This window comes from Lethenteron reissneri, chromosome 41 (assembly GCF_015708825.2).
Source record: "Lethenteron reissneri isolate LAM-NWPU_2019-01 chromosome 41, ASM1570882v1, whole genome shotgun sequence".
NCBI classification, from domain to species: Eukaryota; Metazoa; Chordata; class Hyperoartia; order Petromyzontiformes; family Petromyzontidae; genus Lethenteron; species Lethenteron reissneri.
The window spans coordinates 5454723-5588289 of record NC_083819.1 but is presented as its reverse complement, the minus strand read 5'-3'; the positions used below and the strand labels follow the sequence as shown (position 1 = coordinate 5588289).

General features: G+C 47.5%; 7 protein-coding genes and 1 long non-coding RNA gene across 8 annotated transcripts; 3 read left to right on the top strand and 5 right to left on the bottom strand.

Annotated features, from left to right (window-relative positions):
• Nucleotides 1-6893: 6893 nt before the first annotated feature.
• On the bottom strand, nucleotides 6894-10364 carry LOC133352580 (somatostatin receptor type 1-like). Its single transcript, XM_061568317.1, has one exon. It carries the CDS (start codon nucleotides 9904-9906, stop codon nucleotides 8740-8742), a length of 1167 nt encoding a protein of 388 aa, XP_061424301.1. The 5' UTR covers nucleotides 9907-10364; the 3' UTR covers nucleotides 6894-8739.
• Nucleotides 10365-12523: 2159 nt separating this feature from the next.
• On the bottom strand, nucleotides 12524-28045 carry LOC133352812 (ribosomal protein S6 kinase-like 1). The gene is given in 11 exon segments (XM_061568730.1): nucleotides 12524-15164; nucleotides 16759-16854; nucleotides 18089-18171; nucleotides 18761-18850; nucleotides 20484-20822; nucleotides 20824-22293; nucleotides 22612-22744; nucleotides 23922-23969; nucleotides 25113-25205; nucleotides 25313-25425; nucleotides 27132-28045. Coding segments are annotated over 11 exon segments (2847 nt in total). The 5' UTR covers nucleotides 27403-28045; the 3' UTR covers nucleotides 12524-15053.
• An 88-nt stretch (nucleotides 28046-28133) lies between these two features.
• LOC133352813 (uncharacterized) lies at nucleotides 28134-37531 on the bottom strand. The gene is made up of 4 exons (XR_009756303.1): nucleotides 37349-37531; nucleotides 34933-34968; nucleotides 33394-33509; nucleotides 28134-31549 (listed from the first exon to the last, which is right to left on the bottom strand). It is a non-coding gene; the product is annotated as an uncharacterized LOC133352813 (long non-coding RNA).
• Nucleotides 37532-39823: 2292 nt separating this feature from the next.
• On the top strand, nucleotides 39824-46122 carry ARL2 (ADP ribosylation factor like GTPase 2). Its single transcript, XM_061568413.1, has 5 exons — nucleotides 39824-40062; nucleotides 42774-42884; nucleotides 43628-43790; nucleotides 44424-44504; nucleotides 45318-46122. The coding sequence occupies exons 1-5, from the start codon at nucleotides 39998-40000 to the stop codon at nucleotides 45450-45452; spliced, it is 555 nt and encodes a 184-aa protein (XP_061424397.1). The 5' UTR covers nucleotides 39824-39997; the 3' UTR covers nucleotides 45453-46122.
• A 102-nt stretch (nucleotides 46123-46224) lies between these two features.
• LOC133352540 (leucine-rich repeat-containing protein 74A-like) lies at nucleotides 46225-63669 on the bottom strand. The gene is made up of 15 exons (XM_061568250.1): nucleotides 63542-63669; nucleotides 63023-63085; nucleotides 61792-61849; nucleotides 58718-58878; nucleotides 57899-58006; nucleotides 57718-57811; nucleotides 56483-56532; nucleotides 54609-54690; nucleotides 53965-54050; nucleotides 51766-51960; nucleotides 51194-51289; nucleotides 49915-50055; nucleotides 48896-49000; nucleotides 48205-48391; nucleotides 46225-47627 (listed from the first exon to the last, which is right to left on the bottom strand). Exons 2-15 carry the CDS (start codon nucleotides 63068-63070, stop codon nucleotides 46822-46824), a joined length of 2217 nt encoding a protein of 738 aa, XP_061424234.1. The 5' UTR covers nucleotides 63071-63085; nucleotides 63542-63669; the 3' UTR covers nucleotides 46225-46821.
• A 3416-nt stretch (nucleotides 63670-67085) lies between these two features.
• LOC133352655 (tubulinyl-Tyr carboxypeptidase 1-like) lies at nucleotides 67086-104816 on the bottom strand. Its single transcript, XM_061568427.1, is given in 11 exon segments — nucleotides 67086-70081; nucleotides 71155-71212; nucleotides 71215-71281; nucleotides 71702-71791; nucleotides 72528-72813; nucleotides 77507-77581; nucleotides 79188-79244; nucleotides 80018-80106; nucleotides 95296-95591; nucleotides 104419-104577; nucleotides 104695-104816. Coding segments are annotated over 9 exon segments (1065 nt in total). The 5' UTR covers nucleotides 95569-95591; nucleotides 104419-104577; nucleotides 104695-104816; the 3' UTR covers nucleotides 67086-70011.
• On the top strand, nucleotides 103616-105230 carry LOC133352656 (insulinoma-associated protein 1-like). The gene has a single exon (XM_061568428.1). It carries the CDS (start codon nucleotides 104136-104138, stop codon nucleotides 105120-105122), a length of 987 nt encoding a protein of 328 aa, XP_061424412.1. The 5' UTR covers nucleotides 103616-104135; the 3' UTR covers nucleotides 105123-105230.
• Nucleotides 105231-113329: 8099 nt separating this feature from the next.
• Nucleotides 113330-129441, top strand: LOC133352657 (breast cancer metastasis-suppressor 1-like protein). The gene is made up of 11 exons (XM_061568429.1): nucleotides 113330-113462; nucleotides 116966-117221; nucleotides 118772-118862; nucleotides 119569-119696; nucleotides 120909-120988; nucleotides 121102-121198; nucleotides 121322-121411; nucleotides 121915-121985; nucleotides 122110-122149; nucleotides 123174-123300; nucleotides 124419-129441. The coding sequence occupies exons 2-11, from the start codon at nucleotides 117083-117085 to the stop codon at nucleotides 124534-124536; spliced, it is 981 nt and encodes a 326-aa protein (XP_061424413.1). The 5' UTR covers nucleotides 113330-113462; nucleotides 116966-117082; the 3' UTR covers nucleotides 124537-129441.
• Nucleotides 129442-133567: the final 4126 nt, after the last annotated feature.

Sequence of the window (133567 nt, the reverse complement as noted above, 5' to 3'; positions counted from 1 at the left end):
ATTTGAACGTTCAAAGAAAACATGTAACCGGTGTCATTTATCATAACTTCACATGTATTTTAAATGATAGCATATTTGCATTGATCGTACTATTCAAGTCATCAGCATATTTACATATTACGAATGCAAAAAAAAAGTAGTTTGATGATAGTATTCATTAAAATATCGTTGAATCCATCAGTCGATGAGCTTTCATCATCAGCATCATCGACAGCTATGATCAATCCACTGATTGATTAATTATTTTCCACACCGTGTCGGCCATGTGGGGGTTATTTGACCATACTTCACTACCCTGGTCAGTGCGAGTTGGTGAGACTGATTGATGCCAATTGTCACTGATGTTAGCCGTGGCCGGGTTAACAAACTAATACGGTAGGGTATAAGGCTCAGTTGGCCTTAAGCAGTAAGATTGAAAAATAGTTTCGTTTTATTTGTATCTATGTTTTAAAGTGATTTTTTTTACCTTTGGGGCCGTCCATTCATATTCTTGGTTCTTTCGGTAAAGTCACGTAGAAGGGAAATAATAAAATAATTAAAATAAAACAATAAAACCACACCCCTGATGATGATTGCTTGTGTCGCAATCGAAACGTCGTGATAATTTTATTTTATTATTTTTATTGTTTCCCTTCTACGTGACTTTACCGAAAGAACCAAGAATATGGTCAAACATCCGAATGTCAGAATCAGAATATTTATTTTATACTGGAGCAGGGCCACCTGAAAATGAGTCTTGTGGCTCAGTGAGCATTCCCGAGAAAAATGACATGACGATTAATGACGCAAGAACAACACTAGAGCAAAATGTACAGATTTCGATTTAAAGCTTTCGTGACTGCAGGCATTCATCTTCTTGGTTCTTTCGGTAAAGTCACGTAGAATGGAAATAATAAAATAAAAAAAAATAAAACATAATAAAATCATTCTCACGACGTTTCGGCCACAACGCAAGCAACCGTCCTCAGGTGAAGAACAGATCTGTCAGAAAGACAGCTGTCTTTCTTACAGCAAGCAGCCGTCCTCAGGTGAAGGACGGCTGCTTGCGTTGTGGCCGAAACGTCGTGAGAATTATTTTATTATGTTTTATTTTTATTATTTTATTATTTCCATTCTACGTGACTTTACCGAAAGAACCAAGAAAAATGTACAGATTATCACCATCGACGACACGTGTCTGAATGGTGTTGTGGCAAGCCCGGGGGAGTTATTAACACGTATTATGCTTTTTTGTATATATGTATTGACACTTGTTTAAAATGTGATTGTCAAATCATTAGTCGTAACACGGGGTATGGCTCTGCATGTATCTGTTTTTATTTAACATATTAGCATCAAGAGTTACATCGCGATGATGTATGTACATTTAAATTATTGTAACAGTTTTTTTCCCCCTTCTGCTGGCAGAGCCAGAAACACAACGTCTGTTCACACATCTACCTTAGCCGCGTAAGCATTGACATTTGTTGCAGGGAAACGATGAATTGATAAAAAAGCAAAACATTTAGGAAGCAAGCACACGAGGTATTCAATCCGTTCTTATCGCGCAGAGTAAATAAGCAGACATCTATTTCAAATATCCGTTTCGTATTCTTCACAACAACGACGAGAGTTATTTTTTTGAGTTACGTATGACTCTATAATCGAGTGTCGTTCTTGGACCCCGTATCGTAAAGAGAAAGAGGGTCTTCGCCTGTAAGATCGCCAGTTTTCCAGCAATGATTCTAGCAAGCCTGACCCTGCTGATGAAACTCTTGAGTGTCTAAACTATAACTAAAGAATGTTGTATTTACTAGATAGGGCCCACTGAGCCAGATAGCTATTTTTCAGCAGCCACCTGACCACAAATAATAGCCCAACGAAGTGGCTTACCACGCGGAAATTAATAGTATCCAAATACTCCAAACGCGTGATGTTGATTCTAAATGTGGAGGGAAAAACCGGAGGACCCGGAGAAAAATCCACACGACCACCGGGAGATCATGCAAACTCCAAATATACAGGCGTCAGGGTCGGCATTGAACCCACAACTTCCTGCATACCAGGCGAGGTAGTTAACATCTCGCCCACGTGTTGAATCCGGGTCCAAAGTGTTGCTTGTCTTGAAACAATGCTGCTCAAATTATGCACTCCCAGAAGGCCCTCCCTGGGGGCTGATCGGTTGTGTAAGAAGTACTTCTATTTTCAAAATCTCTATTTAAACTGGAAGAATCTGATGAGCTATGAAGCTCTTTTTAAATCCTTTATATTAAGTTCACTTGCTTGCTTGCGCGCTTACGACCGTGCAAATCTTTCGGTCGTTTTTTAATCCACTTCCCGTTATCCAATAGAGCTGACATTTTGCACACATACTCGTTGTGCGTGACAATTTATTTTCGTGAAAAAATAATTTCCATAACTTTACACTTTTTAGGAAAAAAAATTATATTTAATTACCAATTGCTTAATGGTGGCAGGCAATCATCTGACCCATAGGTGGCAGCCATCTCAAGCCAGAGGACGAGAGGACTCTAGCCGCCACGCATATAAAGGATTTATAGTGAAAAACTTTGTTTTTACGGGTTAATTTTTTTCAGATTCCCATTTAGACCGGATCAGCAAGTTACGTTAACAAAAATACAACGAAGGATACAAGAGTAAGATAGAGAGAAAAAATTAAGCGAGTCACTACAAATAAATACAAATCAAGCTTGGAAGTACAAATTGCACGACCACAGATGCAAGGACAGTACGACTCCTCGTGGTAGTAGTTACTTATTGACGCCACGGGCACTGACAGGGTCGCGTAAGGACAGCACGGGACCTAAGTGGTCGTAAATAATAATTGAGACAGGGACAGACAGTGTCGTTCTCTTCTAGCATGTGTTCTTTAGCATGTGCACCTGTTGTTCTCTTTTAGCCCCGCACCCCCCCCCCCCCAATACGTTCCATTCATTGGCTACCACACTCAGATAAGCTCCTCCCCCCCCCTTAACTTGTATTTAAGAACTTGTATCTTGGAATTTTTGACCTCACTTGATACAGTAAATCTAGCTGTGACGGTCCCACCTGATGACGGAGACTTGTGTTGCCTCCGAAACGTCGTTATTTATTATTTTATTTCTATTATTACTTTTATTAATTTTAATTGTATTTTTTTTACCTTACGTGACTTTACCGAATAAACCTAAGAGTACGATTCCTTGCAGTCACGAAAGCTTCAAATCTAGAATTAGGTGAGAGAGTTTTCGGGAAAAGGGGCGTGGCCGGGTCGAGGAGTGGATAAAAGCCGGCGTGGGACAGGGCTCTGGGCTGCTGCTGCTGTGGGGGAACTAGGAAACTGTCATCGCCATCGTCGTCTTAGAGCGGGTCGTCTTCATCACCTTGGATCGGGCACCTTGTAGTCTTGGAAGGCGAGAGTTAATACTGGTAGGAACCTCCTGGTTACACCAGTCCACAGGGGATTATTGTGTCCATCCGTCGTGCAGGGAGGGGCTGGGTGGGGAGGGTGGGGCTGGGTGGGGTGGGGAGGGGCTGGGTGGGGATGGTGGGGAGGGTGGGGAGGGGCTGGGTGGGGAGGGTGGGGAGGGGCTGGGTGGGGAGGGAGGGGCTGGATGGGGAGGGAGGGGCTGGGTGGGGATGGTGGGGAGGGTGGGGAGGGGCTGGGTGGGGAGCGTGGGGCTGGGTGAGGGGTGGGAGGGGTGGGGCTGGGTGTGGAGGGGCTGGTCACCCCGTGATGCCCTTATAAAACTCAACGTTTAACCTACTCACGCCGGCTTGTGCCCGCCCTCACAGTCGGGCATATTTGCGGAATACACCACACCGCCGTTGACCCTGGAAAATTGACCAAGCAACCCAACGTTCCTACCAGCTCCCTCCGCAGGAATGTGTTCTTGTCTCCGTGAATACTACACGTCCGCTCCTGCGCAGCCAGCCAACCACATGGGGAGCGTCGCGGAGTGTCACAGAAGTTACCCAGCTGTGTATATAGTCACTCGCGGTGACTCGTTACATTATCAGTGAGTCGGCGGAATTTATTCACAATAAGTATACATATACTGTAACTGAACAAGACGGTGTCATTACACATACATTCCCAGTGCAAGCTTGGGCAAGGCAGCAACTAATTACATGGATATAGACGGAATATATGTGCATGAGACATTGTCTTCTCATTTAACTTGTTAATATAGTTTCCACAACGACACTGATGGCTATTTTTAATATAAAGCGCAAAAGCTATCACGTAAGAGCTGTTAACGTCTGTTGTGGTGTTTGTGCCACTCCACATGATGGAGCATAACACGTTACGAATGTGATCTAACAAACATAATACTAGCGCATGTTCCCACCAATTAATTCCCTACATCGTTTATATTTACGCGAATATCCCGTACGAGTATGTATATACAAATGTACATGTTAACATAATCTATTTTGCATGCCTATATGTGAATATCTAAAAAAATGTAAAATCTGCCAATATGTATATGTAGGTGGCCTAGAAATAGATTTTTCGCCGTTTTGTTGCAGAAGTTCACGGGTTCGAATCCAGCGGGCCACCCTGGTTAATAGAGCGGGTGTATTAACCATACATACGCTGTACACGCTGTCTGATTCAGTGTACGTTAAAATATCCCGTGACGTTATTCCCAAAAGTAGAGCCACTGCGTGTCGGAAGTTTTAAATGTGCACCACACACAACTCAGTTGAGATGATACGAAGAAATCATCGCCCCCTAGGGTGTAAACAGGATTCTGCTGGTAAAGAGTCACGAAACTCCACAATAATAATACGCGAATGAATGGGCTATCTGTAACTAAATAGGGTAATGGTGAGCACATTGCACTTGTTTTCTTCAACATCCGTGCCTCCCTACCACACTCAGTCGATAGAAAGGTCGCACGTGGTGGCGTAAAGTGTGGGGGCGCTGGTATAGCGTTCGATAGTTAACAGCCTCAGAGCCAATAACTACCACACATTATCAGAGTTATGTTCTTTTGTTTGTATTATGACTGCAGGTATTGCGGTCTATGCAAACATGACTCCTTGTAAAAAGGTGTCAGTTTTGTTGCCAGATAGAAGGGTAAAAAACCAATTATCATATTTTTACTGGCAAATGAGGTTCCCATAGTGTAGATGCTTGCCCCGAGCTCTCATACTCTGATGGTGCATTGTCTTTGAGTTGTGCGCCTTTTGGCGTCATCTGGTCCAACCCATGTGAGTCTAGGCTCTAAGGAAAGCTGTCTCGGGTGTGGACCAATCAACTTCAAGGACAGTGCACATTATCAGAGTTATGTTCTTTTGTTTTTATTATGACTGCAGGTATTGCGGTCTATGCAAACATGACTCCTTGTAAAAATGTGTAGTTTTGTTGCCAGATAGAAGGGTAAAAAAACAATTATCATACCACGGCTACTATTCCCTTCACCGATTCGACCGTCGGGGTGCCCTTCAGGACGAGTCGGCCGTCGGTGCCCTCTAAAATAACCACGCACATGTGAAAGAGCCGCTGTGTCTACATTTATGATTGTGAATACTGTGGGCTGCACCATCATGCTAACTTTGCCACACGGTGCTGCATCTTGACCGACCGATTTTAATGTTAGATTGTTTTTCATCACTGTCTCTGTACCTTCCCTAAATCTGGGGTCTATTTCATCTATTAAAAACATTCCTTTTAACTCTCCAATAGACTGTACCCGTGAATGATGCAGTAATTCAATTACGCATAACCTTGGCAAGTCTGTATGATGTATGCTCAACACATTCAGCGTATTGGTGCTGCCTACACCTGCCATAATTTGTATCTTATTTTCAAATGGTTATATTTTTTTTGCTGCTGCTACTGTTGATATTATATTTGGATTTATTGTTTTGTTGTTGTGTTCAGCTCGAGTTAGAACAGCCCGAGCGAGTCAGAGAGACAGTCTCGGAATAAGAGAACAATAAACAATAGTCGAGGTTATTCCTTTGTCCATCCTTGCCCAGCCTCGAGCGCCGCTAGAAATACATCTGCAGTGATAAAAATCTTAATCATAACATCACCAAATTATTATTTTTTATATATAAAGCTAGTATGTATGAGTCCAAATGTGCCTTAGGCATCAGGGCCCGAGACGAAGAATACATTCGGAAATCTCGCACTTTCCCAATCACTCTGCTATGAGAGTATTCGTCGCATGGCAGTCAAAACCACTCCATGTGCCACGTGTTGCGTCGCGCTTTATACCCGCAGTCGAGTTCAAATCGCAGTCGGGGGTCGACTGAGACTATCATTCCTCCTGGGTGGATAAAATAGGTACAACTTTGTAGAAGGTAAACAGCGGCCATCGTGTGGATAAATGGCCCATCGCCCTGACAATGTGGAATTTAAACTGCATCAGGGCCTTCAACGGAGATGAGCGTTTGCCCTTTCGCTCTTTTGAGGATGGCGATATGATAATTGGTTTTTCTACCCTTCTATCTGGCAACAAAACTGACACATTTTTTTACGAGGAGTCATGTTTGCACAGACCACAATACCTGCAGTCATAATGCAAACAAAAAACATAACTCTGATAATGTATGCACTGTCCTTGAAGTTGATTGGTCCACATCCGAGACAGCTTTCCCTAGAGCCCAGTCTCACATGGTGTTGGACCAGATGATGCCAAAAGGCTCACAACTCAAAGACAATGCACCATCAGAGTATGAGAGCTCGGGGTAAGCATTTACACCATTGGTACCTCATTTGCCAGTAAACAAAATATGATAATTGTTGTTTTACCCTTCTATGCAAACATGACTCCTCGTAAAAAAGGTGTCAGTTTTGTTGCCAGATAAAAGGGTAAAAAAAACAATTATCATATTTTGTTTACTGGCAAATGAGGTACCAATGGTGATGGCGATATAACTTCACAATTGTCTCCTATATGTATATATGCAGTATATATATATATAAACTGTATGTGAAAGGCATCCTTGTAAAACCTGTACCCAAAACAGGTGTAAGGAACCTCCGACTCGTGGGCCGTGCACGACCCGCGACTTTCATTCCATAAGTGAGAATTAACCACGAATGCAATCCAAGCTGCGACCGAACATCGATCAACCATACACAAGTCGTACCGCTTCGAACAGGGCACGCACCACGACACGGGCCCCTTATTTCCAGCATCTTAGCCTCACTGATCGGCGACTGGAGGGGAATGTTTTCGAAACTGCCAACAGCAACATTGTGCGTCTGATTGTAGCGCCCTCTGTCACTTCACGTGAGTGTGCGAGGTGTGTGTGCCTGTGTGTGTGGTAATGCGCTACGAACCCGGCGACCCGAGTTCGATTTCCGCTCACGGCCAACACCGGTGACGATTATTTGAACCGGTCCTGGGCCTCTCCTAAGTCGACTCAGCCTCAAATGAATGCCTGGTGACAGTGTGTAAACATTGCCACTAGGGAGACAAAGGCGGCCGGGCGTGGTGTTGGCCACCCACCCCCTCGTGTGCCGTACCGGCCTTCATAGGTTCTCACCAACAGCACTTGCCCCAACAATCTGTTAAAGGCTATACGGGGGACCTTTGTCTTTGTGGTAACGCGTCACATCGCCAACGATTATTTAAAAACCCGGATCGGCCCCTCTGTAAGGGTGTTCCGCAACGCTCATCTCAAACAACAGAGCTCGTAACGACGACCGAAGATCAAGGAGAGCTCAGAGTATACATTTGAACTGTTATCGGGGTGGTGGGGGAAGGGACGTCTCATCAGCGTGCGAGGCAAGCCACAGAGCAGCTACGTTCGCGGAGTTTTAAATTCCTATATTTGGGCTCATCAGTGAGTCATGCCCAGCAGTATACTGCCAATGAGTTCAGGGCTTCAACGCTCTTCATTACTCATTGGGGCTCATCAGCAAGTCGATTGGCAGTTTAAAGACTAGAGCAGGGATCAGTGTTGTACATATTCTCACCCCTATCAGGGGTCATCAGTGAGCCATTCACAACTTACAGACTTTTAGAGAGCTAAACATTTTAATTGGTCCCAAACTCATTAGTGCTCACCAGTGAGTTGCTGCCAGCTTACAAAGAGAGCCCGCAACGCTACATTGCTCCTTATAACTCAGTGCTCTTCAACGTGATCACATTTAACACATTTTTAATTTAGTTTATTACAATATTTTACTTGTAAACTCGCTTGAGATAGAACATATCGGTTTGTCAAGATTTCCGTTGTGTAAATGTACACTAATCAACACGTAACGCCGCATTCGAACTCATCATCAGCGAGACAGACGACGAAGAACAACCCATAAGCGCACAAGTATCATCACAACGCATCACGACTCATCAGCGAGCCCGGTCCTCAAAGGGCAAGCCCCGAGCGCTGTAAAAGCACTCATTTGAACACTCCATTCTGGCGAATTGCCCGATGATGCTGGATGCAATTACCAGCGAAACGTCGTACTCAAATTGTAAATGTTGTGGTTTCACGCTTAAACACACCGGTGGGCTAAAGCAGGGAACTATTTGTCTTTTGTCAACGTGACACTTTTTTACTGATTGGCCGTGTCGGGTGGTGGAGGGGTACGACACATTTATAAATAACGCGATCTAAACCCAAAAACGTTGATTATGAATAAAATTGGTCGCGAAAGCCTACGTGTTAAATTGAACACTCCTCAACGGCACGAGAGACCTCATCAGCGAGCCTTACAGCCGCAGGCACAGCAGTAGCGGCGGCGGCAACGGCGGCGGCTGTCGCAGCCCCGGTGTGTGAAGGTGGCGCGGGTCACAGGAGCGTGGTGCGCGAGACGCAGGTCCCGTTATGCGCGCACGGACCCTCGCACGCCTCGCTGCCCTGGGCGAGCTGCTGCTGCTGGTGCTGGTTCCCTACCGCCACTGCCACCGCCACCGCCGTCGCAGCGCTGCCCAGCGCCCTGCTGCGCACAGCGGTGGCGTAGTAATCTCCCGGGTCCTCCGCGCCGTAGCGCTCGGCCCAGCGCACGCACAGCACCCGCTGGAACGAGTGCCTGAAGCTGTCCGAGAGGAACCCGTAGAGGATCGGGTTGGCGCAGCTGTTAGCGTAGCCCAGGATGACCGCCAGCTGGTTGACGGTGGCGCCTTGCTGGCCTTCGAACACGTTCACGAGCTGCACCACGTAGAAGGGCATCCAGCAGGCGACAAACACGGCCACCACCATGGTGACCATGAGCGTCACCTTGCGCTCGGAGCGCTTGCGCTGCTGCCAGCCGGCGCGCAGCGCCACGGAGCGCATCTTGGCCACGATGAGCGCGTAGCAGAGGCAGATGGCGGCCACGGGCAGCAGGAAGCCCACCGTGAAGGTGTAGACCACGAACGCGGCCGACCACTCCGGGCGAGGCCACAGCAGGTTGCACACCACGGAGCCGTCGGTGTTCACCCGCGTGTCTGCGTACACGACGATGGGTAGGATGACCACCATGGAGAGGGCCCACACGGCCGCGTTGATGGTTTTGGCCACGCTCGGTCGCCGGTAGCGCGCCGCCTTGATGGGATGCACCACGGCCACGTAGCGGTCGAAGGTCAACACCGTGAGACAGAAGACGCTCGTGAACATGTTGATGCCGTCCACGCTGAGGACCAGGCGGCACAGCGAGGACCCGAAGGGCCAGTGCTGCAGAGCGGTGGACGTGGCGAGGAAGGGCACGCTCATCATGAAGAGCTCGTCGGCCACGGCCAGGTTGAGGATGTAGATGTTGGTGGCCGTCTTCATCTTGGTGTAGCGCAGGATCACGTAGATGACCATGGAGTTGCCGAAGAGGCCCACAAGGCACACGAGGCCGTACGCGGCCATGACGGCCACGACGGCCACGGAGCTGGGGTCGAAGAGACCCCACGACCGGAGGCGTGGTGGGCCCACCGTGGAATTCGTGGGACCCGGGTCCACGGGTAGGGCCCCGGTGTCGTTGAGAACCATCGTCGTCTTCTTTCAGCGACTCCTACAGCATACGCATGCTGTCTGTGTTCAGGTCGAAACTGCCGTTTGCTGTGTTTTGTTGTTGCTCCAAGGATGGATGAATAGTTGATGTACAAAGCGTTGGTGGGCTATAATTTTTAACAACTAATATTTGTTGTGTTTTGCTTTTTTCAGCTGATAGCGCAATTTTTGCCAATAACTTACGGTGGCAGCATCGCGTGTATCGGTTCAATCTGTAACGTGTATTCAGAATAATAATTAATAAATATGATGTACGCGCGTGCTAGTTTCGGTGACTGAATTTCCACAGCTCCCATGCAGACCGAGCCTCGATGGTGACTAGAAAAACACAACGCTAACGCTGTTATTCAGGAAACCCTCACCCGCATATGTTCTCAACGTCCCGTACGTGGAGCGAGACCAGCGCCGTGCAATATAACCCCGGCACTGTCAACTGCGACTCCACGCGATCGAGAGATGAAACTCTCTCCGCACGCAAGCAGTCTGTGGACACCCCCCCACCCACCACCACGACATGCATATGTATAGCAGAGCGCTGTCTCAAGCATCACGTGTCACTAAAGCCTCCCCTCGGAATTGCGTCGTGCTCAAGACGCGACATTCATCATCAGACAAGACCAATCCACTGCTGGATGAAGTTCTCCCCAAAGACCCCCCCCCACCCCTCCCACCATTTCTCTCGATAACTTCGATTTAATAATGATCCACCTAGAATTTGCACTCGAGCTGATTTCATCGCTCCATCTCCTTTGGTCGACGTATTATCAGACGCGAAATTTAGTCACGGACATATCCATGCGAATCCACTGCTGTGTGTTGGCCTCCATACGCCGTGCATGTCGTAGGGGTTGTTTGACCATACTTCCCCACGCTGGTCAAGTTCAAATTGGTGAAGAGGGAGCCCAGGACTGGTTCAAATATCACTCAGAAATCGAACCTGGGTATCCGGATTCAGAGTACCCACTCTTTCACCCACTCACGAATGTAAACGATGTGACCGTATTAACACAGACGTGGGCTACCACCTCATAAAGACCACAGTCTGCGAATGAATGTTTGTCTTAATACGGCACCAAGATAAGTAGATACGTACTTTCAGTGTTAATTCTAGATTTGAAGTTTTCGTGACTGCAAGGATTCATACTCTTTGGTTTTTTCGGTAAAGTCAAGTAGGTAAATTTTTTTAAGTGTCGACACTTAAGCGGTGTGCTTTCGCTAAGTTGTCCCCACCTGAAGGACGCTTGTGTTGCACCCGAAACGTCGTGATTTAATTTATTTCATTTTTTTTACCTACGTGACTTTACCTAAAAAAGCAGAGTACTTTCAGTGTTATTTTATCTTTACATTTTTAAATCTTCCCCTTCCCCCTGTATTCCATAAGCTCGCTACATTTGAGAACCAAGTGTTAAATCACCTTCGATTAGCGCGGTTGACTACATATGGTGCGAAAGAAGTTCAACATACACACACGTATGCAGGCGACTACTGCCTGTGATTTAAACTTGAGGCTCTCAGTGGTGCAAACTCAGCGCTCTTGATCTTTGAGTCACTTCGACAATTCTAAAATCGATTATTTCGCTCATGATAAATTATAAGCAAATACAATGCTGGTACGTGTAGGGTGGTACAAACAATAGATGTGCGAAAGAGACGGTTAAAACGAGACAAACATTATTGATTCTTAAATGGAATCGCTACCCCGAAGTGATAAATTCATGGAATCGTTAGGGATCATACGTCTTCCCAAAACGTATTCTCTTTTAATCATTCCGATATACAGGATGTTTCAAAAAGATGGACCCGATTTGAAATCGCTATATCTCTGCAACCACGAACCGCCCATGAATGAAACTCTTACCACTTGAAAGGGCGGGGCATAGAGTTTCAAATAATTACCGCTAGAATTTCTCTCCCAGCGCATAATCAGCCCCGAGCCTCAGTCATTCGCAAGCTGCAGTTCAGCAGGACTGAATCCGTAATTGCGGTGCAGCGTGCGTTTAAACGGCGTTTTGACATTGATCCGCCAATGTCAGAGCATTCTTCGTTGGTACCGACAATTTGAGGAAACAGACTGTTTATGGAAGGGGAAGAGCACAGGGCGACCACGAACCTCAGAGTAAAATGTGTGAAGAAAGGTGTTTGGGACGAATTCAACAATCGTCTCGATGTTGTCCGTACATCAGGTGTAGGGCACATAAGAGCATTTATAAAATGGTTAGTAAAACTGGATAACTCATTAAACTGTTTGTAACTTTGTGTAATTGTAACATGCTGCAATCGTGAAATACACTGCTTTGAAATTGGGTCCATCTTTTTGAAACACCCTGTAGTCGCGAATGGTGTGACATCAATTTGGAAGGATATACTACATATTCCTGTCATGTGCGTATTGGAGTACTTTCTTAAGGGCACTTTTGTCAAGGAGACTACAATTCTTGAAAGTGTGTGCCACTTTGGGAACGCGCCGCAGATACTAGCAATAACCTTGACGAAGATTTTATTTTTGTAATACATCAACCCGCATGTTCTTTGGAAATGGTCATCCGTGCGTCCGTCCCTCTCCCTCCAGTCAGAAAAACTTATTTTAAAAAATAGCATGAGTTATTATTTTATTAACAATTGATCACACCGTCGATACGTACATTACAAGGAGGCACGGCGCTTCAGCGTACACTTACGTTATTGATGCATAGAATGCTAAAAATCCCTGGCAAGAAATCCTAGTGCAGAGAAAAAAGGCGCGCGATTTTAACACTGATTTCAAAAGATAAAAATGAAAAATGACTCCACAGGTGTTATCACGGCACGGGAAGCCAGCTTGAAATGATCAGACCACTCAGGTAAGGCGGTGGTGTTGGTCTCAGTTTTCAACATCACCCTCTGGGCAAAGTTTGGCAGGCATGCCCACCATACATTTAGTATTTACATTTTTATTTATGCAGGAACACAGGATTGTTTTCATCATAAAGTGAATTTCATTCACATGCGTACATATTTGGATGGGATCCCAATTTAGTTTTGGATTTGTTTACATATCTAATTTGAAAAAGACGTGAAACGTGTTTCCATTTAACAATATATCTGTATATTGACTGCTTATTTTGCTCAACGATTTCTGATTTGTATCAGGAAATTATGCTGCTTTTTGGAGATCTGATTCATTCGAGGAAGAATGAGCCTCATGGTAAAGAATACAGCCGAGTTAAAGTAAAGAAAACGATGCCATGAATAGCGTCTGTTCAAGGGCAGTGACTCTTAGCACAATGCTAAATACATCACAGATGCAAACACAGCCTTCACCAAGCCCAGCTGGGTAGATCCATTGGTTCAACTCCTCTACGAAGTTAAATCGTTACTGTCACCCGTGTGTGCTCGCAAACACAACAAACTTCGTCTGAAAAACTTGACAATGCTTTGGGACTCCACAGGGGTGAATAATGCACGGATAAATATTACAAATAAAATAAATGTCTTACACAGTAATTTTGGTGTTATGCCTAAACTCATAAGCACAAGTAACATGACCGTAGCGCAATGCTTCTGCAGACTATAGCACTTATGAGCCTTCTTCAAGGTAGTGAACAACAAAAAATACTGTAATGAAAATAACTTTCTTCATTGAACCTGGCTAATACTACTACTCCTGCATTTCCCTAAACACATGGCAATGATTATCATCCATAACCGATATGTTAAGACATTTGTCAATTAAATGTTAGATGCGTGTGATTATTGGTAAATACATTCAATATAAATGTACGCATCAGAATTGGCAGCAACTAGATACAAAATAAAACTTCACGAATGTCAAGTGTCAAAATAACGCGAACATTTGTGCATATTGCAATCTAGCCAGCGAGTTAAGGGGTCTGAGCAACAGATGGGGGAAAGGGGGGGGGGGGGGTAAATTTGCAGTGACAAAGTGCCAAGCCACCTTTGCATATAGTGTTCTAAAAAAGCAACATGTGGCTTTGAATGATAAAAAAAAACCATGGCACCTCCACGTGGTAGTAATGCGAGCGATCAGAGCAAGTTGATAAATCATGACCGAGCAGCTTGAAAAACAATATTTCCATCCGAATGGTAAAAGGCGGGCAATGGTGTTGGTGTGCAACTACACGAGGTTTAAAATATGTTCTGGAAGAATCAATTTCAGGACTTTCCAAAAATGATATGCACAACACATTTGGCCCGTACATAATTGTGTCAATTACAGAGAGAAGGTGATGTTGTTCAGTACTTTGTACCGGTTGATACGAAGCAACAATGTGAATAAACGTCATTCGTTTCACTTTAAAAGTGGCGTTGCTTCCGGCACATGCCCAAGCAGCTGAGTGATTAATCCCCCACCATCCATTTGTCAGCCTCCGACTGTGAATCACACTCGCCGCTATACATCAAAGGTCTCTTTGCAGTTCAACTTTTTCCGAGCGAAAAGCGGCAAGCAGGCTATGTAATACAGACACCACTCTACACTGTCAACACAATTATTTGACCTCTCTTAGAAGCACTTGGAGCAAAGGCGTTGTTCTTCTTGTTGAGGCAGGATTTACACTGTGGTTGTATTCGTTTCATTTATCTACGTTTGCTCAAAGGCTTTAAAGATAGGCATTTTAATCATAATTGCAATCCGAAACGTGCAATTATGTAGAGATTGTATAAATGCTAAAATAATATAGAAAACAAATTCATTTGGCTTGCATCGGTTATAAAAATGCACTTGAAATTATACTAACATGGCAAAATGCATACTAAACTTCATATTTTTAATTGCATCGAAGGTAAATGGTAATACCCTGATGTAAAATACTTATAAAAATATTTTCAAACTTGTAAATTATAAAATGATCAAGCTCTTTATACAATTATGATGCAAAATGGTGCTTCCCTGGTTCATAATTAGGGTCCACTCGGTCAAGATGCCTCTTCCCAACACTTGGGTGTGGGGGTAAAAAAAAAAACCCTGAAAATTAACATTTCTTATTTTGGAACGTAAACTAAATTATTGCCGCATAAGTAGATTTTGTTCTCGTGTTCATGTTGACACGTAATTTCACGGTTCTTATAAACCGAATAAAATCCCATGTGGTTGTAACATCGGCAGATTTCCCTTGTCCGCGCCGATGTCATCCGTGCAGTTGATCCCAGTCGATGGAGGCGAAAAAGTGGTGCAATCGGATTTCGTCGGCTCCGCTGGGTCCCGCACCCAGTCGCTCAGCGGGGCTGAACTGCAGCAGCTGCAAAAATACAAAAGAATAAACAAAGTTATCTAAAATATAAATAACCCAGCCAGAACATTCATTCATATGTTCTTGTTCCAGACTCTGCAGGAGGTGGGTCAGGCTTGCTTGACTTCGGTGCGTGACCGCAGAACTCTGGTGCCAGTTTAACGACGGATTCTCATGGTCGCATCATCTCAAACTCAAGACTTTACGTTGCATTATGTTGTATGTTGAACTTCTTTCGCACCGTACGTATCCAAGCGTGCCAATCGGAGTGGACTGGGAAGGACAACAAACTAACACAAAAATCAGTTCTAAAGAAATTAGTTTGAAATTTAGATTCAAAAGTGCATAACTCCAGTGGCTTCCTAATATCGGAAGGAAGAGCGTTCCAGATGCCTGCAGAAGCGCATCCAAAGGCGCGCGATGCAGTGACCGTCTTTGTTCGATGGGGAGTCAAAAGTCGCTACGAAGATGACCGGAGTTTGTGTGAAAACCGGAGTTTAAGCAGGTAAGGCCCATTAAGCTAAACAGCTCTTTTACAAAGATGACCACAGCCCAAGACCGTGGTCAGCGGTGGTGGTGGCGGTTTCAGGACATTGCAGGGTGATCTACATTGTTGTCAGCATCACACATCTTTGGTGTGGACCATGTTGGCCTCAACGTTGAACAAAAAAAATACATTCTTTGGTTCTTTCTGTTAAGTCACGTCTAAAGATAAAATACTAAATTAAATAATAGCATATTACGACGTTTCGATTGCAACACAAGCAATCATCATCAGGCATAAAAGAAATAGCAACAAAAAACTAACTAGAAAACTATAGACAGACATACAAGCAGACAAACATCACAAGGACACACAGAGAGAGGACACATATCAGCACAAAGAGAGAGGTCGTTTCTGTGATGGTGCCTTAAATATAGACGCGGGGGCGGAGAGAGGGAGGGGGCAGAGAAAAAAATTGCATATCAATGAGTGGACGGCAACGTGATGCTGCTGCAAGTAAGATGACGACGCGGCACGGCACGCAAGCTTGAAAATCAGGAGAAAGACACGCTAAAATTAGATAATCTAGCAAAATATCGAAATGTAATGTAATGCAACACAGAGAGTCAGTCGTGACTTAACCGAAAGAACCTAAGAATAATTCCTGCAGTCACGAAAGCTCCAAAATTAAGATTGAAAAAAAATACAACCAGCAGACCAGGATGGCTGTTATTGGAATAGAACCTAGTAGGGCAGGTGGAAAAATGCCAGCTGTGGCAATGGTTAAACAACCAGCTGGCCTAATGAGAGCAATTAAGCAGTTTGGAGGCAAGGGCTCGTAGGTGGTCAGGCGACAGGACAGCAAATTATTCATTTGGGAATCTTCAGCGTTATCCCCTGATAAGCGGCACACATCTTACTCCGGGCACATTGATTTTCAACCACAAAAAAAATACTTATTTAGATGCAATTGTTCAATGCAGGAACATGCTGAAAGAGAGTCTGTTGACTTTTTTGGATAAATAAATGTCATTATTATATTTTTATCACGACGACATGAAAAGCTGGCCTTGCTGTGCACAATTGTGCACAGCGAGGCCAGCTGACGCAATCATTTACCTGCCGGAGAAGAGACTGTGCCTCATCGGACAAGTGAGTGGGCAGGCTTAGCTTGGTGTGGGCAGTGATGCCAGTTGGATGGCAGTGACATAGGGCCTGCAGAACAGAAGACAAAACACTTGTTATTATCCAAAGCCACTCCAATGAATTCCCTTTTGGAAAGCAAGAGACCTCCTCATATGCGGCATTTGTTTGAGTCGACATGTAATTCTGGATTATCTGCGGGCGGATTATCCGGGTTGTGAAAACAAGAACCATGTTGGAAATAAAATAATCATCACAAGCACCGGTTCTCGAATGAAGTGTTTCTTGCTGGTTAAGAGTCAGCGACTCATTGCCCAGGAGACCGCACTCACGTCGGAATGTAAACTGAGTAAGGAGCAATGCAAGCAGACGACACATTCTATAAGTCTGTACCTCCACGGTGAAAGTCAAAGCGTTTCCCTGCTCTGATGAGCAAGGAGGGTGGCGGTACTCATCTCCTGTTTGAATCACTGAGCCAGTGGCAGAAATTACACGTTGCTATCCACAGGACAACCACTGTTGACTTCCCCAAGTGGTACTTATTTTCTCGACCCCAGAGGCATTGATGGGCTGAGTTATCACCATAGCTAAGCAATACATTCTATATTCTATTTTAAATAAGCTTGGAATTTTTTCGATTTAAAGCTTTCGTGACTGCAGACAGCGTCTCCCCGACAGACCTGGTCTTCACCTGAGGAAGGCTGCTTGCGTTGTGGCCGAAATGTCGTGAGAATTATTTTATTATGTTTTATTTTTTATTATTTTATTATTTCCCTTCTACGTGACTTTACCGAAAGAACCAAGAAGAAGCTTGGAATTATCCATGTTTTTGTTTTATCCAGACCACCAATTCTCCCCCCCAACCATATCACTGGATAATCAACAACTGACTTTATGTAAAAGCTGAAAATGTGCTTCACAAGCCGGGACCATCAATTGGTTGTCTTTACTTTACCAGAGCTCACTTATTAATTGTCTTCTTTGCAAGTTAGTGATACATTGGAAAACAAATTGCAATTCATCGAATCACCGGGGGGGGGGGGGGGATAAATCCTTACTCGCCCGGTACTTCCCCATGGTTTCAGCTGCATCCCATTTCCAAAACTGTCCTGCAAAAAACACTACAAATCTAAGAGGGATAAGATGAATGAGGCCGTTGTCTTTTTACTCTCAAACCAACGTACAAGTGTGGATGATTAAATGAGGAATCCGGCATGCGCCTTAGTCGACAAGAACGCAAAACCACACACACACACAGAGGAGTGTATTCTGGCAAAGCTGTGTGGGCAAATTGTTGCCACTTTACCTCTCCAGTCAGGAGTTCATAGAGAAGAACACCAAAGCTCCACCAATCAGAGACCTTTGTTTCCTGGTATGCAGCAACGATTTCTGAATGGGGGGGGGGGGGGGGAGGAAAAAAACACTTGTGTTAAGTCAGCTTGGCGTGAGTATAGAAGCTGCAATTTACTTTAATGGCGTTGTTTTTCATAATGTGGTCATCTGAAGCCATCTAAGGACACACACGCACTGACGCAATTTCATCCCATAGAAAACAGACAAAAGTGCATATGTGTGCAAGCGGAGTGTGGCACGGGAATACTCAATTGTGACCAAAAGAAGTGATGCAAGATGGGGAGAAGCGAGGTCAAGTTGGGGCACCACGGTGCCGAGATGTTAACTACCTCGCCTGGTATACATCATGGGTTCGATCCCAACTCTGACACGAGTATATTTGGAGTTTGCATGTCTCTCTCCCCGTGGTCGTGTGGATTTTCTCCGGGTCATCCGGTTTTTCTCTCCACGTTTAGAAACGTGCATTTAAGAGTATTTGGCTGCTTAAAATTTCCACGTGATAAGTCATTTCAATGAGCTATCATTTGTGGCCAGGTCGCTTCTGAAAAAAAGGTATTTCGCTCAGTTGGCCTTACATGATAAAATAAAAAAATAGTTTAGTTTAATTTTAGTAAGTTTAGTTTACCTGGTGCACAGTACATGTCCTGCACGGCTGTCTGGGAGAATGCCTTCTCCACCTCGCTCCACTGGCTGAAGTACGTCACTCGGATGTGGCCTTGAGTCGTAGTCACACGGCATAGTGATAAAGTAAAAGGACAAAACGAAAACAGAAAAGGCAGGGTTAAAAGTAACAAAAAACACACCATGATGGTCAAACAAACTTTAAGAGCATCACTTTAACCATAATTCATGTACAATCATGAAGTGGAAAGATAAAGGCATCAACAAGTATTAAGTGAATCCATAAATCAAACGCGCCTCCATAATTACATCATTAATCTTGCAATTTTGTTTAATAGCGTCTCTTAAACCACGTGTAATTTTTGTACATTAATGTTTAAAGCAGCAAGTGTAAATTAAAATGTGTATCTGTCTACAATAACACATGAACGCTTACTTGGAATTAGATGCATGATTGGAATGATACTGATAGAATGAGGAACACACAGATGAGAGAACGTATGCATGTTAGAAGAGTGGGCTTGAGGGGGAGAGGTCGGCTAAGGTGATGAAATCAGCATCCGTGTCGGAGCTAAATGACCTTATATCATCGCGACGACTATAAAATGATGGCAATGGTACGGGGAGGCATTCATCCAGCAGTTTATAAATCCAGGGGAAAAATAAACATAATTACTATATCACTTTACTGATAAAGTACCCATGCCTGTGGTCAGAAATATATTAATCTTGGCCAGCAAGAATATACATAACAAAAATGTAAGAAATCAAACAATATTGCGAGATTCACACATACATTTACCAATACGACGAGACTGCACGTGGTTTCTTGAACCCAACAGTGCAGACCTTCAAAATGTATTTGCGAAAACATCGCAATACAGGATCCTCCTGAAAATTACTTTCAACTCACTAAGAGAGGTTATATTTCTGGAAGTACAATAACAACCTACTTCTTATATTTTTATGATTATAGAAAAGTACATTTTCTTTTTTTTCTGTTTAAGATGGCATTAAGGGCCCATTATTAAGGTCCAATAAATGATCTTCAGCTTCAGAGCTGAAAACATGGTATAGAAAAGTGGTTTAGAAGAACAGAAGACAGCAGTAACTTCAGAATGATGGCTGTGTTTGAAGTGTACCTGCTTTAAAACAGGGTCTACAAACAAATACATGAAGACAGAGTTGGAGAATATTTTCTAATTTAAACTGGCCCAGTAGCAACAATGGTTAGGGCGGACAGATGTTAGCGAGTCTGTCCCGAATGCATTGCTATGCATAGTCGGTCATGGGGCCTCGTCAAACATGCATCACCACGCGGGTGAGTGTGGGTCGGTAAAGGTTGTAAACCTATAATCAATTTGTTTATCTGACGATTGCCTTCCCTCCCGTCATTGTCATCCGTAAAGTGTTGTCCACGCAAATGGATTCATTAATCGGCCAAAGTGGTGGTTAGTCGCAGGATGTAATATCTGGGCTAATAATACTAAATTAACAATGCTAGTAGGTAGCGTTGGAAATGTGTTTACACGTCTCTTATCGTTTGTGTAATGTTTTGTTGTTATAAAGCTGCTTTTTTAATCGTTGCCATGTTCTATTGTGGTTGTCCTTTACCCCTAATTCTCCCAGGGTCCTCCCACCCTTAAGATCAGCTTTGCTAGCGCAATGGGCTGTCCCGCGGGGATACCAAAAATAAAATACAACAAAAATATCGGGTAGGCCCACACCTGTTGATTCAAGCAGAATGTTGCGAGGGTTGAGGTCTCCGCACACCAGGCCCTGCTTGTGAAGCCCGTCGAGCGCCTGCACCAGCTGTGCCGCCCACACCCTCACCGGCTGCTCGGGCACGGCCAGTGGCTGGCGCACTGGGCAGCCCCCCCGGCTAGACGGGGGAGCCGCCGCCGCCACAAAGAGGCGATCGCGGCGATGGAGGCCGCCTCCGATGCTGCTGCCCCCACCGGCGTCAGGTGTGTCGCTGGCGGTGGAACTCTTCTCCCGCCGTCGATAGGAGAGTTTGGCAGCCTCGGGTTCGAGTCCTGGCTCATCCTGCGACCGTTCATTTCCAATCCCTTTCGTCAAATCCATTTTCTGTGGAATCGCGGGAAGCTCCGGGGTCGGTTCGACTGTCGGTCACGAGGTGCAAGTGTTCGTTTCCGGCCGAAATTGCAATTTGTTCAAAAGCATCGCTCGAGGAATCCTGCGAGGATGCGCAAAAGTGCTTTCCGTTTCCATTTGGTATGTGGTACGTCGCCCCGAAGGACAACTGTACGGACTCTGGGTTCAGTTCAACACTGTGTACGTCCCCAATTATATTGCAGCCGCATTTCTCATCGCCAGCTTCATCTAGTCCCAGCCGGTCCACGGCAAGGATATCGACCACCTCTAGGGGGATATTGACCAAGCCAGGTGCGCTTGATAATGGGTCTGCCAGAGAGTGGCTGCTTTCACCAGCCCTGTTTGAGTCATCGCTTTCAAACGCCACCCCATTACAGAGGTGCTCCTTCTTTTCAGCAGCAATGAAAGGCAAATCATTGGATAGGGCACTCGAATAACTGGCAAAGGCATCCCGCAATTCAGAACTGTCTTTTTGAGTTAAGGCCAGGTAAGACCCGTCGCGATCGTAATTGCAAGCAAAGCCACTGAAATTGCCTGTGGAATTACAGTGGGCATCGTCGGCAAACTCCTGTCTGCCAATCACCTCGAAGGGGTTGACGGTGATGGTGTAAGGCACGTGGTCACACCGGTCCCTCACCGGGCTGGGCTTCAGCTTCAGCTTCAAGTCCGCCGCTCGAACAGGACTCCTCGCACCGTTCTGCTTCTCGGCGCAATCTTCACGAGTGAGTCGGCTGCACGCTCTGGGCCCCGGCGTGCAGCGACGACCCGTCGCTTTGCTCGGCGACCTGGAGGCCGATCGGCACGGCGAGTCGCTGCAGTCCGACGCAGCCCTGGCACCGCACGCGGCGGGCGTCGGCAGCGGCACAGTTGCGCCGTCGGAGGTAGGTATGCGGTCATTGGGGGCGCGTGTGACGCTGAACGCGTTGGTTCCGCCAATGGGCGCCTGGCACGGCGGGAATCGATCAGTCATCCCTTCTTGGCCACTTAAGCAGGCGTCCCCTGCCGCAATGCTATTGTGTGAGAGGCATTCCTTTACGCTGTGGCTCAGCAGGCCACACACATGCCCGCTTCCTTGAGAATCCGGCGTGCCAGCGGACGGAACGTCTGGGCGTGCCTCCCCGCCAGCGTCGGGGAGACACGCCTGAGGCGCATCCGGGTGTGTGTACCCCCTACGACGTGTCAGGTCGCAGCCAACACCTTCGCCTTTGTCATCATTATCGTCGCTATCGCAAGGGTCAGCGACGCCTGTCGACTTGCTCAAATGCCCGGGTGTTGTGCCGGCGTACTGTTTGAGGTTGGGGCTCGTCACGCTGCCCCTCATGCCGCAAGTTACCCTACAGGTGAGTGGACGCTGCCCCACGAACCCCTCAAAGGGCACTTCAGAAGAGAACTGCTTCTTGACATGCGACCACAGGCGCCCGCCTGTGAGAATGAGAAAAGGGTGTGAAATAAAGAGAGACATTAACGCGAGATGGATAATGATGTCTACCTGTCAATGTTTGTAATATTAAGATATTAAAAACTACGCAAATATAAATTTGAATGAATCTGTAAATTCTTAAGTAACTTCTGCATGAAAACAATAACTGGCAATCAATTTCACTTGGGCTCACATCATCATACCCTTTGAACGCTAACCATGAGAGCAGCCATGAGCGATACAATACGATACAAGTGTCCAAAAGCGACCGGATTTCGATGTTTTTTGTCGCCCCCCAGCTCTGGATCGTCGTTGCGTGCCTTGTACGTGCTGCAGCAGCAAGAATATGGAGTCGTCGGTGATGTAGTAGCGAAGCAGTGGCACCATGAAGGGGACGCCCTGTGGCAGCACCGTCCGCCGACCAGGCGAGTCGCCGCTCGTCTTGCGCACGCTCTGCACAGAGAGCACGGCCGGTTGATTATCGTAAGATGTTAAGAACCACATTTGCACAACGAAAACCATCATATTCAATTTGGTTCTGCTATGAGCATTTTAAATACCGGTTTGGCTGCAATTTACTCTTTTGTGGCAGGGCTAGTGGGAAAATGCTGCCCGCTACTGCGTGGGTTAAAGGGATTTTGAAGGTGAGCTCGGTAGTAGTTCTTCGATATCCACACTTCTCTGCGAGACTTCAGAATGGATTCTTTGTCTTGTGATGTGCAACCAAAAGCAAAATCCGTATACAATGAGGAAAAAAGACAATCTTAAAAAAAATTATATACAGTATCTTGAGGTGGCTCAGCTTAGAACCCTAGTATGAACCTGGGTTTCAGCCGTGCACGATTAAACTGGGTTCTCTAAAATAGTGAATATATGGACTCAACCCATTCACGAATGACTGCACACACACAAAAACAAGCACATACGTAGTTTTTACTTAAGTCAACTGTCTCTCTAGCAGGGCAAGTTATCAAGTGCAGAATATCCAAATATACTCTCGGTAAGAGGTAACTCGAAGGTTGTCAAAAGTAGTTTTGTGATATAATCTTCCAGAGAACACCCTGAAGATGTATTTATTTCTGCTAGAGACCCAAATGGAAATGCTTTATTTCTGTGATATGGCAATTATGAGCAAAGATTGAATATAAATGTCCAAATGGAAAAAAGAAAACATGTAAAAACAACGATCATACCACACAAGTGGGTCACAGCAAGCCCTCGCACCACGGGAAATAGAAAGAAAATAAATGACATTTATGTTAACATTTTTCTTTTCTGAAATGTGAAGAGGTTTGCTTATAAGACGTGTTAAGATGTATTGCGCGGCGCTTATTACAGAATGCAAATTTTGATTTGAGTCAAAACACAGTCGACCATATCAACAGCGCAAACACATTTTCAAATAGACGCCCGCACCTAGGTCATCCGCACACGTTGACATTTTAGAAAATTATATCGGAAATCGAGAAGAGGGAGTGTGGTTATTGTTTTATTTTACAGATGCCCAACTGCAAGTTTTCATTTTGGATTGCATGTTTCCACAGCCTCAATTATGAATGGATTATATATATATATATTTTTTTTATTTGGTTCTGAATTAAAAAAGATCTGCCAAGGTAGGATAACTCACCTTTAGGATGTATTTCTCTCCGGTATTTTGGTCTTTAACAAGTAAAACCTAAACAGAACACAACACACATTTTCAAAACAATAAACATATGCACAGGAATACCTTCCACTTTCGTCTTGTTAGGGACCAGAGCATGAACGAATGTCAAAAATGGACGAATGTCAAAGCAGGGCCTTTATTTAGCTTGCGAATTTATTTTGGCCGGCGAAAAACGTACATGCAAATAACTGCAGTAAATATAAAAACGTACGTGCAAATAACTATAGTAACTACATAACACACGCGTGTGAAACCTAAATAAACAGAAATAAAATAAAAATAAACGTAAGAATAAATAAACAAAACTAAATAAACAAAATGATACCTTGAAATAGTTGCATTCTTGTGTAAGTAAACACTGTAGTATTATACTGTTATCACAAAATAACTATGAATTGTTTACAGTATAATCACAGAAATAAGTACAGTATTAATAATATATGAATAAACACAAATATAAGAGATGCTCACTGAACGACTTCTATTCAAAGACTGAACGAAAAAGATGGCGCATGGCACGAACGTCATGGAAGGTTTTGGGATGAAATTGGACGAAAGATGAAAGGCACGTGGATGAAATTTGAAATGTGGTTATAATTGAAAACGGCCGAAAGAGCGAAGTGACGAAAATCAAGTGGATGAAAGTCAAGGTGTCGCTGTATGTTGAACTTCTTTCACACCGTACACAGCCAACCTTGCTAATCGGTACCAAGGACCATCTGTCACAGCCACATAATCAGCGGGGCTGCTGTGTAGACACGGACTCACTCACGCTTGCAACAACTTTTGGTTCTTGATTTAAAAGTGGAATGACAACAGCTATTTCAACATCTCAAGATGGACATCTTTTCATATATCAATAGTATGTAAGATGGATGTTTGAAAAACTCTAATTCAGACATCCCATCGATAGGTCTCTGGCAAATATAACAAAATATAATTACTCCACTTAATGATTTTTTCCAGCTCTTCAGGTCAAGTCATGTCTTCTCAAAACATATTATTGCAATTTGGAAAAGGGAATGTATTCTGCCTATTTCTTGTGCATTACTCATCCTCATAACGCTCTTCATTCTTGAGTTACAATAAACCTTACGCATTTGATTACTATAAATTACACCAATCAATAAAAGTTAAAGAGTCCACCCCCACCTTGTCAAAAATGCTGAGAACTTTGTAGTACTTGAGTTCCTCGGGTGGGCCACTCAAACTCCGCATGTGCCTGAGCCCGAGGCTGCTGAATCCCTGCGTGAAGACGCACACGCCACACACACACACACACGTGGGTTACAGAACGTACAAAGTTGCCACCGAGACAAAGGCAGACAGATCTGTATATTTGCGGCTCATACTGCGGAGTGTGATGGCCCGTTCCCCAGGTGCTGCGTGAAGATACGCTCCGCTCGCATCAGGTATTGCTGCGTCTTCCTCCTCACAGCCTCGCGTCTCACCGGATCCGGGTCCGCTGCAAGTAGTTGATGGAAGAGACATTCCCAGACGTTATCAGCCCGTTGAGCATCCCCACTTAGAGCTGCTACTGCATTGAAAGTTACGCAGCTACGTACATGTATTCTATGTATGTATGCTGATCTAGTCATCTCGGAGGTGCTCTTTAACTACTTTTGTGTGTTCCTTGGTTCTTTCGGTGAAGTCACGTAGATAGAAAATAAAAATGATAAATAGAAAACAAAAAACCTACGACGTTTTGATTGCAACACAAGCGGTTGTCATCAGGAAAAAGGGGGGGGGGGGGTTAGCTCCAAAGGCAAACTGTTTATTAGAGGTTTAGAGATGGGCGTAGTTCAAGTGTGTCAGCAGCATGGGCGGAGCAGGCTAATGTTAATGTAGGAGAAGACAACGGGGGAGAGAGAGGGGGTAGAGATAGGGGGAGATCTTTCTTTCAACATTCAACTCCAGGTTCAGACCTTTCCTCTTCTCCACTACTGTCTTTATTTACAATATAAATATGCACACTATTCCTGTACACCATATACTCTATATAAATCCAAACTGCACTGTATTATATAATTTGGGTCATTTGAAGTCCTGCCCTGATTGAGGAGGTTTTGTTCCCGCAAACTTAGAAAATGAAAGAATAAAATAGTTGAATGCATAGTTTTAAACTTACATTGGATTTAACCTATTCCGATGACGTATGTATACATCTTCAGTTTGTCTTTCGATTCAGTTCCAATGACGTACGTGCACGGAACCGGAAGAAAAACTAAAATAAAAAAAACTTTATCAGTACCAAAGCTCCCACAAGGCCATGCGGAAGGGCACGTGGCATAGATTGGCGCCAGCTATCATGGTGTGCAGTCGTTGCGCGAGAGGTCTCTGCAGTGAGTACAATATCTACATATGTAAATATGTGCATAATGCTTTGACAAATTTCTAAATAACTTAAGAGATATGAGGGTTACTGTGACCCTGTGCTGCTCTTAATTCCCATACACTGCGAATTTAACTCATTGAATATTTGCCACAAAACGGTCATATCAATTATAAATAAATGTTTACTTCTTGCCATTAAGGGAGCTTGTATGCTGATGTACATTTTGTTATGCCCCATCTATGTATCTGAACTGCAATTTGATTTTCATTAAGCCAGTTTGTTTGATATAAACTATTAAAAATAAAAACAAGTTATGTATCAGGTAAGGCCCACATAGCTACATAGCTCTTTTGCAGAAGTGACCGGGCCAAAAATGATAGCTCACCGAAGTTGCTAATGTGGAAATTTATAGCAGTGAAAAACCGGAGGATCCGAATAAAAATCCACGCAATCACAGGGAGAACATGCAAAATCAAATATGAAGGCGACAGGGTCGGGAATGAACCCAATACCTACTTTATACTTCCTCACCACCATGGCGCCCCTAACAAGATGGTAACAAGAGAGTATTTCAAGAGCTGCAATTAGCCAAATAAATGTGACAGATATTTTGAGCAGCCATTGGTAATTAAAGGCAGCTGCCTGGATTGACACCCAGGTCTCAGCGGTGCCAGCTGCCCTCAGAATTGAGTCATCTGGCCGCTTGGCTATTTTAATCTTAATTGTATATCGTTTTCCCTTTTCCAAGCTTCCAGATGGCAGCTGCCTGGATGGTACAAAACAAAGGGCACATGCATCGGTGTGTACGGCAAGCGGCGATTGTCGCCAGCCCATACCTTGCACGCCGCGCAGCAGCAGTCCCACGCTGCTCTGGTAGTGGTTGAAGGCCCCCTCGTAGCGCTCAGCTGCCTCCGCCTCCAGCGCCAGCCGGATCTGTGCGGCCGCCTGCAGCAGGTAGGCGCCCTTTCCGCTGGCGGTGTCGAAGCCGGCTCTGCGCGACGGTGAGCCGCGCACGCGGTCCAGGTATGACGCCGCCTTGGACAGTGGCCCCGTACCGCTGCTGACGCCACTACCACCGCCAGGGGGTGAGCTTTCTGGGAAGGCCATGGCGCCTGTAGGAGGGCTGCGTGACCCACGGTCGAGGCACGCAGGAGCTCCCGGCTTGCTCAATTCTGACAACACAATTTCAGACAATTGGTTGTAATTTACCATGAAAATTGCGCATCGCTAAAACGACCGATTTTTTGATGCCTGAAATCAAAATTAAATGGTGCGTTTTATTGTTTCCATGTAGGATGGCATAAATTACTTGTTTTCATCAAACAAAATAAATTGTATTTTATACATATATATTGCTCCACAGGCATTGAAGCAGTGCCAAGCAGTTTGTTTATTGCAGTAATAATTTTATTTGCAAGAGATATAATGGTAGATGGAATACAGAATGAACTCTCAGGAAAAGCATTCTGCCAAATTCCAAGGAAAACTCACGTTTCAATTAATCTGTGTTCACGTACCAGTTAACATTGGACATCATTTCTAGCTGAATGGAGGCAGAAATCGAGTATCTTGTTTTCTCGTGAGTGCAATCACATTTGAGATAAAACGCAATTACCTGAAGCAAGCTCTTGCCTTCAAAATACAACTAGCTGTACTACCCGGCTTCGCCCGGGACTTGTATCCACCACGGCCGGCCGCCTTTGTCTCCCCAGTGGCGATGTTAATACGCCACACCAGCTACTCGTTTTGCGGCTGAGTCCCTCCCTCACCACTCTCCCTCCCTCACCACTCTCCCTCCCTCACCACTGTCCCTCCCTCACCACTCACGCACGGCCGCCTTTGTCTCCCCAGTGGCGATGTTAATACGCCACACCAGTTACTCGTTTGAGGCTGAGTCGACCTAGGGGAGGTTCAAATAATCGTCACCGGTGGTGGCCGTGAGCGGGAATGGAACTCGGTTCGCCGGGTTTGTAGCGCAGCGTAGCGTTAACCACTAAACCCACGGCTCCTCACACACCACACACGCACAGACACACACACAGACACACACACACAGACACAGACAGCACGCTAAGCACTACACTACCGTTCCCCCTACACAACACACGCGCGCGCGTCCATAGGTACACATACACGCGCTTGCTGCAGACACACACGACTTTCAGGGTGCGTACGGCAGTAAACGACTGAAAAAAGAAAGCGGCAATGCTGCGCGAGGAACGCCTTAGACCTGCAAACACATTTGTGTAATGCGAGCGTAAACACACAAACACATACAAACACATACATACACATACATACACACACATACACACAAACACATACACACACATACATACACACAGACATACACATACACACAAACACACATACATACACACAAAAACATAGACAATACACACACACATACATGCAGACACACAGACAGACACATAACACACATACATACACGCAGATACATACACAGAAACACATACACACAATACATAGACACACACATACATACACACAAACACATCCACAGACGTACATACACACATACATACAGACACGCAGACATACACATAAACACATACAAAAAAACGCACGTACATACACACACACATACATACACACAAACACATACACACACATACATACACACATGCATACAGACACGCAGACATACACATAAACACATACACACATACACATGACCCGGCCTCGCCCGGGACTTGGATCCACCACGCTCGGCCGCCTTTGTCTCCCCAGTGCCGATGTTAATACGCCACACCAGTTACTCGTTTGAGGCTGAGTCGACCTAGGGGAGGTTCAAATAATCTTGACCGGGGGTGGCCATGAGCGGGAATCGAACTCGGTTCGCCGGGTTGGTAGCGCAGCGTAGCGTTAACCACTACACCCACCGCTCCTCACACACGACACACGCACAGATACACACACAGACACACACACATAGACACACGCAGACACACACAGACAGACACACGCAGACACACACAGACAGACACAGACAGACACACACACACAGACACACAGACAGCACGCTAAGCACTACACTACCGCTCCCCACACACCACACACGCACACACACAGACACACACACAGACACAGATAGCACGCTAAGCACTACACTACCGTTCCCCCTACACAACACACGCGCGCGCGTCCATAGCTACACATACACGCGCTTGCTGCAGACACACACGACTGTCAGGGTGCGTACGGCAGTAAAAACTGAAAAAAGAAAGCGGCAATGCTGCGCGAGGAACGCCTTAGACCTGCAACACATTTGTGTAATGCGAGCATAAACACAGAAACACATACAAAGACATACACACACATCTATACACACACATACACACAAACACACACATACATACACACAAAAACATAGACAATGCACACACACATACATGCAGACACACAGACACATAACACACATACATACACACAGATACATACACAGAAACACATACACACAATACATAGACACACACATACATACACACAAACACATCCACAGACGTACATACACACATACATACAGACACGCAGACATACACATAAACACATACAAAAAAACCCACATCCATACACACACACATACAAACACACAAACACATACACACACATACACACGCATACATACACACAGACATACACACAAACACACACATACATACACAGAAACACATACACACACGTACATAGACACATACATTCAGACACACAGACATACACATAAACACGTACAAAAAAACCCACATACATACACACACATACATACACACAAACACATACACACACATACATACACACATACATACAGACGCACAGACATACACATAAACACATACACACATAGACATGACCCGGCTTTGCCCGGGACTTGGATCCAGCACGGCCGGCCGCCTTTGTCTCCCCAGTGGCGATGTTAATACGCCACACCAGTTACTCGTTTTGAGGCTGAGTTCCTCCCTCGCCACTCTGCCTCCCTCACCACTCTGTAGAGGACGTGAAATTTGTATGAATTTACCTCAGAGTGGCGTGGTGGGTGTCGAGGCCTAGCACCGTGCAGAGCCTCCCGCCTCGCCTGATTTTCCCACCCGGCGAACGCTGGGTACGGGTGGCGTTCTTTCCCCCCGCCCCTAGCGCTCGAACAATACTGTGAAATGGCTATTATTTAATTATTTACGAAGCCTATGAAAGTGGCGAAGGCGTGGCTAGCCGTTGGCAGGGGCAACCGCCGTCCAATGAAAGTGCAGCCCTTGGCGAAGGCGTCGCTAGCCGTTGCCAGGTCCAATGAAAGCGGCGAAGGCGTCGCTAGCTGTTGCCAGGGGCAACCGCCGTCCAATGAAAGTGCGTATGGTCCGAAATCCACACACACACAGACAGACAGACAGACATTCACGATTTTATATATATAGATAAGCCTGACATTGATGGCTCTCTCAAATGCCAGGTGAACAAAAGAGAAAATAGCAAACGGAAGCATGCTTAACTCACCTTTTATTTATTTTACTTTTTCCAAAAAAAATATATTCCACTTGCACCCTAAGTATCTGTCATGCCAACATTTCCAATAGGAACTCTGCAGCTCGCAGTGCATGACCCTGTGTCAAAGAACGGCTCCAGAAGAGGTGATAATGCAGAATTGCTGCTGAAATAATGTCAATGGGGGTCATTTAACCATACTTCACCAAGCCCCTCTGTATGGGTGGAAGGTAGGGAGCATAGCTGTAGGAGCATTTAAAATACATTAACACGGAACCCAAAAAAACTCCTATGGCTAAAATACATTACTCGGATGGATTTTGCCACATTGCCCTCTGCTGTTCACCACATGGCCCCACAGCCAAAAACACCCTGATGCACACTGTGATTAACCAAACATCAACGATCCACGCTCAAACCGGCTTCTGTAATCTGATGAGGTCAGGTGCATTCCACATGATTTGGTCATAGATACATACATGATATGAAATGCTAAGGCATTGTGCTGTAGCCCAGAGACCATACCAGGAGTCTGAGCACCGGTTCCATCATGCGGCAGCCGAGGGCTTTCACGAGTCTCTGTGGCCGTCCTTCCCGATAATCTGGTCACTCTGGACACATGCTCCAGGCCATGGCCAGAGTACCAGCCCTGGTCAGTCCCAGGACTGGGACCCGGGCCAAGAGGTGGCACCAGGGGCAGCCACAGGCCGTTGCGAGTCGTCACCCTCTGCAATGGCGCACAAGTTTGGCCGACGCCTCCCTGGAAGGCAAGTGCGGCACACCATGCAAAGCAATGCTGCATCACAGAATATAATCATCTTCATCCTTATGTAATAAGAGAGCGCCATCTCCTGGATTATTGTGGGGGGTATATTACTTTATACAGTCTATGTGTATCTAAGGTGAGCATTACATCTAGGTGAAAGTTGATGGGGCGGATCCACCAGGGAAGCCTCTGGAACGTTCCCGAAGGTTCCAGGAGGGGCGTGGCCAGAGGCGGGGCTTAGCCTCCGGGGAGTGAATATAAGCCGGGGGCACAGCAACGTTAGGGGTCGGTGTTTGAAGATCAAGAGGAGCTACCCGTTGCCGTCTCCACCTGCCACCTGGCGGCTCGACCTCCGGCCGCACCCTTGCGCGCCGTCAGCCAGCAGCGTGTTAGAGAACGGGTGAGCGCCACGGGGCAGCGTAGCCACCCAAGCGGGTGGATGTCCGCAGAGAGAGAGCGAGAACAAGTCTGTACCGAAGATTTATTCATAAAAAACTTCAAGTTTTTACCGTGTCGGAGCCACTCATTACACTTGCATAGAGATCTATAGACTTAACATACTCCTACAAGATCCATAGGCTTATATGTTTTTCTCAGCCAAAAGTCAAATTATCGCATGAGGTCAACTGCTCATATATTTTTTCTACACAAGCTTCTATTCCATGCCTCTTCTCTCATCACATCCACTGTCCTCAAATCTTGTATCAATGCATCCTTCCATCTCACCCTCAGTCTCCCTCTCCTTCTGCCCTGGCATGTACATAACCCGTCTAACCTATGAGTCTGTGTGAGCCTATCGATCTTTAGTCTCCATGGCCCTTAACATTTTATCTTCCTCCGTCTCTTCTCAACACCTGCCCAAATAATCTAGTCTTCCCTACCTTGTCTACTCGAGAATATAGAGATGTTTATAACATATTTTTTATCATCTATATTGGTGACCATCAGGCATAACAATTCACTTTGTTTATACAAGGCACTCATGCTTATTGATTTGACCTGAAGCTTCAAAAAGATTACAATGACACATGGAACATGCTCTGCTTTTCCCAAATATTTCTGGAATGCTATTCTTATCATTGGCTGTACGCAGAACACTGACAGTGTCTAGATTAAAATCATCTTGTTTTTTCAAAGATATAAAACATTTTATTTGAAAATAAAGAGCATAGGTATATCTTTGGAAATTATTGAAGGCGGACCAGTATAAAAACGATGACAAAGATATGCACAACAGTCGAGTGAAGTACCTGAGAATGAAACGCAAGATACAAAGTTACTTGAAGAGTTAGTTCAAAGCATATCATCTGTTGAAACATATGGGTCGGAAACACGGACTCTGACAAAGAACATGGAACAATAGAGCCGAACAGTACGCCAAGGAGCACGGAGAGGAGCATGCTGTAAATTACCCGAAGGTACAGAAAGAGGAACACATGGATTGGAGAACAAATGCCAATTACAAGCATAATCTTGATCTTCATGCAGCAGTGAATATAAAGTGAAGTTGATAAAGTGTAGAGATGCATTCTTGGAATTACACTGACAAAAATAACATATTGACTGTGAAGAAAAGTGAACTTTGGTATGACATCACAAGAAGGGACATAATAGCAACCAAAGGTGGGAACAGTCCCCAAAGCATTACCACTGCAGAGATGTAGTGACAAGAGCAGCTCATGTGCAACAGGGAGACATATTGCGGCGTTGCAGGGTGGCAAAGCATGGGGACGACGCGGGAAGGCCTTTGCCCAGCAGCGGAAAGAACATGGTCGATGATCATGACGATATTCAAGTTGGAATACGCAGATTAGTAACCGTGTGTGAACTCCACCTACTTGGAAAAACACACGGATCTCGTGGCTCTGGTGAAGCGCGGAGACGGTGACTGAGAACTGCAAGAGGTCCTCTGCGCGCTGGCGTCGCTCCTCAATCAGGCGTGGGTCAAACCGCCCTGCACGGCAGGATCAGCGGCGCGGGAGTGCAACGTTACACACGGCGGGCACCGCGCTTGTCTGCGCCCTGTATATCATAATGATCCATGCTCCCCCCCCATGCCCCCAGGTCCCAGAAATAAGCTGGTGGTCCATACGCAGTCTGTGCTTCTTCATAAACAGAGTGCACAGAGGGTTGATGTTACTTTAAGCAAAAGATAGGGGTTTTTTTTTACACACAATATAACTCTAAAACAGTTTGTCTATTATCACATTGTATGAACAACAGAAAACCGATGGATGACAATCTATTAATCAATACTTTTCCCAGTTGTACTATATAATTCTAGGCACAATGTCCTAAACGTCAACCATCGTGCCAGACAACACGCGATACAACTAGAAAACACAAGAGGATTTTTTGGGTTAGAGCGCGTAAATATATATTTACGCAATCGAACCCAAAAAAACCCTCTATTGTGGATATTCGTCGCGAAGGCCTATGTGTTAAACAATTACAAAACACATCGCAAAGCAAGCAATATTATCTTTCTACCACAGAAATCACTTTTTGGTCTCATTGGGCACAAGGTCCTCAAAAGGCATTCTCACAGAACCCGAAGCCATTCCAGCCCTTACCCAAAAGCCTGTTTTTGGGGAACGGGGGAAAATCGTCGGCACGCAGCTGCAAAGTGCTATAAATAGCATAAAGGGCCTTGTGTAACCTCTTGATGTCCCGGTAGCGCTTGCACACCTCTAGCTATGAGGGCGGAGGCTCGTTAAGTGGTCACACAAGGGTGAGGAGCAGGGGGGGGGGTCGCAGGGAAATGGAACAATGGGAGCAGGAAAAGCACAGGACATGGGTTGGAGGCCAAAATAAAAGGTTACGAAGAGGAAACAGAAAGTAAAGAATGCGTGTTAATTCAGTGGTTACAGATGGCAGTGACAGCACAGTCAAAATTAAGAATATATTGAATAAGAATAGTATGGACATGGTATACAACGCTAAGCAGCTTAAATACAAACAAGTGGATTACTTGCATGCATGAAAGACGTGCACTGTTTTATGAGTTACCGACGATTCAAACGTTTAATGACAAACTGCATGTTTTGTGTGTATGGCTTCAGAGAGACGAGACCAGAAAGGTAAGTATAAACCTCTTAGTTCCCATTGACGTGACACATGATATGGCTGTATGGTATGTGTTGTGCACACGTATAAAGTGAGCTTCAAGGGTGCTTCACCCAGAGAAAGACCACCATTTGAGCTGCCCAGAACGATTTTTCTGCCTGCTTGAGAACTGCAAAAATATGCCTTTATAGTTCAGCTGTCTACTTGTTGACCTAAGTGATAAATGAGCAGCAAGTCCAGTACTTTGAGCAAACTTTGAATGGAAAGTGATAAGCTGACACGTTCTCTCTCACACGTGTGCACACACACACCTTAAAGACATCTTCGGCATTTGACCTTGACACGATCTGTGGATTAAAACACATCTGTGAATTTGACCATAATACAGAGCACACCACAAGTTTATACAACAGCTGAAGGCTCAGTGTTTGCACACTGTACTTGCTGTGACAGATCAGCAGCCATGTGGAGGTTAAGCCCGCTTGCCTCCCTGTTCACAGATACCAGGCTTGACTCTGGTCGCCGGTTGCGTTAAACAACTTAATTTAAATATCTCCAACACGTTTCGGTTATAAAGACCGGAAATTGGGGGAAATTGTCAGTGTAGAAATATTATTCAATATATTTAGAAGTAGAAAAATAAACTTGGGTGGATCGATCCCTCCATCACTATCAGGGTAAGATTGCTGTAATATAAATTCTGCAATGGAATGTGGTGGATTCAAATGTGAAATCATTTGTAGATATGACAACTTTCTATTTTCAGTAGCCAAAAGTAAAAAATTAACGGTGTTGCTCCTCGTGCTGCCAATTAAGTTTACCGAAGTGATAACAACTTTCGGGGTAATTCTCTAAGGTGGCGCACTGCCCATTGCGAGAGTTTCACATGGACATTTCTTCCTTTCAAAAGGTCAGGAGCAGTGCAATAAAGACACAATTTACAATAACTGACGCATTTTTGTTTGCTCATTCCGCGAAGCTTAAAAGAGCCAGGAGCTGTTTGTATTTTTGCCTTTTCCTCTTGTAAACACAGTGGTGGTCATCTTGGTCTCCCATGGCCACTGACCACCGCGTTTTGTCACGCAAACTTTGAGGTGCCAAAACTGCAACACTGCAAGTAGGATGCAGGGTATTCCCAACTCAAGAGCTGCTAGGTTTGTCGTTTCCTTTTCACTTCTAAATTAACAAGTGGCGGCCAATTTAGTGATCTCCCCCGAGGTCACTGACCACCAAGATGGCCGCGCGTTGTCACGTGAACTTTGAGTGCCGAAACTGAAACACTGCAAGTAGGTTGTGGGGCATTCCCAACTCAAGATCTGCTTGGTTTGTGGTTTCGTTTTCACTTCCCAAATTCACACCAAGTGGCGGCCACCTTGGTGATCTACCCCTGCGGGTAACTGACCACCAAGATGGCCGCACGTGACGTCACGCGAAGGTTGCGGTGCCGAAACTGCAACACTGCAAGGAGGTTGTGGGGCATTCCCAACTCAAGAGCTGCTTGGTTTGTCGTTTATTTCCCTCCTTTTAAATTCACACCAAGTGGCGGCCACCTTGGTGATCTACCCTACGAGTAACTGACCACCAAGATGGCCACGCGTTTTGTCACATTAACTTTGAGTGCCGAAACTGCAACACTGCAAGTAGTGCAAGTAGGTTGTAGGGCATTCCCAACTCAAGATCTGCTTGCTTTGTCGTTTCTTTTTCACTTCCTAAACTAACAGCAAGTGGCGGCCACCTTAGCGATCTCCTCTAAGGTAACTGACCACCAAGATGGCCGCGCGTTTTGTCACGTGAACTTTGCGGTGCCGAAACTGCAACACTGCAAGTAGGTTGTAGGGCATTCCCAACTCAAGAGCTGCTTGCTTTGTGGTTTATTTTCCCCTTTTAAAATAAACACCAAGTGGCTGCCACCTTGGTGATCTACCCTACGAGTAACTGACCACCAAGATGGCCGCGCGTTTTGTCACATGAACTTTGAATGCCGAAACTGCAACACTGCAAGTAGTGCAAGTAGGTTGTGGGGCATTCCCAACTCAATAGCTGCTTGGTTTGTCCGTGCATCTCCCTCCTTTTAAACTAACAGCAAGTGGTGGCCACCTTGGTGATCTCCTCCAAGGGATCTGACCACCAAGATGGCCACGCGTGCGTGACGTGATACGAATCGAGCGGCGCGACGACGTCGAGGCGAATACAAAACAAAGGCGCGGGGTTTCTAGTCGACGGGCACAACAAACAACACAGCACTCAGTGTGGTAGAGAAGTAAATAACAACTCGTAATGTCTGTATTGTACACAGCGACAATAACAACAACAACAACGCGTGGTGCTACGTGGCCAAGCCGGGCCACGAGCGCACTTCAAAACAACAACAACAAAGGTCCCCCGTACAGCCTGCTTCGACTACTAGGGGCAAGTGCCGTTCGCGAGTAGCACCGGCACGGCACACGAGGGGGTGGGGGGCCAGCACCACGCCCGGCCGCCTTTGTCTCTCTATCGATATTTACACACACGCCGCACACCGCAGCAGGCAACTGATTTGAGGCCGAGCCGACCTAGGGGAGGCCCAGGACCGGTGTTGGTGGCCGTGAGCGGGAATGGAACTCGGGTGGCCGGCTTCGTGGCACCACCACCACCACCAACAACATCACAGGGGACGCGGGGATTTGTTGTTGTCGCCTGTTGTGATTACAAAACGGCGAACTAAAAACAAACCTAACCAACAATTACGTGTAAAAGATGCGCGCGGTGTAGGGAGGAGGGGTGGTGGTGGTAGTGGTGGTTAGCTGTCGTGGGTAAATACGTGAGCGGTGACGGCGAAGAGCGAGCGGCCCTTGTCGGAGACGGTGTAGAAGCGGGCGAGCTCCACGCTGCCCCAGTCGCCCGCCATCCCCATCACGCCGACGCCGCCGACAACGTGGTGGGGGTCGATGCCAGAATGTGGAGGGGAAACCTCCAAGCCCGGGGGGTGGAGGGGCGGGGTGGTGGAGGGGCGGGGGGTAAAGGGAGGGGAGTGGGGGTGGATGCCAGAATATGGAGGAGAAACCTCTAAGCCCGGGGGGGTGGGTGAGAAGGGGGGGGTAGAGGGTGGGGAGTGGGGGTCGATGCCAGAATGTGGAGGAGAAACCTCTAAGCCCGGGGGGTGGAGGGGCGGGGTGGTGGAGGGGCGGGGGGTAAAGGGAGGGGAGTGGGGGTCGATGCCAGAATGTGGAGGAGAAACCTCTAGCCTGGGTGGTGGTGAGAAGGGGGGGAGGGGCGGGGGGGAGTGGGGGGTGGGGTGGAGGGGCGGGGGGAGTGGTGGGGAGGGGCGGGGGTAGGGGGGTGGAGGGGAGGGGCGGGGGGGGTCGACGCGCTGCGCTACGAACCCGGCGATTCGAGTTCGATTCCCGCTCACGGGCCACCAACACCGGTGACGATTTATCTGAACCGGTCCTGGGCCTCCCCGAGGTCTACTCAGCCTAAACAAATTGAGTGGGGAGGGGCTGGGTGGGGGGTGGGAGGATGGGGTGGGGCTGGGTGGGAGGATGGGGTGGGGCTGGGTGGGGGGTGGGAGGATGGGGTGGGGCTGGGTGGAGGTTTGGAGGGGTGGGGCTGGGTGGGGAGGGTGGGGCTGGGTGGGGAGGGGGTGGGAGGGGGGTGGGGCTGGGTGGGGAGGGGAGGGTGGGGCTGGGTGGGGAGGGGGTGGGAGGGGGGTGGGGAGGGGCTGGGTGGGGAGAATGGGGAGGGGCTGGGTGGGGCTGGGTGGGGGTGGGAGGGTGGGGCTGGGTGGGGGGTGGGGCTGGGTGGGGAGGGGCTGGGTGGGGAGGGGCTGGATGGGGAGAATGGGGAGGGGCTGGGTGGGGAGGGGCTGGGTGGGGGGTGGGAGGGGTGGGGCTGGGTGGGGGTGGGAGGGTGGGGCTGGGTGGGTGGGGAGGGCTGGATGGGGAGAATGGGGAGGGGCTGGGTGGGGAGGGGCTAGGTGGGGAGGGTGGGGAGGGGCTGGGTGGGGGTGGGAGGGGTGGGGCTGGGTGGGGAGGGGCTGGTCACCCCGTGGTGCCCTTATAAAACTCAACGTTTAACCTACTCACGCCGGCTTGTGCCCGCCCTCACAGTCGGGCATATTTGCGGAATACACCACGCCGCCGTTGACCCTGCAGGCCATTGACCGAGCAACCCGACGTTCCTACCAGCTCCCTCCGCAGGAATGTGTTAATAAGCAATGTATAGATTTCACGTATTACAAATCTATAGTGACTTGCTTACTACCATTTTCTCTATTTTACACTCATATCGATTTGCTGTAGCAACTCGCTTAACCCGCCCAATACTGAGGGCATCTGTGGCACACACAAAAGAGCTTTACAGCTCATCGGATTTCTCCCTCCAGTCTAAATAAAAGATTCTTCCCCTCAGCATAATCATCAGTAGCGCCGCCACATTAACCGATGATAGGTTTAAAGAAAAAAAAAATAACAAAAATTACGTTGCGATCACAACACAGGTTTACATTGGGTGTAAGCCCAAAGGTAAACCTTTAATAACAGTCTGCTTCAGCAGCTTTCTCCCCCCCTCTTTTATCCTCCTGATGACGATCGATTTGCGTTGTGATCGAAACGTCGTCGTTTTTGTTATTTTCTTTGAATCTATCTTCGTGAATCTCGATTTGAAGTTTTCGTGACTGCAGTGACCCATACTCTTTGTTTCTTTCGGTAAAGCCACGTAGGTATAAAATAAATTTAACTTATACTATCTAAAATATTTATTTTATACTATCTACGTGACTTTACCGAAAGACACAAAGAATATGAATTCGTGCGGTCACGAAAGCTTTAAGATTAAATTATTCATTCGCGGAAGCGAACGCGCGCAAAGTTTTACGACGTCTCAGGAACTCCTTTACGATCATCGCGCTCTCCCGCCGAAGCGCGCGGGGCCTGGATCGATTCTCAATTGTATAAAAGTTGGTTGTGATATTCGTAATCGATTCCCACGCTCGGCTGCAGCGAATACAAATCTCGCACGTAAAATCAGACCCGGTTTCCGATTTACGCGCGGGCTACGTCGTTCGTAGTGGGGAGTGCATTTAAACTCTGCGTTGGGTTTGGAGTCTAACCTGCATTAAAAAAAATCGATTCGGAATCATAAATGGGCGTGCCTGGAATCGCATTCGTTAGGAATCGCCGCTAGCTTCGCGACCCTTCCGTTATTTTTACGACAGTCACGTGTCCCGACACACGCGTCAATCGGCTTTACGGTAAACGATTCATAGCGCAGAGTGGAGTTGCAATCCCGGCGGTTTTTGTCGCGTTTCCGTTTAACTTCGAGTTTTCACGATTATAATACAATTTATATACACACACATATATACATTAACACGTTAGCATAACTTCCCCGTTAAAGATGGGCTTGATGACGATCCTGAAGAAGATGAAACAAAAGGAGAGGGAGGTCCGCCTGCTCATGCTGTATCCTCCTCTGCGTCAGTGAAGATGTGGAATTGATTGATAAGGATGATAAACGATGTTTGTTGATGGTTATTATTGTTATTTTTGCTTATTCTTGCACTTGCTATGACGGCGGCAACGCTCGGTTGCGATGTCGAGGTTTGCTAGCCACGGTGAGGGCTTCGGGAGACGGCGTAGTTTTATATATTCTTGGTTATTTCGGTAAAGTCCACGTAGAATGATAATAAACACGTGTCTTGAATTGCTTTCTTCACGCTACAGTAATTTTACTGGAGCAGTTACACCTGATGACGGAGGCTTGTGTTGCTTCCGAAACGTCGTGATTTAATATAGTTATTTATTTATATTTTATTTTATTATAAAACATTTTTTACCGACGTGACTTTACCGAAAAAAACTAAGAGTATGAATCATTGCAGTCACGAAAGCTTCAAATCTAGAATAGAAGGGAAATAATAAAAGAATAAAAATGAAACATAATAAGATAAAATTCTCACGACGTTTCGGCCACAACGCAAGCAGCCGTCCTCAGGTGAAGAACAGGGCTGTCGGAAAGACAGCGTCCTAATGAAACGTGAGAATTGTATTTTATTATGTTTAATATATATTATTTTATTCTTTCCCTTCTACGTGACTTTACCGAAAGAACCAATAATATGAATCCATGCAGTCACGAAAGCTTTAAATCGTAATTTTTGTTATCCCTCCCCCGTTGCAAGATCGAAAACTGCAGTCGGATTGTCCTAATCATTTAACAGTAACTGTGTGTCGGGTCGTATAAGAATAGGTTTTTACCCTTTCTGTCAATAAAACGGGTGTCAAAACAGAAACATTTTGCAAGGAATTATGTCTGCATTAACCACATATACTTGTGGTGAACGTGCAGATAAAAAGAAACATGCTCTGGTAGTACTGTACGTTCACAGCTTTGTTTAGAGCCTAGTCAATGCAGACATGATCCCTTGCAAAAGGCTTCAATTTGATGTTTAAACACCTGTTTTATTGATAGAAAGGGTTAATTTTTAGATTTAAAGATTTCGTGACTGCAGGGATTCATCTTCTTGGTTCTTTTATTGTATTATTTCCCTTCTACGTGACTTTATCCGAAAGAACCAAGAAGAGAAAGGGTGAAACCTATTATATTTTGATATTGGCAAGGGGTGTTCACGATGTGTCTCGATCAGTCTGTATACGCATCCCGGTGTGTCTGTCTATATTTGTGTCTCTCTGGGTTTCTATGAGTTTACATTTCGATTTAAAGCTTTCGTGACTGCAGGGATTCATATTCTTGGTTCTTTAGGATGCTGTCTTTCCGACAACTCTGTTTCTTCACCTGAGGACGGCTGCTTGCGTTGTAGGCTGAAACGTCGTGAGAATTTTATTTTATTATGTTTTATTTTTATTATTTTATTATTTCTCTTCTACGTGACTTTACCGAAAGAACCAAGAATATGACTTTACATTTCCTCATCAGTTTTTGCCCTGCATGGGCCATAATCGCACTGCGTTGTGGCCGCGTGTAATATCCCCATTCAGGAAGGAGGTCGCGCTCATCGGCCCCTTGATGTTCTCTCATGCGGTTTGATGTCCCACCGGTGTCTTGGAGGGGGGACGACCGTCAAAGCCAGGAGGCGGATGCGATGTTTGGGGTCTCGAATGAGGCGGGGGAGGACGTTGCTTCTTCACTCTGTTCGCCAGCGTTCATCTGGAACGATATTCAGGTGCATGTAACGTGCCGCCCTTTGTCAATCACACCGCAGGACGAAGGCCTCTCACCGACGTGTCGGTCGATTGACCGCATAACTCACGCTGATCGATGGGGGGTGGTAGGTGGTGAAGGAGGGCGTTTACGTGGCCTCTCGGTAGCTCGTTCGCCTCTTATTTTTCTGAGGTTCAACGGTCGCAATCCCGCGGCCGCGCTGATAAATAACACTGCTGCATCTAATGAGCACGATGACATTACTTCATTACCTCATAAGCAAGGAGTAGGCCAGCCGGTGTGTGTGCGTGCCTGCGTCGGAGGAAATTTGCCACGTTCGAAAATCACACGGCAAGTGACTCCCCGGGGCTAGGCGGTGGACGGCAGAGGGCAACGGAGGGGCGGTGTTGCAAAATTCTCGTACGTCGGTGCTCCTCCGACGATTATGCTGCTCTCTCCGTCTTCACCTGCATATATGGAATATTATACATTAATGGGGTTGTATCAAATAATTTAGACACTAATTACTAAAATGCATACATAAATTAAAATAAATGCATAAATAAATTAAAATAAATTGAAATAAAAATAAAATTTTACGTCACTTTACCTTGCTGAGAGGAGTTAAAATGACGAAAAAACACGTGAAAAGTCACAGATAGTTATAGCAAGGGTTGTGCACTGAACGAGATCTACTGTACAGGCAGACTGAGGAGCGGCGCTTTGTTTCAGTCGTGAACGGGGTATACGCGGGTACGCGGTGAATCATCCCGACCCATACAAGTTCTAGCAAGCGCGTCGTATCCCAAGCAAGATGTCGTATCCCAAGACATTTTTTTCTCGTAAAAACACGACATCTACCAAATTCGACGTATTCCAAAGCGGTCGTATACCGAGGTATGACTATTTATAATCTGACCCGATTCAAGGGTAAACATCGATTTTGATGGCTGACTTGATTTGCAACTTTGAGAGTTTTCACTGTCACAGACAATCCTTGACATCAGTGCAGGGGTCTGGACAATGCGGGTAAGACCACAATTCTGAAAAAGTTCAACGGCGAGGACATTGACACCATCTCCCCGACTCTGGGCTTCAACATCAAAACACTGGAGCACCGAGGGTACGACCTACTCGTCTGCAAAGCGATCACCCATCATCAATACAGCTCACCACCTACATAATTAATTAACCCAGCATTGTAATGGAATCTTCATTAGCATCGTTCAGGATATTAATAGCAATATAGATAAGCAGACGATTCGTCTCATTATCTATAACAACTGAGTCGTTGTCTATAACATCTGGCAGTTCACCAGCATTGTTTCAAGCAACCCTAACTGCTGATCAGACAATGTCAAAGCAGTTTGTACTGAATCAATGCTGTTGAAATGATATACTTTCCAGAAGAATGCTGGGCCAAGGGGTTGTGTAAACATTAACTTTACTGTATATGTGTAGAGACAGGTATATGAAGCAGATAGTCTGCTCATAATTTGTTTTATAAATGTAGCCCATCGCCGAATTGACCATATCATGGAAACTAAGCAGATTTGAGCTTGGATGGTGCATGGCTATGTGCCCACCATGCATTAAACAGGTGTTTGAGCATCAGCGGGGATACCTTGTCAGAAGGGGGGCAATGCAAAACAATCTATTGCTGTATTGCACCACGTCTATGCTTCTGGTCTTCACCAATACGCAAGTGACCAGCATGGTAAAGCATGGTCATATGTAACTCATCCTCACAACCATGGGGAAGGTCCGTCATCCAGCAATGGACTGACATATTTGTGTAAGTTGTGATACCTGCCAAAAACCATAATTAGCGATGCATTCACTCAAACCCACATCTCGGGTTCGCAGGTTCAAGTTGAACATCTGGGATGTGGGCGGGCAGAAGTCGCTGCGCTCCTACTGGAGGAACTACTTTGAGAGCACGGACGGCCTCGTGTGGGTGGTGGACAGCGCTGACCGTCGCCGCCTCGAGGACTGTGGGAAGGAGCTCGCCTCGCTGCTGCAGGAGGAGGTGGTCGATCTGCACGCTCACTCACACGCTCGTCCACACACTCACCCACACGCTCATCCACACACTTACCCACGCACTCGTCCATTGGCCACACACTCACCCACACACTGGACCCCACGCTCACACACAAGCTCACCCACAAGCTCACCCACAAGCTCATCCAAACACTCACCCACACACTCAACCACACGCTCATCCACATACCCTCACACTCGTCAGCACGCTTGTCCACACAATCACCCACACGCTCATTCCACTCACCCACATGCTCGTCCACACACCCACACGCTCGTCCACACATTGGACCCCACGCTCGTCCACACACTGGACCCCACGCTCACCCACAAGCTCACCCACAAGCTCATCCACAAGCTCACCCACAAGCTCACCCACACACTAGTGTCCACACACTCGTGTCCACACACTCGTGTCCACACACTCGTGTCCACACACTAGTGTCCACACACTCGTGTCCACACACTCGTGTCCACACACTCGTGAACATACTTCCACACACTTGCCCACATGCTCGCTCGACACCTAATTATTTCCATCTCACTTACCGCCCTCTTGATTACACTCGTGTGCAGGGGAGGCATCTAACAGTTATGTGGTTTTGACTTTTGTTGGCAGCGACTGACGGGGGCGACGCTGCTCGTGTTTGCCAACAAGCAAGACCTTGCTGGTGCCCTTTCGGCGGACAATATCAAAGAGGTGAAATAAAGTTCCAAGGCCAAATCTAAGTCTCTTGATAATTAATCTTGACTTTGGTTTGGACTCTGCAAAATTGCTGTGTATTATTCCAAGGTGTCTAAAGCACGTTCAGTTATCTTAACGTGCTTAACGTTAAGTTATCTTTCGATTTAAAGCTTTCGTGACTGCAAGGATTAATATTCTTGGTTCTTTCGGTAAAGTCATGTAAAAGGAAAATTATTAAATAAAAAACATTAAATTATTTAATTCTCACGTTTCAGCCACAACGCAAGCAGGCATCCTCAGGTGAAGTAACAGCTGTCAGGACGCTGTCTTTCCGACAGCTCTGTTTCTTCACCCGAGGACGGACGGCTGCTTGCGTTGTGGCCGAAACGTTGTGAGAAGTTTATTTTATTATGTTTTATTTTTATTATTTTATTATTTCCCTTCTACGTGACTTGACCAAAAGAACCAAGAATTAAGTTATCTTAACATATGTATTTTATGACTATACTGTTAATTTATTTCTACAAAAAATCTTCTCGGGTTTAAGGCTTTTTTGGTCATTTTCTCATCTTTATACCAGTTGTGCTATCATGGTTTTCTTGTGAAAAATTAATTGTTGACGGGGATAAGCACACCAACTCAGAACACGTGCAAATCCAGTTGAACCACAGGTGATAAACCAAATTCTTACAGAGGAGCTCAGGAGTGGTGGCTCAATGCTCCGATCGCCTGAACCACCCACCTACTTCTACTGCCTCTGCAAATGTGTTTTTCTCATACGCAGCGGTTTACAAATTTAACGCGTCCCAACGATTATCTGTCTGCTAGGCGCTGGATTTGGAGGCCATAAAAACCCACCACTGGTGCATCCTGGGCTGCAGTGCGGTAACGGGAGAGAACCTCCTCATGGGGATTGACTGGATTCTCGATGACATCTCAAGCCGCATCTTCACCAAGGAGTAGCCGCACGGCGGCGCTCGCAGAGAGATCGGCATCGACGCTGGCATGGTGGGCGTGTGGTATGGTGGTGGGGCCAAGTGCGAGTCGAGTGAACCGAGCTCCCCGGGAAAGGCTTCACCTGGAGGCGAGGTCACAAGTAGTCGCTTTGCGCTGTGGTCATGGATGCGGTGTCGAATCGGGACGCTGAACACGAACTGAAAAGTGCACTTTTTTGCCCGATTTTGTATGTGTATACGTACATCCCTTTTTGTTTTCAATCGCACTACTGGATGAGATCCTGCGCACTCCGTGGAGGCTATTTGACTAAAATTTCACCGCGTTGGTCGGTGCGGGTCGGAGAAGACGGGCAGCGTGGGTGTGGGAGAATACAAATACAAAACCGCAATTAATTCTACTGCACTCCACTCTGTATTATCCAGGATCAACCCTGCTTAGTTTGAGATCTGACGAGTTTGGTTGGAGTCCTGGTGATTTGGTCATAGGCTTTTTGTTTGTTACGGTAAATATGTGTTAATTGCACAAACCACCAAACCCTAGTAAATTAATTTAGGATTTTCAGTGTTTGTAAGCTGGATTACCGAATAGTGAAATTACTGAAAATGTTTTGCTTTACCTACATTTTTTGAAATAACTAATTTTGTTTTGCGCTGCTTAAATAAAAGACGTAATAAGGTTTGCTTATGTATGGCTCTTTTTTTCACGGCAAAATCACAAAATACAATTAAACAGTTTTGTAACGTGTTGATCCATGCATTAAGGCTATACTGTTGATTTTATATATTGTACGCAATTGGTTCACGTAAAACCAGCACCCAATAATTTTACACTCACTGTAACGGAGGAAAACGAGAGTTCTTGAACGTCATGACCCCAACTTGGCGAATTTCATCCAATCACAAGTGAGGCGAATGGTTTACTTGCCTGGTGCCTCGCTGAGACTCAATAATTTTTCATGAGGATCTTGCATTGGCAACTTTGTCCAATGCAATCAATGATAGTTTGCTATCACGTGGGAAAACACGCACATGATGGTTAACACGCTCCAATCTTCAAATAGTAAAAATTTCATTGTAAGCCCATTTACTGGTCACTACAACGGGCTCATAACTTATAAATAAACGTCAAGTAAGGTGGTTTCACAAACTGCATTTCATTCCCGCACCTCTGATTAGCACGCTTGTCTACGTGCAGCGCGAAAGAAGTGTAACATACATACACGTACATTTGAGCTTTTGTCAATGCACGCCGTACACCCATTTTCAACACGGCAGTTTTCAAAGAAAAGCAACGCACGAGGGACGAGAATGATTAATGCGCCTACGCCGTAATGACGCGCAGTTTTCTGCTCAAGCGTCGGCCACGACCGTAGGCATCACGGTGGGTTCCGCCCTGGTGTCTGGGACCGCGTGGGGGCCCTTGGCAGCTGAGAAGCTGCCGCTTTGGCGGAGGCCGGCGGTGTGGGCCCGAGCAGCGGCCAGGAGGGAGAGCAGCGCGACCCGGGCTGCTCGCTCACGGCCGTCGCGTCGCTGAACGTGACCGAGCGCGCCGACGTCGAGCCGCTCTTCCTCGACGACCGCGGCGTCGCCGTTCCGGCTGTGCCCGTGTCGGTCCCAGCCGAGGTTTTCTGGCTGCCGACCGTCAAGTGGGCCGAGCGCGGGATTGAACAGTCTCCGTCTTCGGTGGTTTTAAGCGCCGCTGCAGCCGGCTGTGCCGGTAGCATCGCGCGGTGGCTTGGCTTCTCGGTAGAGGGCACCTTTTCTTTGACAGTCACCGCTACTGGACCTCCCTTGCGGTTGACGATGGCACTGCTCGTCGCCCCGGCCGACCGCCCGGCGGAGACCGATTTTGCAGAAACGCCGGACGTGGCTCGGGAGAATTTTCCATCTGGCGTTGAGCGGCGGGAGACTGTGTCAGCGTGGCCGTGCTGCGACTGGGACGAGTCGGAGCCCATGAAGGCCGAGCCGACGGGAGTAAGGACGCCCACGGTGGTGCGGAACGTGTGCAGCACGCGGTCGGTGCGTTGGCGCTCGCTGCGTTGCTGCCGCTCCTCCTTCCGGATGAGTGTGCGCGTGTCGTGCACCAGCTTCTTACGAGTGTCCACGAGGCTTCTGAAGGGACCGGTGGTGGAGGGGGGGGCATGGGTGTCACAACAGTGGATGAACGTGTATAAAGATTGCACTAAAAAGTAGATTTTTCAAATTGTTAAAGTTAACGGGCAAATGTGCGGCTCCTGCAAGTGTTTGCTCATGCCATTGTTGGCGGAAGGGCATCTACTCATAGGATCTCTAGAGAATCCCGTTATTATAAATGTATGCCTACTCTTCCTCACTGTACCGACGTCATGGAAGAGGTGGGAGCCCCCCACACTTTACCCCACCACATGTAACCTGCCAGTTGACTTAAGCTTAAACTGCCGGATGCAATAGAACATTTATTTTTACACCATAAATGCTGAAATTTTTTTGGCCTTTTCTTAACAGCTATATATGGGGTGGCACAAAAGTCAGGACAGGGTTATTATGTTCATTGTATATCAACTGCCCTTGATGGAGTCTTGCCATGAGATTGAGAAATCTTTGCTTGGAACTCGCCCGGGAAACAGTGGAACCATGGAAATCAAATAGCCGTTGGAGAAGATGCCAATTTTTGAGGTCGTAAAGTGGGAGGGGAGGTGGTGCAGGTGGGGCATGTCTGCGCCGGGCCTCTGAAAGGACAAAGGTGGGGGGGAAGGGGGAGACTTAATCTGGCATTTCACATTCGGCCTCCAAAAAACATTGGTGGTTAATTCTTCGTCGGGGCATTTGCAGCGGCACGCGTGCGTCTCTCCGCGCGTTTGGCGGAACCCGCAGGTCTCGCCTGTAGTCGATGCGGCCATCCTTGTCCCTCTCCAGCTTCAGCATGAGCTCGTCCAGATGGTGTTTGTCCAGGGGGATGCTCAGGTGCTGCAAGGTCAGAGGTCAACCCCGTGGTCACCTTTTTTTTTAACAATAGATGTTTATGGTTGTTTCATCTAAGTATTTTGTTATGAAAACTATAACACCTGTTTTATGCACGGTGGAATACCTGTACATTGCTGCACACAAAACAGACAGCTTTGTGAACATTTATAATATATACCTATATATAATAGACCACGCACAAACACTGATGTGGGTGTGGGCGGTGACATGGCCAGAATAGGGTTAGGGTGTGCACTGTGTGGCAGGAGCTGCCAAAGTATGGCCACAAAGGCAAATCGTTTTAACGAATGTACTATACACTATAAATATATGTTCCAGTATATATATTATATCGCTGAATATATTATATGTGACAGATATGCGACTTTGTATTGTATATACTGTACTTAAATTCTGGTATTCGGCATCGTCTCTCCAAGGTGGTGGCAGGGCACGCTCACGCACGCTTACGCACGCTTACGCACGCTCACGCACGCACACACACACCTGCACGGCTCTGCGGAAGTCGTCGCTGGAAATCTTCATGGTGCCCTCCTTGTCGGCAGAGCGAAAGAAATCCCAGAGCCGCAGTTTGTGCTCCACCAGGTAATCCTGCAAGTCATCGCGGCAAGGGGACGGACTTCACTCTGCGAGTTGGTGATAAACCTGGGGGGCGTGGGGTCTGTTACAGCAGTAATCGTCCCAATTTGTAATTACGGAACAGGATTTAGATGGCGTGCCTAAAGCGCCTTAACGTCGCATCTCATCTCAACCATTCCTATGCCCTGCTGCTGTCAAGCCAAGGGGGACCCCCAGTGGCAGCTGTCTCTGTGTGGCAAAAGGTGTATGCAGTACCAGGCTGCACGTGGGTACTAGTCTGCTGGTAGGCGGCGATATTACGTTGTGGTCTTTCCCAATTAAGTAACGAATCGCAACCACACTGTAACTGTCATTGCAGCCTGCAATGCTGCTGTAAATCTAATGGAACAGAAGATGAAAAGTGCGCAACAAAGCAAGGAGAGGTGCGTGCTTGAATTTACAATGAGAGAAAGGAATAGGAGCACATGGATCAGAGACATCGTATTCATTTAAGTGGAGCTTGGGAAAGACATGCAAATCGAAGGAATGATGATCGGTGGTAAAGACGAAGAGCAGAGCAGCAGCCAAGGCAGGAAAAGCACTTGGGAGGAGATACAGCGATGAAATCAGTTCGTACGCAGAAGCCAAATGGGCCGTTGAATCACAATACCGCATGAGACGGTAACAGCTGAAGGGAGGACTTCATCCAGCAATGGATGAAGGGTTGCGATATTTTAACACTTAGAGAATAAGCATCAGCAGGTGAACTTCCATCTCCTTTTGCTTCATCTCTCAAATTGATGAGCCCTTGATCAATGGATTATATTATAGTAATAATATCTATAGCTGGGATTATCCGTTGTTCGATCACGGCTGCTGACGATGACGGTGACCACGATGTAAAGCTGGTGTCGTGAGGGGACCCGTGCGTGTGCGCCCCGTCGTGCCTGAATGAGTTTCATGGGGTCCGTCCGGGGTTTGGGTTTTCTCGCCAGGGGCCCCCCGACCCCCGAATGCAGAACCGTGAGGCCCTGCGTCCGCCGGATTGCCGACACGGTATGCAGGAACGCCTGGTTCACACGCACCGTCTGCACAAAATCCAGGTTCGATTTAACACAGTACATAAAATTCGTGATCTGATCCCATCTGTGAAGGATGTGATCCCTGACATGCAATACCCCGGCGTCTACAAACTAAGCTGTGTCTGCGGCAGTAGTTACATTGGGTAACTAAGCGACATGTCTTCGGACCGTGTTCGTGAACATAAGGCAGATCTGAAACATGGTAGGATCAATACCTTGGCCGTGGCTGATGATTGTTTTAATGCGGTGGGCTCACACGAAATTGATTTCTCTAAGACAAAGGTACTTTGCAAGCCCACTGACTATCAACAAAGATTCGTTCATGAAGCCATCCATATATATAGACACAGACACAATTTCAACCGAGAAAATGGGTACAAACTGAGCAATCATTGGAAGGACGTTATCAACCAGTTTAAGTCATAATTGCCTATGATGTTACCATCCTACCACCCTCCGATGTTAGTTGTGCTTTACGCCCATTTCAAACTTGCGCTTTCACAGTCACTTCGCGCTGACCCCTTGGGGCTCTGCGATCTCCCATTAACATGCTAATCTCTCTTTAACGTGCTAATTTTCACCTGGCAGCCCTTTGGTGGAAAACCAACCACTGTCGGGTTGGCTACCCACCACTTACATTATCATTGGCTGCTGACATTTGGGCTACGCCCATTTCAAACCCTGATAAACAGTTTGCCTTAGAAGCTAACCCCCCTTTTCCTGAAGACAACCGCTTGTGTTGCGATCGAAACGTCGTAGTTTTTTGTTATTTTTTTTGTTATTTTCTTTGAACCTATCTTCGTGACTTTACCGAAAGACCCAAGAATATGGCGACCCTGACCTCGTGCGGAAAATCCACAAGATTAGCTCACTCTCCTCTGCTTGCTACCGTCGTCTGGAATTCCCGTCACCCAGCCGTCCGTGCTGTCGTATCCCTGCCACCGTTCAAGTCCAACCTCGAGACCTTCCACATATTCTTTGCGCATTCAACCGACGCTGCCTCTCCATAAAATATAAACGGTCCCACTGATTCTGTGATGGCATCTTGAGACGCGATCGCATTCAGAGGGGCGGAGGCATGGAAGGGTGGAGGGGTGGTGGTGTAGCGACGATATTATTATTAATAATAAGTGATGGTACTCACAGACATGTCAAACCTCTCCAGCGCAGAGTGCTCGTTGACCTTGACTGCTTTGATCAGGACGAGGGCTCCCTCCACAGTGAAGATGTTGAAGCAGAGCTGAGAGACACACGTGCAAAAACACGCTCAAGCTGAACCCAGCCAAAACTTGATCAATTTTTGGAATCTTCTGAGCTATCTTAGGTTGCATCATCATCATCGCCGTCGTTCTTGACAGCTCTTCGTTGTGTTTTTGGGTTGTGCTGCGCGTTGTTCGGCACAATGTCCGGCGTTTCGCTACGTGCTAGGAAGCTCTTTCACGAACTGAACAGAACTGAGAGCAAACCTCCCCCTTCACCAGCCCACCATGACCGGTGTGATGAGGTTCGGTCCAAGGAAACTTCATCTTGCAGTGAACTGACAAAGGGCTGCAAATTGTTATTTACAAATTACTCAATTGCTAAATTCGGAGTAACAGACGAACCGTGATGGCCGGACCACACAAAACAAAATATATTTTTTACGATAACCCACCACCCCCTTGTTGGGAAACCTCCTCCTCCCCTTCGAAGGATTCTCCACTGCTGGCCTACTACCTGCAGCACCCGGAGGCTGTCGTTGGCGAGCAGGCCACGTGCCAGGGCCTCCATGCCGGTGTTGCCGATGCGGTTGTTGCGCAGGTCGAGGTGGAGCAGGGCCCCGTTGAACTTGAGAGCCTCGGCCATGGCGAGGGCGCCCTCGTTCCCGAGACCGTTCACGGATAGGTGGAGGTGGGTGAGCGCGTAGTTCACCTGGGCGGGCACCGAGCGCAAGGGGGAGGAGGGGGGTAGAGGGAGCCGCGTCGAGACAATTGAGGCGCATGGCCCCCTGCAAAGGCCACGGGGAGGGCCGCCCTCATTCCCGAGGTCGTTCACAAACGTTGCGGCGCAATGTACGACTCCGAGGCAGGTTCCGTTAGGGGCTCACCCCGAGTTTATTGAGGGCTTGCGCCGAAACAAAACCACCCCCTAGCCTATAACTCCCCAGGGGACAGGGGGCTGGGATCCCTACAACTCCGGCTAACTCGGCTCTCCTCCCTGCCCCGGGCCGGGACTACCCCAACCTCGGCCGGTCGGGCGGAGTAGCCTCCCCTAGCCTTGTGTGAGGATCACCTACCCCGAGTCCCCACTCCTACCCCCCTACGAACCCCGGTTACATCCCGGGTCCCCCTTTAAATACGTCACCGTCCCCCAAGGTCCGCCTGACGGCAGGTTCTACGACGCCACTCTCTCCGAGGCGAGCGTGACGTGACGTCACCCACTACTCCCCTACACAAAGACACATGGAGGCGCATGAGCACGCAGGTCACCTGGGCAGGCGCCGAGCAGAGGCGAGGGGTAGAGGGGGCTGCGTTGAACCAATCGAGGAGGCGCGTGGCCCCTGCAAGAGGACTTGATGGAGCCACGTTTTTTTAAAAACACTTTTTCAACTAAAGTTTTTTTAAAAAATTACGCGTAGGCTTTTCACAGACCAAAATTGTCACGATTCATAATTGATTTATTTTGGGTTAGATCGTCGTGTGAATAAAATGTGTGTCGGCAACCCCTCCTCCACCCGACACAGCAAACTAATTAAAGTGTCCCTTGAATTAAACGTGGCCAAATGTATCACTGCCTCAGCAGCAACGCCAGTGTTGTTATTGCTGTTGAAGAGCAATCCCATAACATGCCTCGAAATCAGAATCTTTATTTATCCTGGAGAAATCCGATGATCTGTGAAGCTCTTTTCACAGATGTCCAATGGATCGAGAACTGCGATCCTCACACCCGTGAAACACGCGACGATCTGTGGTCAGATTTGGTCGGAAAAGGAACGGAAATTTTGGCGGTCAGATATGGTCGGAAGGACTGGTCGTGCCCCATCATTGGCAGCACGCCGATGCAGCTCAGCGCACCGAGGATCAGTAGCGAAACGGAGGTGGGGGCAGGCGCCCCATTGTTGAGGCTCACCACTTTGGCACTCGCTCAGCAGACGCATCCCATTAGCGAGGGGTGGTGGGTGGCACGGGGCCAGCCTCAGATTGTTATGGAATGTGGCACCGAGTCATCGCGCAGTGCTGCGGTAGCTTCCAGGCGCAGGTTCTCGATCGGCCCGTGAGATAAACACGACACGTGGTAGCGTGACCAGCGTGAGGGCAGGGGGGGTACCTCGCCCCCCCCCCCTCCCTGGTGGGCAAAGCTACGAGTTGGGGCCCCCTTGACAACCACCATGAGACAAAATTATTATTTTTAAACGCGATTTAAATAAAAAAATTTAAACGCGATTTAAATAAAAAAATGTAAACGCGATTTAAATATAAAAACTTTTTAACGCGATTTCAATAATTTTTTGAGGAAAGTGCTTTCATTTAGGTACCACGTATTATTTTAATTTAATTAGAGCGGTAACGTAATATTGCAAAGGGGTACTACGGAGCCGTAGCGGCTGCATCTTGCGAAGACGGAGTGCCCCAACAGCATTAAATGTTCGAGACCGTGAGCGTAACGATGCGATTCGGCGAGAGCCGTCCACGGTACATAATTGCCTGGGTACGACCGTGCGAGACCAACGAAACATTTAATTATTGTGACCGACTTGACCGATTGCCGCACCAACCCCCTGAGCTGCTAATGCAGTTACTACGTCGCTGCCAAGAACGCGTGCAGTTGTCTAACTCAACACTCCGGTCGTCGGCGCAGAGCACGTTTAAAAAGTGTGTCGGGGGGGGGGGGGGCGTGGGGCGTTGCACGGGGGTCAGCGGTGCTGGAGGGCCTCACGCGCAGGCCGGCACACAGAGCCACCGCGCCCTTGAGCCTCAGGTGATTCCAGCTGAGCTCCAACTCCTCCAGCGTCTCGTTGTGCGCTGCACGAAAAAATTGCAACAAGTGAAGGCAAACGCTGAGGAGCATGCGTAGAGTACATACGGTGGGGGGGGGGGGGGGGGCGTATGCTGGTCTCCTTTGATTTCTATTTGCTTCATTGCTCTACTTTATTCAATGTGTTTTTGTCAGTGATGTTAATCCGGAGACCATCCTGGTCCCATCGACTCACATCGCGATCTATAGACTCACAAATAGACTTACACAGAGACCCATAGAGTGGCATAGACGCCCATAGTCGCATAGAAATGCACAGATTCACATAGAGGCCCATAGAGCCAAACGGGACCTCATTGTCTAGGATGCGCCGGCAGTGGATTCATCATCTGCACTTTCTCTAACAGATGGGCACGTGAAGCCCTCGTGGCTTCCCAGGGGAAATGGTGCATCATCATCATCAGCACCTCCGATGAGCACTGTTGGCTACTTATGATGCGAAGGAAGTTAAAAATACGTACACAATAAATCTGCAATTCAATCATCATCATCATCATCTTTTCAAAGGCCCTTTGCCAGCTAACCTGGCTGTAAGAGACACTTACCTAACAACTGGCCCAGGTGTTCTCCTCCCATCTCACTGAACTCGTTGTGGCTTAGGTCCAGCTCCTTGACGCTGTAATTGGACTGAAGGAGAAGGAATGTGAGGAGCAGGGCGTCAGTCAGCACCACGTGCAGATCCAGTGTCACCGGACTTGGAACACGGCCAGTTACAAGTGTTTGAAGTGGACCGCGTTAGACAAAAGCCAACGGCACGTCACACTCAAAACCTCCCGACACAGGAAACAATGGTCAGCCGTAAAACTGCTGCAGAAGAATCAGCCATGGCAACCGTGCATCACCTCCTGCATCAAATGAAGGACGGTCCGCAATGTGGCTGCTGCGGTCACCAGATCCAGACCGTGGATCACATGATCAGAATCGATCATTTTTATTTATGCTGGAGGAATCAGCTGTTTTTCTCAGATGTCCAGCACGTAATGCCACACTGTCCCCCTGCACCGCCGATTCACGAGCAGTATCACCGCGACATCCACCAAGCCTCCACATAGGGTGCCGAGTGGCTTAATAACCTCAACATACAGAGACAAAGAGCCCCTGTATAGCCTTAACAGAGTGTAGGAGCAAGTGCTGTTAAGCGACTAGCACCTATGAAGGCCGGCACGGCACACGAGGCAGTGGGTGGCCAGCACCACGCTTGGTCGCCTTTGTCTCCCTAGTAGCGATGTTTACACACTGCACCAGGTACTCATTTGAGGCTGAGCCGACCTAGGGGAAGCCCAAGACCGGTTCAGATAATCGTCACTGGTGTCGATATACAAGCACACTCACACGCACAACATTGCAAATTCAAATTGACATCAAAAAGAAGAAGACTGAAAAGATAAAATGGTCCAAAATAAATTGTGATAATCAGGGATACGGCCTTATCTGGGATTGTGAGAATAACTATCTTTTCGCAGTCACCCCTTTTTAACAGAAGTATGGTGTAGATTTGAGTATGGAACAATGTCCGTGTTGTAGAGGATAGGTGAGAAGTACCTATACCCACTAACGGAGCCAATGATCCGATCGAAATCCCTAATTTCGATCGGATCATTGGGGTTTATTAGTAATAAATCGGCACTTTGCGACCCCCACTGCCATTGTGTAGCATATTATTACGTGCCAGGAACTCTATGAGATGACAAGACAATAATCTTGAGTCCATAATTGCCAATAAGTAACGTCAAAGCAGTTATAAGTGACTCACAGAATTGTGTGCAGTTGCGTATACAGTACACGACTTTCCTGAAGGCAAACACCTTCAGCGAGCGCGATGCTGATCACACACGGTTCGAATTTGACCCTCGATCGATGGCTGCGCCATTGCCGCACATGCGTCGATTGAAAGGCAAGGGACAAGTCCTTACTTACTAACAACTCCTTACTCACTAACAACTCCTTACTTACTAACAACTCCTAGCATTTTTCATTGCTGGAGGGTTGCCCCCCCTACCTGAAAATCCTGGCTCCGCCATTGCCTATATCCCTTACCACTATAAGCGATGATATATAAAACACAAGGATATGTAGATGTTTCTGTCCACCCGATGTAACACTGCATAGAAGACCATGACCGCGGGACTGATGAAAATTCTCACGATGTTCTAGAACGGCTGACATTTGGTGCAAATGTAGCGAAGTCTATGGTTACGGCGCAAACAATCTCTAACTGTCGTTTTAGGTCGATTGGATTAACTCACAGGGAGGGCTCAGCCTCAAGCTCTACGTGGCTCTACATCTCACGCTAAACACTTACACACGCACGTTCAACTGCCGTCGGCGAAACCAAGTGATTCTCCTCCCGTGGAGCGCGATGCTAGAGGCGCGTTAGAAAACGCGGCTCGCATGCCCTGGGTGTACTTGGCATACTCACGGCCATCGCGTCGGCAAGACACTTCGCGTCGTTGTCCTTAAAGTGGTTTCCTGAAGGAGAAAAAGAGCACAAATATTGATGGTAATAATCTGATCCCGTGATCGACTCATCTCGTCTCCATTCCCCTCCACGCACTCCCCTACCTCTGCCCTCTCATCTCACTCTACTCCCCTCCCCTCCACACACTCTCCTACCTCTCCCCTCTCATCTCACTCTACTCCCCTCCCCTCCACACACTCTCCTACCTCTCCCCTCTCATCTCACTCTACTCCCCTCCACACACTCTCCTACCTCTGCCCTCTCATCTCACTCTACTCCCCTCCACACACTCTCCTACCTCTGCCCTCTCATCTCACTCTACTCCCCTCCCCTCCACACACTCTCCTACCTCTCACCTCTCATCTCACTCTACTCCCCTCCCCTCCACACACTCTCCTACCTCTCCCCTCTCATCTCACTCTACTCCCCTCCACACACTCTCCTACCTCTGCCCTCTCATCTCACTCTACTCCCCTCCACACACTCTCCTACCTCTGCCCTCTCATCTCACTCTACTCCCCTCCACACACTCTCCTACCTCTGCCCTCTCATCTCACTCTACTCCCCTCCACACACTCTCCTACCTCTCCCCTCTCATCTCACTCTACTCCCCTCCACACACTCTCCTACCTCTGCCCTCTCATCTCACTCTACTCCCTCCACACACTCTCCTACCTCTCCCCTCTCATCTCACTCTACTCTCCTCCACACACTCTCCTACCTCTCCCCTCTCATCTCACTATACTCTCCTCCACACACTCTCCTACCTCTGCCCTCTCATCTCACTCTACTCCCCTCCACGCACTCTCCTACCTCTCATCTCACTCTACTCCCCTCCACACACTCCCCTACCTCTGCCCTCTCATCTCACTCTACTCCCCTCCACACACTCTCTGCTCCAGACACCAGCCAACCTTTTTTTCAGTGAAAGGTGGGTGGAGGAGGGGGGGAGGAGCGGAGTGGAGGGGGGAGGTGTACGGGTGGAACATGGAGAGGTGGAGGTCCAGGAATGTGGAGAGGTGGATCAGTGGAGGGGTGGAGGGGTGGAGGTTTGGGGGTATGGAGGTGTAGAGGGATTGAGGGGTGTATGGGTGGATGGGTGGAGGGGTGGAGGGATGGAAGAGTGGATGGGTGGAGGGGTGTATGGGTGAAAGGGTGGATGGGTGGAGGGGTGGAGGTGAGTTTGTGTTTCGGACCGGACAGGTTGATGACCCGCAGGCTGGTGGTGTCTCCCAGCATCTGAGCCATGGCTTCTGCACCCGCAGCCTCCAGACGATTGTCTGCCAGGTCCTGCAGGAGACACAGACACACAGATTCATAGCCGTGGGGAGGCCCTCATTCAGCAGTAGATCGACGAAGGGGCTGTACGCTCCTCACCAATACTTCGATGCAGCAGTTCTTGGTGAGCATGTCGGCCAGGTGTCGCGCAGCCTCCCCCGTCAGGAAGTTGTCTCTGAGCTGCAGGTGACGCACCTGTTGGTCTGCCTGCCACACACGCGCACAGGTGGAGCTGAATATCAGTATCTCCAAGATCAAAAAGTCATCATGGCCAGAGCCATTTGGATGCCACCATCGCCACAACTCACTTCCTATGCTTTCCACCATCCACCAGATCCCGTGGATGCTGTATGGTAGACTCAAAACCTGCCATCACAGTGTCTCATCATTAGCACGGTTGGCTACGTACGGTGCGAAAGAAGTTCAACATGCATACATACATCATCTGGACCCATAGATTCGCAGAGACCCACAGACTCACACAGCAACTTACAGACTCACACAGACACCAATAGACTCACATAAATTTAAAATGATAGCTGCCTGTATTTTTCCGTTGCAGAGCAATGGGTTGTCTACCAGTGTTAATACAATTACGTTTTAGTCCACCTGCCTATTCGCCTTCACATTCTCCAGACCAGTGTTCTTCACTGATTTTCAGAGGGTGGGCCACTTTCGCCAATAAGATATCATCAGCGTGAGGGCCGCCACACATTTGAAACAATTGAGGGGTTGACAGCACGATGATGGGAGGGTGTTTTCACAATTGTGTATTGTCAGGAGCCGCACTAAAGGCCACCAGGGGCAGCCAGTGGGCCTGAGGCCTTGCGATGAAGAACACTGCTCCACACCAATATTATCCAGCAGCATCGGCGTCGGCCACACTTGTGGGGATTGCGTGGCCAGGAGAACTCTCACCACCAGCGCGCAGGAGAGGGCCCTGGCCTCCTGGGGCCCGAGGCCACGGTGGTTCATGGACACGGTGGAGGAGGTGAGGGCCCGGAGCAGGGGCGAGCAGGGCACGACCCCGAGGCGGCCGCACGCCCGCCGGTACTCGTGCACCGCCGCCGGCCCGGCCTCTGCACCAGCGCACGCAGGCACCGCCTTTCATGGCAAACTCAACATCGTTGTCATCGATAATTGTTTTTTTACCCTTCTATCTGGCAACAAAACTGACACCTTTTTTACAAGGAGTCATGTTTACATAGACCATAATACCTGCAGTCATAATGCAAACAAAAAACATAACTCTGATAATGTATGCACTGTCCTTGAAGTTGATTGGTCCACACCCGAGACAGCTTTCCTTAGAGCCTAGTCTCACATGGTGTTGGACCAGATGACGCCATTATGACTGCAGGTATTGTGGTCTATGTAAACATGACAAGGTGTCAGTTTTGTTGCCAGATAGAAGGGTAAAAAAAAATTATCATATTTTTTACTGGCAAATGAGGTTCCAATGGTGTAAATCGTTGTCATCGTTCGCGTTTTTGTGGTAAATATTAAGAACAAAATCATCATCATTCGCGTTGTTCTGGTGAGTGTTAAGAACAACATCGTCGTCGTCATCATCATCATTCGCGTTGTTCTGGTGAGTGTTAAGAACGACATCGTCGTCGTCATCATCATCATTCGCGTTGTTCTGGTGAGTGTTAAGAACAACATCGTCGTCGTCATCATCATCATTCGCGTTGTTCTGGTGAGTGTTAAGAACGACATCGTCGTCGTCATCATCATCATTCGCGTTGTTCTGGTGAGTATTAAGAACAACATCGTCGTCGTCATCATCATCATCATTCGCGTTCTGGAGAGTATTAAGAACGACATCGTCGTCGTCATCATCATCATTCGCGTTGTTCTGGTGAGTGTTAAGAACGACATCGTCGTCGTCATCATCATCATCATTCGCGTTGTTCTGGTGAGTGTTAAGAACAACATCGTCGTCGTCATCATCATCATCATTCGCGTTGTTCTGGTGAGTATTAAGAACAACATCGTCGTCGTCATCATCATCATCATCATCATTCGCGTTCTGGAGAGTATTAAGAACAACATCGTCGTCGTCATCATCATTCGCGTTGTTCTGGTGAGTGTTAAGAACAACATCGTCGTCGTCGTCATCATCATCATTCGCGTTGTTCTGGTGAGTGTTAAGAACAACATCGTCGTCGTCGTCATCATCATCATTCGCGTTGTTCTGGTGAGTGTTAAGAACGACATCGTCGTCGTCATCATCATCATTCGCGTTGTTCTGGTGAGTGTTAAGAACGACATCGTCGTCGTCATCATCATCATTCGCGTTGTTCTGGTGAGTGTTAAGAACAACATCGTCGTCGTCGTCATCATCATTCGCGTTGTTCTGGTGAGTATTAAGAACAACATCGTCGTCGTCATCATCATCATTCGCGTTGTTCTGGTGAGTGTTAAGAACAACATCGTCGTCGTCATCATCATCATCATCATTCGCGTTGTTCTGGTGAGTGTTAAGAACAACATCGTCGTCGTCATCATCATCATTCGCGTTGTTCTGGTGAGTGTTAAGAACAACATCGTCGTCGTCGTCATCATCATTCGCGTTGTTCTGGTGAGTGTTAAGAACAACATCGTCGTCGTCAGCATCATCATTCGCGTTGTTCTGGTGAGTGTTAAGAACAACATCGTCGTCGTCAGCATCATCATTCGCGTTGTTCTGGTGAGTGTTAAGAACAACATCGTCGTCGTCAGCATCATCATTCGCGTTGTTCTGGAGAGTATTAAGAACAACATCGTCGTCGTCAGCATCATCATTCGCGTTGTTCTGGTGAGTGTTAAGAACAACATCGTCGTCGTCAGCATCATCATTCGCGTTGTTCTGGTGAGTGTTAAGAACGACATCGTCGTCGTCATCATCATCATTCGCGTTGTTCTGGTGAGTGTTAAGAACAACGTCGTCGTCGTCATCATCATCATTCGCGTTGTTCTGGAGAGTATTAAGAACAACATCGTCGTCGTCGTCATCATCATCATTCGCGTTGTTCTGGAGAGTATTAAGAACAACATCGTCGTCGTCGTCATCATCATCATTCGCGTTGTTCTGGTGAGTATTAAGAACAAAACGTCATCATAATTGGCATCGTTGTGGCGAGTATCAAATACAAAATAAAGCCTCACCTATTCCCGATTGCCCATTCGCCTCCTCTTCCCCTCCCCTCGCCCCTGCACCCCCCCCCCCATCCCTAACGCTTTGTGATTCCGAAGTGTGGTACCCTCGATCGCGGTCACTCATTCCTCAGTCCTTGCACGCCCCTGTCAGCTAATAATAACAGGGGCTTGCACGGATTGGTTGGCTACGTACGGTGCGAAAGAAGTTCAAGGTACATGCATCTAATCGTTCTATTCTGTCACCGTTTTTTTTTACTATGTCAAGATAAACAAGCATACAATACACCACCTTGTATTGTATCATGCATTTTATAACCATATGATTATGTATGAAAGAGTTTTGCGTTAAACTTGGACCCATATCGTAAAGAGAGTTTAATTTGCATGTAAGATTAGCAGTTCACCGCCGTTGCTTCAAGCAAGCCTGACGCTGCTGATGAGACACTGCGCGTCGAAACCGGGTCCAGAGTTTTGCCCGTCTTGAATAAATGCTGCTGAAATGATGCACTCCCAGAACGGGAGGTCGCGCGGCCGATGTGTTGCGTAAGAAACACGCTTATTCTTCACGTGCAGAGACGGGTTATATGTGAAGGAGACATTGCTTATTTATTTGGACACCTTACGTCACGTGTCACCTCCGTTACAAACGAAGCGTATAATAATCAATCATCATACTTGGGCGTCAACATCAGACATGATCTATCCACTGCTGGGTGAAGCCCTCCGCGATCTCATCACTCCCAGCTCCGCACTAGATGTTTCCCCCAACTCCCCGCTGCCATTGCGCCACACGTCTCCACCATCCGACCGCAGAGGCAGTTGTGTGGTGATCGCGCCACGTGTCCGCCTACCTGTAGACTCCTTTTCGCGCACGTGGTCGGGCGGCTGGTCACGTGTCTGCTCGCGCACCTGGGCGGGTGGGTTGCACATTGCGGTGGAACAACTGGTCATGCACCTCACCAAAGACAAAGATCCCCCGTGTTGCCTTAACAGACTGTAAGGGCAAGTGCCGTTAGCGAGCACCTATAAAGGCCGGCACGGCACACGAGGGGGTGGGCGGCCAACACCACGCCCGGCCGCCTTCGTCTCCCTAGTGGCGATGTTTACACACCGCACCAGGTACTCATTTGAGGCTGAGTCGACCTAGGAGAGGCCCAGGGATCGGTCATGCACCTCACCACACACACACACACACCTGGTTCCACAGCTCAACAAACTCCGTATTACATACCTGGCCAGAGTCAAAGATCGCCCACCCGCTCCCCCTCCCCCCAAAGTAACAGACTGTCGAGGTATTGTGAACGAACACCAATTAAAGGTCTGAACGACGCACGAGCGGTTTTGGTGTTGGTACCTGGCCCGGCAGCAACCTCTGTCTCCCCACGTGGTGTTTACACATCGCACCGAGTAATCATTTGAAGCTGATAGGGAGGCGCAGGACCCGAGATCTGATACCATGACGGAGACTTGTGTTGCCTCCGAAACGTCGTGATTTATTATTTTATTTCCATTATTATTTGATTAGCTTTTCATTTAATTTTTTACCTACGTGACTTTACCGAAAAAACCTAAGAGTACCACTGTAAGGGATTCCACTTTGACACCACCTTGCTACTGATATTAGCCGTGGCCGGGATTCGAACTTGGATGGCGTTGGTTTGGAGTGCAGTGCGCTAACCACTGCGCCATCGCTCCTCCACTCCGCATGTACACAAATATGAAGACACATTCATCCACATATATAAGCATGCATATACAAAGACAGAGACCCCCCGTATAGCCTTAACAGACTGTTGGGGCAAGTGCTGTTAGCGAGCACTTATGAAGACCAATCATCATCAGTTCTAATTTCAAACACGACACACATCCCGTTACAACACGCGGTCAATGCCACGGTAACGAAATTCATCTCAGCGCGGAACACAAAGGCTTACAACCACACATCCGCGCCTCCGGTGAGCGTGGTTGGCTACGTACGGTGCGAAAGAAGTCCAACACACATGCATACAGTGCGCATCGCGCAGTGCGCTAACCGCTGCGCCACCGCTCCCACTCAACACGCTGCAGGTCGCAGACACCGACCTGGTCGCTTTCCGTTTCGTCTGCCTCCCCGCTCAGTCCTTGATCCATCGCGTCCTGTTCACACTTACAAACACACGCACGCACACGTGTGTGGTTCGACACGATGTCCGACGTTTCGCCGCACGTGCTCGGAGTTTCCCCATTGCGCGATTTGAAAATTCCGTTATTCGGAAGTTCCCAACGCGTGGTTGCGAAACGTCGGACATCATCACGCCGAATAGCACGCGGTACAAGATCGAAAACACAGCACACAACCGCGAGAACCCACAACAGTGAGACAATTGTCTTCTATCATTCACACAATGAATGGTGACTTTACCGAAAAAACCTAAGAGTATGAATTCTTGCAGTCACGAAAGCTTCAAATCTAGAATGAATGGTCACCCAGTGATCTACTGAACGGCTATCGAGTGCTATAGTAACACGTGCTTGTCTGTACCTATACTGAGTCTGCACATAGTTAAGCGTGAAGATACCCGCATAAGGAATAAATAAATACCGATATACTCTTCACCTTACCTGCTCTGCGTTTGAAATCCACGTCAGCGGGTGTAATTATAGGACGAACAATTGCGCTCGGGTCTCTATCATACCCCACGGTAAGGGCACTCCTCAAGTATCTGCCCTGCCGGGCAGCCAAGGTAACGAACGATACAGGCACTCCTGGGCACACAGAGACAAAGATCCCCCCCGTATGGCCTTACAGACCGAGCTGGAGGGAGGGAGGGAGGGCACGTGTTATGAGCTGTCACCTATCAACGCCGGGATGACGCACGAGGACGTGGGGTTGACAGCAAAAAACGCCCGGCCGCCTTTGTCTCTTCTAACGCTGCCTGATGTTTACACCTTGCACCGGGTTCTTATTTGAGAGGCTGAGTCGACCGAGGGTGGATGCCGTGGCGACAGGATCGGTTAACGTTTCAGCCGTCGCAGGGAATTGAACTAAGGTGGGCCAGGTTCGTAGCGCAGTACGCTAACCGCTACACTACCACTACCCCCACACACACAAATACAAAGACCCCCCCCCCTTATGGCCTGGACAAACTGTTGGGACAAGTGCCGTTAGCGAGCACCTATGAAGGCCGGCAGAGCACACGAGGGGGTGGGTGGCCAGCAGCATGCCGACACGCGCACACCCACACACGCACGCCACTAAATAATTCAGGAGAGTGTAATCCGATCTTTAACAGTCGTGGCTTGTGTCCCAAGGACACCAACGGAGCGCCCTAATTAATTGATAGCCGAGGTGGCAACACGTGGCATTTGGTTGCACCTGATGCGTTAATTGTCCACTGTGACACACCGGGTTTTTAACGTGGCCAACAAACGTGCGGTGCGTAACGATGATGGCGCAGACCCGCAACTGCCTTGCTCACGCCACTCCACTCGAGGGAGCTCAAGAGAGGGAGCTCTCGACTCAACAGAGCCCCCTCTTGAGGCGATATTGGCCTACTCTTCCACACTGGCCAGACGTCTTGTAAGAAGTGAGAGTACCCACACTTTACCCCACTACATTGCGACCTATATCGATCGCAATCCCATGCATTGTTTAGAGATTTGCTTTTCACGCCCAATTTGGTTTTTGCCCGCTCCAAAAAATTTAGGAATAACAGCTGATGGGTTTAATTTCAACCGGGGATAATATCTTGGCCGGAGACCCGCAAAATGTTTCTGCACCCGGCACACCACATTCAGTGTACTTCTCGCGACGGCTGTGGCATCGAGTCACGTTATACTGCAGTCGCCCGGCAACCCTTGTGGAGAATCCTGCAGCTATCTACTTACAGCCATCTCAAGCTCTAAGTTTTGGCCAAATCCATCACAAATGCAATTTTTTTACGAAGGATACTTCAGAGCCATTATGCAAACCCCGCACCTCCGATCAGCACGGTTGGCAACTTACGGTGCGCGAAAGAAGTTCAACAGACCATACGTACAAATGCATCCCGATATTATCGGTCTGGAAACCCAACACGCCGATGGACTTGACAAAAAATAAAAATGTGGAAAAGCCGAACGAAGGTGCACTTCAATTTGCTTCTTTTTTTTTAAACGCGGGGGCAGAAAATGCGAGCATCCGACGCCACGCAATAAATGAGCCGCTTTGTTGCCCAGAAAAGGGATTCTTAGAAAGCGCGGCTGTCTGTCTGCCTGCAGCCCCGAGGGGGAATGGGGGTGCCGCCACGATTAATATCCCTCCCCACGTCTCCTGCATGTCTCATTGATGCCGCACGCACGCGCCCCATTGTTGAGGCTCACCACTTTGGCGCTCGCTCAGCAGACGCATCCCATTAGCGGTAAGTCGGGTGGGAGGGGGTGGCACGGGGCCAGACGCGGATCGCTACGGCACGAAGCGCCGAGTCATCAGTGCCGTCAGTTCGGAAATTCTCGATCGCGCCGTCAGATAAACACAACGCGGAGTCGTGTGACTCGCGTGGGGGCAGGGGAGGTGCCTTGCTCCCCACTCCCCTCGGTGGTCAAAGGTACGAGTTTGGGGGGCCCCTTGGCAACCACCTTGAGATCTGTTTTCAACAAAAGTGTAAAAGAACAACGCATCTAAAACGCGGTTTAAATGTTCGACCCAGCTTAAATATACGCTGCCAAGCTTGGTGGTGCCCATTCAGACGCTGTCTTTCCGACAGCCCTGTTCTTCACCTGAGGACGGCTGCTTGCGTTGTGGCCGAAACGTCGTGAGAATTATTTAATGTTTTATTTTTTATTTTTTTATTATTTCCCTTCTACGTGACTTTACCGAAAGAACCAAGAAGACGAATCCCTGCAGTCACGAAAGCTTTAAATCGAAAAATGTTCGAGGCCGTGAGCGCAATGATGTGATTAGGTAAGCGGAGCCACGATTCATAGCCTCGGTGCGACCGTACGAGACAAATCAAATATTGGGACCACACCGGACCGATTTCCGCACCCCCCTGAGCTGATAATGTCTTCACTACGACACGGCTTTAGAGGTGGCTGAGCGCCGTGATCCTTAAGCCATAAAGAAGGGTTATTGCCCGAAACGTCACGTTATATAGTTGTTGCTCTCTTGGGAAGTGTTGTCGACCAGGTAACGCTCACTGAACGAAATAGCTCTTTTTCGCAAGCGACCTGGCCGTAAATAAAAGCTTAACGAAAGTGGGTTATCGGGTGTAAAATGTTAGCAGCCAAATACACTAAACGCATGTTTTCTAAATGTGGAGGGAAAAACCGAAGGACCCGGAGAAAAATCCACACGACCACATGGAGAGAACACACACACTCCCAGTATATCGGCGTCAGGGTCTGGATTGAACCCAGAACCAGGCGAGGTCGTAAATATATCAGCATCGTGGCGCCCAAAGTGTTGTTTTGTTTGCTATTTGTGCTTGTGCGTCACTGCCAACGCTGGCATCTGCCGAGATGCGGGGTTGGAATTGGGGTTTCCGACTGCCCGTCATTAAACACCGTGCTGCTCAAGTGCAGCGAGGCGATGGCCTCATTCCGGTCACAAATGACTGGACGAAAAGTTGATCGTAAATTGTGTTCACTTGATTTGGCTCCTTCAAACTGTTGAGAATTAACACATTTTTAGTTTGACAAACGAATAACACTTTACTCAAAGTGTTATTTCATCTTGATTTGAAGTTTTCGTGACTGCAAGAATCCATACTCTTTGGTTATTTCGGTAAAGTCACGTTGGTCAAAAAATACATATTAAATCACTGATTTATTAAAATAAAAAATAAATCACCGATTAATTATTTTTATTTTTCTACCTACGTGACTTTACCGAAAGAACCAAAGAGTATGGATTCCTGCAGTCACGAAAACTTCAAATCAAGATTGAATAACACTTTGTACAGGTCATATAAAAGGTGTGCCCTCTTATTATGGGTCAAGAGGTTTACTGAAGTGACCTCGGAAGCAGTTCCACTACAAACTTTTCTGGGGTCGCTCTTCCAACACAGGGTGGTGACACCAGCCTCGACCATCCTGAGCTCCGAATGTAAATTCCTTTACCTCGGCACGTCACCGATGGCACAACCGGAAAATACGTTTTGAGGTAAAGCAGCCAGCACTCTTGAAATCTCGTTTACCGTCGCTTTCATTTTTATTGGAAAAGGAAACAACCAAGAGAATAATCAAGAAACATTATAAAAAACAAAGTGTAAACTTTTTCCCTCACGAAAAAACATTTCACAAATTTATTCGTCAAAGAAACGGTCGATAAAAAAAATTCCAGACGGCAACGAGGAGCCGTGCAGCGTGGGTTTTGAAATGTTCCTTTGGTCTTGACACCGCAGTACTTAAAATTAATTGTTAAATAATTTTTTTATTTTACGAGTTTTATTTTGTTAAGAGAATGAAAGACACAACTAAGGGGCAGCTCAGTTCTAGCTGAACACAGCTCTCTCAGGAGTTATGACGAGTGCTCATATTTGTTCGATTCGCCAGTGCAGAGATGGGCAAATTACAAATGACCGATTACTCTTGAGGTGTGTAATTTAGATACCAGTTACAAATGTAATTACATTTATTTCAATTGCATGTACATTTGGATACAAATTACAAATTGCTTCGAGGAGCATGCTTTAAATGCAATTATAGATTACAAATGTAATGACATTATTTATTTAGATTACATGGAATTTCAATGCTGCCCATCTCTGCAAGTTGCTCGTGGCAGTCTGCTCCGGCCAATGGCGTCATTGGACTCCTTGGACGTGCCGTCCACACCGGAGCGCGCGCCCGCCCACCGTTCAAGCACCACCGAGTGACCTAAACGGGTGAAGCTTTGACCTTTCTCGTTAAGTTGCTGCGTCCGAGCCCAGGTGCGGCCGTCTGGGGTCAATGTGTCAACAGACACGTGTCCAGTCTCGCGTCGCCTCGAGTCGACTGCTCCCGGCGCACCGTTTGGCAAAATGCCCAAAGGTGGTTCGGCGGAACACTCGGCAAGATCGTCATCCAGGGTTCAACATAAAAAAAATCTCCGCTCAGGCAGAGCGCAGATTCACGCGGGGGACGCGAAAGGCTCCAGGGGCTGCAGGCCTGGGCCTCAGTTCTTGGAGGGGCCCGCCCCAAAAATCTAAAAAGATCGCTTTATAATGGTTGAAATGTAGTAACCCTAGTACCATGATACATCCTACTGGGAATGGGGGGGGGGGGGGTCATCAAAAGCCAAAGCAACAATGTGAGTATCATGACCAGTTGTGAACCGAAATCAAAATAGAGTCGTTTGTTTTAATTTTGATTTAGCTTTACCACCCGTATATATCACGTATAACAACCGCAACTGAAGGAACCAATGTGAATAATGAGGCGTTTGCCAGTGGACATACAATGGTTTGGTAAAACAGTGAGGGGAGATAACTGAACATACAAATGAGAAGCTCCCAAAGACGATAAGAGCTTCGGGCCACGGGCCCCCCTCGGATAACATTGAGCCCTCGGTGTCCCATTCGATCTCAAAGATGTGGCCCTCTCAGCGGGAAGCGGTGGAAAGTGGTGTGCAGGAGGGAGGCATGGTACAAATCCATCGCAAGGATTACTCTATTCTGATTGTCCCTTAAAAACGTAGTGCTTCATCATCCTTGTCATCATTCCCCACGATCAATCTGCAGCTGGATGAAGGCCTCTCCAAGATGATTGTTACATCATGGGACTGAGACAGTAACAATCCACCTTGCACCTGCACACGACCTTTTTAATCGCTCCCATCTCTGCAGCGAATGTTTCCTCCTTTGGCGGCAGCTCCATCCCCTTAATCTGAACCGGTGGCCAGACCGACTCCCCTTCTAGCGACCTCTTCTGCCCTAGCCTAAATTTCTTAAGGGGTCACAAGATGACGTTTTTAGAACAATGCGTCAAAATCACCATCGGCTCTTCTGCGCCGAAATCCCCCGGCCGCATGTCCGCTCCGTGGCGCCGCGCGCCGATTGTTGGAGGCAACGCTTCTCTGGCATCTCTGCTCGTGATTTAAGACGTTTCCCAGTGGTTGTGCATTCCACGATAATTTAATTACCACTTTCAAAAAGGTAATCCCACGTCGCAAAAATTTGTATTCAAAAGTTGCGATGGTTTCCCACGCTCGTACGGGCATGGGACGATGCTCCTCTTCTGTTCATGGCCTCGAGTCAGTGCTGTAAATTCCACATTGCTACGGCAGGGGTTGAGTCCATCCTTAGGATAACTGCCCTCGACTGCCACATAGCGGCACTCGTTCTACCAACCATGAATTTTTTTTTAAAAAGGGGTGCTTGAGTCAACCCCCGACTGGGAATCGAACTCGCAACCTTCCAAACTGCGAGCCACTTGCTCATAGCTACCACCTCACCTGTCGGGATTAGCGACTGACGTTGACCGTGGCCCAGCAGCACTGAGCCTGGCACTACCACGGGCCACCCCACGGTGCTCGAATCCATCTGGCGTTAATTAAAATTTTGTTACCCTGTGCCCTCACTGGCGGTGCCACTTTAAACACAATTTCCATCCGTCAGTCAGTGCCTTTGCGCGACACTGATTTTTTTCTGTTACGAAAGTAAAAAAATTCTAAAAAGAAAAACCCCCGGAACGCCACGTTGATTGATCGCTGATAAAAGTTTGACATATTAGGACCGAGCAAAGCCACCCTTGTCCGTTCCAAAACCGCTACCGGCGTTTGTCAGAGTGTTCGGCGCTCAGGCACGCATACGAGGAGTTTAAAACGTTTTTCCTTGCCTAAAATGTTGATCGTTGCGCCCGAACGACGTTAAGTGTCTGTCGGATAAAATAAGCACCTTGTTTAAAAAAAAAAAACGCGTCGAACACCAACATCCACTGCCTTTAAAAAACACTTGGCCCGTGAAAGCGAGTCACCTGGGTGGAGATGTTGGCCCGGATAAAACAAGGTAGTAAGCGTAATCGCACACGCGGCTCGCAAATACTCCTATGGTCTCGAGAAAGCACTTTTTGGGAAGAAATATATCGTAAAGTGCAAACTGCAATCCTGCAAGCCGTCCTCGCCCACACGCGATTCACACGCGAATCTTGTAGCCTTCCTCCATCAGGAAGTTCGGCTCGGGCTTCTTCTCAGCTGCCAGGGGCCTGGGGGAGATAAAGCAAAGGAGAAAACGGATTTTAAATGTTGCCAATGAGTCCATTAAACGTTGGCGATCATTGGAATAGCAGCGCAGCGGTTAGCGCTGGTTGCGCTATGAAGCTGGCCACCTCGGTTCGATTCATGGCCGTCGACAAATTTGGTGGCGAGTGACACCGGCTCTGGGTCCCATGTCCAGGCCCGTCGAGTCACTCGTTTTGCGTTGTTAAGTGCCCCACTGAGTGAGCAGCAGTGGATAGAGTAAGTAGGTGGATCTGTGAGTGAGACAGTGGGTGGATGGGGGGTAGTAAATCGGTTAGGGCGCTGTGCTATGTACCCGGCGACCTGATTCCCGCTGACGGCCAACACCAGTGATGATTATCTGAACTAGTCCTGGGCCTTCCCTAGGTCTACTCAGCCTCAAATGAGAAACTGGTGCGGTGTGTAAAAACATTGCCACTGGGGATACCATGACGGTCGGGTGTGGTGCTGGTCAACATACCCCCTCATGTGCCGTACCGGCCTTCATAAGTGCTTGTTCATGGCACTTGCCCCAACAGTATATGAGAGATGAGATGGGAATGTTAGGGAGAAATTAAGCGAGTCAGGAAACAAGCGAGTGGGCACGAGATTAGATGAGAAACTATGTGGATGAGTGAGGGAGAAAGTGAGCGAGCTAGTGCGTTAGCAGGTAAGTGAGGACAGGGGGGGGGGGGGTAGGCAGACAGGTGAGTGCGTTGAGCAGGTGAGCGAGCTAATTGGTGACCGAGTGAGAAACTGAATGGGTGAGCGAGTGAAGGAGCAAGTAGGGGAATGAGTAAGTGAGCAGATAAGTAGGTAAACGAGTGCATGGGTAAGCATGTGGATGAGCGAGTGAGTGGATGATTGGAATAGTGGGTGAGCAGATGGGCAGATAAGCAAGTGACAAGAGTGAGCCGGTGAGCGAGCGATCGGGTGGGTGAGTGGGTGAGTGATTGAGTGGATGAGTGAGCGAGAAAGTGAGTGAGTGAGTGTATGAGTGAGCGAGCAGGCGAGTGTGGTGATGAGCGGGCGGGCAGGCGACGGGGGGGGGGATACTCACAGTTTCTCCACCCTGCTCGCCCGGCGCTGCGGGCTGCCACAGGGCGCCCTGTGGGGGACGAGGTGGACGTGACGCTCTTCCTCCGCTCCTTACCGGGCGACACGGGCAGCGTTACGCCCTTCAGCACCTGAACGGCCCAATGAAGACAAACGAATGAACGAGTGATTCCAAGAACACAGGATGAGATGTTACTATGCTTTGTGCAAGCACTTCCAAGAGTTCATGAACAGTGAGCCTGGTGAAATTTGGGGAGCGCATCGTCAGTCGTGTACCTTTGGTTCCTGGGGTGTTTCGGCCTTTCACACTATACACCCTCCCCAAAGGCGGCCAGCAACAGAGTGATCAATCCTACGCTTGTGTCCCATGCCCAATTAGTCATAGGAGTTGCCTTGTTGTTGATAGCCAACATCACCATGTTGGCTATCATTCTTACCTCCCAACTTCACGATCAAACAACGGTGTGTTGTCCGTTTCACTAAATTTGTGTGCGTTACAAATAGTTTTATTCTTAATTATTTATAGCGAGGCCCGGAGCGTCACGTGGCACCTTCATGTCGCGCGCGTGCTTGTCCAGGTCCCTGCGGAGCTCCTCGCTGCTCAGGCGACTGACGTCCACGACCAGGTGCCTCCACTCCACCTGCGCACGACCACGACATCGCTTTAGCAGCGTCCGTGCGTAGATGCAACCACCTCCGCCCCCCGCCTAGGCCTCCCCCCAGCCCCCCACTCCTCCACCCTTTTATAACGATGCTAAAATAAAAATACCTTAAGGGATCTCAGAAGTAGTCGCGTGATGTCCACTTCCAATTGCGTTCTCTAACGCGGGGTCGCACTCCTGCGTTGGGCGGTGGAGGGTCTCGCGACACAACTTTGGCCAGATCGTCGCGGGACTGCGGCCTAACTCAAAACTAGATTGCAAATCAGCATACCGGCTGTGAAAACCGACCGCACGTTTAGAATACGTCTCTGTAGGAGGATCGAATTATCGGGGCGGTGGAGGATCAACATGTAGGAGGGCTTTCGCGACAAATATTATTATAAAAAAAAGATTTTTGGGATTAGATCGCCTAAATATAAATGTGTCTTTACCCCACCACCACCCGACACAGCCAATTAAGGAGGTTTGTCACGTAAACAAATTGTAAATATTGTGGGTTTCCTCTCCAAATCACCGGGGTGCTGAAGTAGTAACTAATTGATACGTTTTGTTCACGCGACAAACGTAACAAATTGGCTGTGTCAGGTGGTGGCTGGTGAACGACACATTTACATTTACGCGCTCTAACCCAAAAAACAAAAACCTTTATAATGTCGAGGAACAAACATTCGCCGAACGTTCACGTCAACGCGTCTTCCCGAGCAGCTGCCCCCACCTGCTGGAAGCTGCGCGGGTCGTGCGGCACGTAGAGCCCCACTTTGAGCCGCGTGACGGCGTGCCGGTAGCCGGAGTACGCCTGCCGGAAGTCGGCGACGAGCGGCGCGAGGCCCGCGTGCGTCGCCGCCTTGAACATGAGCTCGGGCCGGCGGCTCAGGCCCAGCGCCCCGTAGCGGCCGCCCACGCACACGCCGAGCACCACGTGGCGGAAGGCCGAGCCGCCGAAACGCGTGCGGAAGCTAAGCGGGAAGCGCTCTACGCCGGGCAGCCCGTTGGTCAGGTAGCTGAAAGGCGGAGGGGGAGAACGTGGTGGTGGCGGCGGCGGCGGCGTCCGTCAAGGGAGCTTTTCTCAGTGATGCCGAGACGGCGAATGCGCGGCAACGTTGTCATGAGAGCGGGCGGGCGGGCGGGTGGGCGGGTGGGCGAGCGAACGGGTGAGCGGGCGGGCAGACAGGCGTCACCCGATCCAAAATTAACGTAAACGTCTTCCGACCCGAACAAAAACACACGCGCGCATATTTCATTTTTTCTAATCTGAATAAGCAGACCCTGCACACACGAGCACTGCAAGGCAAAGGGGCGTGGGGGCTGCGGATCGGTGAACGTAAATTAGAATCAGAATATTTGTTGACACTGGAGGAATCCGATGAGCTATAAAGCTCTTTGTCACAGATGTCCAGTAGGGGCAGGTCAGAACGTTACAACAACAAACAATACAAATCTACGACAGGAGTGCAAACGATTGGAAAAATAAGCAAATCACTAAAAATATATACAAATAAAGCCAAACTATTTATTTTTTTTTCCAGGTAAAGCCCATTGAGTTATTTGCTTTTTTTCAGAAGCAACCTGGCCACAAATGATAGCTCAAAGAAGTGGCTTATCAACACGTGGAAGTTATAGCAGCCAAATAATTTAAACGTATGTTCATAAAGGAGAAGCCCTGAAATTGCTCGCTCACACCACTTCTGACGGAAGGCTCTCCCACTGGTAGGATATCCAGAGAACACCTCTTGAGAGCACTTTTGGCCTACTCTTCCATGATGGCCAGACGTCTTGGAAGGGGACACCTTACAACGGTTTGTGAATCCGTTAGCCGCTGTCCAGAGGCCTCGTTATGTGAGCGAAGTGAAGCAGAATTTACAACTTATTATAGAACGGAGAAATATCGCGGCTCAGCACTGCTTTGCTTATTAAATCTGATGAGATATGGCCCATTCAGCTCGATTTGATCACAATAAAATCCTAACCCTAATAGCACTCTGTAAATTCCTTATTCGTTTTGGCATGAAGTGTGATGGCTTACGAGAGTGCAACAAGGCACAATAAATATCGTATGGCAATGTAACATTAAGTGTAATGATAGCCGCACATATTGTTATATAAATAACTACGGCTGTGAAAGGGTTATTAGAGGAGATGATGGTAGTGATGATGCTCCACCAGTGTGGAACATACCGCTATGCAGTTTAGCAGTAACATTCGGTCATTTGACTGGTTGAGTAAATTAAATTGTACATTTATATTTAACTGTCAAGATGTTTTTTGATTCTCAGTGTCCGCCAATGGGAAACTGCTGTAAGCAGCAGCAGCACAACACAAATAAACGTTTTTTTTCTTTTCATGTAATTCAATTGTGACCGTTGTGCCGTGAAGAAGGGCCAGTGTTATTGACGAACGTGTTTTTTTTATATTTGTTGATCAAAACCAACTTGATTGACAGAGAGACGTGGATAATTGCAGCTCTTCAGTAAAAGGAAGCATTCTCCGAGGGGTGTCGTAAGACCGACCGCTGGAAGAGCCGTCATAAAATCCTACAATGTGGCTTTCGCAGGGCCCTCCCCATTGTGACAGGTGACTCTGCCGTCTGGGTCAGTAACGATCGGCCAAAGAATCTGAATCATTATTTATCCTGGAAGGATTCCGATGAGCGATGAAGCTCTTTATCGCACACGTCCAGTCGGGGCGAGTCGGCAAGCGATATCCACAACAAACAATACAAAAGATGATGCACGAGCACAAGTTGCTATTCATGAATAAAGCCATCGCATTGCCCCCACGCCTGGATTTAAATAATCAGCTATGGCCAATCGACTGCTGGATGAAAGGCTTTCCTCCCCCACAAGCCGTCACCACTGCTGCAATGCGGCACTCCCGCAATGCGGTAATCCACCTGGCGCTGGGATCTAATCGCCGTGAACAGTGCAGGGGGGGCGAGCACGCCGCTGCTTAGCGACCGCTCGTCAACCGGCACAGCGGCCGCCCCTCAAGCCGGAGGGATCGCGGCGAGCGAACCCGCCGCTGTCTTGGGCTCGCGTGTCCGCCCGTTAACAACGCGGCTCCCGGGGAGTGGAGGAGAGATAAAGGGAGAGGATGGGGGGGTTTGAGGAGCCCGGGGGCGCTACTCGGCACCAATGGGAATTGACTAAATGTCGGCTCGTCAACGGGCCGCGCTCGGAGACGCGTCGACCTTGAAGCCGGCAGCAGGGGTCAGCTGCGGCGAGGAGAGGCCCTCTGCAATACGGAAATCCTTAGCGGAAGGATGCCCCATCCGATAAGAGGGAAGAGCCTCCTTATTTTGTACGGAGTGACACAACAACAACAAAAACTGTAAAAAAAAAAACCCCCGTTACGTATGCATTTTAAATCGTAATGCAGGGTAAAGGTGCAGACCTGCAACTGCTTGCTCACGCCACTGCTGGCGCAAAGTGCTTCACGAGAGGGAGCCCCCTCAACAGGGTATTTGGTCTACTCCTCCACGCTGGACAGGTACTTTGGAAGAGGTGGGGAGTACCCACACTCTACCGTGTCACACGTGCCCCTGCTGATTGACTAACTGTGGTGAGCCCATTTTCACTGCTTGGTGGACAAGGGTGGTGGGGGGGTATTTAAGAAAAATTCCCCCATTGTTTCAACTGCCACGCCGGGAGATTGAGTGGAACCGGAGATCTCCGGAAGTCCCATGTGATAACCATTACAACCACGGCAGCATCCCGAAGAAAGATAAACATGGTAATATTAATACAGACTCTGTCTTCTCGACAGACCTGTTCTCCACCTGAGGACAGCTGCTTGCGTTGTGGCCGAAACGTCGTGAGAATTATTTTATGTTTTATTTTTATTATTTTATTATTTCCATTCTACGTGACTTTACCGAAAGAACCAAGAAAATATAATTGTTTTACTTCGTCAGGGCTTTATCGTTTAGTGGGAGTGCTGTCATCCGTAACACCGGAACAGAGATGGCATGCTTAGGACTTGTGGGAAGGAAAAATAAATCGTAATGACGTCTGCAAAACGCTTGCACTCTCACCAATTACATATTTTCTGCAAAACACTCGACACATTGGCACGGACGTGACCCGAGATTCTGTCCACGCGACGGGGAGCGAGGGAGAAAAGAAAAAGAACGATGCACAATTAACGTGAATGGTAGACCGACAACGGGGGGGGGGGGGGGCACTGGATGATGCTGGCGCTGGCCGCGGGCCATGGGATTCGAGTGATGCCTGACGCGCAGAGTGCGACGCTCAATCTCGGCCAGAGGCTTTTCATCACTCGCACTGACGCTTCCCCCCAGCGTGTCTGGGACAGCAAGGGATGACGACGATGGTTCACGACGATAGCGATGATAATAACAATGCCCCGTGTGTTTATTTCAAGAAAACCTGAAATGTCCTGCATTGAGATGTTTGGGCCCTTTTTTAGAGAGCGCGCAACCCGCGCGCGATGACATCACAGAGCCACTTCGGAGTTCCCAATCAGTGATGTCTCATCTACACCAGGGATGCTGCACCAAACCAGCCTGCTGTGCTGCAGAGAAAACGCTCGTGGTATGGCGGTCGAACTGAAATTATTTACAATACTTACTGGAAATTTTCCAAATTAAGTGAAAAGCTAAATTAAATTAAATACATATTTATGCACATCAGTGACTGGAGGCTTTAACAACTACAGGTGTCACGTGGGCAGCGCTCGGATGGCACAAGATCGCGACGAGCAGAGGCATTGGGGCTGCTCGTCGTCTGCGACACGGAGCGGACCAAGTAGGCGCCGGTGAATGGACCCAGACCACCAACTCGCTACGCACGACCACCCCGATTCGCATGGGAGCTGAATTCCAGATGCAAACCTCGGCTTTCCATGTAGTCAGCTAAGCGTCCCGACCCCCGAGCCACGCGGCCACCTCCGGTTGTCCATAGTTTTAGACGCTAAGGGGCCTGCGATGGGAGGGAGGGGGGGCGCCGCATTTTGGCGGCACCTGCCATGATGCGCGCGTCTCGGATTGCGGTTAATCCTGGCAGGGGGTGGGGGGAATGCTGGGAGCAGGGGGCCGACGGCTCGGCTACTCATGCAGCAAGGGGCCAAGGCGACACTCAAGCCCAAACCTGCACAGAATTTCAACCATGGTGGTGGCGTCAGGTGGAATGCGACTCGGTGCTGCGTTGGATTCACGTGGAGCTGAATTCCCCTTTGAGCCGACACATTGGTCGAGGTGTGTATTCGGGTTGTAATCCTCAGGTTTTGCGGCATTTCTGGAAACCAAAATAAAAAAAACCCGTAATGGGCAAGGTCGCGTGCGGTGGGGTAAAGTGTTGGTGCCAGGTGGTGATGGGGAAGAGTCCAGGAATGGTTCGCCACTGATGCTTAACCATAGCCGGACATCAAACACAAGTCGACGGATTTGCACTCCAATCACTTTTTGTATTGGTTTGTCGTTGTCGGTGGTTTCTCACCCACCTTCTACTGGACATCTGTGAAAAAGAGCTTCATAGCTTGTCGGGTTCCTCCAGTCCAAATAAAGATTCTGATTCTGGATTCACAGCACCGCGTGCTAATCGCCGCAACCACGCCGCTCGTATATGTCGGTACACGCAGTGCGTGCCTATGCTGGCACACAGGTTACACGCGCGCGCGCGCTCGCTCGCTCCCCGGTGCGTGCACGCGTAGCCCGAGTGAGCGACCAAGGCAGGATACATTGCGAGGATGACAGCCTCCAAGCACTTAATGGGCAGCGCCTCCCGCACCATGTCCCGTGCCAGATCCATTAGCCTGCACGCAGTGGGGGGGGGGGGGCAGCAGGTGGGGGGGGGGGGACACACATGCACCTGGCAGGATTAATTCACAGCCCCTTTGTCAATCCACTGCTGAATTAAAAACTCCCCATGCTATGTCAGTCTTGCATGTTTGTTGACCATACTTAATCAAATACTTAGTGTGGTTTGGTGAAGAGAATGGTGGGGTTTGGGGGGCAGAGAGGTGAGAGGGTGAGGAAGCTAGGACCGGTTCAGATATCACTGCTGTATATTCCGGGTTGTACCGCACGTTCTTAGGCACGACGTTCCACCGACGTTAGCCGTGGTTGCGAATCAAGTTCAGGTCGCCGAGTTCATAATGAACTGTCCTGACCCACCACACTGCCACTCGTCCCCGGGTGGTAAATAAGCAAACAATTCTCATAAATACATTTGTCCGATGCACAATTCGTCACGCGAACGTAAAAATCCATGACAATCGATGAGCCCGTTAACCAAGGCAAGCCGAGTGGATGAGCCACCGTTCGCGGCAGGCGCCCATCCAGAGGGGGTTGCGGGCGGCGGTGTTTTTCTTGTTTGTCAATGACGGCAGTGGTGAAGCATTTTCACACTCGGCCTACACAGGGTGCTTTGCCAGTTGGGTCAGAACTTGGGGCTGCTTTTGATGTAAAGAATGCAGTTTGCCTTTCTTAAACATTCCAGCGAGCGAATGAAAACAGCTGCCGCCGCGTTGGCGTTGGTCGGCCGAGCACCGCTCTCGAACTTTAGAGCGGTAATATAGAGTTCACTCGTTTCTAGAGAAACAACAACGAAGAAAGTATCATTTAAGCTTTCTCCGCAAAACATTTGGGGCGGAATGGGTTGGCGCATCGGTTGCCGCGCCGCGCTACGAACTTGGACCACCCAAGTTTGACCCTGGCTATGGAGAACATCAGTGGGAAGTGATATCAAAATTGGTCCTCCTGTCCCTACCGCTCCCTGCCCGCCCACTGTGGTAAAGCACAGGTACAACAAAAAATCCCCACGACCAACATTATATGGGGAGGACTTCATCCACAGAAGGATTGTGAATGACTGGGTTTAATTTTTAAATCCTTTAAATTAAGTTCACTTGCTTGCTTGCTTGCGCGCTTACGACCGTGCAAATCTTTCGGTCGTTTTTTAACCCACTTCCTGTGATCCAATCGAGCTGACATTTTCCACACAGACTCGTTGTGCGTGACAATTTATTTTAGTGAAATTTTTTTTCAAAAATGTTACACTTTTTAGGAAAAAATAAATTATATTTAATTACCAATTGCTTAATGGTGGCAGGCAATCATCTGACCCATAGGTGGCAGCCATCTCAAGCCAGAGGACGAGAGGACTCTAGCCGCCACGCATATAAAGGATTTATAGTGAAAAACTTTGTTTTTACGGGTTAATTTTTTTCATCTCAAAAATGGCCCATGGCATACAACAGTCGTGGGGTGTGGTGGGGGGGGAGATGGAGAGGGGGGAGCAACAGGGGCCGTCCACCGCCCTTGCCGGGGGAACGCCTCTGGAGCTGAGTGCATTGACGATGATCGTTAGCCAGGTCTGGCGGCGAGCGAGCGGGCGAGGAGGAGGAACACATTACTTACCCGGCGATGGGTCGATTTTTCCTGATTTCAAAGAACTGCGTTCCCGTGTGGTTGTATCTGAGAGCGGCGAACGTTAAGCGGGTTTCCTTGGCAAACTGAAACGGCGCCTCGAGCTTCTTTGCTCTCACATCCTAGACAAGATTTTACCTCGCAGGGAAACGACATCAGAAAGAAAATGAAATAACCGCCGCACATGCCGGCTTGCGCTCACGTCTGGCAGGACAATGGACACATCAATTAACGGACAATGGTTTTCAGTTGTTGTTGAATATTAAGACATCGTGTCCCATTTAACAGTCAATGACAATGCAATCGCTATTGAGACGGGTTCTCTCATAACAAAGCGTTACTTCCCCCATATGTGTATTTCTTTGCACAGAAAGAGCAACTCTAAAGTCATCTTAATCGCCTTCAAGGAAGCTGCATCATCATCGGACATGGCCAATCCACTGCTAAACGAATGCCGCCCTGAACTACTATCACCATCTCCGACAGTCCCAAGGATTTCCGCGCTCCATCTCGAGGGCGTCGTCTGCTTTTCTCGCTTCTTGGGAGTAAATCGCGTTACCGACGAGGTTTCCGTCACGTGGGGACCGAGTCACTGAGCCTCGGACGAATGAGTGTAAAAAATTATCTTGATTTCTTTTTTAAGGATGGACGATCAGCCACCGAGATAATCAACGCTCGGACAAACGAAAGCAATAACAATGCGCCGGGGCGCGCTCACGGACAGCAGGAAGGCATTCCCTCTAGTCACATCATTTACGGGGAGTGTTGGATTGAAGGATAGAGCGGGCAGTTAGCTGGAGATCCAAGTCGATATAGGATACTGGAGGTCCATCATGTACTTCTGTATGGCTTTAAGGCGGTCCAGCATCGCCACGGCGGGCAGCAGCGTTGGCAGGGAAGGCACGGGCACCTGCGTGGCAAGAGGGCGAACGCACCAATTAATACCGTGGAAGAGACCGCAAAGGTCATGTTCTCATCCACTGCTGGATAGAGACCTCCCCCCCCCCCAAGCCGTTGCCATCCCCCACGGCACCGTGACCGCACGATTCACGTGAGCACGTCTCACCGCTCCGTCTACGCGTTGGGCGTTCCCTCGAGCGAGTCTCCTTCGTACTCTTAGTTCTTTCGGTAAAGTCACGTAGGTAAAAAATGAAATTAAAATTAATAAAAATAAAACAATAAAATCATGACGTTTCGGAGGCAACACAAGTCTCCGTCATCAGGTGGGACCGTCACAGCCAGATTTGCTGCATCAAGTGAGGGGGGAGTCTCCTTCGCTAAACGTGAACTTCGTTTTCAGTTTCAAGTTTTCAGTTAATTTTTTTTATTTAACCATGTAGGAAGTCAAGAGATCAGGATAAGTCGAATTTTCAAGAGTGACCTGGGGCATTGGTATGCCAGTAGGGGGTTGGGTGGGGGGGGGGCGATGATTGCTGCTGTGTGAATAATCCGAATTGAATTTGGCAAATGTGGACCCTGACGCTGGCACGCAATGGCAGACTAACGTCAGGGGATCTTCAACGTCCCTCGTGAAGCAGACGGTTATTATACGCCGCAGTATTGACCAGCGTGACCGCTGGACCGAACCGTGAGCCTCTGCAACGAGCGGCGAGCGCCCTGCCGCTGGGCCCCCTCTCGCTTTCATCTGAAACTGGCCACCAAATTCTGCGAGAGCAACGGCTTGCCCGTCTTGCAGAGGGAGAGCGTGCGAAGACAGAGCACGCGTGCGCCCGAGATTGATGAAGAAGGCTCGAACACACGCACACCTCCGATTAGCTACGGTTGGCTACGCACGGTGCGAAAGAAGTTCCACATACTGGAATGCATGCACTGTTGTTGCCCTCTCTGTATTTTTCCAAATTATTTCGGTGGGTCATCTGTAATTGTATCACCCTGTGTAAAACTGTACGCACAATTTGAATTTATAAAGCGGCTTAACGTGATCGCATTTGAAGCTGCTGTGCATGCAGGAAAGCGTGCGATGTATGAGAATGTGGGGGGACGAGGAGGGCATCCTTAATGTAATTGTGTGTTCGCTTTGTATGTGTCACACAATAGACATCCTCGCAAATAAGATGCTCCATCTCAAGGATGTATTCAGGGTGAAATATTTTACGTAAAAAAACACATTTTTAATTGAAGGTGAAGCGGAGGTCATGGAAAGGAGGGTTTGGACAGATGGAAACTGATCAGTCATAGGCAGAGGAGAACAGGGAGGCACTAAGCCTGGACTGGAACAGCAATGGAGTCAACAGTGCAGAGGACCAGAAGGAGTTAGAGGTTGTAGGAACAGCAGCAGAGGAGCAACACCACATTGAGTGGAGGAGGCTGACTGGAAAAGAGAGCATGTGGTAGGGAGTAGAGTGAGATGAGATGGAAGGTACGGGTCGTTGTGGAGGGGAGCAGAGTGAGATGAGAAGTAGGAGAGTACGTGGAGGGAAATGTCATGATGTGAAAGGGGAGATGTAGAAGAGTGGATTGAGCGGAGTAAAGGAATACGAGAGGGAAGAGACATGAGGCTACGTGGAGTGAGAGGGGAGAGTCGTGAAGGCACGATGGGTGATGTTGGAGTTGAAGGGTGATTGGATCGGGGGCCAATGAAGCGATCTGAAGACTGGGTGGGGGGTTGATGTGCTCTCATTTATATATGCGAGCGAGGAATCTCGGGAGCGGGGATTCGGTTAACAAAAAAGAGGTCCATTATCATAAGAGCGGACGTATGCAAAAGCAAGGTCGCCTTGACCAGAAATAACATCAGCATCAGCATTGATTGCAGCCGGCGCACGGAGCTCGGGTTAACGAACTCGGCGCTTGAAGGGCGCGGACGACCGCTGGGAACGCGAGACGTGCCGATCGCTGTCCGTGGTGCTTACTGAATTAGTGGCAGCGAGGCGGTGGGCCGCGGTGCGATTAACGACGCACACGCTCCAGTGCGGCGGCGACGACGTCAGCAGCAACGAGAATTGTTTTTTAAACAACAACAACAACATTAAATTTCGATTTAAAGCTTTCGTGACTGCAGGGATTCATCTTCTTGGTTCTTTCGGTAAAGTCACGTAGAAGGGAAGTAATAAAATAATAAAAATAAAACATAATAAAACAATTCTCACAACGCTGTCTCCCCGACAAACCTGGTTTTCACCTGAAGACGGCTGCTTGCGTTGTGGCCGAAACGTCATGAGAATTGTTTTATTATGTTTTATTTTTATTATTTTATTACTTCCCTTCTACGTGACTTTACCGAAAGAACCAAGAAGATGAACAACAACAACCGCCATTCGCCACTAAGTAGCGGTGACGTCACCACGACACTTGTGCCAGGCCAAGTGCACCTTGAGGCCACGTGAGGCGTCGAACGCCCGCTGGCAGGAGGTCACGGGACAGACCCAGGTGCCACGGGGCGACTGACTGAGATGACTGGCTGATGCACCACCTGTGCCCCCCGACTGTGCCAACTTGCTGTGCTTTAGCCACTCGGCGCTCCGCTCGTTGTTGTGAGCGTCGCTCCTCCGCCCTCTGTTGTTGTTGGAGGGCGACTACCTCCAACTGCCCAGTAGCGTCCTTCACGAGCCTCCTCCACAGAGGCCGATCTTGACACCGCTGGTACCAGTCATCGGCAAGTCCACTCAACTCCACGTCCTTCTGTACCACATCACTCCATCTCTTCTCTAGCCCGTGCCGCGTCCGTTTAGCCCCCTCGAGCACACACACACACACACACTTTTAGCTGCACTTGTAACTGTCTGCGAATTATATTCAGTAACATGTGTTAAAATTGTTAGAATATTAAATGATTATTTTTGGCTGCTACGCAGGAGCTCGTGGGTTCAATCCCGACCCGGACGACGCCTGTTGCATATTTGGAGTTTGTGTTTTCTCCCCGTGGTGGTCGCGTGGATTTTTTCTCCGGCTTCTCCGGGTTTGGTCTGCACATTTCAAAACATGCGTTTCGTTTATTTGGCTACTCAGAAAAAAAATCCCCCACACGTGTTACAAGCCACTTCGACGAGCTATTGTGTGGCCAGGTAGCCTCCTGCAAAGGAGCTATGAACCAGATATTTGATAATCAAGCCGCACTGCTGCCCTTGATGCTTTATGTTAACTATCTTGGTTTATATTCTTGGTTCTTTCGGTAAAGTCACATAGAAGGAGAATAATAAAATAATATAAATATAAAAAAACATTAAAAATTCTCACTGGGTGGGGGGTGATGTGGTCTCATTGTTTTATATTAATATTATTTTATTATTTCCCTTCTGCGTGACTTTACCGAAAGAACCAAGAACATGAATCCCAGCAGTCACGAAAGCTTTAAATCAAAATATCTTGGTTTAGTTTAATCTTCTCTTCTGGTTGTGTTGAAGGGCAACTTGTATCACACCAGCCCACAGGTTGTTTCCCGTGCTCAGGGAGACCTTCATTCAGCAGTGGATGATGGGCTGCGTTATAAACCCTTTCCCATTCCGATGACGTACGTTTGCATAATCGGGTTTTCTTCCGGAATCGGAAGTCAACGGCCATGTGGGAGGGTTGTGTGGCACAGTTTGGCGCTATCTATCATAGAGTGCGGTCGTGTCGCTATAGTTCTCTGCGGTGAGCACAATGTCTTTAAATACAGCGGCGCTATGCATCTAAATAAAATGTAACGCTAACCGCTTGTGCGTTCCAAGAGTCAGCGGTGAACGGGACACCCCACCCTGCAACTTGCAGATGTCTCGGAACGGGAATGGGTTAACCAGCTGAGGAATGGGACGCATCTGGCAATCTGGGTCAGTCGTAATGAAATCAATTCCCCTCCATTCAGTATCTCCACGTAAGAATATAATTTTATTGTAGCGCGGTATTAACACTTCCCCTAGCTAATGTTAAGCAGCAGCAGCATTGGTCTAAAGCAAGTGAACTCTAGATTGGTTTCACCCATCTGGGTCTGATCAGCAGGGTCAGGGCTTTTCCAAACAAATGCTGTTGTTGTACCAGATGTTATTGGTAAGAGCACTCCCTCTTAATGATGAGAGCCTGTAAATGCAAAAAAAAATCAAGAGATGTGGTTTAGTACGGGAGTAGACTTGCTATATTTGTCGTCTCATCTTTGTACAGTATAATTGCAAACATTTTACTTTAATTGATTCACCAAAGCTACAATTTATGTAATTTTTTTGCGGCCTGTAATATCTTCAAAAAAATAGCCAGGCACATACCTGCAATCCAACACTCTGGAAGCAAGGATTGGTGGATCATGGGTGAGATTTTCGACGTAAAAAAAAAAAGACGATAGTTCAGCAAGTTCGTTTACGAACCTATCTCTGCCCACCTCTTGAGGGCCACCCCCTCCACATATGCGTGGAATTGGACAATCATCTCAATGTAGTGGGACACTGCTGAGAAAAGTGTTTTCAGGCGAGCTGAGGCCTTCCTGAATAAAATGGAATAATTACAATCTTTACTAGCAAAGGATTATATCACTTATGGTCATGCAAAAAAATATTTGTCATCGTCAACTCCAATATTATTTATAATAATAAAAGTCATATTCATCGTCATCATCATCAATGCAGGACAGCCCCTGAAGAAGTGCCCGATTTGTGACGTTATCGTTATTAGAAACAATTATGAAGCAAATATTTACAAAGCGCACGTTTAAAAAGAACACGGAGACTCGGTGTCTCGGTGTCTCCGCCATGTACCCATGCCACCCCCTCCCCACGGAGCTAATCCTGGCTCTCGGCGAGCACACGGACCACGCTTCACCACACACACGCCACATCGCGACACTTGGCAATCATGCGATCCACTGACAGGACTTGGCCAAAGACCAACTTGCGATCGCCGACAATTTATATTACCAACTGCGGGGGCCTCTGCTGAGCAACTGCGAATATATATTTATAAAAAAAAAACACACAATGCCCGGTTGTTTTTCTTCCCATTAATACATTTTCCAGTTTTATTTTCCGGTTTTATTTTAAACCGGCGGTGGCGGTGGTGGTAGCAGCGGCGGCAGCAAGATACGCTCGAGGATGGCATTAGCGCGCGGTCAGCTGCAGAATTTTGCAAACGGTTGTTGCAGGATAATTGTGTCCTTGGATTCTGTGTCTGTCGTGCTCCTAAGCATTATCCACACGTGCCGCCCCCCCCCCATCGATTCACAGCGCCCGCCCCTAACTCAACTCTGACCCTCCCCACCGCATCCCCCCCACAATCGCTCCCCCCCCCCCCCCCACTCTATCCTCTCCCAAGGATGGGTAGTGACGTCGTCCTAGCGTCTTAGTGCCCAGACTAGTCATTCCTTCACTATGAGATCTCTTTTACCAGTGGCAAAATATAGTAGTAGGTTTTTACCCTTTTAAACTGGTACAAAACTGACACCTTTATTCAAGGAAACATGATTCCTTGAATAAGGAAACGCGATTCAAGGAAACATGATTCCTTGAATAAAGGTGTCAGTTTTGTACCAGTTTAAAAGGGTAAAAACCTACTACTATAGTCATTCCTTCTTGTCGTGCTCCAGCTTATATCACCATAGGTCCCACTGTTTTTGGCACCGCTTAATTGTTTTTAACGTGAAAGCAGAAGGATGGAAAAGCCTATGCGTGGGACTACACTGAGAATATTTTTTTGGCAGCCACTGGAGCTATGCATATTTAAAGCTAGATTGAAAACTAATTTCTTTAGAACTGATTTGTGGGTTTAGTTTGTTGTCCTTCCCCCGCACCTACGATTAGCGCGGTTGGCGAGTGAAGTTCAACATACAAACAGGTAGAGGAGAGTGTGGGTCAGACACTGCATTTTGGAGACGTCGCATTGACTTTGCGCTTGGGCAGGACACGTCATGAGATGATGGCTGATGGTCAAGACGAACAACAGAGTAGCAACCAAAGGACAAAACACGCCCTGAGGGGACATTCCCCGCGGAAACGCAGCGATGGAATGTACCTCCTGTGCAGGTGCTAGATGAGTTGTTGACAGTTGAGAGACCTTGTAAAAAAAGGTGTCAGTTTTGTTGACAGATAAAAGGGTAAAAAAACAATTATCACATTTTTCTACTGGCAAATGAGATTCCAATGGTGTAAATGCTTATCCGAGCTCTCATACTCTGATGGTGCATTGTCTTTGAGTTGTGTGCCTTTTGGCGTCATCTGGTCCAACACCATGTGAGACTAGGCTCTAAGGAAAGCTGTCTCGGGTGTGGACCAATCAACTTCAAGGACAGTGCATACATTATCAGAGTTATGTTTTTTGTTTGCATTACGACTGCAGGTATTGTGGTCTATGAAACATGACTCCTTGTAAAAAGGGAGTCAGTTTTGTTACCAGATAAAAGAGTAAAAAAACAATTATCAGTCGAGAAACCATGTCAGTAGACAGTTGAGAGGCGGCTTTGGTTACCGAAATGATCGTATTTTGTTCTTGCCCCCAAAGTTGTTTAATAAAGACTCGAATTGTTTAAATACGGATCAGTTACCGTTACTTACTTACTTATCTAACCATTGTTACTAGACCATCCTGAGTGTAATCACCTTCGACCACTCAATTAGCAAGGTGCCGGGGGAAGAAGGTAAAATAGACGACACTTTCTCGACTGTCTTGCGAGACCACAGCAATGCCATGGGGGAGGCCTTTATCCAGCAGTGGATAGATCAAGGCTGGTGATGATGATGAATATCACGAGTCCAATTCATATTTTGTTGGCTAGCGTCCCTCTATGCATTATAAATGTTTTGGCAAAAGCGTGCCAACATGCTCTCCATTGGGAAGGGGTCCCGCACCTCTGATGAGCACGGTTGGCTGCGTACGGCGCGAAAGAAGTTAAACGTACACACATACAAAGGCAAAGATCCCCCGTATAGCCTCAACAGACTGTTGGGGCAAGTGCTGTTAGCGAGCACCTATGAAGGCCGGAACGGTACACGAGGGGGGTGGCCAGCACCACACCCGACCGCCTTTGTCTCCCTAGTGGCGATGTTTACACACCAGGTACTCATTTGAGGCTGAGTAGACCTAGGAGAGGCCCAGGACCGGTTCAGATAATCGTCACCAATGTTGGCCGTGAGCGGGAATCAAACCGGGGTCGCCGGATTCATAGCCCAGCGCGCTAACTGCTACACTACCGCTCGCCACACACACACACAGACGTACGTGCACCGCTGTGATTATTTCGCCCGTTTGTCCGAATGCCTTGAAGGGACTCGGGAACCCTGAGCCTCAACACCACCGCAGTCACTCTCCGGAGGTCAGCTCAGCCAGGCGCGGAAATCCAGATTTGTCTTGGCCCTAGGGGCCCAAAACAAAACAAGCTGTCTGGCTGAGCGCTGACCTCATGTCGAGAGGGATTACGTTGAACATTTTATTTGCACTGGGCATAAAGTGTGCACGCCGCCGATGTGTGTCACACCGTCAAATACGCCTCAGCCCAACCAGAGGTCGCTTGAAGGGATCTCAGAGGTAGCTCTACGTACGTGGTGTACGCACGTGCTGTACGTACGTGCTGTACGTACGTGCTGTACGTACGTGCTGTACGTACGTGCTCTACGTACGTGCTGTACGTACGTGCTCTACGTACGTGCTGTACGTACGTGCTGTACGTACGTGCTGTACGTACGTGCTGTACGTACGTGCTCTACGTACGTGCTCTACGTACGTGCTCTACGTACGTGCTCTACGTACGTGCTGTACGTACGTGCTGTACGTACGTGCTCTACGTACGTGCTGTACGTACGTGCTCTACGTACGTGCTGTACGTGCGTGCTGTACGTGCGTGCTGTACGTACGTGCTGTACGTACGTGCTGTACGTACGTGCTGTACGTACGTGCTGTACGTACGTGCTCTACGTACGTGCTCTACGTACGTGCTCTACGTACGTGCTCTACGTACGTGCTGTACGTACGTGCTGTACGTACGTGCTCTACGTACGTGCTCTACGTACGTGCTCTATGTACGTGCTGCACGTACATGCTCTACGTACGTGCTCTATGTACGTGCTGTACGTACGTGCTGTACGTTGAACTTCTGTCGCACCGTACGTAGCCAGCCGTGCCAATCGGAGGTGCGGAGGAAGGACGACAAACTAAATCCCACACTGGGCTGGCCACGGGGGGTGGGGGGTGGCTTGACCATACTTCACCACCGAAGGGGAGGGAGGCCCCAGGACCAGCTCAGATATCATTCCACATATCAACAATCGATGATAGTTTTTATTTTATACCCAGCTTTCGAATATGGTGGACGGATGTATCACCTCCGGTGACTGCAGTGGTCACGCGAACCGATTACCTACAACGTGTATGGATGGATAATATCGGTGCTCCGATTCTTTATTCAACGCATGTATGATATCAGCTTGGGTCGCCATAGGTCTCCGAGAGATCCGAGTGCGTGCTCTACTTTGTGTCACACAAGGTGACGCTGAAGGCACCAATTCACATGAAATTTTGGGCGAAGATTAAAGCGAGAAAACCCCAGCGTGGCATCCAACGTACGCCGCTGCGAGGTACCAGCATGGATGCAGTGTGCGTGCCATGCGGTGGGCCACAGAGGGGCACTGCAGAAACGTCCAATGCTGGACAGCCTTCACTGGTGCACACTGACCAGTGTGGTGAAGTATGTCCGCATAGCCCACAAGACCCGCATAGCGTGGGGAGGCCCTCATCCAGCAGTGGATCGTCAAAAAAAGCCTCCAGTCAACTTCCTCCACTCAGCCGCACCGCCGTCTGTCGATCCGCTGCTGCATGGAGGCATCGCCCACACCACATCAGTGATGGGGCCTTGTGTGGGACCATACTTCACCATGCTGGCAGAGGTCGCAACCGGGTACCCGATACTCGTACCCTACCCGATACCCGGCTACCCGTACCCGGCCGGGTACAGGTACGGGTACCCGTTTGCAACCCTGGTGCGGCCGGGTACGGGTAGGCCGTGAGTCACTGGTGAGTAACTGTTTGTCACTCATTTCCCAACGTCTTGTCTCTTCTCACAATTCAAGTTCCTAGAATCAACTCACCCGCGCCTGCAACATGGCTTCATCCCAGAGGTCGCAATCAGGTACCCGATACCCGTACCCTACCCGTACCCGGCCGGGTATGGGTACGGGTAGGGTACGGCCGGGTACGGGTACCCGTTTGCGACCCTGGTGCGGCCGGGTATGGGTACGGGTAAGGAATCAAAACCCGTTTGCGACCTCTGCATGCTGGTCATTGTGAGTCGGAAATGTTGGGGAGAGGCCAGGGCTGATTTTAATACGGGGCGATGAAATTGGCTCGTGGTGTGTGGGAGGAGATGGCGACGGCTGAGCGACGCTTTCATCCAGCAGTGGATAGACCATGGCTGACAATGATTATTACGAGTGGTGGTGTAATACATAAAACAGAGACAAACACACGACTGTTAGTGAGCACCTATGAAGGCTGGCACAGCGCATGAAGGAGATGGGTTTGCCAACACCACACCCGACCGCCTTTGTCTCTCTCCCCAGTGCTCATGTCTACACACCGCAGTGGGTACTCGTTTAAGGCTGAGTCGATCGGGGGGAGGCCCAGGACTGTTCAGATACATGTCAGCGGTGTTGGCAGTGAGCGGGATTGAACACGGTTCACCCGGTGCACTATCGGTAATCAGCGAGCACCTAAGAAGGCCAACATGGCACAAGAGGGGGGGGGGGGGGTGGCGAGCACCACGCCCGGCCGCCTTTGTCTCCCCAGTGCTGATGTTTACACACCGCACCAGGTACTCATTTGAGGCTGAGTCGACCTAGGGGAGGCCCATGAACGGTTTTGATAATCGTCACTGGTGTTGAACGTGAGAGGGAATCAAACTCGGGTTTGATTCCCTCTCACGGCACGCTAACCACTACACCACCGCTCCCTACACTATAGCAAACAAAGAGAAAGAAAAAAAACAAAGAAAAAGACAAAGATCTCCCGTGTAGCCATAACAGACTGTTAGGGCAAGTGCTGTTAGCGAGCACCTATGAAGGCCGGCACAGCACAGGAGGGGGTGGGTCTCCAGCACCACGCCGGCCCGCCTTAAGCTCTCTCCTAGCAATGTTTGAACACCGCACCAGGTACAATAGAAAACACACATACACAAAAGACAAAGACAAAGATCCCCCGTATAGCCTGAACAGACTGTAGGGGCAAGTGCTGTTAGCGAGCACCTATGAAGGCCGGAACGGTACACGAGGGGGTGGGTGGCCAGCACCACGCCCGACCGCCTTTGTCTCCCTAGTGGCGATGTTTACACACCGCACCAGGTACTCATTACACACACACAGACACACACACAGACACACAGCTTCACAATCTCTCAGGCATTGCACTGGCAAGTAGTGTTCGAAGGAAAGGCTCAAAGTACAAACACCCTACTCTAGTTTAGCATTGTTATTGGAAACAAGGCCATTTGCAGGGTCCCTCAATCATGGAGCTCTTGCTTCATGGTTGCGATTTGCGCTCGCTTAGCCAGGAAGGCCTCACCGAGCCTCAAGGCTCCTTTTCAGGAGGATCCTGCCAGGTTTTTTTCCCACAGGAGGCGGCGATATTGCTGCTGCTGCTGCTGCTGTTGTTGTGTGTCCTCCCAATTGATTAATGTTCCCTTGAATGCCACACTTTGTTGTTGTTCGTTTTGCTTTGGTCATTGTGGTGACCGAGGTCACGCTTACAAATCAGACTCCTTACCCTCGTCTCTTGCGCGTTCTGACCACCTGGTTAAACAAAGTCAACTTGAAACTTGCAGGTAATTTCACAGCGTTGCAATGTTTGGCCAATACCCAATAACATTGTAACTATCTTGTTTTTAGCTATGACCCAGAGGACCCAGAGGAAACCCACGCAGAAGACGGGAGATCATACAAACTGCACGCGGAAGGGTGCCCTAGTTGGAAAATGAACCCCGGGACGTTTTGCTGTGAGGCACGAGCGTTTACCACTGCGCTTACCTGCCGTCCGAACAAAATAAATAAAAACACACGATACATTCGTCAATAACGCTACCTTGAAAGTAAACACATATGCAGGTAGTCCCTGACTTACGACGGAGATGCGTTACGACGACCCCATCGTAAGTCGAAAATATCGTAAGTCTAAAATGGCCTCTCCTACCCAGGAGTCCTAAAGAATGGTGATAATTTAGCAAAAAAGAGCAATTTACAGTACCGTACTGTATAAACTTTCTACTGTATTTATTAATTACAATATTGTATTGCACAGTCAAATTCAAAGAAAAAAAAAACAAGGTAAATTCTTAGCCTACCTATATGAACTGCAATTTCATAGAAAGTTTTTCAGGAAACAATCCTATCTGCTATAAAAAAAAATTTGAACATGCATTGAACACCGAGACAACTTAACTACGTCGACCGCTGGTGAGAGTGAGAGGCATCACTACGCAAGGCGGGAGATGCGAACAGTACATCCCGGCAGCGTCCAACGTACAGCATCGTACCTCGCACGCTGCTGCGTTTGCCTGCCGAGCGAAATGTTAAATATTTAACAATTTTGTCATATCGATATCGCCATCGTAAGATCGAAATATCGTAAGTCGGACCATCGTAAGTCGGGGACTACCTGCACTGTGGTCTTGATTTGAAGCTTTCGTGACTGCAGGAATCAACACTCTCTGGTTCTTTCGGCAAAGTCCGTCTTCAGTTGAAGTTGAAGACGGACGCTTGTGTTGCACAGCAAAACGTCGTGTTTTCTTTTGTTATTTTTTCTATCTACGTGACTTCTCCGAAAGAACCAGAGAGTATAAATCCATACAATCGGTGACTTTCATGCAATGTGGTTCATTGTTAATCTTTGAACATAAAACGAGAAGGGCCGTTGCCCGAAATTTTGCAGGGCTATTGATGAAGAAGTTGAACTTTGTTCTTGTTGTTAACTGTGCCCGTGTACCATTGCCAATGCGGCAGCAGCAGCATCCCCAACTAATGTTCCACCCTTAATTGGCCGGTTCTGCGCAATTGCTTCTTAATAATAGATGGGACAACACAGCAGGACACGTCCCACACAATCCGGCAATCTTGCAGTCACCATTTAGAAGTCGCCCTAATGATACGTACGGGGCATCACATTTGAAAGGTAATTGTAGGTTTAGAAAGTATGGCTTATTTATGGCATGCGGTTGACACGGACACAAAATTACATGCATCGTCGTCAACCCAGCATGGATGAAAGCGTCAGTTCGTATGCGTGCGTCCGACAACCATGTGTTTTAAGAGAATGTCTCCCTTCACAAGAAAGGTGGTCTAATCAAAATTAACTATCACAGTTACAGTCAAGCCCACTTCACGGTTGCACGCATGAGTATAACCCACAAATTACTCCGTTGGGATCGTACACCGTGGCAATCGTTGCCCCCTACTGACAGGCCAATGCCCCGGGTCACTCTTGCAAAAGAGACTATTCCTGGCCTCTAAAGCTCTCACCTTTTAAAATACAAAAAAACTTACTCCGATCTTTACAGCGTCTGAAACGTGCACCCTGCACTCGTCGAATTACGAGGTGCCATGACCAAAATGGCCGTTTGAATAATGACCACAACAAAACTCCAAAAACGCAAATATTTGTTATTACCCAAGCATTTCATATACCTAGGCAATAATTAGATTCGTTAAAACTTGTAGCCTATCAACTTTGACATCAACCCCGAATGACTGCGAAAGTCACAAAGGGCGACGAGGGTACTTCCTCGTCACACTTTGTAACTTACGAGCGAAAGGCCCCCAGAAGCAGCCATCACAGAGCCACCTCTGAGATCTCGAGTGACCTCAGGGCCACACGTGATGGGGCACCACTATCCCACCTTGCCCCTCCACGCAGATTAACGCTCGCCGCGCGACAGTCGATCTGATACGTTCAATTCTCAAGAGATGGACGTTAATCGCTTAATGAAGTACAGAACCAAATTTATTGCAATGTGGGGGGCGTATTGTCACTTTCTGACCAGCCCATAGTGGACATCTGTGAAAAACAGCTTCAAAGCTCATCGGATTCCTCCAGTCTAAATAAAGATTCAGATTCTGGTATTTCCTGTGCAGTCATTGCCGATCAGGCTGGGACCATCGGTTCGATACACTTGAGAGCCCGGATTAATCACGAATGAATGAAACTTGGATTTGCGCCCAGGGTCTCACACGGTGAAGGTTCAGTGCTCTGACTTCTAAGCAGAGGACGCAAACGGGTTTTGATTCCTTACCCGTACCCGTACCCGGCCGCACCAGGGTCGCAAACGGGTACCGTACCCAGCCGGGTAAGGGTACGGGTTACCCGATACCCGTACCCTACCCAATACCCGGCCGGGTACGGGTAGCCGGGTACGGGTAGGGTACGGGTATCGGGTACCCGATTGCGACCTCTGGGATGACGCCATGTTGGAAGGCGCGGGTGGGTTGATTCTAGGAACTTGAATTGTGAGAAGAGACAAGACGTTGGGAAATGAGTGACAAACGGTGACTCACCAGTGACTCACGGCCTACCCGTACCCGTACCTGGCCGGGTACGGGTAGCCGGGTATCGGGTAGGGTACGGGTATCGGGTACCCAATTGCGACCTCTGGGATGAAGCCATGTTGCAAGCGCGGGTGGGTTGATTCTAGGAACTTGAATTGTGAGAAGAGACAAGACGTTGGGAAATGAGTGACAAACGGTGACTCACCAGTGACTCACGGCCTACCCGTACCCGTACCCGGCCGCACCAGGGTCGCAAACGGCTACCCGTACCCGGCCGGGTATGGGTAGATGGGTATCGGATAGGGTACGGGTATCTGGTACCCGATTGCGACCTCTGCTTCTAAGTCACTTGGCCACCAAGACTGTGAAACTCAAGAGTCCCGTAATGAGCCCCTTTGAACAATGATCAAAATGCAACTGGCATTCGTGAAATCAACAATGACCAACCGCGCCCCTGGTTTACAAAACTTAAAGCATCCACGATGAACGTTGTATCAGCCCTGTCCACTCTCACAATTAGCTTAATAAGATTCATCCATTACCACGTGGAAATTCGGCATAATTTCAATGACAGAAACCATCAAAGGAATTACTAGAGACTATCAATACGTCGCTGATCGCACCATCACATTACCTCGTGCCATGGCGGTGAGATATTAACTACCTCGCCTGGTATGAACGACGTCGTGGGTTCAATTCCGACCCTGACGCCTGTTGTATATTTGGAGTTTGCATGTTCTCCCCGTGGTTGCGTGGAATTTTTCTCTGGGCCCTTCGGTTTTTCCCTCCACATTTAGACTCAACATGCATTTATCATATTTGGCTGCTATACATTTTCACGTAATAAGCCACTTTATTGAGCGAGCATTTGTGGCCAGTGGGTGGGCCTTACCTAGTAGCCAACTCGAACAACGCCTCAAACCACTTACAAGCTCCTCAGTACATCACTGACCCAACCGCCCCATCACTGACACCTCCAAACACCAACCCCATCATCACAAGATCAGCTCAATCAACATGTCACTGACAGACTCTGCGATCCTTCTCTGAATGTGTGTCCCATCATCGAAACCTCCTTAATCGCTATCCGCAACAAAACACCGTCACTGTGTCTTACAAACAAATCAACTCCATCCGCACCACCAACTCCATCAACGTCACAAATTCTGCAACCACCACCACCCACCCAATCACCACCCTCATCCACCAACAACCCCATAACCCAACAAAGCCCCTCAATCACCCACATCATCGACCTCTCCATCTCACTCACCCACCCAACCACCTGATCACCTCCTTCACCCATCCACACATCAGCAATCTCGCCATTCCAACTGCGACCTCTGAGTATCACTCACTCCTCACCAAAGGTTCCCCACGTAACATACTTAGTGAAAGTGCTGTGTGCGAACACCTATGAAGGACGGTACAGCACACAAGGAGTTTGATGGCCAATACCACGCCCGGCCGCCTTTGTCTCCCCAGCGGCGATATTTACACACCACCCAGTTGCTCATTTGAGGCCGAGTCGACCTAGGCGAGGCCCAAGACGGGTTCAAATAATCGTCACTGTTGTTGGCTGTGAGCATGCAGCGCGCTAACCGCTACACTACCGCTCCCCTACACGCACCCAGGTGACCCCCCCCCCCACCTCAACACACCTTGGGTAGCTCTGTGCACTGCCGTATGCTCCGCACCATCTCCTTGCCTCCGGGATGGACCCGGCCCACGTGGCTCCACATGCGCTCCCACGTGCTCTTGTCCAGAGGGATGCCGCTTCTGTTCACGTAGAAGAGGGACCCGCCACCCACTCCCTCCCTGCTGTTGTCATCCTCGTCCCCAGAAGCGCTCATTCCTTCCTCGGCTGGGCCAGGTCGACGAGCTGCCACCACCTCCTCCACCACCACGACCACCTTTTCCTCCTCCTCCTCCATCACCGCCCGCTCCTGCTGTGGAGCTGCAGACACGTCCGCTTTAGAGGGGACCGCAGATCGATCTCTGGCTCCTGGCATCGTTGCTGGTGCCGCTTTTCCCCTGTTTGCCCGTTTTGCCTGTCTTTGTATGTCTGCGTGTATCGTTGTGTATGGGTGCCTGTGCGTGTCCGTCCGTCTTTGTGTCTCTGTATATGTAATATATCTATCTGTGTGGGTCTCTGTCGGTGTCCGCTTGCCTTTGTGTGTGTCTGTGCGTCTGTTTCTGGTTGCCAGTGTCTTAAGTGCCCCCTGTGTCTGTCAGTGGGTATCCGACCAGGGTCTTGGTGGTTTGTCTTTCTGTGCTTCTCGGTGTCCGTCTGCGAGTCTGGATTTCTCTTTGTCAACTTAATTTCTGGGAGGAGGAGTGAGAGGAGGAGGAGGTCTCTGTGTCTTGCACCTCCCACGACGTCCCAGGCCCATCCCTCTGTGTGTTGTGTGTGTGTCGAATTTGTGTGTACGTGTTGTGTATGTGTGTGTGTTGAGTTTGTGTATATGTACTCTTAGTTTTTTCGGTAAAGTCACGTAGGTAAAAAATGAAATTCAAATTAATAAAAAAAAATCAGGTGGGACCGTCACGGCTGGCTGTGACTGTCCCACCTGATGACGGAGACTTGTGTTGCCTCCGAAACGTCGTGATTTATTATTATTTTATTTTTTATTAATTTTAATTTCATTTTTTACCTACGTGACTTTACCGAAAAAACTAAGAGTATGAATCCTTGCAGTCACGAAAGCTTCAAATGTAGAATTTGTGTATATGTGTTGTGTGTGTGTGTTCATTGTGAGATGTATATTGAGTGTGTTTGTGTTATCTGTGTTTGAGTGTACCCGTTAAGTGTGTTATGTGTGTTGAGTGTGTGTGTGTTGTGTTCTCTGTGTTAAGTGTAGTATGTGTGTTGAGTGTGTGATGTGTGTTTAGTGTGTTGAGTGTGTGGTGTGTACTATACTGAGTATTTTTGTGTTGTCTGTGTTGAGTGTGTGTGTTGAGTGTGTGTGATGTATGTGTGATGGTGAGTTTCTGTGTTGAGTGTGTGTGATGGTGAGTATGTGTTGAGTGTGTGTGATGTATGTGTGATGGTGAGTGTATGTGTTGAGTGTGTGGTGTGTGTTGTGTGTGTGGTGTGTGTTGAGGGTGTATGTGTGTTGTCGGTGTTGAGTGTGTGTTGTGTGTGTGTTGAGTGTGTATTGAGTGTGTGTGATGTATGTGTGATGGTGAGTGTCTGTGTTGAGTGTGTGTGTGTTGAGTGTGTGTGATGTATGTGTGATGGTGAGTGTCTGTGTTGAGTGTGTGTGTGTTGAGTGTGTGTGTTGAGTGTGTGTGATGTATGTGTGATGGTGAGTGTCTGTGTTGAGTGTGTGTTGTGTGTGTGTGTTCAGTGTGTGTGTTGAGTGTGTGTGTGTTGAGTGAGTGTGTTGAGTGTGTGTGTTGAGTGTGTGTGTGTTGAGTGTGTGTGATGTATGTGTGTTGAGTGTCTGTGTTGAGTGTGTGTGTTGAGTGTGTGTGGCTGTGTGGTGTGTGATGGTGAGTGTGTGTGTTGAGTGTGTGTGTGTTGAGTGTGTGTGATGTATGTGTGTTGAGTGTTGAGTGAGTGTGTTGTGTGTGGCTGTGTGGTACACTCTTAGAGCCCCCCACCTACCTGTCACCGCTGCGGTAGAGTCACACCAACATTCCGGGTACGCACAACCCTTTAACCACCGACTGTTCATTCATTAATCATTAATATCCACAGCCTACAAGTCTCTCTTGTCCAAGTCACACTTTGACACGTGAATGTAATATTACACTCGCACAGCAAGTTACGTGTACCTGTGTGTGTGTATATGTGTGCCTGTAGGCATGTAATACATATGTATCAATGCTGCAACGTCTAATGAACTGAAGCTACATTTGGTATGACCTGTGTATTGTATAGGTTACGTCTCATATCTACTGTGTGTGTATGTTGCGATGGTTGTTGTGTGTGTACTGTATATTGTACAGGTTGCGTCTATTCTATATGCTGTGTTTCTTCTTGTATAGCTTGTGTGCGCTGTACCGACTGTGTGTGTGTATTGTACAGGCTACGGCTATCCGCTATGTGTGCTGTTGCTGGCTGACTGTGTGTGTGTCTGCTGTTGTACAGGCTACGGATCTGTATATGTTCTGCGGATCTGCCTGCCGCTACCCCACTATGATGTGTGCTGTTGCTGGCTGGCTGGCTGTCTTACAGGCTATGCGTGCCTGCCGGCGGCGTTGTATACAGCAAATTTAACGCACAAAAAAATGCACCGGGGGGGGGGGGCAGGCATCCAACAGCAACCCAGCGAACAGCTGATGGGGCCGGCAGGGCGTTTCCAGCCTCCACTATTGGCCGTGACGCTCGCCACGTTGGGAATGCCCCGACTGCTCCATTGGTCCGGTCGGAGCTTCCTCGACGCGGTCGTCGTCCACTCCCCTCCGAACCGGGCATGACATCACCATAACATTATAATGAATCCCCTGCGACGGTGCATTTGTACGCGCCCGGCTCCCCCCCTCTCCCCTCCAAGATGTTGTCGTCTTACTGTTGTTGTTGTTGCTGTTGTTGTTGTTGTGACAGCGTACGCTGGTTTTAACCGAAGGCAAAGTCTGTCTCGTCGAGTCGCGTGGCTCTGTCTTAGGAGGGTCTTGCCAAGTTTGCTTCTGCTCGCAGTGTAGGGGGCGATCAGTGTGCGTTGAGTCATTCGCTGTGTATTTTTTGTGTTCTTTCTTTAAAATTTAGCAAATTTGCCCCGTGACGCAGGCACGGGGTGGCCTACCCCTTGCGAAGGATATCACGGAGATCTGTAACGTCCCCTGTGAAGCCGAAAGCAGACGGCGCGTTGTAATGTGGCTTTTTTTTCTTAAGGTTAATATTAAGCCCGCAGTAATAACCAGGGCGGCCGCTGGATTCGAACCGTGTAACCCCTTCCCTGGAACAAGCGGTGAACGCGCTGTAGCTGGGGCCCGGAATTGGCGGTGGGGGCTGGTGGTGGTGGTGGTTTGTGGATTGTTGGTGGAAAAATGTGGTCACTCAAACATCCAGACGAATGCACTGGATCTCTGAAGCTCAGCAGCTTTGAGCCTGGATAACGCTTGAATGGGTGACCAGCACGCACCGGCACAAAGAGTGGTGCAGCAACGTTGTTGTACTGTACTCTAAGCTCGCACGTCTATGCTCCCCGCTGTCACCGATCCGACGACCTGCATTCCATTCCCGGATTCGGTTAACTTCATTCCCGTACGGTGCGAAAGAAGGTGAACATACATACAGACTGAGTGATGTCTGAATCAGTCCTGGGTGCTCCCCTCACCCCTTCACCAACCTGAACTTACCAGGCGGGTGAAGTATGGTCAAATAACTCCCCCCCCCCCCCCTGGGATAACGTGGGGATGCTTTCATCCAGTCGTGGGGTTGAGTAAGGTCGGCGCGTCGTACGTTGCAATTCGAATCGAAATGGATTCGTTTTGTCTTGCTCCATCTCCTTTGTACCGTCTGTACTGCATGTCTCGTGTGTACTGCCCGTCTCGCTTGTCTCGGCCGGGTCGTATCGTGTGTATCGTCTGCAGTGGCTGTCTCGTGTGTACTGTGTCCTGCACTTTCTGTCTCGAACTCTCGTCTCGACTGCGTGCCGCGTTGTTTCCCTCATTCCGATCAGTGTCCCTCAACGTATGAAATTGAACATACATTTTGTCAATTTTGTCCAAAAATGTGCTTCCTTTTTAACATTCCTCCGGTTTGCCGAAAATCCAAATCAATTGACATTTGCCCACGTGACAATTTGATTTAATTGGCTCTGTCGGGTGTTGTAGGGTTACAATATTTATGTTTTACATGAGACCTACACTACCTACTCCAAAATAATCGAATCATACGCCGTAATATTGGTCGTACCTATAAAACGAAATGGAATACAGATTGCTAGAATCGATAACAACACACTTAAACTCACGGTTCAATAGACGTGTCGATATTTATGGGCGCCGCGGTGGAAATATGTTAACTCCCTCCCCTGGCATGCAGGAGGTCGTGGGTTCGATCCTGACCCTGTCGCCTGTATATTTGGAGTTGCATGTTCTCTCTTTCCCCGTGGAGAGAGAGGGAGAAACACGCGTTTCGAGTATTTGGCCGCTATACACATTTACACATGATGAGCCACTTCGTTGAGCTATCATTTGTGGCCAGGTCGCCTTTTAAAAAGATCTGTATAGCTCAGTGAGCCTTACCTGGTGGAATAAAACTCGGTTTAGGAAGGTCATTAATCCTTTCGGTCATACCTGTTCCTAAAAAAACACCCCAACAACCTGTAGTATGCATCCCTGTTCCTGATCTTAAAGGTGCATTGAAAAATGATAATACTCCGATTGATACTCCTGCTGTTGTGGAGTGACTCATGCAGCCAGCTATGGCTGCAGGGTTTTGGTGGTACATGTTGTTTATGCCATTTATTGTGAAAATTCCGTCACAGTTCCTATGATCACTGTTTCATTGCTTTCATGGCTTTATTTTGGTGATTTCGAAAAGTGTATTGGTTTAGCCATATTTGTTTATTGTAGTACAGAGTTAGACAGATGGCCTTAATCTAAGTTGTCTTGTGGTTGTTGTTGTTGTTTGACTTGCATCCCACTGGGATTTTTGCACACAGCGTTGGTGTACGGTGATTTTTTTTTCTGCAATATTTTGCTGTCTTTTCTTGGATTTTCTGTTTGCACTCAGTCACATATTCACTTTAAGATTTTTTTGTTCATGTTTTAGTTTTTTGTTTGTTGCGGTTGCACCCGATTCAAGAGCCGAATGGTTCACAGGGCTCTATACCTAATACATGAACTTGAACTTACTCTCTGGTGAACACCGCCCTCTAGCGACAAACGGGATCTTAGCCAGGTAATTGGCCAGTCAGTGGCAGAGGTCGCAACCGGGTACCCGATACCCGTACCCTACCCGATACCCGGCTACCCGTACCCGGCCGGGTACGGGTACCCGTTTGCGACCCTGGTGCGGCCGGGTACGGGTAGGCCGTGAGTCACGGGTGAGTAACCGTTTGTCACTCATTTCCCAACGTCTTGTCTCTTCTCACAATTCAAGTTCCTAGAATCAACCCACCCGCGCCTGCAACATGGCTTCATCCCAGAGGTCGCAATCAGGTACCCGATACCCGTACCCTACCCGTACCCGGCCGGGTAGGGTAGGGTACGGGTACGGCCGGGTACGGGTACCCGTTTGCGACCCTGGTGCGGCCGGGTACGGGTAAGGAATCAAAACCCGTTTGCGACCTCTGGTCAGTGGGTGGAGGGTGGGGGTATTCGTGGCCCCCCTCTTTGTAAGAGAGACCTGGGATGGGTGACCTGTGATCATAACGTGGGGGTGGTGTTAATGGCACAGATCCAGTAGCCGAGGAAAGACCCTTCTGAAGCAGACTCGTCAGTGAGAGTTTCCTAAATACAATGGACATTATTCATCAACAGTCTATCGTCACCCGTTCTCCATTATCACGTTTATATTATCAGCACCCGTCTTACATCATCATTAGTTCTCCATCATATTCATCAGCAATATCAACCAGCCATCATCATCATCACCCGCCCTCAATCATCGTCATCATCATCACCACCTGTTCTTCATTGTCATCATCCATCAAATGGGAGTTGTAAAGATTCAATTATTACGATTCAGGGTCGTGATTCGAATCAGGAATCGATCGTATGTCTAAGTATTGTGATATGATGCGCGCTAATCAATAGTAATGCACACGTGATTGGACGTGTGCTGAGTGATCTCAATAATCCATCGATTAACCGATGCATCGGTGCACCCCTGTAATCAATCACCGGGAAGGCGAAGATTCGCACGGTGGTCATGTAAATCGTGGGTCCAAGTGCAGTCGAACGTGACATCTAGGACAGAGGTCGGCAACCAAAGTAACGAGAATTTTTTTTCTCATCATCACCATCATCATCATAGGCCTTTGTGTCTCGAGAGACAGGTTTGCCGTGCTTTCACCTAGGACAGGGTGGGGAACGTCCGGCCCGCGGGCCATATAAGGCCCGCGAAATCATTTGGTCTGGCCCTGCCAAGGCAACCGCAGGCGGGACTCGAAATTCAATAACTCTAGGAGCAAACCTGGAAAAGCAGTTGCGAGTAGCAGCAACATCATCAATACCAGCTAACATCACACGCCTCGCCAAAGAGAAGCAGTTCCAGCCATCACAATAGGGGTGAGTTAATGAAATGTTTGACCAAATATAACAGGCTCATTTTGAAGTTGATAATTTTGTATGGCCCGCGAATGATGTTATAAATATCCAAAATATCCCTTGGCAGAAAAAAGGTTCCCCACCCCTGACCTAGGACATGGCTGCAGGCTAATCGGCGAGGGTAAGAAGTCGAGCTGCTACTCGTATTCTCAGGTGGAACCGTCACAGCCCGACAGCTGTATCAAGTAAATGAGAGATTACAGGAGATACCACCTGAAGACGGAAGCTTGTGTTGCCTCCGAAACGTCGTGATTTTTATTTTATTTTACTTTTATTAATTAAAATTTTTTACCTACGTGACTTTACCGAAAACCCCTAAGAATATGAATCCTTGCAGTCACGAAAGTTTCAAATCTCGAGCTGCTACTCGTTGATGGGTGGTTCATTGGGGCTGTGCGTAGGGCAGAGGCGGAACAACATTTCTACCTTGCCCGACTCCACTCTCCTTGGATTCGCCACTGACGAAGGGAGAGCACTGGTGTCTGACCCCAGTGCCAGATGAAGCTAATGCAGGGCCTGTAGCATGTGTTATAAAGGGGCCCTAAAAAACACATGAATATGAAAACACAATATTTTACTTGCATAGTAAAGTAATTGTTTTAGATTTGGAATTTTCGTGACTGCAAGGATTCATACTCTTTGTTTTTTTCGGTAAAGTCACGGAGGTAAAAAATGTAAATAAATTAACTCACGCCGAAGGGAAGTTACAACTGATGACGGAGGTTTGTGTTGCTTCCGAAACGGTGTGTTAATTAATTTAAATTTTTTACCTACGTGACTTTACCGAAAAAACCAAAGAGTATAAAGTAATTGTATTTTTTCATTTGCTATACAGCCAGACACTACGAAAAATCGCTAACCTTAAATACCCAATCGTTCATAAAAGTTGAAGGCAGTATAGTACTATGGTAATAGAGCAAGTGCAGAATCACTGAACCGAAATTGATAGTACTCTTTGGTTCTTTCGGTAAAGTCACGTAGGTATAAAATAAAATACATCACGACGTCTCGATCGCAAAACAAGCGACCGTCACCAGGTGGAACAGATACAGCAGGAGAACGCCTGACATAGAAGCTTCAAATCAAGATCGAAATTGATAGCTTGAAAGCATTTAGCGCGGGGCCCTTGAAAGTGCGGGGCCCGTAGCATACGCTACTTTTGCTACTAGGATAATCCGGCACTGTCTGACCCGACAAGTCGACTCAAGGCTAGGGAAAGAACTCGTGTTCCGTTGCATAGCTGCCTCGAGTTGAGAGGAGGGCTCGTGGTTCATTGGCGAGTCGGTTCAATGGTTTTTGCTCGAGCACGGGTCGGCAAAGCAAAAGAATAAGAAGAGCCATTTTTTTCGAATTCGCTCAATGAATAAATAACGAGTCACGAGGCAGTCTTTAAGGAGCCGCATGCGGCTCCGGGGCTTCAGCAGAGGTCGCATACGGGTTTTGATTCCTTACCCGTACCCGGACGCACCAGGGTCGCAAACGGGTACCCGTACCCGGCCGTACCCGTACCCTACCCGTACCCGGCCGGGTATCGGGTACCTGATTGCGACCTCTGGGATGAAGCCATGTTGCAGGCGCGGGTGGGTTGATTCTCGGAACTTGAATTGTGAGAAGAGACAAGACGTTGGGAAATGAGTGACAAACAGTTACTCACCAGTGACTCACGGCCTACCCGTACCCGTACCCGGCCGCACCAGGGTCGCAAACGGGTAGCCGGGTATCGGGTAGGGTACGGGTATCAGGGTACCCGGTTGCGACCTCGGGGCTGCAGGTTTCCGACTCCTGGGTTAGAGCCAGAGCAATCGCGTTCAGTTGGCTATATAGTTGCTTAGGGTTAAGAGTGGGGCTCGTGTTAGGCTGGCTAGTCAGCTAAAAGTCGAGGTAGTCTTGACTTAAAGCTTTCGTGACTGCAGGAATTCACGTAGATAGGTTAAAATAAAATAACAAAAATATTTTTTTGTTATTTTCTTTCAACCTATCTACGTGACTTTACCGAAAGACCCAAAGAAACATGAATTCCTGCAGTCACGAAAGCTTTAAGTCAAGACACTAACCAAAAAATATATTTTTGTTATTTTCTTTGAACCTCTCTACGTGACTTTACCGAAAGACCCAAAGAATAGTCGAGATAGTGTCTGATCGAGTTGATGGCTCCGCCCCCAAACTGCCTGCCACGCCCCCCGCCACTCCTCCGTTCGGCCGTTGCAGTTGTTGGACACCGCGTTCCGTCTCCCCAGAGCTCGCGTTTGCAACTTGGCAAGAGGAGGCAGCCGCGATGCCTCGCGGCTTCTTGGTGAAGCGGCGAAAAGAGCGCGCGGTGGCGCCGGCGCACAGATGGGAATTGTGCGGGTTCCATCATTCAGAGCAAGGAGAAACTCCTCGAGCAGAGGCAGCAGCAGCAGCAAGAGCGTCAGAAGTAACAGCATTAGAAGCAGCAACAGCAGCAGAATTAGAAACAACAGCAACAGCAGCAAGAGCAGTCCACGCATACCGTGCGCGTGGGGACATTCCTGCATGCACCCCCTTTTTGTCCGTGGTGGATCTCTCCCCCGCCATACCTCTTCCACGGAGCAACGTGGCCGGAGGAGACGATTATGACGACGACGACGATGATGGTGACGGTGGTGGCCAGCGGAACATATCGGCTGGCGACCTCGACTCGACGTCACAAATCAGCTCTCTTACCCTGCCGCCTGTGCCGGCATTGAAGGAGATCTCTGCGAAGAAATTCGAGAATAAGAGGATGAGGCCGGTGAACAAGTGCCAGGGCGACAGCGCGCCCAATAATCAGAAGACGAAGAAGCCCAAATTGGTGGAGGACGCGCTGTCCTCACCCGTGTTGGGTCTCGTGATCACCACGGAACCCTGGTGCCGAGTCGAGCCCACGGGCTCGGTGGGAAGCTTCGTGTGCCAGCTCTGCGGGCTGTCGTACGAGGACCCATCGGCGCTCGCTCGGCACGGGTGCTCGCGCATCGTCCGCGTGATCTACACGTGCCCCGAATGCGACAAGAGCTTCAGCTGCTCGGCAAACTTGGCCTCTCACCGCCGGTGGCACCGGCCGCGTCTCGGCAACGACGAGGTCGAGGTGAAGGAGAACCGGCGGCGAGGGGGCGCCCTGGAGTGCCCGCGATGCGGCAGAACTTTCAGCAAACGCGACTCGCTGCTTAAGCATTTGGCCGCTCTGCACGGCGACTTTCAGCACCAAGGACAGCAGCGTCCGCAGCACTATCAAGTACAGCGTGCTCAGCAGCAGCAGCACTAGCAGCACCATCAAGTACAGCGTGCGCAGCAGCAGCACCATCAAGGACAGCGTGCTCAGCAGCAGCAGCACCATCAAGGACAGCGTGCGCAGCAGCAGCACTAGCAGCACCATCAAGTACAGCGTGCTCAGCAGCAGCAGCACCAAGTGCAGCGTGCTCAGCAGCAACAGCATCAGGGACAGCGACAGGACCACCACCAGGGACAGCGACCTCCGCAGCAACAGCATCAGCAGCAACAGCTGCAGTAGCAGCAGCAGAAGTTTGCGAGCGATGCGCAAACAGCGCCGCATATTGCCCAAAGCTGCCCGAAGCTGCTCTTTGATCCGGAGCCGAGCTTAGCCGTTCGGGAGGTTTTTCTGAAATCGTTCGGTGGTGCGGGGGGTTTGTGCTGAGTTCCAGACCGGGTTTTACCAGCGCCCGGAGCCACTTCACGACGCCGACGCAGATACACCCACGGCCTCACGCAGTTCCAGACGACGTCTGTAACTTGCTCGGTTCCGACATGGGTTCTATATTATTTCGTTCGTTCTTTCCGTTTGTTCGATCTATCTATCGTGTATTCGTTTCTTCTAACGCTGATTTCTAAAGCTATGTTTCAGTCGATGGAATTCGTTATCATCATCATCCTTTGAAAAACCACATCTCAGGCTTTGATATGAACTGAAAAGTATAAACTTGATCATGTTTATGCTCTTGTATGTAATGCTCCAAGTTGTTGATACTGTTTGAATCTGCGTTAGATGAAGGTTTATGAATTTTGTTTGTCAGAATTTGCTTGCAATACAATAAATTTACCTTTTGAGAAAATTCTACTTTGATGCGGTCTGTATGCATTGCTGTATGGTGACATTCTCTGCAGTATAGGTTAATACTGTAATGATAATTTAATCTACGTATCGACGTAAACGTCACCTGGTCTCAATCATTTTTCGGGAGGGTCATAAACTGGGATGTGTGAAAATTCAATTTGCAACTGGAAGGAGCGTCTTGCACACAAGGAGTGGAAACCGGAGGCCACGCATACAAGGTGTCACGTGAAGCTGCGGTAGGCTGGTGGGTGAGTAGGTGCGTGTGCGAGTGGGTGTGTAGGTGGTGCACCTAGCCTGGCACAAGCGCCGTGGTGATATCACCGCCGCTTAGTGGCAAAAGGCGGTTGTTGTTTTGGAGATGGGTGAAAGGGGGGAGGGGTAGTGTAGTGGTGAGCGCGCTGCGCTACAAACTCGGCGACCGGAGTTCGATTCCCGCTCACGGCCAAGACCAGTGACGATCATTTGAACCGGTCCTGGGCCTCCCCTAGGTCGACTCGGCCACAAATAAGCAGCTGGTGCGGTGTGTAAACATCGCCACTAGGGAGACAAAGGCGATCGGGCGTGGTGCTGGCCCCCCCGCCCTCTCGCGTACCATTCCGGCCTTAATAGGTACTCGCTAACAGCATTTACCCCAACAGTTTGTTGATGCTATAGGGAGATCTTTGTCTTGGGCGAGGGGTAGGTGGGTGAGCGGGTGAGCGGGTGAGTGGGTGAGCGGGTGAGTGGGTGAGTGGGTGAGTGGGTGAGTGGGTGAGCGGTTGGGCGAGTGCATCCTGGAGGATATTGGAGTACCAGAGGAGAACGTCCACGCATACAAGGGGCGGTGGGAGGGCAGGTGAGTATGTGGGTGAACAAGTGAATGAACGGGTGGGTGAGTGTGTGGGTGGGTGAGCGGGTGGATGAATGAGTGTGTGGGTGGGTGAGCGGGTGGATGGATGAGTGTGTGGATGAGTGTGTGGGTGGATGGATGAGTGTGTGGATGAGTGTGTGGGTGGGTGAGCGGGTGGATGAATGAGTGTGTGGGTGGGTGAGCGGGTGGATGGATGAGTGTGTGGGTGGATGAGTGTGTGGGTGAATGAGTGTGTGGGTGGATGCGTGTGTGGGTTGATGAGTGTGTGGGTGGATGAGTGTGTGGGTGGATGAGTGTGTGGGTGGATGAGTGTGTGGGTTGATGAGTGTGTGGGTGGATGAGGGTGTGGGTGGATGAGTGTGTGGGTGGATGAGTGTGTGGGTAAATGAGTGTGTGGGTGAATGAGTGTGTGGGTGGATGCGTGTGTGGGTGGATGAGTGTGTGGGTGAATGAGTGTGTGGGTGGATGAGTGTGTGGGTGAATGAGTGTGTGGGTGGATGCGTGTGTGGGTGGATGAGTGTGTGGGTGGATGAGTGTGTGGGTGGATGAGTGTGTGGGTGGATGCGTGTGTGGGTGGATGAGTGTGTGGGTGGATGAGTGTGTGGGTGGATGAGTGTGTGGGTGGATGAGTGTCTTGGTGGATGCGTGTGTGGGTGGATGAGTGTGTGGGTGGATGAGTGTGTGGGTGAATGTGTGGGTGGATGAGTGTGTGTGTGTGGGTGAATGAGTGTGTGGGTGAATGAGTGTGTTGGTAGATGCGTGTGTGGGTGGATGAGTGTGTGGGGCAGCCGTGTATTGTGTGCGAGCAGAGGTCACTGTGTGCGGTAGCAGGAGGCCACGAGAAGGCGTCTGGACGCGCAGAGGTCAGGGTGCCACATTGGCAAGGTCAAGTCACTGTCATTCATTAAGCAGAACCCGACAATGCGCGACAACGGCTTGTGGAATGGCAGAGCCAATGACAGCTGTTGCCACAAAGTTGCCCTTCCGATGAGGGTCAATATCACCGGTGGAGGTCGAGTACATGCAGGTGATTCCACCCCCTTAAAAAGGGTCGAATAGGGCATTTTCAACACCTATTCACTGCTGGATGAATGTCTCTCCAAGCTGTCGCCATCTCTCACTGTCTTGCGATGCGACAATCAATGTAGGTCCTGATTTTATCGTTCCATCTCCACGGTGGTGATGCCTCGGGTACGATCCATCATTTGGCTTCCGTTTCGTGCTTAGTCTCGACCACCAGCCATCATCCTGCCCAAGCCCAGTTTTGTTTAAGCCCCCCTTCCACCATATTAGTGCCCCCCCTTTGTACCCCCTTTCCATTCCGTTTGCTGTGTAACTGTGTTCGAAAACGACGCTGATGTCTATTGCGGTGCTCATAATGTCAAAGTAAGCACTATCTTTGTCTTTGTATGTTGCCGATGTTACTGAGAGGTTATAGCTACAGATAGCGACATCTATTTAGAGAGCAAGACACACACAGAGGCACAAGAAGAAACACACACAGACCGACACAGAAACAAGGGAGAGAAGATAAAGAAAGAAACAAAAAGACAAAGAGAGACGTGAACATAGACATGTGACATAAGAGATATAGACAGAGAAACACAGAGATAACGCTCTGAAAATATACAGAGACTAAGAGATATACAGAAAAAGAAAGACATCGAATGGAGGACGATATATTTGTAAGAAAGGACAGACAGACACAGAGACATCTAAGAAGGAGATAAGGAAAATGAGGTGAGATAAGAGAGAGAGAGAGACAGAGGCAACGAGATAGAGACGATGAGAGATACAGAGACAGAGGGGCCCAGAGGAAGAGAGAAAGAGAGAGGAGGGGGGGGCGTATGTGGCAGATGGCCAAGGCCTCTCCCGGGAGTGCCACGTGCCCGGGTCCCCAGTGAGATGCAGAGGGAATTTAAGGACAGGTGGTGGCTGAAAGTTGTGGTCGAAAGTTGTGGTTTGGGGGATTAGTGGTGGATGTAGGTGGGGAGGGAGCTTGTCGTTGGTAGTTTTAGCTGGGAGTTGGGTTGTTTGAAATTGGTGGTGTTTTGTGATAATCTTGATTGGTGGCGGTGGCTAATGGTTTACCGGGATTGATGGTGTCGTGGTCAGCACGCTGCGCGAAAATCCGGCGGCCCCAAGTTCGGCCAATATCAGTGACGATTGTCTGAACCCGTCCTGGGCCTCTCATAGGTCGACTAAGCCTTAAATGAGTACCTGGTGCGGTCGTGTAAATATCGCCACGGGGGAGATAAAGGCGGTCAGGCGTGGTGCTGGCCACTCATCCCCTCTTGTGCCGTGCCAGTCTTCATATGTGCTCGTTAGCAGCACTTCCCCCAATAGTTTGTTAAGGCTAGACGGGACATCTTTGTTTTGGTTACGGTTTAAGGATGGTGGTGGTGTGTGTGGTGTTGGGTCGTGGTGAATGAATTGGGAGTAATAGTTGGAATTTAGTGTAGTTGGAGGAGGTGGTTGGGAAAAATAACGGTGAAGGGTTGGCAGTGATTAGAGTGTCTGATGTTTGGGACGTGGTTATCAGCAATGGTTCAGGTGTTGATGGGAGGTGCTGCTGCTGGTGGTGTTTGCGCTAGTGGTTAGAGAAATGTTAGCGGTAGAGGTGGTGGTTGGGATGATGGCTGGAAGGGGTGGTTGGGCTGGTTGGATGAAGTGGTGGTGGTGGTGACGGTTGGGCTGGTGATTGGACACGGTAGTGGTGGCTGGGCGGGTACAGAATCTGTTGATTGTGGTTAGATTACAATGTACGTTGAACTTATTTCGCACCGTACGTAGCCAGCCGTTCTAATCGGAGGTGCGGCAAAAAGAGATTTGAGCCAGGGACGCGAGTCATCGAATCATCATTGCATGGGAGGGTCTGGAGACACGTGGCGAGGCGTGGTGTCGAGTGTCAGGCGTGATGCATGGGGGGGGGGGGGGCGGAAAAGAGCTGTGTGTGTTGGGGGGGGGGCATTTATATTGTCAGGGGTGGGGTGTGTGTGGGGTGATCGCTATGGGTAATGTGACTGGGCGGGCGGGGTAATTTAACGGCTTAACGGTCGCGTGTTCTAAAAGAAAACAAAGAACCCAACTGACATATGCGTTTGGCTGGAATCCGTAGTTTTTCCCTTGAATTTACAGCCCCTTCTTTTTTTATCAATCCACTGCTGGATGAATGCGTCTCCTCCGCACCGTGTCGATCATGGGGGTTGAACCATACTTCACCACGCTGGTCAGTGACCGGGAATCGAACTCAGGTGGCCGCTAGGTTCGTAGTGCAGTGCACTAAGTAATGCAGCAGTACCATATACGACAGCATTAACGGTATGTATTAGTAAGTGGAACTAATTACAACGAAATAATTATAATTGGTGGAAAATTGAGGAGCGCACGTTTGTACGTGTTTAGCACGATACTTAAAGCATGTAGAACTGGTGACTGACCCTGCCGTATGCATCGTGACTCCCCAATCATCAATCATCATCAATCATGCACCAGGCAGTGCCTGTCCGCTGCTGAAAGATTCTACAGATATAACAATGCGCAATCTTCCGAATCGTTGTACCCCCAATCAATCAACCATCCATCATTACCATCACCAATCATCAGCCAGTATCTATACACGAAGGCGTCCCCATGCCGTCTCCATCCCCTGCGGTCTTTCAATTCCACAGTCCAAAAGCCGACCAGATCGCCCCATCTCTGCAGTGGTCACCCGTTCAAGCGACGCCGTCCTACGTATCTACCGCTGGACGAAGTCCTCTCTAGAAATGTCAATTCATAATCTGCTGCATCATCGTAACACTCCTGGTGGACATAATCAGCGAATGCAACAAAACCACATGTCGCGTTCAGCAAGTCAACATATGTTAGTCCACCTCTCCGCCCTCTGTGTTGTTCGCCATAATGTCCTACGTTTTCACTCCACGGTGCTGGGAACTTCTTCAGGCACTGAGCTTCAGAAGAAAATTCCCAGCATGTGGACCGAAACGTCGGGCTTCGTGTAGAACAACACGCGGTACAACCCGAAAACAAGTCATAAATACGGCGCAACCGCGAAACCTCACGAAGTGGTAACGCTCTCTCTCTCGCCCAACAAAATAGCGAGATGATCATACGTCCGGCCACACATGCATGCAACTGGCAGGACAATATGTAATAGGGCCGAGCACGTGAAGGAGGCAAGGGGGAGAGGGCAGGGGGAAGGGAGGAGAAAGAAAAAGGGACGCTGAGAAGCGCCGCGTTCTTGTGGACCTCGCCATCTGGCAAGAGAGTTCAATTCGTGGGTCGTCTTTCAGTCCCCTTCTCCCGACCCACCGATACATCTGGCCCGCGCCCGCGGGCATTAACCCTTTCCGCAGCTTGCCCGCACAGCAAATGATGGTGATGATCAATAATAAGAATTATGTCCTCAATGTCCGCATCTCCGATTAATACGGTTGGCTACGTACGGTGCGAAAGAAGTTCAACATACATACATAGAGGTTTTAAACAGTGCGCACTGCATGCTGTGACACGGTTATTTAAAAAAACGATTATAGAACAAAAATACTGGAAGTTTACAAAGAACTATGGAGTGCTTCCGGATTACTATACAATTACTTTGCAGTAGAGAACGAGGAACACGTGGATTAGAGAATATTCACATGTTAATGATTGTTATTATTCAAAATGTCAATACAGATCAGTGGACTTCGGCAGGGCATGTCGCCAGGAGCGATAATGACCGGTGGTCAAGTGGCAGACAAGGAATCGCAACGCATCCGAGAGGACGCCCATCGGGGAGATGGAGCGATGACCCCTCGTGTATTGGTGCGAGGTGGATTGTTGCATCGGCAGTGGATCGATCATGACTGTTGATTTATCCCGGTAAGTCTCACCGAGTTTTAAGACTCATTTTATCAACAGGGCCCTGCATTGAAATGTTTGGTCAATTCTTCCTTTGCCTCCGACCAAATCACCCTGAATGTGCATATATCGTCGGATTTCGCAAGCTAACGCGTAGCAAGGGTCGAGTCTGGTTCTTACTTGGATGTGATATTTCCTGGCAGTAATACCAGGTGTTATAGGCTTGTGCAGAGTGTCACCACTCAATGCGTGTTTGCTTCCACATCAAGGCCAACCCAGTAAAGGAATACACTCTGACCAGACATGCAACAATGAATCGACTTGAATAAAATTGACAATTACGCTCACAATACACGCATCGAGTCACGTGTCAAAGAATCAATTATTTAAGATTAAAATAAATATCCTACGAACATAACCTTAGGTATATAGAATGAACAAGGCGGGAACCAACTGGATAGTACAAAGGCGATAAAAAAAATTAAGTATATATTTTAAATCGATTTTAACTGTGGAAGTTAGCGGATGTTGAATATACGGTATATATGTATGTATGCAATAACAACAACCTTGGAATAGTCTCTAGAGTACAGACACTTCAAAAGTAACGCCACCGATACACTACATTTTTTATCGATCAATTTGAGACTAGCGGGCAGCCCGTCATATGAACGGGGCGAGGTAACATTTACATTTGCATGTCACTCAGCAGACCGTCGTTAGACATTCGCCACACAGTTAAACACGGAGGCTTTCGCGACCAATATTATTCATAATATAGGTTTTTGGGTCAGATCGCGTTATTTATAAATGTGTCGTAACCCTCCACCACCCGACACGGCCAAACAGTAAGTAAAAAATATGTCACGTTTTTCAAAGGACAACGTGACACATTTTTTACTTGTGTTGCAGTCGAAACGTCGTGAGAATTTGTATTGTTTTATATTTGTATCATTTTATTATTTCCCTTCTACGTCACTTTACCGAAAGAACCAAGAATATGAATCCCTGCAGTCACGAAAGCTTTACATCAAAACATTTTTTACTGTTTGGCCGTGCCGGGTGGTGGAGGGTTACAACACATTTATAAATAACGCGATCTGACCCAAAAACCTATATTATGATTCACCACACAACTGATGCTCAGCTGTCATCAACTCACCTAACACCCTCACCAACTTCTGCAATCCTCTTCGGGAAGGCCGTTGGGATGAAACGGCTCTCGATGCATTCCGCCCTATAAGCACGAGCCTATCCGTTGTATGATTTCTCACGCACCGTCAGCTTGTAAACGGTAGCGCGTATACACATACGCCTGGGCGGATAAACCGAAATTAACGGTTGGTTCAAAGGTAGAATTTTAACGAAATTTAAACCTCGTTTTCATAAACTACACAGCGTAAAGCTTTCAAATCGTTTATTGATATTAGTGGAGAGGTCTCTCGGAGGAGTAATACGCACAAAGATACATACAAGATTTAAAATTAGCCTCTTGTATATTTTTTTTCAAACAAACCTTCATCAATAAGTGTGACCTTGAAATTAAATATGTCATTGGCGACGTTTCGGGCAATGACCTGTTTTTCATCGCACAGCAATAATTAATCTCGTGCTTTTGCCCCACTGTCAACGCACATCCCAAATTAATTCGCTTATTATACAGATGACCCTTATTGTGCTTAGTCACAACAACTAATACTAACCTTGCAGCTCTCCAATCCACTGCTGGACTAAGGCCCTTTTTGCCACGCCGCGTGGGTCGTGGGGATTTGGTTTGACCATACTTTACCACGGCTGGTCACTGCTTTGTAATTACTTCAAAGGGAAGTCAGCTGCAGGTAAATTGTATACTTTTATTTGCACACAGCGTTGGTGCTTTTTCTGCAATATTTTGCTGTCTTTTCTTGGATTTTCTGTTTGCACATAGTCACATAGTCACTTTAAGATGTTTTCTTGTTCATGTTTTTGTTTTTTGTTTGTTGCGGTTGCACCCGATTCAAGAGCCGAATGGCTCACAGGGCTATACCAAATAAATGAACTTGAACTTGATACACAATAATCACAAACATATATGGGGGGGGGGTTAACATGTTGTATACTGTACTGTATACAAATATGTTATTATATACAGGAAATGAAAAGTAAGTAGAGTACTCGTTTCTTTAATTACACACAAATGTAATTTCATAAAGACGGCTTATATCACCTTACCAGAGGCAATGTGCTGGTGACAATGGTGATTGTAAGGCAATACGCGCGTGGGTGCGAATCATTGCATGCAATTCAGTCACGCCACGCGTCTAACTCATACACCTATTGCATTGGGACCCACGTATCGTAAAGAATACGGGTACGTACGTACATTGAACTTCTTTCGCACCGTACGTGGTCAACCGTGCCCATCGGAGGTGCGGTCCTTGCCTGACACATCTGGCCGTTCACAAGCAAGCCCGACTCTGCTGATAAGACACTGGTGCGCATACGTGTCAACCCATCCGGATTAGCCCGTGTTCTTGTACAGGGAAATTGAGTTTTGAGGTCCATACGGCATACAGCCGTTTCAATACGGGTACAAAAAAAATGTTGTGTCTATTTGTTTGTGTTTCTCCCTTGTGATGGGACTTTGTAGGATGAACGTTGAGATGTGTAAGCGGCAGGGGGTGACCAATAAGCTCTGAATTGATCTGTAATAAGGCAGGGCATTGATAAGGGGTTGACGGGTATGAGTTTGTCGAAACCGGTCCAGAGTTTGCTTGGATTGAACCAATGTTGCTGAAATTACCGCATGCACTTTCCCCAGACTCTCTGGTTGGTGTGACGGGTTGTGTGTAAGGATACTCTTGTATTTGTATGTGTAGGGACAGATGCAGTATATGGAGGAGATATTATGTCTCCGTATTTGCCGTGATAGAACACTAGTTGGTTTTAAGTTACCTTGTTTTTTTTACGGATCATTGTGTGCGGGTTAATTAACCTTAGATAATTATACAAATATGAAAACACGCAGCCATGCGACACTGTTGGGCCAAGTGCTGTTAGCGAGTAGCAGCTATGAAGGCCGGCACTGTGGGACACGAAGTGGTGGATGGCCAGCACCACGCCCGACCGCCCCGCCTCCATCTCTGGAGCGACCCTCTGGAGGACATTTAGCTTACCCCTTCCACGCTGGCAATAGGTCTTGCAAGAGGTGGGGGATACTCAGAGTTTACCCCACCATTGTGGTGAACCCATTATCACTGCTGGGTTTGGACAGAGGCCCCGGGGGAGGGATTAAAAAAAAAACTTGCAACTTTGTTTCTAATGCCACACCGGGAGATCGAATCGAACCTTTGGATTACAAGTCCCCGTGTGATATAACCGTTACAGGACTGCAGCGTCCAACTTGCAAAACATCTTAACAATAATAAATGACTGCTCATTTATCAAGCCGCTGCTGGATGGGAAAAAAAATTGAACAACGGAATTGCATCGATTGACAGAAAGATGGGTTAGAGAACATCGGCAACTAAAATTTGGAAAGAGCACCCCACGGGTATGTTATCAGGAGAGAATCTCGTAAGTTTGCCAAAAGACGACGATACAGGTCACATCCCACCTCCATTGAGAGTCTGGAGATAATCATGATTATTCCACATTCATATGACGGTGACCAGTACCGTCCATAACACAAGAATATTAACGGGGTGTTCTTTCTCTAAAGTGATGAGCTCGTGATGATACTTCCACATTTCTGTGAAAGTGACAGTCCATCAACAATGCAGTATACTCTCTATGAAGGGCTTACCATTTAAAAACCTTAGATAATGAACCTTTCTTATGATGTTAGCTACCTCGCCTGGTCTACAGGAGATGTTAACTACCTCGCCTGGTATACAGGAGATGTTAACTACCTCTGCCTGGTATACAGGAGATGTTAACTACCTCGCCTGGTCTACAGGAGATGTTAACTACCTCGCCTGGTCTACAGGAGATGTTAACTACCTCGCCTGGTCTACATGAGATGTTAACTACCGCGCCTGGTCTACAGGAGATGTTAACTACCTCGCCTGGTATACAGGAGATGTTAAATACCTCGCCTGGTCTACAGGAGATGTTAACTACCTCGCCTGGTCTACAGGAGATGTTAACTACCTCGCCTGGTCTACAGGAGATGTTAACTACCGCGCCTGGTCTACAGGAGATGTTAACTACCTCGCCTGGTCTACAGGAGATGTTAACTACCTCGCCTGGTATACAGGAGATGTTAACTATCTCGCCTGGTCTACAGGAGATGTTAACTACCTCGCCTGGTCTACAGGAGATGTTAACTACCTCGCCTGGTCTACAGGAGATGTTAACTACCTCGCCTGGTCTACAGGAGATGTTAACTACTTCGCCTGGTATACAGGAGATGTTAACTACCTCGCCTGGTCTACAGGAGATGTTAACTACCTCGCCAGGTATACAGATGTTAACTACCTCGCCTGGTATACAGGAAATGTTAACTACCTCGCCAGGTATACAGGAGATGTTAACTACCTCGCCTGGTATACAGGAGATGTTAACTACCTCGCCTGGTATATAGGAAATGTTAACTACCTCGCCAGGTATACAGGAGATGTTAACTACCTCGCCTGGTATACAAGAGATGTTAACTACCTCGCCTGGTATACCGGAGATGTTAACTACCTCGCTAGGTATACAGGAAATGTTAACTACCTCGCCAGGTATACAGAAGATGTTAACTACCTCGCCAGGTATACAGGAGATTTCGATTTAAAGCTTTCGTGACTGCAGGGATTCATCTTCTTGGTTCTTTCGGTAAAGTCACGTAGAAGGGAAATAATAAAATAATAAAAATAAAACATAATAAAATCAAATTCTTCACCCGAGGACGGCTGCTCGCGTTGTGGCCGAAACGTTGTGATAATTTTATAATGTTTTATTTTTTATTATTTTATTATTTCCCTTCTACTTTACCGAAAGAACCAAGAAGATATACAGGAGATGTTAACTACCTCGGTCCCACCTGATGACGGAGACTTGTGTTGCCTCCGAAACGTCCTGATTTATAATATTATTTTGTAATTATTTCTATTATTTTTGTTTTTATTATTTGTTTATTTTTACCTACATGAATTTACCGAAAAAACCTAAGAGTATGAATCCTTGCAGTCACGAAAGCTTCAAATCTAGAAATGTTAACTACCTCGCTTGGCGTTTGTAAAAATGATGGCCTATTCCAGGTCAAATAAAAAAAAAGTAAAAAAAAAGTTTTTTTTTTAAAGTTTACTTTCGTTCATTCCACGTGCCCATGACGGGAACCGGTCCATCCACAACCGCAGTGACCTCTCGCCACCAGAGCGCGGCGCTGTTCGGGGTCCGACTTCGGCAGCACCGCGGTTTTCGTTCTCTCCGCGTCAACAACAACAACACAACAACAACCACAACAACGAGGGGAAGAAGAAGCCAAGCGGGCATGCCCGGACAGTCCAAGGAGAAGAAAGACGAAGCCCACGAAGAAGAAATGGATCAAGAGTCGCCCGAGAATGAGGATAGTTCGGACGAGGAGAGCGGCAGCTCCACGGGCTCCGAGGAGGAGGAGGAGGACAGCTCGGGTAAGGTGGCTAGGAAAGGCGCTAGGCATCGTGGCGGCCTACTCGGTCACCTTTATTCCGTGTTTAATGTTGTTATATTTCACGATTGAAATACGTTCACGTGTTTGTTGAAAGTGTTTGTTTTGCGGGTTGTGTGTGTGTGTGAGGTTTGTTGGGTGTTTGCTTTGTAGAGACGGGATCTGACGGCTGGATGTGGTTCTAAAGTTGCAAGTGTTTATTTTGTCAGCCCGCGTTGCAAACGCTACGGAATATAACATTTAAACGTTTTACAAGTTTAACGAGTTGCCGAATGTTGGTGTTGAACGTATGGCGTTTTGTTGGCGACTCATGCGCTAACATGTCTGTAGATTGTGTTTATAAACTGCACATCGAGGAGCAAGAATCACGAGTGATCCTTGCTCCTGATGGAATTCCAATCATCTGTCGATCATCCGTAAATGCATTCGCACAAGCAAGTGCTGTTATGTTGCTGCAGAACGCTTAAATATATCTTTAGCTTCACTTTCGACGACGATTGTTTTCGTCGTTGTTGTTGTTGTTGCCCGGTGGCAAGGATTAATGCAGTGGATTTGTTGAATCTGTGCGGAGTTGTAAGCGTTTCCGCACGCGTTGAGCCAAACAAACTCTTACTACGGCAATTATATTAAACATCACAATGTAGCATGGGATCCTGTTGAACACGAACTAAGTCTTGAGGTTCAGTGAAATCCTCTTCGTCGATGCAAATGGAACATTATTTGCTTTCGTAAAACAATGAGTCTGTCCCGGGTGTATCCTAGTCATCGTCACCATCATTAACTTGATGAATTTTATAATCATCTCAGATCTTCATGGTGTATTATGAAGGCACACGGCACTGAGTATTTTGAGATGGAATACAAACAAACGTCTATCGTCGCGTTATCCGTTTCCAAATCCAGCTTCACAATTATTCCCCACTATGTTATTTGCATAATATAGCAAGCATGGTTTGTTTTTAACTCTTCCCTCTTGAATAATATGCTATTTTTGATTTCTTATTATTCAGGACTCTGCCCAAGGGCAGGTCCATGGCTCAAGAACCCCTCCTGAGATTGTATCCCACTCCTTGTTATTGGATGCAATGGAGAGAGTTGAACTCTCTGGCCCTTGCCTTCCTTCATCATCATCATCATCAGCAGCGGCGATTAGGGGATACCATCGCCAGATATAGTTTAGCATCATGGTCTAGACTAAGTTTTTTTATATTCTTGTTTTTTTTCGGCAAAGTCACGTGACTTTACCGAAAAAAACAAGAATATGAATCCCTGCAGTCCCGAAAGCTTTAAATCAAAATGTAAGTTTTTTTAAATATTTAAAGTAACATAAAATCAAAGTACACACATTCGTGTTTTGTTAAGCTTCTGTCAGTCTCAACCACTGTGTGTCTATATTCCTGTAAGAGAATGCGTCAGCTATTCACAAAAAAACAAGTTACCTGTTCGTGAAGGGGCTTCCCAGGGTTCGTATGAATAGACGAATTTTGGCTGCGTACATCTCACCTGCTTTGTTATTTGTGCTTCACGTGGCAGACATGAACGAGGAGGACTACGAAAGGCGGAGGACCGAATGCCTCAGTGAGATGTCTGATTTGGAGCGGCAGTTTTCGGACTTGAAGGAACAGTGAGTGCGGTTGTGAGAAATTAGTTCAACACATACATACATACGTATAATATTCCGTGATGTTGCCTGTGTCCTTGTCAGCCTGAGTGGGATCGCCGTTATTATTTATTCATAATGCCTATAACCAAATCACCCTGAATGCTCCCCATCTCGTCAGATGTCGGATGTTAAGCAGCTTTGTACCTGGATAGTGCTCGGATGGGTGACCGCCATGCACAGCAGATTGTCATAGCTTGGCTGTGCTACAATGTGGACAGCGGACGGCAGTGCAGGATAATCCATCGCCCTCCTGCGATTGTGCTCGCAGCTTTCGCGAATGTGCACTGAGCAGCGTGGTGAAGTAGGGTAGAACAAACGACATGATCGATCTGTCAAATGGAGAGGCCCTGATCGAACAGTAGTCTGACAAAAGGGCTGTGTATACAGATGCACCGATGTTTGAGATATTTTATAAAAGTAAAAATGCAATATACATTTATTATGATACTATTGTTATTTATATGCAATCAATTATATTTCTGAAAATTAGTGACTTTGTATTACAGTGGAAAGAAGCAATTTTCCCGCTCAGAAATGTTTATCTTGTTGTGCCATTGTCTGTGCATTTGCACATGTTATTTATATAACATCACTTGCTGCACGAGGTGATAACTTAGTTTCTGGGTATGCTGGAGGTTGACAATACTGCTTTTTTTGCAACTGCCAGGCTCTACCGTGAGCGGATAAGCCAAGTTGATGCCAAACTTGAGGAAGTGAAGACTGGGAAGGCGTCTGAATACCTGGAGCCACTTGCTTCTCTGCAGCAGAACATGCAGATCCGGACTGAGGTGGCAGGTGTGTCATTGAGAGGCAGGCGCTTGTGGATGAGTCTTGTCAAGGAAATTAATGCCGATCCTATAGATGTGGAGATAGACACCTAGTCTGGCACCGCTGTTCCCACAGTTTTTTTCATCCAATCATTGAGCAGATTGTTGGCCAATCAAAGATTTTCTTTAAGTTGCGCTTACATGTTAGTGGTCCTCTCCACCATTCCCTTATTTAGCTTTACATTTATGTAAGATGAAGGGATGCTGCTTCTTTGGTCTTCGTGAAGGGTTAGGGTTTATGCTCATTGCTAGGAGTTGGGGTGTGGGGTCAGGATTATGGAGTAATGGTAAAGGGATGTGTTTTATATTTCGGTTTTAGGAATAAGGACAGTAGTTCCCAAGATGAGCTTGCTTACCTCACATCTCTTGGGAACAGTAGCCTCAGCTTTTTATTTTTAAAAGAGGAGTCTCGCTTGACCACTTACCTCTGTACACTCGAGTGTAATTGCATTAATTTCCTTAATGCCCAAACTTTATATAATAAAAAAAAATGCGTAATATGATTTGCATATGATAGCGTGTGTTGTACAATGGTGGGGAGTGGTAGTGTACCGGTTAGCGTGCTGCGCTATGAACCTGGCGACCCGGGTTCGAATCCTGCTCACGGCCAACACCCAGTGACTATTATCTGAACCGGTCCTGGGCATCCCCTAGGTCGACTCAGCCTCAAATGAGTACCCGGTGCGATATGTAAACATCGCCACCCACCCCTCTTGTGCCATGCCGGCCTTTATAGGTGCTCGCTAACAGCACTTGCCCCCACAGTCTGTTAAGGCTATACAGGGGATCTTTGTCTTTGTACAACTGCTAATTTCATATATTTTGTTATTTATTGGTAAAATACAGTTTTAAATTAGTGTGGCGAGATTGCAAAGTGATGGTTTGCATTTTGGCATATCAAGACATTTCATCTGTATTCGTAACCATGGAAAAATCTTGGTGCTGTATCTGCATAAGCTTAATGTTAACTCCATCATCATTGTTAGCTACTTAACCACCATCTTTGCCCAGTGTTCATCTCTGCTAGTTGGTGGGCCCTGAGTCAATCGCTGGAAATGCCATATTTCTGTGACAGTTATTATAATAACTATGCCATTAGCAAATATGAGGTGGTTGAGATTCTCAAAAATGTGGTTTATTATTGTGCAAATTAATACACTTATTTTTTGTATTTCTCAAGGGGTGTACAAGGAATTTTGTTTGACGGTCGTCAAACACAAGTATGAATGTGAGCTACAAGGTGCACGTCAACACCTGGAGGTGAGTTGAAATTGTGAATATATTGTGTGTTTACACTTGCTTATTTTTCACTGACAGTGTCACTTATGGTGGGATTCAATGGACATTTATTGTGGTTATGATTCTTTTGCTAGAGTGAAAAACTTCTGTTGTACGACACGGTCCAAAATGAGCTGGAGGAGAAGATCAGGCGCTTGGAAGAGGACCGCCAGAATGTTGACATCACCTCTGGTAAGTCCTCATACCGGACTGGAATGTTACATCTGCGCGAAGGCTGATTGCGCTTCACAATGTACAATGTTCTTCTGTGTTTGATGTGCCACGTGTATTTACCTCTGTTCCCCCCCCCCCCAGAACTCTGGGGTGACGAACTCAGAACGAAAAAGAAGAAGAAATTTGATCCGTTTAATCCAGAGAAAAGAAAAAAACCAGTTACTGTTACTGATATCCTTTTAAAGCTATCTTATGCTAATTTATATCCAGGAGGTATGTTTGGTATTTTGTTGTTATTTGATGATCACAGCCTATATCAATCCACGATTGAATGAAGGCCTCCCCATGTTGTTTCAGTAACGGGAGTTGTTTGGCTATACCTCTCCACGCTGTTTGGTGGTACAGGTTGGTTAACCGGGGGTGCCCAGGACCCGTTCAGCCGTAGTTGGGAATCAAACTCAGTTATCTGGGTTAATAGTGCTGTGTACTAGCCAATGCACCATTGCTGTACTCCTGTATTGTTATACATTATATCACTAATTGTATTGTTAGCATTCTGTACCTATATATTCAAGTAATCTCCCTATGGTTTTGTGACTTGATAAACTCAGTGGAAACTTTTCAATGTGTTGAGCAACAGAAATATTTTCCATGTTTTTTTCAAACAGCTACATTGTGCTTTGGATTTAAGGTGTCCTTACAATATCCATCTTAATTTCGTTAACATTTTGCACGTCCATATATCGTCTATATGCTTTGGGACAGTGAGATTCTAGAAGACTGGACGACTATCAAAAAGATAACGGTACGGTGTTTTCTCATTACACAAAATCATGTTTTGTCACACCATCTGTATGCCCTGTACAATTTAATACTACCTGATTAACTGCCATATTAAGCCATGTTTATTTTAATATTTTCACTTGCAGGGTAAAGCTGCAGTGAGCCAGACAAGGAGGAAACCTGATGGTAAGGAAAGTTATAAATGAATGCTTTGAAGACGTGCACATGCTTATAGTCGTTGTTTTCACTATGACTTAGTGATATTTTAGTACAACGATGACCAATGTGCCTAAAGTAAATGTTGTTGGTCGTTGTATTCTACTTGCTATGACATGGATCAGAAACGTGGACATTAACTCGGACAATGGAACAAATACTGAATGATGCACGAATAATCTTGGATAGGTGTTTAATTGTAATTTCACTGAGAGAAGTAACCCATGGATCAGAGAACATACACACGTTACAGACAACGTTGGAGTTAGACAAAGTAAGTGGGCTTGGACAGGACGCGTCGTTCGAAGTGATGATGGCCGACGATCGAGACTAACAATGGAATAGCAGCTAAAGGAGAGCACGCCGAAGAGGACATGCACCGCAAAGGTGGAGCGATGGCATTCGGCTGTGTACAGGAGCTAGATGGATTGTTGCATTGTGAGACAGCACAAAGTGGAGATGGCAGGGGAAGGTATATATTCAGCAGTAGATAGAGCAATTCTGCTAATCATAAAATTATTTTAATTACTGGATCTTTTACCAGCACCACAGACAACGTCCCTGAGCATTTAGAATTCTGTATGCGATGATGATGCTCTCCAAAGTCAGAATTCCAGTTTTTGCCATTAGTGTATGTGGTTGGCTGCTTTGATAATTTCTCTTCATTTAGGAGAGTGTGTGGAGAGAGTAAAGTGAAATGAGAGGGGAGAGCTAGGAGAGCGTGTGGAGGGGAGTAGAGTGAGATGAGACGTGAGAGGTAGGAGTGGGTGTGGAGGGGAGTAGGGTGAGATGAGAGGGGAGAGGTAGGAGAGTGTGTGGAGGGAGTAGAGTGAGATGAGAGGGGAGAGGTAGGAGTGGGTGTGGAGGGGAGTCACATCCAATGTCCTCATAGCTTGTTCTGCCACATTGCTAATGACCACGATGATTTGGTAATATTGAAGGCGTTGGCCGGGCTACACATAGCCACGTGTGATTTCCCATGCATTTCTTGCAGTGGTGTTCAAGCAGGATAAGCACCAGTACTCGGCTCGCTTCGAGGAGGGGAGGCTCTTCTACGAGGGTGACTGGTATGGCCGGGGACACAGCATCATCATCGACACCAAGGACGATTCGCCAATGTTGTACGTCACGCTGATCTCTTATTATTATTGTATTCTTGTCATACGGATGATGTACATGCAAAGCAACAACTACAATGTCACATTCAGTTGGTCAAGCCAGATATCCGCGTCAGGAGTAGCGGATTGTATCGCTGTGATGTCCCCTTTGTATTTGTGGATCAGTCATTGCGTTGTTATATGTTGTAATTATTGTTATTTGTATTATGACGGTTGTAGACCACAGGCCCAATGGCCAAAAATACCAAGTTTCTATGAACAATCATCCCTATTGAAGGTGTAATAGATAAGGGAAAGTTCAGACTTCTTGAATTGAGCAAGGGTAGAATAACTTCAGTCCACCTGATAGACTGATTCCTCCTCAATAAGGGTGGAGGAATTAAGGAGTGAAAATTTATACGGTATTCCTTTGTCAATATGTACATGTATACGAGTACAGAAAATGTTTCCTTCACAACAGTGAGCGAAAGTGTACATGGTTTCCTTTACCAACGGCTTACTTGTCATGGGGGTTAATCTGCCACACTTTACCACGTTAGTTGGTGCGGGTTTGTTGAAGTTGGGGAGCATTAATGTGAGGCAGTAATCCAATACAATGGATGTTGCTTTACTGCCCTCTGGTGCCCACAGTTAACTTTTTTTCCATCACCTCTCGTGATAATCATGTTTTTTTGATCATCGCTCGTGTTATGCGTAGCACGGTGGTGCAATGGTAACATTTATTCCTCACAGCAAGAAGGTCCTGGTGTTCTGTTTCCTACTCGGGCACCTTTCTGCGTGCATTTTATATGTTTTCTGCCTGTTTGCATGGGTTTTCCGTGGGTTTGCCAAGTTTCCTACAATTGCGAACAAAAAACGCTACTATCCAGCCGGTATTAGCCAAAACATCCCAATGCTGAAATATTACCTGCAAATTACTCCAGTAACAGTAGCAACATCGCCGCCCCCTGTTATGAAAACTTGGAAGGACCTTGCTGAGAAGTGTCGACACTCGGTGAGGCCTTACTGGGTAAACAAGTGTAGTATCAATAATAATGATGATAAAATCGCGTGAGGTTTTTATAATTTGCACGTTACTATAACTAATGAATTGTGTTTGGATCGTGCCTTTGCCGTTGTAGCGCTACGATAACAGCCATCAACACGCTGGAGGTGTGGATCAAGCGGTCGGACAACAGCAAGTCAAAGCTGTACATCTCTCAGCTGCAGAAGGGAAAGTATACAATCAGGCACGCGTAGCCGCCTGCCTTACAAGCGGATTCCAACTCCTCTGCACCACGCTGGAGCAAAACAGAAAAAGGACGTGAATTTTTAAAATATATAATCAGCGGTGTATCATTATCTTTTTTAAAAAGGGTTTGTGTAAGCCCAGTTTTTTATTTTATTTGTGTGGGCTATGGAATTTCCCAATGCAGCTGTGATGTGCAAAGTCATTATAAACGGACACTTTTTAACAGCTAACAAGACAACAGCAACCCGATAAACAAAAACAGATTTCCTTGCAAGATTTGCTGTTATGCCGTTTTTAGGGACATAGGAAGCTACATGTGGGTCTTTTTTGTTAATAACTTATTCATAAAAGTTATAATCTTAATTTTAAATGAACATAGGTGTAGGCTAGCTTTACCGAATACATTTTTGTTTGAAAGTATACAGCAAGCATTGTAATGGTTTTTACACGCATTTTTTTTAAACGTAAATATCTTTATAGCCTTTTTCCAGTTCTGTGTTTTTGTAGTTGTGTACAGTATTTTTTTAACAACAAAACCCATCCTAAACTCATTCCTAAACCGTTTTGTCATTTTTTTTGACAAACCGTTGGGAATATACAAGCAACTACAATGCATTGCAATGGATTGTAGCTTTAAGCGCGAGGATGATGTACTCCTACCCTTGTCTGACGTGACATCGTCCAGTCAAAGTGAAATTATTGACCAAGCTAATAGTGGAATGCAGTGCATCGCCTCGATGGTGCTATTTGCATAGACGAGGAATGTGGCGGTGTAGATTCATCAGTGAAAATCGATTCTTGCACTCAGAAGTACACGTGTTTCATTGTGCGTGTGAGAATTGGATGATTTTAGAGTAACATAAATGATATTACAATTATATTCCAATATTGAATTTAGGCAAATGGAGCAGACAGAACTGTTTAAAACAAGATGGAAAAAAGGAAACATTACAAACGAGACAAATCAGGAACTTTATTTTTTTTTATCGAATGACGACCACGAATCGTGACAATTCATCAAATCGCTGAGAACAAAAAAAAAGAATCCCAGAGAAACAACACAATGGACGTGTTCAATACGATACAATCGAATCGCCACCCTGAAACTGCGACAATTGAACAGTTGCATGCCCTTCAACGACACGTTGCCTTCTGGGTAACACAGACATGCTTGATGAGGCGAAACGTTTGGACGTTCTTGGGCTGCGACAGTAAATGTTATCGCATAAATTATATAAAAACAGAAACCATTTTGGCAGACATTTACACAAAGCAAAAAGCAACCATGTTTTGAGCCCGACTTTTTATCCAATCTGTGATGAAAATGTGGCTGTCTGCAGCATCACGGCCAAAACCTGTTAAATAAGATCATTTATTTGCTTGAGACATCATTAAAATTCGTACACACCAATAGTCGTTATATCTACCTTGGTGTGAGTTTTGGTTGCCTCGTCAAGGTGTGAACCTGGCTCAGCATTCATCCAAATACTGCACGTTCGTTTAATTCAACAACGTACAGCGTGCTACTGTGTGGAAAAATACAAGTGGCAGTTTCAGCCGAGATGGTGGGGTTTTCTCCCTGTCAAGTTGGCGTTGCGTTTAGCGTAAGTGCGTGGCTGCACTGTTGGAGAGAAGAGCATGGAAACTTTATTGCTTGCACTCTTGTGTTGTATATTAGACGATGTACATAATGATTATGTCTTTGAAGAATGTTTGGTGTGAATAATTATTATTTTTTTTTTTTGCAATGTAAATTGCTTTTCTTTCGCAGTCCTTGGAAATAGAGTTTGATACTGGCATGTTATTAGGCAGGTAGCAAAAATACTTCATGATCGGCATTACATGCAACACTCGCATTGCAATTGAGGTGGATTTTATTTTTTACTTCAGAGTGAAAGCTCGCATTTGGTCCGTTCGGAATCTTGAAATTTGGTGGCAATAAGATGCTATACAAATCAAAATTCAATTGTATTGTCCTGCAATTATTATTCTTTTACCAAGAAGGGGTCATGGCTGCATCCATCCCATCTCCAAAATTCTCATCTCGACCCGATTCCTGGGTTGGATATCATCTCTAGCTATTGTGTGTCAGACTTAAGTCCATTTTAATGTCATCTATTTCCTAACTTCACTCTTAAGTACAACAGCTAGCTAGGCGTAAGTTATAAAGCCTCGAATGGTTCATGTCTGCCCTGTGTCATAGTTTAACATTTTAAGAGAACGTTTCAGCACAGTGATTATTGACTGTGCACCCCACTCAAGGGCAGTGGGAGAGAGGGAACAGATGATTAAAGAAGAAATGTCACTGATAATGATTGTGGAAAGGTAAAGCTTACCAGGTTTCTGGGAGGCTCAACCAGAACACGGGGTGAGTCAGCTTCCTCCCTCCTTCAGACCTGCCCAAATATCAATAGCCACACTCATTCAGCCACTAGCGGCACTCTGAGTGAGATTCCTCGCTCGTGCCCCCCCCCCCCAAACTCCTCTGCCATCCCTGCCCTATACCCAGGCAGTCCTGCCCTATGTATCATGAGTCAAGCTGGGAACCAGAATACTTGAAACCGGGACAAAATCTCTGAATGTTACAATCGTTGGAACACCGGGACAGCCTTTCTGAAACAAGGACTGTCCCTGCCTAACCAGATCATTTGGTAGCTTTTTGCAAGTAAGAATGTGATATGTGCCCACGTCGATACATTAAATAAGAATGAGAAAACCTGTTTTTAACGGTTCAATTCCAGTTTTCTGTGGCCTGCGTTCTCCACTCATTTCCGCGTCTTTTGGTCACGTGCCTTGATTTGGTTTGCTGAGCCTCGTGAATTCCCGCAGAGCAATGGAACCTGCGCTCTGCTGGAACCTGCGCTCTGCGGGAGGACACAGTAAGGGTTGGTGGAGGGACGTTTTGAATCGCCTCCTAATATTCACACATTACCATTTTTATTATTATTATATAAGGCTGCCACAACAGTGGTCTGAAGGGCAGATTCATCGGCAATGCAGCTCAATAGGCATATTACCATTTACTTTCCGAGTATAGAATGAATAGACATGAAGGGATGTAACTAGTTATTTTCATTTAATAACCTCTCATACAAAACATTGTGAGTCCTGGAACCTGTTGATTTAAATTATTTGAATAAACCTTTGCAGTGTATGTTCTACATGCTAACAGTACCGCTCTGTGCCAAACATGTATAATCGATTTACATAAAGAATCTTGATTTGAAGCTTTCGTGACTGCAGGAATCCATACTCTTTGGTTCTTTTGGTAAAGTCACGTAGGTAGAAAATAAAATAAATCACGACGTTTCGGGCGCAACACAAGCATCCATCATCAGGTGGGAAAGCATGGTCTGCTGCTTAGGCAGTCTGTTTAAAAAAGTTTTTTGTAAAAAAAAAAAATTTGTTAAAAAAGTTTTTTTTGTTAAAAAGGTTTTTTTTTTTTAAACAGTCTGCCTCAGCAGCAGACCATGCTTTCCCACCTGATGATGGACGCTTGTGTTGCACCCGAAACATCGTGATTTATTTTATTTTATACCTACGTGACTTTACCGAAAGAACCAAAGAGTATTTACATAAAGAAATTACATAAACGCAACAACTTTACAAGACGATTATCCCCTTTGTGACATTCGACATTGTGCGAGGTATACCCAAAAAGAATGCCGTTATTTTTTGCAAAGGTAATACAAAATGTTTGTTATTTAATTGTATGAGTGTCATGAACATTTGGCTTTTTTTTACTTTTCTATTCACTCTTGTACCAATGTAGAGCCGGAGCCAGCGGAACATCACTGTTGAAGGATTTACGAATATCTTAACTTGTCGATTTAAAGCTTTCGTGACTGCAGGGATTCATCTTATTGGTTCTTTCGGTAAAGTCACGTAGAAGGGAAATAATAAAATAATAAAATAATAAAAATAAACATAAAATAATTCTCACGACGTTTCGGCCACAACGCAAGCAGCCGTCCTCAGGTGCAGACCAGACCTGAATCAGACGCTGTCTCCCCGACAGACCTGGTCTTCACCTGAGGACGGCTGCTTGCGTTGTGGCCGAAACGTCGTGAGAATTATTTTATTATGTTTTATTTTTATTATTTTATTATTTCCCTTCTACGTGACTTTACCGAAAGAACCAAGAAGATCTTAACTTGTGTTTTCTTGGTGATATTTTGTTGAACCACATTTGTCACCTGGCAGATTAAATCATCTTATTACACCATGGTGCAAGACCAAACATGACCCTGAGAAACCCTCGGTGGCCATTACAGAGTTCATTTGGACTGTTGCCCCCAATCCACCTCACCAGCCAAGACCTGGCACCCTCAGATGTGTGTGTAACTCGCTCCTCTGTGTGGACATCATTTTGAAAATGATACCGCTCTACTGGATGTTATCCGCAGATGGTTGAGTCCGCTTGTGCAACGTTGATGAATCCTTCAGCTGTGATACAATGCTTGTCCTGGTTCCATAACGGCTCAAGAGTAAAGGATGGAGACTTGAAAATTAACTAACTGTTCGTGAACTTTATGTGAATGAATATATGTTCACATCAGTTCACGGTAATATGTTTCTGAGAATAGGCATTGCATTTTTTGGGCCATCCCTCCGATTATTGATGTTGCTCCTGGAAAGAAAAGCACCCCCCTCTTTATGATATTGTCGCTGTAGTTTCAGCTTCATGATGTATCACTGACACTTGTTTTTTTTTTCGTTCAGTGTTTTGATTCGTTCATTTGTTGTAAATTGTATTTGGTTTGTGGCGTTGCCAATGGTTTTGGGTACAGCAAGGGCTTCTAGTTACGTGTACATACGGCTGAGTAGTTGATTTGGTGTATTTGTCTTTTTAGATACTGACATGGAAGCATATTTGAATCTTTACTATGAGAATAATAAAACTTTGAAACGTATATCACAATTTGGCATTTGTTTTTTAAACGAGTTTAAGCAGTAAGCTTGAGCGTAAGAAAAGCATCTCATTGTTTGGAAATGTACGTGGTCTTTGACGTAATTTCGTACGGCTCTTGGCTACATGAGGCCGACCACCTCGGAACAGAGGTCGCAAACAGGTTTTGATTCCTTACCCATACCCGGCCGCACCAGGGTCGCAAACGGGTACCCGTACCCAGCCGTACCCGTACCCTACCCGTACCCGGCCGGGTACAGGTAGGGTACGGGTATCGGGTACCTGATTGCGACCTCTGGGATGAAGCCATGTTGCAGGCGCGGGTGGGTTGATTTTAGGAACTTGAATTGTGAGAAGAGACAAGACGTTGGGAAATGAGTGACAAACAGTTACTCACCAGTGACTCACGGCCTACCCGTACCCGTACCCGGCCGCACCAGGGTCGCAAATAGGTACCCGTACCCGGCCGGGTACGGGTACCCGGGTATCGGGTAGGGTACGGGTATCGGGTACCCGGTTGCGACCTCTGCCTCGGAATGGTCTGTGAATAGTATCCACTGCAAGCAAAGAGTGAGCAACGTACAAGTAAGGAAATGGCAGTGATGAGAATGAAACTGGCACTATTTGGACGCGTGCAGGATGGACAACACCAGGAAAATTAAAAGTGTGTTGTTCAGAAAAATAGAAGGAACTGGAAAGAGAGGAAGACCTAACAGAGAATGGCTTGACGACGACAATCATAGATTGGTGCCGGGAAGATGTGGCACTACTTGGGCATATTGGCACGAGACAGAAGAAAGTGGAAACAAACGACAAAATGTGCAGTGCACACCCACGGGCTATCTGCCCATGGATCGTGATGATGATGATCATTGGCATCCTAAATGGATATTAGGGGCCGTCCATAAATGACGTCACGCACCTAGCGGGGGGGGGGGGGGGTCAGACATTTGTGACGATGTGTGACGGGGGGGGGGTGAGAAATGTGACGTCACGTAAAAATTCCCTTGGTTTTTTCAATAAAGTCACGTAGGTAAAAAAGAATAATAATAGAATGAAATAATAAAAAATTGAAAAATAACTAAATGGCAATTCCTCATTTCTGAAGGTGGGTAAAGGGGATGAATTGTTACATTGCTGCCGATCCCAGATGTAAGGTGAATTCCGTTCTGTGTCTCCATACAGAAGTATAAATAGTCTTTAGTACAACAGCCTATTGGCTTTCCAGACCCATATTATCAAGCAGCATTTATTTAAGCGATAAAAGTGGACTCGTTTTGACCTCGTCAACATAGACACATGCTGCCGAGCTACCGCATGTAATTAGCAAGATCACTCCGTACGAACTATGGGACCCCGTTAAACGCAAAAAAAAATCAATACGCGAGTTTGTGTTTCCATTATTCCACGTTCCCTTCTTGTGCTACCCTATCCGCACAAGCAGCAGAGCCTCTCCGACTCGGGGTGGGTGGTCTGTTGGCGGCGGTGGTGGTGGTGGGGGTTAGAGAGAAGCCTTGCTTCCTGGAAGCTTGAGCCTGAACCCTTTGACAATGGGCGACTTTATCCACTTAGCTCATTCCTGCATTAAATCGTTAGAAAAAAAAAAAAAACGCGTGGGTTTTTTTTTGGAAGAAAACATTGAAGATGATAATTAGATAAGTTTCCCTTTTATTTTGTGTTTTTCATGGCTCTTCGGTTTTGTTGTGTTTGTGAACGTGACATACATTTTCGTTACATAATATTCACAGGACGGAGTAAACATTTAAGTGGTAAGAGTGGGAAATGTATGGACGTTGGCCTTCTGCACCGTACGTAGCCAACTGTGCTAATTGTATGTATGTTGAACTTCTCTCCCATCGTGCGTAGCCAACCGTGCTAATCGGAGGTGCGGGGGAAGGACAACAAACTAAACACAAAAAGCAGTTCTAAAGAAATTAGTTTTCAATCCATATTAAGCGATTCATAGCTCCAGTGGCTTCCTAATATTGGAAGGAAGAGCGTTCCAGACGGCCGGTTGTCGAGACTAACAACGATCGTGTCAGCTATAGGAGTGACATGCCTAAGAGGGCGTCCATCATATAGATGGAGTGATGAACTCAGCTCTTGTGCAGGTGTCACACGGATTGCTGCATCGTGGGACCATAATTTAGGGCGGCCTTCATCCAACAGTGAATCGAGGATGGTTGACGAAGTTTTCCTTGATTAAAAAAAAAACACAAGTAAATTTGTCAGTGGACACATCTTCAAGAAAGGTTGTATGGGCAGTCCACTGCATTTAAGATAGCTTCGTCGAGTTTTGCCCTCCTTAGACCTCATCGGCAAGCTTCTACAGGGCAGCGTTCGATAGCACTACATATCCTTGTACATATCCGTGTACATTTGTCCGTGTTATTCCCGCATACGAATGTGGGTTTTCACCAGGCACTCTGGTTTTCCTCCCACACACAAAACACTCGATACACATGTAATTGGCCAAACTTCTCAATGCATGACCCTCCTGAAAGAGAGTCTTGAGACTCAGCGGCAGGGGAAGGGGATCCTTCCTGCATCGGTTAACCATATAACGACGGTGCTGTTATGAATGATCACTGCCAGGTGTCCTTGTGCACAACGGGATATTTGAGTTGGCATCGGTCCTTCTCAATGCTACGGTGGCGAGATGTTAACTCCCTTGCCCTGTATAGTTGGAGTGTGTGTGTCTCCCTCTCTCTCCCTCTTTTCGCGTGGATTTTTCTCTGGGTTTTCCCTCCAAGTTTATAAACACGCGTTTAGAGTATTTGGCTGCTATACATTTACACATGATAAGCCACTTCGTTGAGCTATCATTTGTGGCCAGGTCAAATTTAAATAATTATAGTTTAAATACCCCATCGTCGCGCACACGTGGGTTTGCAACCAGAGCTATGCAGATGGTTGTGACCGCTCTAGAGGCGAGGAACGGCACGGACCCATGCTGTTGTACAGGTGCGGTACAAACACAGGCGTCACCCGCAACGGCGCACATTTAGACGCGCAGGTTTTTAGCGGTGGATGGTTTATTTTTGACAATGTGGAGCCGATGTGCGATGCTCTGAGACGATGGTGCTGGAGGTTTGAAGGTGGTGTGTGAAATATTGTGTTGTGAATTTCACACACTGATGTGGCTTCCCCTTAAATGCCTTTGTCACAATACCTCTTTGGCTTTTTGCCATCGCGGTTCGTTTTTGTGATGTCGGAGTCAATTCGCGATGTTATTTTTAACGATGGTGCCGCGAGCTTACGGATGTGTTGTGAAATATTGTGTTGTGATTTTTTTTCACATGGCTGTGACGTTGCCTCAAATGCCTTCGACGCAATTGCTTTTTGACTTGCACGGAAAAAAAACTTTTTTTTTACTTTTAATATTTGGTTCTTCTTCTTGGTTATTTCGGTAAAGTCACGTAGAATGGAAATAATAAAATAATAAAAATAAAACATAATACAATAATTCTCACGACGTGTCGGCCACACCACCTGAGGACGGCTGCTGTCTTCTCGACAGACCTGCTCTCCACCTGAGGACGGCTGCTGGCGTTGTGGCCGAAACGTCGTGGGAATGATTTTATTATGTTTTATTTTTATTATTTTATTATTTCCATTCTACGTGACTTTACCGAAAGAACCAAGAAGATGAATCCCTGCAGTCACGAAAGATTTAAATCGAAATTTATTTGGTTCTCATTTGAACTTTGAAAATCCGTGCTCAGTATCATTGCTAGTATTCCCATATCCAATTTAAAAGGTGGTAAAATAATAGAAAACTAATTAATAGGTGGCCTCGTGACTCCGGCTCCACTCAAATCCTGGCTTCGAATCCAGGCTTGAGGCACCCACGATTCAACACGGTTCCCGAGTGTCGTGAGTTAATGGTCTCCGCAATATCAAACTGGGTGTTTGTACTTGGTGGGTGGAAGAGTGGCGTGCCTCTAGTATGGGGATAAAAAAATTAACCCGTAAAAACAAAGTTTTTCACTATAAATCCTTTATATGCGTGGTGGCTAGAGTCCTCTCGTCCTCTGGCTTGAGATGGCTGCCACCTATGGGTCAGATGATTGCCTGCCACCATTAAGCAATTGGTAATTAAATATAAAAAAAATTCCCTAAAATGTTGA

Excerpts from the sequence above, each read along its gene's own strand:
- LOC133352580 (XM_061568317.1), bottom strand. The coding sequence starts at position 9,906 with ATGGTTCTCAACGACACCGGGGCCCTACCCGTGGACCCGGGTCCCACG.
- ARL2 (XM_061568413.1), top strand. The coding sequence starts at position 39,998 with ATGGGCTTGATGACGATCCTGAAGAAGATGAAACAAAAGGAGAGGGAG. Across the intron at positions 42,885-43,627 it reads AAAACACTGGAGCACCGAGG|GTTCAAGTTGAACATCTGGG; the intron begins GTACGACCTACT and ends TCGGGTTCGCAG. Across the intron at positions 43,791-44,423 it reads CCTCGCTGCTGCAGGAGGAG|CGACTGACGGGGGCGACGCT; the intron begins GTGGTCGATCTG and ends TTTTGTTGGCAG.
- LOC133352540 (XM_061568250.1), bottom strand. The coding sequence starts at position 63,070 with ATGGATCAAGGACTGAGCGGGGAGGCAGACGAAACGGAAAGCGACCAG. Across the intron at positions 54,691-56,482 it reads GTCTTGCCGACGCGATGGCC|TCCAATTACAGCGTCAAGGA; the intron begins GTGAGTATGCCA and ends CTTCTCCTTCAG. Across the intron at positions 51,290-51,765 it reads ACAGCCTCCGGGTGCTGCAG|CTCTGCTTCAACATCTTCAC; the intron begins GTAGTAGGCCAG and ends TGTGTCTCTCAG.
- LOC133352656 (XM_061568428.1), top strand. The coding sequence starts at position 104,136 with ATGCCTCGCGGCTTCTTGGTGAAGCGGCGAAAAGAGCGCGCGGTGGCG.
- LOC133352657 (XM_061568429.1), top strand. The coding sequence starts at position 117,083 with ATGCCCGGACAGTCCAAGGAGAAGAAAGACGAAGCCCACGAAGAAGAA. Across the intron at positions 120,989-121,101 it reads GTGCACGTCAACACCTGGAG|AGTGAAAAACTTCTGTTGTA; the intron begins GTGAGTTGAAAT and ends TTCTTTTGCTAG. Across the intron at positions 123,301-124,418 it reads AAGGACGATTCGCCAATGTT|CGCTACGATAACAGCCATCA; the intron begins GTACGTCACGCT and ends TTGCCGTTGTAG.